Source organism: Schistocerca cancellata, chromosome 1 (assembly GCF_023864275.1).
Source record: "Schistocerca cancellata isolate TAMUIC-IGC-003103 chromosome 1, iqSchCanc2.1, whole genome shotgun sequence".
NCBI classification, from domain to species: domain Eukaryota; kingdom Metazoa; phylum Arthropoda; class Insecta; order Orthoptera; family Acrididae; genus Schistocerca; species Schistocerca cancellata.
This window is the reverse complement of record NC_064626.1, coordinates 239,952,346-240,096,524: the sequence shown is the minus strand read 5'-3', so window position 1 is coordinate 240,096,524 and position 144,179 is coordinate 239,952,346.

Genomic DNA, 144,179 nt, shown 5'->3' with positions numbered 1-144,179 from the left:
TTTCTCGACAGCCAGGGTCAATACTTCTAACATACAGGTAATTGTTTCTGTAATTATGCCTCCGGCTCATTTCTTTTTGAACGTCCCTTATAGATATAGTGGAAATTAGCGAAGTGCGGTGGCAGGGTGACAAGACTTGTGGTCAAGTGAATACAGGATTTAAATACAAAATTAAATTGATGTAATCCAGGAAAAGGGTTAATAATGCATAAGAAAACAGGAAAGCAGTTAAGCTACTCTGAACAGTACAGTGAACGCATTATCGTAGCCAAGATAAACACGTAGCCCACACTCACAACAGTAATACAGGTTTCTGTGCCAACTAGCTCTGCAGATGCTTAAGAGACTGAAGAAACGTATGAGGCGATAAAGGAACTTATTCAGATAGATAAGGGAGACGAAAATTTGATAGTCATAAGGGACTGGAAATCGATAGTAAGAAAAGGAAGAGAAGGAAAAAGTGTAGATGAATATGGCTGGAGGAAAGGAACGAATGAGGAAGCCGCCTGGTAGAATTTTGCACAGAGCATAATTTCATTATTGCTAACACGTGATTTAATAATCACGACGAAAGGTCCTATGCGTGGAAGAAACCTGGAGATACCGCACGGTTTCAGACTGACTATATAACGGTAATATGGAGATTTCGGAACCAGATTTTAAATTGTAAGACATTTCCATGGGCGAATGTGGATTCTGAGCACAATTTACAGGTTATGAACTGTAGATTAAAACTGAAGAAATGGCAAAAAAGTTGGAAATTGAGGAGACGGGATCTGGATAAACTGGAGGAATCAGTGGTTGGTGAGAGTTTCAGAGAGATCCTTGGAGAACGATTGACAAGAACATGAGAAAGAAGTACAGTAGAAGAAGAATTGGTAGCTTTCGGAGATGAAATTGTGAAGACAGCAGAGGATCAAATAAGTAAAAAGACAAGGCTTAGTAGAAATCCTTGGGTAACACAAGAGAAATTGTATTTAACGGATGGAAAAAGAAAATAGAAATATGCATTAAATGAAGCAGGCGAAAGGGAATATAAACGTGTAAAAAATTGGATTAACAGTGAGTGCTAAATGGGTAAGGAGGAATGGCTAGAGGACAAACGAAAGGATTTAGAGGAATGTATTACTAGGGGGAAGATGGATACTGCCTACAGGAAAATTAAAGAGGTCTTCGGAGAAAAGAGAAGCAGCTGCATGAATATGAAGAGCCCAGATAGAAAATAGGTCTTAAGCAAAGAAAAAAAAAGCTGAAGGTGGAAGGAGTATATATAGAGGGTCTATACAAGAAAGATGCACTTAAGGACAATATTATAGAATTGGAAGGGGACGTAGGTGATGATGAGATGGGAGATATGGTACTGCGAAAAGAATCTGACAGAGTACTGAAAGGTCTAAATTGAAACAAGGCCCCGGGAACAGACAGAGTTTCTTTGGAACTACTGATAGCCTTCTAAGAGCCAGCCATGACAAAACTCTTCCATCTGCTAAGCAAGATGTTTGACACATGCGAAACACCCTTAGCTTCAAGAAGAATATAACAATTAAAATTCCACAGAAAGCAGATGTGCATATTATCGCACTATGAGTTTAATAAGTCATGGTTGCAAGACAGTAATACGATTCTTCACAAAAGAATGGAAAAACTGCGAGACGCCGACGTAGGGGAAAACCAGTTTGGTGTCCAGTGAAATGTAGGAACACGCGAGGTAATACTGATCCTACGACTTCTCTTAGAAGATAACTTAAAGAAAGGAAAACCTACATCTGTAGTACTTTTAGACTTAGAGAACCTTTTAACTATGTCGACCGGAATACTATCTTTAAAATTCTGAAGATATTAGGGATAAAATACAGGAAGTAAAAGGCTATTTACAACTCGTACAGAAACTAGACGCCAGTTATAAGAGTCGAGAGGCATGAAGACGAAGCAGTAAGTGAGAAGGGAGTGAGACATAGTTGTAGTCTATCCCCACAGTTCCCGATGTTATTCAATCTGTACATTGAGCTAGCAGTAAGGTAAATCAAAGAAAAATTCGGAGGAGGAAGTAAATTTCAGGGAGAAGAAATGAAAACTTTGAAGTGTGCTGATGATGGTGTATTTCTGTCTGAGACAGCAAAGGACTTGTGAGAGTAGTGGAACCGAATGGACAAAGCCTTGGATGGTGGATACAAGACGAACATCAACAAAAGCAAAACAAGGATAATGGAATGTAGTCCAATTAAATAAGCAGGGGAATCAGATGAGGAAACGAGATAGTTAAAGCAATAAATAAGTTTAGCTATTTGGGCAGTAAAACAGCTGATGATAGCAGAAGTAGAGAGGATGTAAAATGTAGACTGGCAGTGGAAGAAAAGCGTTTCTGAAGAAGAGAAATTTCTTAATGTCGAGTAGAGACTTAAGTGCCAGAAAGTCTTTTCTGAAAGTATTTGTATGGAGTGTAGCCATATATGGGCGCCTTGCTACGGTTAGCACGGCTGACCCCGGCGGAGGTTCGAGTCCTCCCTCGAGCATGGGTGTGCGCGTTGTCCTTAGCGTAACTTAGTTTAAGTTAGATTAAGTAACGTGTAAGCCTATGGACCGATGACCTCAGCAGTTTGGTCCCATAGGAACGTACCAGAAGTTTCCATATGTGGAAGTCAAACATCGACGATAAACAGTTTAGACAAGGAGAGAATGGAAGCTTTGGAAATGTGGTGCTACAGAAGAATGCTGAAAATGTGATAGGTGGATAGTGTAATTGTTGAAGAGATACTGAATAGAATTGTGGAAGAAAGAAATTCGTGGCACAACTTTACTAGAGGTAGGGATCGGTTTATAGGACACATCCTGAGAGATTAAGGGATTTCCAATTTAGCGCTGGTGGTATGTGTGTGGGGGGGGGGGGGGTTGGAGGGGGGGGTAACAATCGCAGAGGAAGACCAAGAGATGAATGCAGTAAGTGGATTCAGAAGTATGTAAGTTTCAGTAGTTACTCGGAGATGAAGTGGCTTGCGCAAGATAGAGTAGCACGGAGAGCTGCAACAGATCAGTCTTCTGCATCAGTCCGAAGACCACAACACAACAACAACACCAGGAAAATCTGTTTAAAAGATGGGCTGCACTTTACTTGTCAGCAGGGTGCAAAAATCCTCCTGCCACCTGCTATAAAGAAGATATTTTTGCCATAGGTTTAGCTGAAGCTACCTAATGAATCAAGTCCGGGTCTAAAATGTTTGTGCTATATTCCCGTTTTTAACGATATGTTGCTGCTACTACGTCCATGTTACCACACTGTTTTAGAGTCAAATACACACGTTTGCTCACAGTTCTCGCTATCAGTTACACGCATGTGATACATTCTATCAACAGTAGCCAATGTAGGCAGAACACACGACCTTCCTTGCAAAGGACTGCAACATTTAACACTCAATAAATAATTCAAAAGTTAAACGATGTTTTTCAGTTTCATTTTGCTCGCCCTATACTACAGAGGTCACCAATGTTCAGTAATGCGAAGTTAGGAATCAATGGTGTTAGTGCGCCACGGGGAATTTTGGAAGCAAATCAGAAGAAGTCAGAAAATTGTCTAAAATTATCGGGACTTGTGCAAACATTGTTTGTGCCAGATCACAATCATTTTCTGAACCACTCCCTTTCTTAATTAAGGTAAATTGTAACATTTTAACTAGTATCCATGGGCTTAATTGAACACGTTACGATATCTGACTTTCGACTCGTCGAGACGAACGCGCTCAAGTTTTTCATCTTCTTCGGAACGCGCGACAGTTATCTCTTATTGTTTGCTGTAACTGTAGCCAATCAACTTCATCGTTTTTCACGGAAAACCCGTAATGCTTCGACTTAGCTGAAATCACATATCTACAATTCAGAGGGCAATATTTGCATCAGTGGCGTCTAAATTGTTAAATATGAATTAATTAAATAATTAATCAATACTATGTAATCTATAATATAATGTACCCGGTATCGTAACTACTTTATCCTACTCACCGCACATACACGGCAATGTGGTGATGTTACAAAGTTTTGGATGGGAGGGGGGTGGGGGGTGGAGAAGAATAAATGTATCAATCTGAGATAAAGGACCGTGGTCCGGAAACGACAGAGCTGAATGTTCCATGTGAAAATCGTTGTTATACATCTGTCGGTATAATACACTGTGACAGAAGAAAATCGCAGCACAAGAAGGAGTTGTATGACATAAACGAATGTTAGTAGGCGTGTGTCTACGACTGAAAGATGATGTCCAACCAGATTTCTTCCCAGCCACATAAAAGTGATTCTAGTAGCGCCACTATGTGCATGCAACTCAGGTTGGTTTTAAATACGTGCTGTAACGATCGTGAGCGTTAGTTACCTTTGAGGTTGAACGTGGTGGTCTGATGTTAGTCAATTATGACTTCAAGGATACAAAGTACCCATTATAAGCTCCTCACTGAATTTGAAGGAGGTCCTGTACCAGGGCTACGAGAAGCTGTATGCTCCTTCTACGATATTGCAGAAAGACTTATCAGGAACAGAGCCACTCACCGTACACGATTTCTGGCAGCAGGGGAACGAGGACGCACAGTCGCATGGAGACCAGGATTCTGACGGCATAGTGGTATTACCGAGAGAAAATACGATCTCGCTCGGCGCATGGCTCTAGCGCATCGTACTGCATCTGCAACAGCAATGTGAACAGCAGTTGGCACCACTGTGACACAACGAACTGTTACAAATTAATTACTTCAAGAACAGCTTCTTGACTGACGCCCTGTAACATACGTTCCACTGACCCCAAACCACCGCCGTTTGGGACTTCACTAATGTCAAGCGAGGGCTCATTGGAAGGCAGTCTCGAGGACGGTTGTGTTTTCTTATGAAAGCTGGTTCTACATCGGTGCCAGTGAGGGCCGTATGTTGATTAGGAGGAGACCTGTTGAGGATTTGCAACTAACCTGTCTGCGTGCTAGACACACTGGACCTGCACCTGGAGTTACGGTCTGGGGTGTGGTAAGAGCAATCTCGAGGTTAACCCAGGCACACTGACTGAAAAACTGTACTTCAATCTGGTGATTCGACCTGTTGTGCCACCATTCAGCGTTTCAGGATGTGTTTTCGAACAGGATAACACTCGCCCACATACATTTGTTCTAACCCAACATGCCCTACAGAATGTCTACATGTTATCTTGGTCTACTCGATCACTAGATCTGTGCATAACTGAGTACATATGTGATATCATCGAACAATAAATCCAGTATCATCCACTAACGGCATTAACTGACCCTGCACAGACCGATCAAGTGCAACAAACATAGAACTCCATCCAACAAACTTGATGCACAACAGAATGCATGCACGTTTGCGTGCTTGCACTAAACATTTTAGCGTCTATACCGATTATTAATGCACCACTATTTCACATTTGCAAAGGCTCATGTGCCGTTACATTATACTGTGATCTTTCTGTCTATCTGACTGTTGCTAGCCGTCCGGGGTGCCCGAGAGGTTCTAGGCGCTACAGTCTGGAGCCGCGCGACCGCTACGGTCGCAGGTTCGAATCCTGCTTCGGGCATGGATGTGTGTGATGTCCTTAGGTTAGTTGGGTTTAAGTAGCTCTACGTTCTAGGGGACTGATGACCTTAGAAGTTAAGTCCCATAGTGCTCAGAGCCATTTGAACAATTTGAACCATTTGACTGTTGCTATGTCTTTCAGAGCTTATAGTACGGATGAAAACGAGAAGCAAAGTCAAGTAAACAAGGGCTCTAAAATGCTTACATTAAGAGCTATGAGCATTTGTTCATCTTAGATACTATGCATTTCTCTTTTAATGCAAGCTCTTTGGTTTCCAGTTTTGGAGGAGGTTATGTTATGTTAACCGGGGACCTAGAAAACGATGTAGAGGCTCCGTCCCCGCCGCAGTCTCAGTAGTCCGCAACCCCACGACGACTACCACAGTCCACTTCACCCCTCCGCCACCCCACACCGAACCCAGGTTTATTGTGCGGTTCTGTCCCAGGTGGACCCCCCAGGAAACGTCTCACACAAAACGAGTGTAATCTCTATGTTTGCGTGGTAGAGTAATGGTGGTGTACGCGTACGTGGAAACTTGGTTGCGCAGCAATCGCCGACATAGTGTAGCTGAGGCGGAATATGGGGAACCTGCGCGCATTCGCCGAGGCAGATGGAAAACCGCCTAAAACCCATCCACAGACTGGCGGGCTCAGCGGACCTCGACACAAATACGCCGGGCGGATTGGTGCCGGTTCCGGCGCTCCTTCCCGCACGTAAAGCCGGCCAACAGGGCGGGCTTTGGAGGAGTTAATGTGAACCAAAACCAGAAAAACAAATGGCTCTGAGCACTATGGGACTTAACTTCTGAGGTCATCAGTCCCCTAGAACTTAGAACTACTTAAACCTAACTAACCTAAGGACATCACACACATCTATGTCCGAGGCAGGATTCGAACCTGCGTTCGTAGCGGTCGCGCGGTTCCAGACTGAAGCGCCTAGAACCGCTCGGTCACCCCGGCCGACCCAGAAAAACACGTCCACTAAATATGGGCTGTAAAATGTACGAGTATACCTTAGGAGCTGTGAGTGCTTGTTCACCTTCGATACTGTGAAACAGCACTTCACTTCTACTAACCAACTGCCCATAGGTGTTGAGGTATGCATTTTAGAGGCTATGTTTCCTAGACTTTTCTCTTGTTTTGGTACATACCACCATATGTAAAAGCTGCCTACCCAACAATCTTAGCAACAACAGTACCGATACGTGTACAATTTTTTTTTTAGAACTTCGTGTTCGTTTGTTTACAGACCTCAAATTGATATCTTCTCTAACCATTATTCAAAGTTTACAACATTACCAAGAAATTACCCTGTACGTCGCTCCGTTTTCTCTTCAAAACTCACCTTCTGCAGTTTCTCGCTTCGTATTCTCTCAGTATATCCTGCATACTGCGTGTATAGTAGCTATTAAAACTGACGTGACTAGCCCTTGAGGGATATTCACAGGTCCATTATACGGTCTGCGGTGACGCTGTTAGCCAGTTGGACAAATGCGAGAGCAGATGTGAAGGGAGGTTTGGCCCGGGGCCAGCGCTACTTTCCGGCCGTCTGGAGGGCCAGTAAGAAACGCGCCGGGGCTAATACAGCAGGCAGCGGCGGTACTTGAGGCGCGCCAGACGGACAGGTGTATTAATAACGCAAGCGGGCCGCCGTGCAGCTGTCCCGCCGTGTCACCGTCTTCTCTCTGAGCGACGGCCGTAATCCGAGACCCGGAGCTGGCGGGACAGCCCGTCTGCCGTCTGGTCGGCCCCACTGCAGCCACACACACTTCGTGACTCCAATTTCGCTAAAATACGGCGACCCGGCAGCTAAACTTATGAGGTCTGGAACAGTAGGTGTGCCTATTTCCCTGAGAAGAACTGAATAACCCAGTAATGACAGCGAAAACTGGTAAGGGTAAATGTACACGGTGTTTCAAAAAGGACTTTACAGCAATTAAAATTCATATAAGTTAATTCGTAGCACCTACAGAGGTGATTGTAGTGTCAATTTGTAGCGAAATACATCAAGTTTTGTCTCGCGTAGTTCGCTAGTGCCGAATTGCACCGTAAGAAGCGCTAGCGGCAGTTGCATTAAAGATGGCTGCCTTCACTGGACCTGAGCGTGCTAGCTGTGTGTTTTGGTTTGAAGAGCCGAGGTCGGCGACAACAGTTCAGCGTCATTTCCGTACCAAGTACGCTAAAGACACTCCTAGTAGGCCTACAATTTATGAGTGTCAGAAACAGGGTGCTCAGTAAGACATGGGAAATCATAAGGTCGTCCAAGCACATCTGACGACGTCTTTCAGAGAGTTCGACAACGTTTTGTCAACAGCCCTACGAAATCGACCCGGCGTGCATCGCGCGAACTGCAAATCACACATACGACTGTTTGACGTGTGTAGAGAAAACGTGTGCTTTTGAAACTGTACAGATTGATGTTTGTGATAGCCATAAACTGAAAGTTTTTTGTACATTGAGCAAGAACAAAGTGTTCGGCCCCTTTTTTCCGTGAGAGAAGCATCAATGGGATAATATACCTGGGTATGTTACAACAATTTTTGATACCAGAGATCGATGAGTATGAAGAAGAACGAAATGTTTACTTCATGCAAGGTGGTACATCACCCCACTACCTTCCTGACGTCCAGGATTTTCTCAGTGACCGCTTTCCTGATCAATGAATTGTCCGTGGTGCGCCAATTGCACGGTCCCCACTTTCCCCAGACCTGAGACCACACGATTTTTTAAAAAGTGGAACTCATCAAAGATATCGTGTTTGTATCTCCTGTGGCTAATTCTCTACTTGTACTTGGGGCAAGGATTTACGCCGCCACTGAGCAAGCTACACCTGCAATGCTACAGCGAGTTTGGGAAGAAATTGACTTTCGATGGGATGTGTGCAGGATAACGAACGGGAGCCACATACAACATCTTTAGTTTAAGATAAAAAAAAACTGATGTGTTTGCCTACAAAAAACACTAAACCCAAGTATCTATCATCTTTCAATAAATTTATATGAATTTTTGAATTTGTTAAGTCATTTTTGAAAACCTTGTATATGATACTACTGGCGTTCAACGTATTGGAGCGTGCACGTTAGATCCCTTAGTTACGCAGGTAGGTTAGAAAATTTAAAAAGGGAACTCAATAGGTTGAAGTTAAAAGTATTGAGATATAGTTAAGTTTAGTGGCAACAGGAACAGGACTTCTGGTTAGGTGTATTCATTTTTGTGATTACAGTCTCAAATAACGATAATGCAGGAGCAGGTTTAATATTGAATAAGAAAATAGGGTTCTAGATAAGCTACTATGGCCAGCATAGTGGACACATTATCGTAGCCAAGATAAACACGAAGAACACACTCACCACTGCAACACAACTTTTATGACATCTAGCTTGACAGATCATGAAGAGTTTTAAGAAAGGTATTATGAGGTAAAAGAAATAATTCAGATAGTTAGGGAAGACGAGAATTTAATTATGATGACGGTCTGGAATTCGACAATAGGAAAGGAAGAGAAGGAAAAACAGTAGGTGAATATGGACTGGGGAAGCAATGAAAAAGAAGCCGCCTGGTCGAGTTCTGCAAAGAGGACAATTTAACCATTGCTAACATGTGTTTTAAGAATCATGTAAAAAGGACGTGTACTTGGAAGAGGCCGGGCACTGTGGCCGAGCGGTTCTAGGCGCTTCAGTCCGGAACCGCGCTGCTGGTACTGTCGCAGGTTCAATCCTGCCTCAGACATGGATGTGTGTGATGTCCTTACGTTAGTTTGGTTTAAGTAGTGCTAAGTCTAGGGGACTGATGACCTCAGATGTTAAGTCCCATAGTGCTTAGAGACATTTGAACCATTTTTGAACTTGGGAGAGACCTGGAGACACCGGAAAGTTCCAGATTGAATACATAACGATGAGGCAGAGATTTCGGAATCAGATTTTTATCTGTAAGATATTTTCAGCGGTAGATGTGGCCTATGACCACAATTTCAGGGTTATGAACTGTAGATTAAAACTAAACAAATTAAAAAAGGTCGGAAATTAAGGAGATGGGACCTGGATAAGTTGAAAGAACCATAGGTTGTTGAGAGTTTCAGAGAGAGCATCAGGCAACGATTCGGCTGGAAGAAGGGAAAGGTATATTGTAGAAGACGAATGGGTAGCTTCGAGTAATGAAATACTGAAGGCAGCAGAGGATCAAGTAGATAAAAGGCAAGGTCAATGCCTAATAGAAATCCTTGGATAACACAGGAAATATACAGTTTGTATCAAGAAAGGAGAAAATATGAAATGCAGTAAATGAAATAAGCGAAAGGGAATACAAACGTCTAAAAAAGAGATTGACAGGAAGTATAAAATGAAAAAGTAGGAATGGCTAGACGACAATTGTAAGGATATAGAAGCATATATCACTAGGGGAAAGATAGATACAACCTACAGGAAAATTTAAGCGGCCTTTGGTGAAAAGAGACACAGCTATATTAATATCAAGAGTTCGGATGAAAAACCAATTATAAGCAAAGAAGGGAAATCTGAATGGTGAAAGGAGCACATAGAGGTTCTGTGCAAGTAAGATGAACATACAGGCAGTGTTATAGAAATGGCAGAGACGTAGATGAAGAGGAGGTGAGAGACACGGTAGGTCCCAGGATATTCCGTCAGATCTACTGATAGCCCTGGCAGAACCAACCATGACAAAGCTTTTCCATTTGATGTGCAAGATTTATGAGCCAGACGAAGTACCCTCATGCTTGAAGAAAAGTGTAGCAATTTCGATTCCAAAGAAAGCATGTGCCGATAGGTGTGAACATTACTGAACTATCAGATCAATGAATCACAGCCGAAAAACACTAACACGAATTTACAGAAGAAGGAAAAAATTGTAGAACTCGACCTCGGGGAAGATCAATTTGGATTCCGAAGAAATGTGGGCATTTGCGAGGCAATACTAGCCCTTCGACTCATCTTAGAAGATAGGTTAAGGAAAGACAAACCTGCGTTTATAGCTTTTGTGGTCGTAGAGAAATATTTCGACAATGTTGACTGGTATACACTCTCCGAAATTCTGAAGGTAGGAGGCGTAAAATACAGGAGGCGAAAGGAAATTTACAACTTGTACAGTTATGAGTCGAGGGGCATGAAAATGAAGCAGTGACTGAGAAGGGAATGAGACAAGGTTGTAGCCTATCCCCGCGATCTCCAATGTTATTCAGTCTGTACACTAAGCAAGCAGTAGAGGAAACCAAAGAAAAATTTGGAGAAGAAATGAAAACTTTAAGGTTTGTTGATGATGTAGTAAATGTGTCAGAGAGTGAAAAGGAGATCCAAGAGCAGCTGTACTGAATGGACAGTGTCTTGAAAGATGGGTATAAGATGAACATCAACAAAAGCAAAAGAAGGATAATGGAATGTAATCGCATTAAATCAGGTGGTGCTGAGGGAATTAAATTAGGAAACCAGACACTTAAAGTAGTAGTATTTGGGCAGTAAAATAACTGACAATGGCAGAAGTAGGGAGGATATGAAATTGACATGACAATGTGTCAGATAATGTTTAATAAATCGCTATGCTCTACTCGTGGTGCACAAGAAATGGCTCCTGGTGTAAGTCAAATTCAGTTCAGGAATGCCAAAGTCTATAATGAAATGGAACAAAGTAACGGATAAAACTGTAACCCGCTTACTACTGTAACTAATGAACGTTCGACTTGTGTGTCACACGTAATGTAGGTGCCACAATCAAAAGTGTTAATACTTATTTAGATAACGTGATATAACTTACTAAAAAAATAACTTCCTATTTGCACATTCCACTCTTCATTGCTCGCAGAATCGCGGTGCAGTCGCTGAGAAAATAAGATGTTATACATGTAGCCTTGCCCAAACCGACCAGTGCTGTTAGTATAACCGCGCAATCATTCGACATTTTCCACGCTCGATCACTACAGCCAGACGGAGACACTTCGCTCCGCTCTCATTGTTGCCGCGTCAGAGGACAACGAATTGCTTTGTCTGCATTACATAATATTAAATTATCAAAAGAAAATCGTTGATGAAAAGATTCTAAAGACTGTGTACGACAACTTACTGTTGAGGGTATCTGCAGTCACCGTCAGTCACATCAGAATGTAGATATAAAGGAACGTTAATAACAGAAAGACTCTCTACACCTCAAGCCACCTCTTACGTCATACACGAGCTAATATCATCATTCTTAGTTAGTAAATGAGGTTTGGGAGTGAATGCTATGGCGACCAGAGTCAGAAATGCTACACGGATGCAGTGCAGTCTTAATAATTATGTCAGCGTGAGAAAAGTTTGAAGTATAGTCAGAATGGAACTTTTTAACAATTAAGAATATGTAGACATGCACTAAATGTGTTATAGGGCTGACGGAAATGCTATTAAACTCCACGTCTGTACTGAAAAAAAAATACGCAAATCGAAGACACACTCATAGACTACAATTATAAGTAACCATCAGTGTCACCGACAGCCTGCTTTCCGCTGACAAACGAGGTTAGGTTAGTGTTGTTTAACGTCCCGTCGGCAACGAGGTCATTAGAGACGGAGCGCAAGCTCGGGTTAAGGAAGGATGGGGAAGGAAATCGGCCGTGCCCTTTCAAAGGAACCATCCCGGCATTTGCCTGAAACGATTTAGGGAAATCACGGAAAACCTAAATCAGGATGGCTGGAGACGGGATTGAATCGTCGTCCTCCCGAATGCGAGTCCAGTGTGCTAACCACTGCGCGCTGACAAACGAGAAGGTAGCTGTGCTCATATTACATCCGAAGTTGAGGACATGGTTTTTGGAGCAGGATAATTCTCCTCAGGAGCTATCACAAGTAGAACAGCTGCACGAGTGCCTCTGCAAAGCGACACTAGTGTATGGGGAATTTTACAACGCAGTTCACTTACCTGTAACATGACCAATGTGTTTATACCTGAGTGAAACTCACCTTGAACATAGAGTCAGTGGATGCAACAACGGGCTGCAGTCTGCCGTCGATTTATCCGTAACGGTTTATTTACAAAATAAGGCTGGTCACTTGGATGTTATTTTTGATTTTCTTACTACAGGTTTTGGAGTAACCTAAAGCCGCATTCTTTTGATGTTCGTCTCACTGGGCCACAAATACGTTCGGTATCTGCAGCGGAATCTTTCAGGATTATTTGAGGAAGTTCCCCTTCTGCAGCGTTTGGGAATGTAAGATATACATGAAGGGACAATGAGACATTTCGCTGCTAATATGAGATGATATCTGATATATCAGAATGGTCCAAGATGGATACGTCTAGCAGGGCCCGTACATTATCCTCCTGACCTCATTCCTCTGGATATTTTTTACCTGACTTCAGCACGTAATTGAAGTGTACAGCACTCCCGTTGATACGGCTGATGTACTGGACTAACAAACTGTACAGACTTGTCATGGCTTGACGTGATGATCCAGAGGTTCTTGAAAGAATTCAGGACTCGGAGCAGAGACGAGAACAGTACGGATCCAAAAGTCACGACGACAGTGAATCTTAACCCATACAAGAATGCAGTAAACTGTAACATGCAACCTGTTAAGTTATTTAATTACATGTTCCTTAGATTATTTAAAGATTCTACTATCGACAGGATACGGAACGGGCCAGTTTACAGCATATCTGTATATGTTTGTAATTAAAATTAATGGTAACATTACGTTTTAGTCCCACACCTGGAACTACAATTAAAAACTAGATTAAAAAATATTTTTATTTTAGTAAGGGCGGAGAAGAAGAAGTGGATGGAAAAATGGACAAGAATGTTAGAAGAGGACAGTGAAGGGAACAAAAAAGTACTTTACACCATGGTAAGAAATAAGAGGAAGGACAGAAGCGAGTGCCTGAGGATCATGGATAATAATGGAAGAGTTGTGGAGGAAATGCATGAGCTCAAAAAGATTTGGAAGGAGTACTTTGAAGATCTGTTGAATGCCGCCAAGCGGGTAACTAACAGCGATGAAGAGCCTAAGGCAGCAGACGATGATAATAGTGGGGAAATTGATGATCTAACTTGGAATGAAGTGGAAGAAGCCATAAAGAGGATGAAAGGGGGCAAGGCACCAGGTTGGGACGAAGTAACAGTGGATATGATACGAGCAGCAGGAGAAGTAGGAACCCAGTGGCTATACAGAGTGCTGAGGGTGGTGTGGAAGGAGAACAGAATTCCTGAGGATTGGAAGAAAGGAATTATAGTCCCGATCTTCAAGAAAGGGGATAAAAGGAGATGTGAGAACTACAGAGGAATCACCCTGCTATGCCATTGTGGAAAAATCTATGAAAAGATCCTGGAGAAGAGAATAAGAAGCAGTATTGAAAGTAGACTGCAAGAGGAGCAGTATGGTTTCAGACCGGGAAGATCAACAACGGACCTCATATTTGCGGTAAGGCAACTGCAGGAAAGGCACTATGAGTACGGGAAGGACTTAATCATGGCCTTTTTAGATATTGAGAAGGCGTATGACAGTATCTGTAGGGACAAGCTCTGGGATGTGCTGAACGCAAAAGGGATAGATGAAGAGATAACACGAAAAGTCAGAAAAATGTATGAGGGAAGTGAGAGTTGTGTGAAAGTGGGGAGGGAATGTACTGCATGGTTCAAGCTGGAAAATGGGCTGCGACAGGGAAGTGCACTTTCGCCTTTATTGTTTATTATTGTTATGGATGAAATCCTACAGCAAGTGTCAGATGCAATTGGAGATCATAAAATGAAAGCAGTGCTTTTTGCCGATGACCTGATGTTATGGGGAAATTGCGAGAAGGAGGTGCAAGAGCAGTTAGATGCATGGGAGGCAACGGCAGCACAATATGGAATGCATTTCTCTGCAAAGAAAAGTGAAATAATTGTCACAACAAGGAAGACGAATAGGCCAAATGTGGATATAACTTGTGGAGGGGAAAAACTACAAGTGGTAGAGAACTTCAAGTACCTGGGAAGCGTGATTGAAAGTAAGGGGGGAAACGCAATGGAAATAAATGAAAGGTGCAGAAAAGCAGGGCAGTTCTACAAATGCATTAGGGGGCTTATTTGGAGCAAGGAGGTGCCACAGAAATCCAAGGGAATTATATACCGAACCTACTTTGTCCCCATATTGGCATACGGAAGTGAGACATGGGTAATGCACAAAAGCGACAAAAGTAGAATACAGGCTAGCGAAATGAAGTTCCAGAGGAGCAGGTTGGGTGTAACAAGACGAGACAGATTGCGAAATGAGTATGTGAGGGAAAGACTAAAGGAGGAACCAGTACAGAAAAATCAAGACTGCAGTGGTATGGACACATGAAGAGAATGGATGAGGGAAGAATTCCTAAGAGGATGTTTGATCTGCAACTGGAGGGGAAGAGGCCCAGAGGAAGACCAAGAGATAGATGGGTGAAGGGAGTGAAGGAATGTGTGACGAGAAGAGGAGAGAAGTGGACGAAGGTGGAAGAGGGGGAATGGTGGAAAGACAGAACACGATGGAGAGGCTTGTGTTCCCGACAGACCCAGCCAGTGGCTGGAAACTGTCCAAGATGATGATGATGATTAAAAAATATTTTTATTTTATTACTATTCTTTTTCTAAATAGGGATTCATTCATGAAATGGAAGACCTTGTCCATGATATATTATTCTAGGGTCGATTTAAAACTTGCTTTGCTACGTATCAGACATTTTATGTTATTGAGCAAATGATCAAAAGTGTTGATTGCTGCATGTTGGAATCTTTCCTGAGCCACTGACAGCTTTAATAGTGGCTAAAAAACGTTAATTTTTCCTCTAGTGTTGTAGATGTAGCTATCATTATTCTTTTCAAATTTTGATAGATTATTTACGACGAATATCATGAGCGAATGTATAGGGTGTCCCTCCCAAGGGTTCAAAAAAATGGTTCAAATGGCTCTGAGCGCTATGGGACTTAACATCTATGGTCATCAGTCCCCTAGAACTTAGAACTTCTTAAACCTAACTAACCTAAGGACAGCACACAACACCCAGTCATCTCCCAAGGGTCGTCAGGATCATTTTCTCTGCTATTTCAGCAGATATTTGCAAATTTCGTTATTGAACTGTGGAGCTGAAATCAGCCTAAACCAATACTGCTCCTCACATCTTTCATGCGACGCTTAGTGTCAACAGAAAGCGTTGGTTTGTTTCACATTACAAAGAAAATGATTTTTAAAGTGGAATTTTACGTGTCCATTCGATAGAGCGGTCACAGATTAGTGTAGGTCGATAACTCTTTTATAAATATACGCTAACAGGGATAATAAAAACTCGAAGTGCTCGAGCAGTGACAGCAGAGCCTTGGCCTGGGCTGACTGCCACTGCTATGCATGTAGCGATACTGAGGCATTGCTGAATTGCTGTATATTTTTCGTGTTTTAGTGGCTCTGTTAAAACACATCGATAAAAAGAATGTCGGATTAGACTAATATGACAGCGCACTATCCACTCGGCACATTAAATACCGATTTAAAAATAATTTTGTTTTTAATGGTCCAAGAAGCTACTCTAGGCGAGTGTAAAACTGAATGTGCGCAACGGAAAATAATAAACGCTAAAATGATAATTTGACCCTGTCTGACTACCCCTTGAAGCAGATCTCTTAAAGCTCTTTTTTTACATATAAATTACCATCTAAGCATAAATGAATGATGAAGGCATTGATACTACTAAATGATAAACGTTGTTCTTCAATGTATTTATTATAGATTAAAATCACCCTTTAAGTACAATTGTCCATATTTCCTAGCTAAAATTATTAATCCCCCCTTATTATGACTGCGCGGTCTAATATCACTAACACAAAATGACTGACATCATCTACCTACGTAGAAGACACTACTTTCAAAGATGATCTACGCTAGAGTGGAACCTCAGTGGAAATAAACAAACGTGATCACAGCTGTTTAGGTTTATAGCCCTAATAATCCGAAGCAATTTGCGATATCACCGTATGTACTGCGTCCGGTGAGTCTAAGTGATGGTTCTCGTACTCGTCTGCGACGATGGAAGAATTACAGCCACAAATAAACTTTTTCAAACACTAGGACGGCTGAAGGCGGAACTCTGACTAATATACTCTAATACTGTCTTCTCCTCTCTGTGTTCTACAGACTAGAAACTCAACATGCCAGCCACAAGGACGGAGTTCTGGTGTCTCAACGTAAGTATAGGCAGAAGAAGTGCTCTCAGTTACTGAACGCTGCGTACTCAACAACGACTTCCAACCCGGAGGTGAAGTCCAGAATCGTATATGTTCGCAACACTACAGTGCCTAACTGTTCCATCAATTCTCCTGAGAGCAGAGATAGCAAGTCCGTTTGTACCAACAAAGCTGACACCGAGCGACCCGGCGGGGTCAGGGATTTTCTCTGCCTCGTGATGGCTGGGTGTTGTGTGCTGTCCTTAGGTTAGTTAGGTTTAAGTAGTTCTAAGTTCTAGGGGACTGATGACCATAGATGTTAAGTCCCATAGTGCTCAGAGCCATTTGAACCGTTGGACTATCTTGCCCTGCCTCCTGGCCGATCAGCACTCCCACTCAGCGCCACCCATCCACAGTCCCTGTCCATGTTCTCCATGCTTGCTACTTTGAGATTGCTCCAGGATGTAAGACGTAATTCGACATCCTCATTGAAGGTCTGGATTCGTTGCCCACCGAGGTGAATAAATTGTATGACCCACACTCCCAACCAGCACCACCTTTCCGCAGGGTCTGTCCATGTTCTCCATGCTCGCTAATTCGAGGTTCCCGCAGAATATCAGATATAATTCGGCATCAGCATTGAAGGTGTTGGATTCATTGCCCATCGAGGTGAATAAATGTCCGAAAGAACAGACAGTGCCCATTCATGTAATTGTGGCACGTTGACATGATGCATTGTCATCCATTAAATTCCGTAACTGTTTGGGAACATGAATCGCTGCAAATGGCCTTCAAGCAGTCGAACATAACCAGAGGACCCAGTACAGTCCATGTAAACACTGCCCACACCATTGTGGAATCACCACAAGCTTGCACAGTACCTTGTTGACAATTTATGTCGTACCATCAACTCTTTCTTACCCACTGAAACCGCGACTCATCAGACCACGCCACGGTTTTTCAGCCGTGTATGGTCCAACCGGTTTGGTCACAAATCCAATAGAGATCCTGCAGGCGATGTCGTGCTGTGAGTAAAGGCACTCGCGTCGGTTGTCTGCTGCCATAGCCCACAACGCCAAATCCTGCCCCACTGCCCTACTGCAGATAAGGTAGCGGTACGTTCAACCTTTATTTCTGCCGTTGTTTCACACAGTGTTGCTTGTCTGCTAGCACTGACAACACTAAGTAAATACTTCTGCTCTCGGTCATTAAGTGAAGCGTCGGCCACTGCTTTGTCCGTGGTCAGAGGTAACACCTAACATATGGTGTTCTCGGCACACTTTTGTCACTGTGGACCTCGGAGTATAGAAATTCCCTAACGATTCCCGAAGTGGAATGTTCCTTGCATCTACTCCAAAGTCTGTTAATTCCCGCCGGCTGGTGTGGCCGTGCGGTTGCAGGTGCTTCAGTCTGGAACCGCATTACGGCTACGGTCGCGGATTCGAATCGTGCCTTGGGCATGGATGTGTTTGATGTCCTTAGGTTACTTAAGTTTAATTAGTTCTAAGTTCTAGGCGACTGATGACCTCAGAAGTTAAGTCGCATAGTGCTCAGAGCCATTTGAACCATTTGTTAATTCCCCGGGCATACTCTCTTCAGATATCTTTTTGCGTGGATCACCTGAGAACAAATAACAGCTCCGCCAATGCACTGTCCTTTTATACCTAGCACTAGTCATATACCGCCATCTGCATATGTGTCTATCGCTATCCCTTGAGTTTTGTCACCTCATTAAAATACTAGTATGGATTATACAGCAATGTAGTGAGGGCGGTTGGAGTCAAACTAAAGTGATTCGCTTAACGGGGAAGAGTCGTGGTTCCGTGTGACCGCACAATAGGCGCGATTGTCAAAACTACGGCGGCCCAACTTTCTGGGCGGAAGCGGGCGAGGCTTATCCCCGGAGCTGGAGCTGGACTTTAGGATGGAGGCGGAGCTGACCGTGGCGTCCTGCACGCCCTCGCGCCCACGCCTGTTATCGCTGGCGGGGAAAATTGGTCCGGCCGCAGCGGTGTGGGTCGGCGGACACGCGCCGCGTCACATCAATAGTCCAGGGCCCTCGGCCGCAGATTGAATTCGGAAAGTGGGAGCCCGCGAGCGGGAGCGGCCGTTTTAAAGAGCCGCTGATGAGACAGCGGGATAAAGACGGCGCCGGCGGCCACAAAGGCCGCCGCTGACAGGTGGCGCCGACAGCGGCCCTCGTGGGGGCGGCGGCGCGAGCCACCGCCCGGTCGCGCGCCTCCCGGCCTCTGGAGGGCTGCGTCACTCCTGGCTGCCCAAGACATGTCGCCACCACTGGAGGGCGGCCAGTACCTCAACTTCTTTCTACTGCAAGCTCATCAGGCGAACGCGCAGAATCACGTTTCTTTTCCCAGATGTTACGAATTTTCTTTATGAGTGTGTAAGAACAACGACTCTGTACTATTGTACATATAAGTAATTATTTTCATCTGATTTTACGATAAACTTGTGTAATTGATGTTCTGATTTCGTTTCTTTTTGTTTCATGCCATTATGTTAAGAAAACTGTAAATAAGTTTCAATGTGAATATTAATGTTTATGTCAAATGTCAAGTTCAAAAATGGTTCAAGTGGCTCTGAGCACTATGGGACTTAACATCTGTGGCCATCAGTCCCCTAGGACTTAGAACTACTTAAACCTAACTAACCTAAGGACATCACACACGTCCATGCCCGAGGCAGGATTCGAACCTGCGACCGGAGTGGTCACGCGGTTCCAGACTGAAGCGCCTAGACCGCACGGCCACATCGGCCGGCCCAAATGTCAGGTAATATTGTAATAGAATTGAAATGTAACAAATGTTGAAACTGTTGTAAGAAGTTTAAAATTGTAATTGTGCGTCTGGTCCTTACGTAGGCAATGTGTTAGCATATGTAGAATGCAAAACCTCGGGTGAATACCCGGTCTGTCAGGGAGCGGTAAAAGGTGAATGGCAGACGAGCGCGGGAAAATGCGCACGGGCACTGCACGGCACAACGGGCGCAGTAGTAGTTGGAATTTGGCACTGGTTTGAGCAACACCTTCTGGAGCGAGGGGGCTCTCCTGGAAGACATAACTTCACTGAGCCTCAGGTATGCCGTCCCAACGCCCGCACAGCATGGCAAAATTCCGTAGGCACTAAATAGAAAAGTATTACGACGCTAAGAAGAATTAAAGTGCCGAGATGTCACGAGCCATAGCTGTAGTTTCATGTGTGCTCTGTGCCTCGCCATCTTGTCGTCTGCCAACCGTCGCATCAATACTAGCAGGTTGAAACTTTTAGTACTGTATTCGTATGGATCAGAGAGTGAACTGTGTTTGTTTGGTGCTATAATAACCTAAGTTTTACCAGAAATTTCTCATCATTTAATTATCCTCACAACTAACCTAGACAGGGTCCTTTCCAAACGTTGTGCAATCCCAGTGTCCCGAAACGAAAATTAAAAATTGTGTTCATATTTATTATTTGCAGAACTAGCTATATTAGAGTGGTGTTTAAAGAAATGTTTTGTTAATGAACCAGTAAATGAATAGCAAAGGTCTAAGGAAGTCGAAAGATAACTTTAATATTGATATAGTAATGAAGTTTACTATTTAGAGACAGATTTAAAGGCATTTAAATGAGCAGTAAATAAGACGAAAAGGGTAGTAACTTATATACTGGAAATCTTGAATGAATAATAAATTCAGTAATCATTTTTTTAAATACAGCGATCATAACAGTTTCAGGGTCCCCCCTCCCCCCCTCATTCATTTGAATTCTGAAGTGTTCTAAATTGGTTTAACCAGGAAAAGTTAAAGTCAATATAAAAGTCAAAATTTATCAGTGTTTTATCTTTATCAAAATTGACATTTTGTGTGTGGCCTGAAAGTACAATTTCTAGGGTAACCTATGCCCGATTTTAATCAGATTAATATACAGTATAAAGTTTTGTAGTAAACATTATAGTGTTGTGTTATGTATTTATGATTTTCCACGTCAGTACAGAACGTGAAACTATCAGTTCAATAGATTTTCTGGTTCTAAAATTCTACTATATTATGCAGTGTTACAACTTGTTGTTTTACATGAATATATACCAACTTGTACAGGGAAGAAACTCAATTAATGCCCAATTAGGCTGGCGACTGTATTATTGTCACATTGGTAGCATCTTCTGGTTTGCTTTTGATCCGTCCTGACCTGTAATTGCATTTCGAACGTACTTGATGGATCATTGTTATTACAGAGTGGATGTAAGTCAGATTTGCCACCATTCAGGTACACGAGTTCGATATCTATGCGAAAATCCTTTCTCATAAGGTGAATCCCGCTCACTTACGAAGGCACAGGCATGAACGAGTACTGTGTCAGGGATTACAAGTGTCAAAAGCCCAAATGACAAGTATGCTGTTACGCTTTTGGTGAGTGTGTTCTTATCTGCGTCTCCAGATTCTCTACCTCACGTACTACCTCGTAACACCGTCATGTATTTCCAGCTTCCGTAACGCAACTAACTGAGCTTGAAGTACACTCCGTCTTCAGGCCACGAGTGGCCTACCGTGACCATCCTACCGTCGTGTCATCCTCAGAGGAGGATGCGGGTAGGAGGGGCATGGGGTCAGCACACCGCTCTCCCGGTCGTTATAATGGGATTCTTGACCGAAGCCGCTAGTATTCGGTTCTAGTAGCTCCTCAATTGGCATCACGAGGTTGAGTGCACCCCGAAAAATGGCAACAGCGCATGGCGGCTTTATGGTCACCCATTCAAGTGCCGGCCACGCCCAACAGCGCTTAACTTCGGTGATCCCACGGGAACCGGTGTATCTACTGCGGCAAGGCCGTTTCCCTGAGCTTGAAATAGGTTGATGAAAACTTAAGAGTGTTTGAACGTATGAAAAATAGGGGATTTTCATCTTTTTTGAGCAAGAGGAAAAGTTATGCTCATTATCATAGGTGTTCTGCCTTAGGACAGGTCTCCACATGTAGCTATCCATCCAATCCCTTTATTTCTTAGCCTATACTTACACTATCTAACATCTGGTATCTTCTGCGTCCTCTTCTTTTTCTTCCATTTACCTTTCCTTTCCTATCATCGATCAGTAAATAATCTCTTCACAGCCAATCTCCCAGCCAATTGTATTCCCTCATCCTGGTTACCTTTAAAATTTCTCTCTCCACCCCCACTCTTCTTAACAACTCCTCATTTCTTACATTGTCTACTCATTTCATCGGTTCCGTACCCCACCAACTCCACATTTCAAATGCTTCTATTCGTCTTTCTTCCTCTTTCCTCAGCGTCCATGTCTCAGCTCCGTATAATACCGCGTTCCATATAAAGCACTTGACCAGTTTCTTCCTCAGGCCCCTTTTCAGGCATCCACATAGAAGCCTCCTCTTGTTATTAAATGCCTCCTTGGCAATTGTAGTAAGTGTTTTTACCTCCTTATTACATCGCATGTCGTCCGTAATTATGCTTCCCAGATACCTGAAAGCACCAACATGTTCTCTACTTCTTGTCCTGCCCCTGCAGTTGTTCTTATTTTTCTTGCACTTATCACCACACAGTTTATCTTTTTCTTATTAATTTTCATTCGGAATTCTTCACAGTATCTTCATATTTTCCAGGCATGTTGTTTAAGAGCACTGAGAGCCCAAATAATGAGTGTGCTCTTACGAAACTTCCTACGTTGTTAGTTGCGTCTCCAGATGCTCCACATCGCGCACTAACTCGTAAATTCGTCACTTTTTTCGACGTTTGTAACGCAACTAATCGAGCGCAATTAAGTTCATGGGAACTTACGTGGGCAGCCCTCATTGAACGCATGAAAAAAAGTGATTTTCATTATTTTTTTTCAGTTGAAATAAAAAATAACGCTAAACCTTTCGAAACACCACGGTGACAGGGTAATGAGGGAATTACCTGTGAATAATTTCTGCACGGGAATGACCCTCTCACAGAACCACCCCTAACACGCAACTATAATCTATGGACAATGGACTACCTAAAGGCGTATTAGTAAAGGGTGGTCCCTGTAGTGAATCCTAATTTGGCAAATTCCTAATAAGACAATAAATGTCATCAACCATCCCAGTGAAGAAGACCAAAAATTATCAAGTGAGTGGGATAAACCATGTACTGAAATGAGAAAGGTTATTCATTGTGACTATAGGTTTTTGCAAGAAACGTGTACGAAATGTGTAGTTCAGGCACAATAATGAAGGGTAGATATGTATTTAAAACACCTATAAATCACAATCATGCTAGTACTAACGGACGTTTGGCAAAGTTGGTAGAAAGGAGTGGAAATTCTCTACACGACGCCTCCGCCTTTAGGTGTCAACATTAACGCTATCTGACTGATTCTGTCTTAAGGAGAAGTGATTGCAAGCCACTAAACTGTAAGACTGTGCTAAATGCATTGCTCGAACAAATGCTGCTGCAGGTCGAAAGACTACGGTGCGGAAGACGATAAAGCACCGTGGAACATTCGTAACGTTCACGTGATGCAAATTTCCTCACCACACACAATTTCCCATCGTGAGCAAAGAACCGTGCGCTGCGCTTCAAATCTGACAATCCGCCAACAATGCGCCCAAGAACAGACTGGAACATTGGACTCCACTCGTCCCCGGACGACCTCCTCAATCTTCACACCATGCCTTCCACGGAAGAACTCTGCAAAATCTTCCCCCGAAACTTACTCCACCAAAAAACGCTCCAAGTGGAGCACCTCTGAAATGTCTGATTACCAACTGACAAGTGGCAGGAATTCTCTCTGCTAATCACGTAATCATATTTCGGTGCACAATCTCTCTCCATGGTACTGGCAAAAGACACACCCCCAATAGAGTGACTTGCCACCAAAAATTACTGACGTTCCCGATACATCATCTGATGTCACTATCTGATTCCCTACCATGACCCTAGATGTTAGTGCGCTTGGGTAATCGCTTGGCGTGGGAAACCAAACAGCTCAAAAAGTACACCGGCTGCACTAGCAACAAACTGTCGGGGCAGCCAGCAGCGTGAGGCTATTTCACTCTCTGAGCAGAAACGTTTTACAATCCTAGAAGATACAATTCCTCAAAAAAGGTCTTCTAGTAGCAAGCCCACAAATACCTGCACATTCTGAGCACGTTTCTCTCCTGAGAGGGAACTTATTCAAGGGCGCCGGCCCGTCATGTGACAAGTCCTGTTAGTTGTAAAAAGCTCTTTGGTAGCATCGGGAAGAATACATCAGGACACTGCTCGTGGCTGTGACTCCCCGGCAGCACAGATCTTCCGCAATCCTCTGCTTTGACGTAAAAGCCGGCCGCGGTGGCCGTGCGGTTCTGGCGCTGCAGTCCGGAACCGCGGGACTGCTACGGTCGCAGGTTCGAATCCTGCCTCGGGCATGGGTGTGTGTGATGTCCTTAGGTTAGTTAGGTTTAAGTAGTTCTAAGTTCTAGGGGACTTACGATCTAAGATGTTGAGTCCCATAGTGCTCAGAGCCATTTGAACCATTTTGACGTGAAAGTGGCTACAGGGCCCAACACGATTCCTGCCATTGTACCTGCGACCTGGTGCTTCCACTTTGCCAAAATTTGTGCTCTCCGAGTAGCGTGTCTCTCCTCACACAGTGGCAACAAAACAGTTCTGAAGATTTAGCTGAACAAAAAGAAAGACCCGTCACCTCTAATTACCCAATGCAGCTAATACCAAGGCGAGCAGTACGCAGTCACCGTCAACCTACTTTAGTAAATGTAATAACTGTCCTAGTACCTTCCTGTTCAGATAACAGCGTGTTAAAAGTACACATAGGCCTACTCATGATTTGAATATTTAAAATTAAATGAGGCAACACCTCAGGACTTGTCGTCTTTCAGTCTGTTGATAAAATTTTATTCCATACACTTAAGTCTCTAAGGAAACATTTATATGTCCACATGGGACGCTCCCTGTAGCCGCAACAGTAGGTTGGAGAACCCCGTGCAGCCGCAAGGTTCATCGTTGGTGGTTATTCCCGAAGCTTTCCTATTGCACATGTAACAAAATGTTTTTGTGTAAGTCCTTTTTAACGTATTTACTATCAGAATACATAGGATAACTGAAAAATATTAAGTTCTAACAAAATGGTGATATGCTAAAACTAAAGTCACTTTCTTCACGCAAAACATCTGGACAAAACGGTACACCGAAACAGACCTGTGAATATATCGCAAAATGGCTGTTTGCCCTGACAGAGAATTAAATGTAGAGTGCCAGTTTCAAATACCAATCAAAATCGTATGTATCGTTCTGTAGTTACGTATCCTGCCAACTTGAGAAAAAGAAAAGCTTCCCAGAAAAACGCTTTTGAAGTTTTTTATAATTTAACATGCTTCTAGTCAGCCATCCTGGGAAGATAGAGCAATCCTTGCATATCCGAAGGGATGTCCTCTTCCATCCTCTTTGTGGCTATGATGGTCCTGTACGGCTCTTGGCAACTTATGTCATCCACAGCTCTACTCGCGTGATACTATTTTCGTCCACTTTTGTGCAATAGTTGTAACAGGCTGATACGTTTTGAAGTTAGAGCACGTTCATTATTTCCATTACGCCTGTTAGTCCATCTTTCACATTACTTGCCGTCTATTTTTTTTGCCACGGTGAATGGTTTTGGGAGACACGTTTTCACATATCGCCTTATAATCCGTGATGGAGTTTCTGGCGGACTTTGGAGGAACAGTAGAATAAAGTGGACACCTCAGAGAACATTTTAAGCAAAAAAAAAAAAAATCGATTTTTCAAATTGTCGAAGACGCCTACCTCTTTAAAGCATTAAGTAAGGACAACTCTAAAGGATAATCAACAGACTAAGCCTGGAAGTAATATTTGCTTCTAACAATGAAGTTTAAAGCCATTCATCAGAGAACGTCTTCCATATCATTTATCTTTACGCGAGATCACTGGAAATGTTCAAAGACAATCCAACAACGCTTTTCGTCTGCTAGGATGCCATAGACTTCGGCTTCATAGCGCAAACACACCTACACTTCGGAGGCGGTAGCTGACTAACCAATCATGTGTCAGGGTGTTGAGATCTGAGCTAGCGTTCCTATGTGGACGGGGAGACAAAGGCACGTTTGTTTGCAGGATTGCTGGGGTTAGACGCGTCGCTTGTACGCTACCAGCGCTTTCATTGTTCTGTTAGTTCAAATTCGACGACTTGATCTAAAGTTTTATTTCGATGGCCATTTCTACGCTTCAGCCTACAAGAATTTGATTTAAAAGAAAATCCGTGCCGTTCGAAAACATATTTGTGTTGGATCTAGGTGGAAATCTGAGAGATACAGGCCAAGCGAACGATTGAGACATGGGTTTCATATCATATTTAACATATGCATCCAATATTTTATTTTCAAGAAGACACATTGCTTTCTCTGCATGAAATAAGAGTTGTTTGATTCCTGGATGTTGTCTGGAAATATCTTTGGGTGCTTTCAGGCTATAAGAGGAACACTGCATTTGTTAACACCTGTCAATGACTACGGAGTCACCGTTAATATACAAAGTACAGGACTTCCGTCACTTAGTATTCAAAGATATGGATGACTTGAAGCACCTGATTATTAAATCTTGCACCAGTGTCTTGGGTTCAATCTTAAAACTCTCTAAATTCCCTCATGGACTGATCCCATTCGGCACTGTTTGTGGTGACCCATCAGTTGGGTGCATAAATTATATTTGGTGATCTCTCTGACGTAGGCTATGTTTGAGTATCTATTCTACCTCATCCATTCTGTCAAATATTATTACTCATCACTGTTACTTACACGATACTGATATATAGGAAGTAGGCGTTTATAGATTTGATACTAGGTTGAAAGCTGGGTATGGGGTGTCCAAGGTATGACTCGAGGAGTATAAGTGCAGTGCACATTATAAGACTAATCTTTGATCAAACAAGACGAGGAAGTTCACTGCTCGTTTTTTACTCTGAATTCTTAGTATAAGTGATCGCTGACACTGGCCACTGTAAAAAACAAAAACACCGCTAGAGTGAAAACTTCAGACTGGGTGTACAACAGGAAAAGTCATAGGACGGTGTCACACTTGAAATGTAAGCCAAGACTGAGATGAATAGTTATTTATTTGCTCTAATTATCGATATAAATTGCAGTAGAATTAACAGACAGCGAAGTTCTCTGAAACTCAAAACAAATTACGAATGGTTCTAACTAACACTGTAAGGAGGTACCTAAATGTGTGAAAGACTGTCTGGAGAAAGCGCAACAAGATGTTGTAGCGATGTGAGATTTCTCGCCGAGCAAAGTATGACTTATGCGGGGACTGGCAGTGTTGTGCTGAGATACAACAAGCTGCCACACTTACATTTCTGCAAATCAGCTAGCTTGGTTAACCAGTACCAGATGGCGGCCAGAGACTGTTGTCATGTGACAAATAAGAAATATCGTTTCTTTCATGAAAAAACGGCGTAATGCTTCAGAACCTTCTCACTCTAGGTGTAAAAATGCACGTTAATAAACACGGTGTTAGCTCCAACCCGAGCAGTGATTCTTCAATTGCTTGGGTGTGGTGGCCGGTGACTCAATTTGGTTGGATAACCATAACCGTGGGCCGAAAGCAAACGTCATTCTTACACTAGCCGCAATATGCTACGACATATCGGGAGTTTTATTTCCGCGCACAAAAGGCATAAATGTCAGAATCAGTTATTGTCTAGCTAAGGCTGTGGCGGCATGGCGCGCCCTGCTCACAGCTAGACCAGGGCTCTTGTCCGGTCCACAATAGCATGAAGCAGGCAGCAGCTTCATTTCTACAGAAACTGACAAATATCGTTTCTTTCTTGTAAAAACAGCGTAATGCGTCAGAACCTTTTCACTTTAGGTGCCTGGGGAGGCGCACCTCTCCTAAAGAGATTCGCTGACTGCCTTCTGCCAACAACTCGGCTCTGAGACGGCACAAGCAGTGCCCAGTCCCAGTTATGAAAATGCAAAACTTTTCTCCCAGGCATACAGGTCCAGTATTCGCAAACTAATAACTACGAAATACTGTCATAGAGTGGAACAATATCGCACAGTGACTTATGGCATAATGTCAGCGCTGTCAGTGACCCAACAAACCGATACCAAAGCAAGTTACAGAAAACCCTGAGAAACATAGAAACAATTTTCTCAGAAACACAGATTAAAAAAAATGATACAGAAAAATCCCAAGGCCTCCACCCTAAAATCATTGCCTAAAGTTCACAAACCCGGAATACCCATACGTCCATTAATTAACTTCACCAAAGCACCAACATACCACTTAGCCAAACACACACACACTCTGCTACAGACAATATACAAATACACTGACAACAGAAGTCTAAAGAACTCAAGTGACTTAATAGAAAAAATAAAAAATGAAAACATACCAAACACAGCAACATTGGTTTCATTTGATATAATTTCAATGTACACACACATCCCAACAGAAGAAACCATCAACATAATAGAAAGAAACCTCCAACTGCAAGGAAACATACCCACAACAAACATACAAGAAATATTAGCCATACTCAGGCTCATCACAGAACAGAACTACTTCACATTCAACAACAGATTTTACTCTCAACAAGATGGACTACCCATGGGATCCCCAATCAGTGGCCTCCTAGCTGACATTTTCCTCAACCAAATAGAAAAACAAATCTTTGACAAAATAGTAATACCAAAACAGTACAAAATAATATATTGGTACAGATACGTAGATGACATAATTTGCTTATTAGACGAACCACTGTCCCGCATAAAAGAACTTCATGATAACATAAACTCCATCCACCCACAAATACAATTCACCATAGAAACACAAACAGATGAAAAACTTAACTTCTTAGATCTCACTATACACAAGAGAAACAACAAACATGAATTCACAATCTACAGAAAACCCACACTCACCAGCACCATTATTCATAACCAATCCAATCACCCCATAACCCACAAAGAAGCCAGCTTCAGATATTTACTTCACAGGCTGAACAAAATACCCATGAATAAGCATGACTACACACAAGAACTGAACACAATAAAACAAATTGCACAGGAGAATGGATATGATGCAAAGAGAATAGACAAAATAAACCACAAAATACAAAAACAAACAGCACATAACCATGAAACACACATACATACAAACACAACTCATCACACAACAAATCGGCAGACAGTAAGCAACAAATGGCACATAATGACTTACAACAACAAAGTCACACACAGGGTGGCTAATATACTAAAGAAACAAGGACTCAACATAGCATACAGAACCAACAACACAATACAGAGCAGATTTGGAAGAATTACCACCAACACTGACAAATACAGCCAGTCTGGCATCTACCAACTTACTTGCAACTGCTGTCAATCTGTATATGTGGGCCAAACATGCAGGACCTTCAGAACCAGATATAATGAACACCTCAGAGCACTGAAAAGCAATAGCACACACTCAACATTTGCAGACCACCTGGTAGCACACAACCACCACCCAACAAACATTGAAACTGACCTTCACATCCTAAAAACCAGCAGCAGCCTATACCAAAAATTAACTATAGAAGAAAACTACCACATCCAAAAATCAATAGCCCAAGGAAAGAAAGTACTCAATGAATACACATCACTGTGCAACAAAACTCTCTTCACCACCATAGAAGAACTGTACAAGTAAAACACACACACACACACACACACACACACACACACACACACACATAAATCCTCTCTCTTTTCTTTCTTTCTTTCTTTCTCTCTCCTTCTCTCTCTCTCTCTCTCTCTCTCTCTCTGTCACACACACACACACACACACACACACACACACACACGCTCCCTCTCTGCCCCAGTACTCATCGTACACAGATAAACCCACATAAACCACACACAACTGACACCAAATACAACTCAAACTCGCGCGCCTCAGCCAACAGAACACGCTACGAAACAAATGAACGCCACACAACCACAACAACACGTAATGGCAGCGAAAACTCCGCCTATGTTTTGAATAATCGATAAACTGCATTGCCACACGAACACAGGCAAAGAAGTAAGCCCATTTACGTCGCCAACAAAACAGGAAAACCTACCACAACTTCAAAACTGTAAGTTACAGAAAGAAAACGTGATACAGTCTTATTTCCGTTCGTAAATACATAACAAATAGAAAATAAATTACGTTTTGCTGTTTGCAGATGACATGTTGTATATTGTGTAGCATAACAGCTACCAAAACAAGAGGACAATAATGTAATGTAAGGTATGTTACTTTTCGCCAATTAAGTTATAAATGCAACTTTTACATAATGTTGTAAACGACGAAAATATTAATATGTTAACAACAAATTTACAGTTAAAAATAAATAGAACCCACTGATGATAGCACAAAAGTGCTGAAACATGTATGGGTGAAACAAAAGAAATAAGGTGTATTGCATAAGGCGGAACTTCTCATCCCATTATCTCTGGATTCGTTCGATGTCTGCTACTGTGTATACTTGGTAAGGACCAAATACCAAATAGCAAATACCAAACTGGTCCGCAGAACTGCACCTACGGCGAGAACTGTCTGAAATCTCGTGGATCATGTGTGGGATGTGTTGAGGAGACGTATCTGAGCACGTCCACATGCTCCAAAGACAATCCATCAGTTGTCAACCGTGCTGGTGTATGAGTGGAATGTCCTACTACAGGAACACCTTACCCTATTTCTGGTCAGCATGAGAGCACGTTGCAGAACATGCACTACCGTCCTTGGTTATTACGCTCCCTGTTAACAAGTCCCGCCGTTTCTAATACCCAGGAAACAATCGTAAGTCGTTCTGAGTTCAGTGTAATTATTGTCTTTGAATCAAAGTGTCATTTGTTTCCGTCTCATTACGTTCTTGTTTCACTCACTTTCTGTACAGCACTGTAATAGTTTTTTCTATGTATGTTCCAAGTTTCACCTATCAATGTTACTTGGCAGTGACCTATCATCTGAAAGACACTTTCCTCCTTAAAGTTTGCACAACAGTGTAGATCAGTGCTCTGCTATTGGCCACAGTTGGGTCTTGGGCGCGGTTTCCATTGTAGATACATTTTCCCAGAACCTGTCCAACAAACCAAGCCTTCCATTCCTCTTCCCTGACACTAATTTTACGCGATCGTCCCATTTCACATCGCTTTATAGTATTTTTCCCTAAATCCTCACAGAATTTTACACGATTAAGATGTTTACCGCTGATCTCGTAATCAGGCTACATGTATTCTATCAGATGTAACGCTCTCTCTTCATTGTAGGAGGGCCGTTTATTTGACTACATCAATAAGTAAGAGTTAACGAGGTCCTTTTTCGTCATACAAGACGATTACACTCTTATTCGTCACTAATGTAGTCAATCTGTACAGTGAGCGTCGTTTTTAACCAGTACGCCCTACAACTGCAAGAGACAATGAGTGGCGATCTGTGTGGTCAGTATGTCGCCCACCAAACCAATACAACCTCTGGGTTTAATGCAAGCATAGCTTGTAGATTTACCCCCAGTAATGCCTGAAATACGACAAGAAGATAAGAGCGATCGGCGGTGTTAAATTCCTGGGATTACAATTTGACAGAAAATCCATCTGGCAGGAGCATACGACAGAAATGCTGGTGCACTAAAATAAATCTTCATTTGCAATGTGGATACTGTCAGACATACACTCTGTCAGACATAAGCTCTTTTCGTCGGAACAGACCTCAGAAGGCTCAACGGTACCGACCGACCGCCGTGTCATCCACAGCCGATGGGCTTCACTCAATGCGCATGTGGAAGGGCAATTATTCAGCACACCGCTCTCCTGGTCGTTGTTAGTTTTCATGACGAGGGCCGCTACTTCTCAGTCAAATAGCTCCTCAATTTGCCCCAAAAGGGCTGAGTACACCCCAACAGCGCTCAACAGGCCCAAACGGTCGCCCATCCAAGCGCCTATCTTCGGTGATCTGACGGGAACCGGTGATCCCACTGTGTCAGGGCCGTTGGCTTGTCAGTCACAGGCGATACAAAAATACGAAATTTTTTCCATCGTGTACAAACTCTAGGGACTGATTGATGAGAGAATACGGAACACAAAAGGTGTTATGAAATGAACCTATGTCTGGAAACGCATGGTTTTCATGGTAGGGACCATTTATTCAATTATACTTTGTTACAGAGACTGCGGTCTAATATTCACTGTACCATGCAGCCACAGTTACAGTATGCATGGTTTCCTGCTAGAGGACTGTACTGTTCTTCATACGTCATGCCCTAACACCCTCTCCTGCCAAATTAATATTGTGTCCCATTCACTTCTCTTGCTGACTCACCTTGTACTGGATGTGACATAGCGTTGTACACAACGGTTCCGTATTCGAATCGAGAGCTTATCGACATGGTGTTTAGTCATGGAAAGGCAAATGGCAACGGGCGACGGGCAGCAAGGTTGTATCAGGAGACTTATCCCCGCCAACAACAACCACACCATTCAATGTTTGCAACAGTGTTTCGCCGCTTATCTGACACCGGGTCGTTTGAAGAAGCAGTAAATTATGAAGGAGGTACCTGAAATGTTGACACCAAACTTGGAGGAAAACGTGATTAACACTGTGGAAGGCGTCGCCGTGTCAGTAGCAGGCAGTTGGGCCGCCAATAAGCAAAACGACCGTGTGGAACATTCTCCATAAAAATTGTTGCTACCCTTATCACTTATAGCGTGTGCAGAGCTTATTAGCGATAGAATTTCCACATCGAGAGCAGTTTTGTCACTGGTTTCTTCGCCAGGCAACCATAATTCCGGGATTTGTGTCATCCTTACTATTCACAGATGAGGCCACCTTTACGCGGAATGTTATCTTCAGCTTTCGTAACAGTCATTATGAGATAGTAAATGGTTCAAATGGCTCTGAGCACTATGGGACTTAACATCTATGGTCATAAGAACTTAGAACTACTTAAACCTAACTAACCTAAGGACATCACACAACACCCAGTCAAAGATAGTATGCAGCACCCCCATTGTATGGTGACTGCGAATCATCAGCATCGATGCAGCCGGAATGTGTGGCCGGGATAATAGGTGACCGCGTTTTGGGCCAGTATTCCTTCCACGTGGCCTAACAGGCCAGAGCTACCGGCGTTTCTTGCGAGTGACTTTGCCTCCACTTCAGGAAGAAGTACCATTGATGATTCAAAACGTTAAGTGAGTGCTACATGATGGTGCTCCTGTCCACTTCGCCGTTAACGTCCGGACGCATTTCAATCGTGTGTTTCCTGGTCGATGGATAGGACGACAGGGTCCAGTTGCTTGGCCTGTTCGTTCACCGGATATCAAACCGTGGGTTTTCTGGTTACGGGGCCATCCCAAAAGCCTCGTGTATGCAGAGCCCATTCCAGTTGTGGAGACACTACAGCAGCTTATTCATGCTGCCTTTCACACTGTTCGGATGAAGCTTGGACGATGTGTGACAGAACACGTTACGGCTCGTACACGCACGCGTTGAAGCACATGGAAACCATATTCAACACATAGTGTAACTGTGGCTACCTGGCACAGCGCGTGTTAGAGCGCAGTCTCTGTAACAATGGAAAACATGAATTTCCGGACATAAGGTTCATTAGATCTTTTTTGTTACCTATCCTCTCATCGATCAATCGATAGAGTTTGTACACGGTGGAAAAATCATCCTGTATAATATACCGCTTACATTCGTGCCATAGTGTCATACTGGATAATTTTTTGGGGTCACTCAGCGATTCAAGCTAAAGTATTCCGCGTGCAAAAACGTGTAGTATGAAATAGTTCTGGTATGAACTGAAGAACGTTCCAAAGAGGTCTGTTCAAGGAAATGTGGATACTAACTACTGTTCCCTGATACATTTATTTATTAAAGAAATTCCCGATAATCAATATACACTGGAAGGCAAAAGGACGATAAAGGACGAAATTAACTTTCATATGATGTCTCACTGCCAAATAACATAGCTCGGTGAAACCGCGACCATACAAAGAAAAAATTTCTACAGGATAGTACAGAAGGTTTGACTGTTGAGTTGTAGTTGCGGTCTTCAATCGGAAGACCGGTTTGGTGCAGCTCTCCATGCTACTTTATACGGTGCAATCCTCATCTCCTAATAACTACTGCAACTTAGATCCTTCTGAATCTGCTTACTGTGTTCATCTCTTTACGATTTTTATCCCCTCCCACCCTTCCAACACACTTCTACATCTACATTTACATCTACATTTATACTCCGCAAGCCACCCAACGGTGTGTGGCGGAGGGCACTTTACGTGCCACTGTCATTATCTCCCTTTCCTGTTCCAGTCGCGTATGGTTCGCGGGAAGAACGACTGTCTGAAAGCCTCTGTGCGCGCTCTAATCTCTCTAATTTTACATTCGTGATCTCCTCGGGAGGTATAAGTAGGGGGAAGCAATATATTCGATACCTCATCCAGAAACGCACCCTCTCGAAACCTGGCGAGCAAGCTACACCGCGATGCAGAGCGCCTCTCTTGCAGAGTCTGCCACTTGAGTTTGTTAAACATCTCCGTAACGCTATCACGGTTACCAAATAACCCTGTGACGAAACGCGCCGCTCTTCTTTGGATCTTCTCTATCTCCTCCGTCAACCCGATCTGGTACGGATCCCACACTGATGAGCAATACTCAAGTATAGGTCGAACGAGTGTTTTGTAAGCCACCTCCTTTGTTGATGGACTACATTTTCTAAGGACTCTCCCAATGAATCTCAACCTGGTACCCGCCTTACCAACAATTAATTTTATATGATCATTCCACTTCAAATCGTTCCGCACGCATACTCCCAGATATTTTACAGAAGTAACTGCTACCAGTGTTTGTTCCGCTATCATATAATCATACAATAAAGGATCCTTCTTTCTATGTATTCGCAATACATTACATTTGTCTATGTTAAGGGTCAGTTGCCACTCCCTGCACCAAGTGCCTATCCGCTGCAGATCTTCCTGCATTTCGCTACAATTTTCTAATGCTGCAACTTCTCTGTATACTACAGCATCATCCGCGAAAAGCCGCATGGAACTTCCGACACTATCTACTAGGTCATTTATATATATTGTGAAAAGCAATGGTCCCATAACACTCCCCTGTGGCACGCCAGAGGTTACTTTAACGTCTGTAGATGTCTCTCCATTGAGAACAACATGCTGTGTTCTGTTTGCTAAAAACTCTTCAATCCAGCCACACAGCTGGTCTGATATTCCGTAGGCTCTTACTTTGTTTATCAGACGACAGTGCGGAACTGTATCGAACGCCTTCCGGAAGTCAAGGAAAATGGCATCTACCTGGGAGCCTGTATCTAATATTTTCTGGGTTTCATGAACAAATAATGCGAGTTGGGTTTCACACGATCGCTGTTTCCGGAATCCATGTTGATTCCTACATAGTAGATTCTGAGTTTCCAAAAACGACATGATACTCGAGCAAAAGACATGTTCTAAAATTCTACAACAGATCGACGTCAGAGAGATAGGTCTATAGTTTTGCGCATCTGCTCGACGACCCTTCTTGAAGACTGGGACTACCTGTGCTCTTTTCCAATCATTTGGAACCTTCTGTTCCTCTAGAGACTTCCGTTCAGTATTAAGTTGCTGATACCTTGATGTCTCAGAATGTTTCCTATCAACCGATCCCTTCTTCCAGTCAGGTTGTGCCACAGATCTCTCCTCTCCCCAGTTCTGTCCAGTGCCACTTCATTAGTTACGCGATCTAACCATATGATGTTCAGCATTCTTTTGCAGCACCGCTTTTCAAAAGCTTCTATTCTTGTAGTGTCTAAAGCATTTATCATCCAACTTTACTTACGTACATGGTTACACTTCATACAAACACTATCAGAAAAGACCTCCCAACACGTAAATCTACATTCAATGTTAACAAATTTCTCTGATTCGTAAACGCTTGTTTACCGTTGCCAGTCAAATTTTTTATCCTGTTTACTTCGGCCATCATTAGTTGTCTACTACTTTAAGTATCTCGTTTCGTAATCTAATTACCTCAGCGTCACCTGCTTTAATTCGATTACATTCCATTATCCTTATTTTCCTTTTGTTGGTGTACATCTAATATTTGTGTTAAGATTTTGCAGCCATGACTTATTTAGCTGTTAGTTCAGCAACATTCTCACCTGTTAACACCATCCTTCTTTAAAGTTGGAATTATTACATTCTTCTTGAAGCCGGAGGCTATGTCACCTATCTCACCTTGAACACCCGATGGAAAAATTTTGTCATGGCTGGCTCTCCTAAGGTTGTCAGTAATTCTGACGGAATGTCATATACTCCCGGGGCCTTGTTGCGTCTTAGGTCTTATCTTTTTGCCTATTTGATCCTCTGATGCTTTCACTATTTCAACTCTCAAAACTACCCGTTAGTCGTCTACTATATTTCTTTCCCCTTTTCTAATTAATCTTTGCCAGTGCTCCCTCTGAGACATTCAACAACTTCCGGTTTTTTTCAAGTTAACCGGGTCCCATTTCCTTAATTCCCTACCTTTTCGCAGTTCCCTCAGTTTTACTTTACATTTCATAATCAATAAATGATATATATTACTAATAAGATCAGATGGTGTGAGCATTATTTAAAATCTGACTTCTACACATATATTCAGTGCAGTGGTGTGATCACTGTAAATAAGTGATCCAAACTGATTTTTCAGTTTGATGGTGCGTGGCTACAATAGCCTAAGAATCATCATATGCCTCTCAGTGTATTGCGCATTTACATGTGTTGTGACAAACACGTTATGTAATGTTTTAAATGTAAATATGATTGAGATTTGACTTAGTCAGCATGCATTACGACCGTTTCACTTAAAAACTGTCGAAGGTACATTATCGAAACTTACCTCTGTAAATATCTATTGGGTATTCTTGTTTTCTGACATGTTCTGCGTTACTGAGGATCTCTTCGCTACTAATCTGTAGAATGAAAAGTACAACTAATCTGATCGAATACAATCTCGATCCGAACAATAGCTGCCTGTGTGACGCGTCCGGCTAAGCAGTTTTACATTAGTGTGGGTACAGCGCACAGCAAAACGGGTGGCGCAGGTTTATGAGCGACCGAGAAGACGGCTCACGACTGGACCTATAACGGAGCTTTGTGGCATTCCTTACTTCACAGTGTAATGTTGATGCATTAAGTTGTTCTGAAAGCGGTGCTGATATTCAAGATAATAAAAGCTTTGAGCCATCTGGGGAAGTTATCCTTGCATTACTGACCAACTGTTTCACCTGGTATCCAGTCTAGTTTACCAAATTACCAACCAGACTAACATTAATTATAATCTTTTAATAGTCATCTTACGACAACCGAATTTAAATAAAAAGAAATAAATCAGTTTATATTTAGACATTTATTTTAACATTGGTCATTGTACCGTTAAAATTTCAGCATATTAAACTTGATTCATAACTAAACTGGTGCCTTATTTAGGATTGTGAAGACGTGAGTTTGTAATCTTACGGAACACATCAAATATGGAGCCAAGATTGGGAGACTGCATACAGCACTGCCTTCATAAAATTACACACAAAGAACGTTGAAACATATGCAAGAGGAAATTAACCACAACCAACCGATTCAACTTTCACTCAAAGAAGTTACGTTCGTAGCGCAATCCTGTCCGTCATCAAATTACCACACACTGGTATACTAAATTCATACTAACTCTCTGTGAAATCTTCCCGAAAAGAATAGCTGAGGGCTACTTTGATGGTTACACTACATGCTTCACGTGGTCAACTTGGTTTACACAAAGAGTGTAACTCCACAATAATTTTGATAATTAAAATAAATTAGAGATTCATCTGCCAGGAAGTTTCTTAAAGTAAATTACAACGAAACACAAATTACAAAAGAAAAACCTCGAACTGGTTACTAACTTCTTACTAATAACCTGATGGGTCAAACAATTGTATAAGCACGTGGTACTGGTCTCACAAAGTACACCCCATGTGGGTTGAACATAGAGAAAAGTTGCTGTATTGCAAAATATTCTCAAGACGAGACTATAATCTCGCGCACATTCGCATTGAAGATTGATGATCTTAGTTCGCGTTACGGATCATCCACACGTGGTTCCACTTTACTCACAAAGTAGTGACAATGCAACTACTGGAAGATATTCTGAACTTCACACTCGAATTACACTGCGTTGCAATTTAAGATAACATTAGATATTTTAGATCCAAACCTGAAATAAAGGTGATTAAATTTTCAATTAGGCTGAACTTAAGAAATCCATTGTCCTACGGACTTAGCAGAGACGCGCTTAGCCGGAGATCTTACCACTTCAGACGCTCGCCGCAGACAGACTGCCTGGGCCCCTACCGAGGGTACTTAACAGATACAAACGGAAGTGACCAGAGAGGCAGCTTTCTATACCAACGTGACAAGGGACGGACAGGACCATACTAAGAATAGAAACCTTTCTGCTTTTAGGAAGCGTAGCTACGTGTTCTGACGTTGGTCCTACTGTTCTCTAGCAGTCTTGTCTGCTACCATTAAGCATGCAACTAGAAATACATTTGCTCATACATCCTTTCACACAGAAGGGAAGGGGGATGACAGTATGTTATCATACACGGAATATAAAAGAAAGCTGATGTAGGTTCCGTATGAGACTGTGTGACATGATTTACATATAAACTGTGTTTTAAAGTGTAGTAGTGTGACAGATCCTTCTTGATTATGTGTAGAAGTAACACGTTCCACTGCTCAGTATCCTCCCAGATAGAGTCAGAAACACCACAGTAAATTTAGAAGAGGAATGTATGCCGCAAATGACAACAGATTTAAGAAATTAACATGAAAGGAATCCAACAGAGACCTTTCAGCAGCTCACTAGTAAGATTCAAAATATATACTTTCTGTTTAAAAAGATATCTATTATCATTTAACTTTACATTTTGAACTCAGTAACCACGTGTCGTACTTCGTAACCATAAATTTCTTTGTTATTATGTGGTTTTGACACCATTTAAGGTCATACCGAGGCCATCTATTTCTACTGTTGCTAATCAAACCTCGAGAAAAGTCAGGCGGCAGTGCAGGGCGTTCAGTATAAATTTCCCTGAACAGTAACAAGAAAAACAAAGATGCTATGTAAGAACGACCGTGAGCACAGCTGCCATCCACTCAGCGACGAGGCAACTGGGCTCTCGTGGACGCATTAGCTGCTGTCGCCCATCGCACTTACGTATAGCCCGGAACTTTAGCAGCGTCTGAATATTTAATTATCCGCAGGAGCGCTGGGGATCCCGTACGATAAATCGCGCTCCCCGGGTGCAGGTGCGAGAAGTATATAGTGCCGGCAAGCCAGTCACTATCCTGGTTCCACCACAGCCTCTCGGCCTTCCTCACACATCACCCGCGCTCTCCAGAACCACTTCTGGAGGAGTCCAATGGGTTTCATCGCCAGTTTGCGAGCCCACAACATCCGACGTAGCAGGCAGTGCCGACGGCATTTACTTCTTCGTCGAGGCAGCAGGTTATAAACTGATTTTGGAAGGGGGGAAGGTGGGGATGGGAGAATACGTGTCAGGATTTGCGTCACCAGGCAGTTATCGTGACAGGCTCGCTAGCGTCCCCAACGGGGCATCACGTCGCTGGTAGGCAGGGGCCATTAAGGGCTAACGACGACAACCAGACCAATTAGCAATTAACGGCACAGCGCGAGGGGAGATGCGCCAGAGGACAGCAGGTGCGACGGGCGCCCAAGAAATGAACGAGCGAGGGGCGCTCGGCTGCGCCGTTGTTAGAGGCTGACGAAGCTACTTGCCGGATAATAGAGGATCGGCTGTCGGGCCATAGCAACACGCATTACGGCACATTGTTCCATGATGGTGGTGAGCTGCAGATTGCGATAACACGAACAAGCGCCTCATCGGTTTCCTCCTCCTGCAGAGGGCTAGTTTCTACTCAGATGATTACTCCGTTGAGCAAGCTGCACACCAGGCATAAGCTAGCGAAGCGACTGACGCGGATTTTATATACCTTCACTTAGTTTGTGAAACTTTCGTGACTTACATAATTACTGATTAGTTTTCTACCGATGGACTATAGATCTCATGTGGTTCCATACAAGGTAGAATATTACTTAGTCAATAATAGTAATGAAAGATAATTTATGGGACAGTAAAATCCTAATTTACGGACGTTCATACTAATAAAATGTTGATGTAGGAGGGTAAGTCAAAAATTATCCGCAATGTAGCTCATACTTTTAATGCAATACAAATAGGACATGTACGTTGGTATCATTTTTCAATATAGTTTTGCTTTCCAACGCAGTTGGTTGATCCTTGCACAAGCTTCCTGATGTCACAAAAGAAGATTTGCGGGTTAGCAGCGAGCCACTCAAGCAGCGCGTCCTTCACTTCTTGGTCCGAGGTAAATCCACGGCCTCTTAATGCCTCTTTGAGTGGACCAAACAAATGGTAGTTGGAAATCAGGAATATAAGGACGATGAGGCATTACCTCAGGCTTTCAGAAGTGTGGGCAGCGGCATGTGTACGCTCATTATCGTGCAACAACACATCTTTCCGCAGTAGTACTCGTCTTTCGCTTCGAACTGCAGGCCTTAGCCAGTCAGTAAGTGACTCACTGTAACGTGCAGTGTTTATTGTTGTGTCACTCCCCTGATAATGTTGCAGTACAGGACCCTGCGCGTCCAAAAAAACGGTTTTCCTGCTGGTGGTTGGGCTTTGAACTTATTCCTTCTGTGCAACTGTGAATGTTTCCATTCCACACTCTGACGTTTACTATGCGGCTCGTATGTTGAATGCATGTTTCGTCATCAGTGATGATTCGTTACCATAGTAATTCAAAGATTTTAGGCAAATGTCCAAGCGCGTTTGTTTATGCAACACAGTGATTTGTTTCGGGACCCATCTCGCACAGACTATACGAAACCCGAGTCTACTGTGGATAGTTTCCTAGGCAGAAACACTACAAATAAGCAAAATATGTGCCACTTTATCAATGAAAATGAAATGAGCGTTTGGCGTCACTGACCGGGTGGCCCCTTGCGGGGCAGGTCCGGCCGCCTTGGTGCAGGTCGTATTACATTCGGCGCCACATTGAGCGACCTGCGCTCAGGATGGGGATGAAATGATGATGAAGGCAGCACAACGCCCAGTTCCTGAGCGGAGAAAATCCCCGACCCAACCGGGAATCGAACCCGGGCCCGTAGGACAGCAATCCGTTACGTTGACCACTCAGCTATCGGGGCGGACACTTCGTTTATAGTCACTCGTCTGTCTACCAGAAACATGTCCCGTGCACGCTCAATGCTGTCATAATTTGTTGCTGTGGATGGTCATCCGTCTCCATCCTCATGCGTAATACTTGCAAAACCATTTTTGAATTTTGCGATCTGTTCGTAATACTCCGTTGTGGCCAAACGCTGTTCCCATATTGTGCCGTAAGTCTGTGACGGAATGAGGCCTTCGGTACCCTTCCGAACTCAAAAAACCGGATTACGGTTCGTTGTTCCCCTTTGGTGCAAACCTCTAGAAGAGGGGCCTTCGTATATCTTCAGGAAAAGGAAGACAAATGGAGAAATTAGAATCAAACTTTCATAGCAGTACCAACAGCAGAACAATAAAATAAAATAAAAGTATGACCAATGTAAGAAGATTTATGTCAACATTGTGGATAATTTTTGGCTTACCGTCGTAGATACCTCATATTGACGTAAATCTCCCATGGCATTGTCGGCTGTGACGCTCTCTAACTGTTTAATGCCTCCTTTTCCTTCCATTGCGGAACGTTGCCTTCTGAAGCTGTGTTGTCTTCCCTACCACACTTCTCCTATGCTCGTTCCACCTAACATCACTTTGCAACCTTACTCCCAAATATCTAAATGACTTGACTGTATCAAACAGGATACTAGTAATACTGTATTAGAACATTGCAAGTTTCATCTTCCTCCTCATTCCGCTACCATTTATCACACCAACTGCAAATTTTGTCCAAGGTGCCTTGTTTTTTCCTATAACCGCTCACCCTCGACACCTCACCGTACGCCACGGCATCATCAGCTGCCAACCCTTCCTCCAAATCATTTATGTATGTGGAGAACAACAGCGGTTCTATCAAACTGCCCTGGGGCAGGTCTGACGATATCCTTGTCTGTGATTGACACTAGCCGTCGAGGGCAACTTGAGATTTAGCTGACAATGGTAATTGGATGTGGAGAATAGTGTCATGGCTTTTGTTGATGATTATGACAGACAAGGGAATAGGTGAAACACAGTGCCTGTACGTCACCTACTCCTCTCGAATAGCGCTAAGCTAGACCTCTGAGAATAATGCTGCCACCTGACGGATGGATCACTATCTTACAGTGTAACGTGCCCTGACTCTATGAGGCTCAGTGACGAGATGTGTAATTTAACCAAGTACATTGACGCAACTTGCGGTGAGCAGGAGACACTCTTTTTCTTGACAATTACGTTTTTTCCACCACTGCCATGCCACTCGTCAAGCGTATGTTACCGTATTTCGCTACAGACGCGAATTACATATTGATGATTATTTAACACGATTATTGCTCAACATCGTATTGACAACTTTGGTACTAAATGGTCGGGAGGTTAGTTTATTTTGCATACTTTCATTCATCTAGGAATATTTTCTGGGTTTATTCTCGAGCTGAAGAAAAGGTATTCGTTGCCCAATATGGGCAACAGGATTATATGACTTTTACATCATTAACCAGCTGTAGGATACCACTTGTGCAACTACACCAACGTGCGCACCATTGCTTTATTGGCCGCTATTGGTGAGCTTAATGCGCTACCTAATTTGTTGGCTAGACTCGTTATGATGTCATAAGGGTTGGTTGTACACTGTCACATTAAAGGCCATACATTTTTGATAATAGATCCTTGATCGCCGGCCGGAGTGGCCGTGCGGTTCTAGGCGCTACAGTCTGGACCCGAGCGACCGCTACGGTCGCAGGTTCGAATCCTGCCTCGGGCATGGATGTGTGTGATGTCCTTAGGTTAGTTAGGTTTAATTAGTTCTAAGTTCTAGGCGACTGATGACCTCAGAAGTTCAGTCGCATAGTGCTCAGAGCCATTTTGATCCTTGATCCTATTAAGTAAGTGGGCAACTCACTGAATAATATATGAAAGTAAGTGAAATTACTAGATACATTCTGATGGATTAATGATGTTGGCGGAGCCAGAGGTTTATCGCTTAAACCAAATAAATCTTTGGATGTGTGAATGGCAGCCTCACATTAGTTGCAGTTTCAAATGAAAAAGCAACTGAACAATAATTAATGTATGTAGTGTGAGCATCGAAAACAGGAACACGTGCGAGCAAAGTTTATTTAACTGAAAATTAATTCACGAAGACACTTAGAGCCTGGAATCCTTGTTTCCCACAGCCAAACGTGACTTATACCGAAGATCTATCTGGACTAACCAGTGCAAACATCGTGCACCACACACGAATATAAATGTCGACTGCAGGAAATAATTACAGTTCGTAGCTTCCTATAACAAAGATAAAGTTAATATAGTCGCTCAAAATCAATCATCAAATATACAGTCGAATAATCTAAGCCCAGTGAAACATATAAGTATGTAACTCGAAATCACAAATTATTCCAAGTCCAACGAACAGTTGATTAGGTAGCTCATGCGGCTTCTCAGCCGTACAGCACCGTCCACATAAACATACTGACTACTTACACTATGTGATCAAAAGTATCCGGACACCACAAAAAAATACGTTTTTCATATTAGGTGCATTGTGCTGCCACCTACTGCTAGGTACTCTATATCAGCGACCTCAGTAGTCATTAGACATAGTGAGACAGCAGAATGGGGCGCTAAGCAGAACTCACGGACTTCGAACGTCGTCGGGCGATTGTCTGTCACTTGTGTCATACGTCTGTTTGCGAGACCTCGTCTGTTGACTGACAGAGACCGCCGACAGCTGAAGAGGGTCATAATGTGTAATTGGCAGATCTCTATCCAGACGATCAAACAGAAATTCCAAACTGCCTCAGGATCGACTGCAAGTACTATGACTGTTAGGCGGAAAGTGAGAAAACTTGGATTTCATGGTCGACCGGCTGTTTATAAGCCACACATCACGCCGGTAAATGCCAAAAGACGCCTCGCTTGGTGTAAGGAGCGTAAACATTGGACAATTGAACAGTGGAAAAACGTTGTGTGGAGTGACGGATCACGGTACACAATGTGGCGATCCGATGGCAGGGTGTGGGTATGGAGAATTCTCGGAGAACGTCTCTGCCAGCGTGTGTAGTGCCAACAGTAAAATTCGGAGGCGATAGTATTATGGTTTAGTCGTGTTTTTCATGGAGGGAGTTTGCACCCCTTGCTGTTTTGCGTGGCACTATCACAGCACAGGCCTACATGGATGTTTTAAGCGCCTTCTTACTTCCCACTGTTGAAGAGCAATTCGGGGATGGCGATTGCATCTTTCAACACGATCGAGCACCTGTTTATAATGTACGGCCTGTGGCGGAGTGGTTACATGACAATAACATCCCTGTCATGGACTGTCCTACACAGACTCCTGACCTGAATCCTATAGAACGCGTTTGGTATGTTTTGGAACGCCGACTTCGTGCCAGGCCTCACCGATCGTCATCAATACCTCTCATCAGTGCAGCATTCCGTGAAGAATGGGCTGCCATTCCCCAAGAAAGTTCAAGCATATGACTGAACGTATGTATGCGAGAGTGGAAGCTGTCATCAAAGCTAAGGGTGGGCCAACACCATACTGAATTCCAGTATTACCGATAAGGGCGCCACGAACTTGTGAGTCATTTTCAGACAGGTGTCCGGATACTTTTGTTCACATAGTGTACCAGTAAGAGACGACGTAACACCAAAGCCAAGGCGCACGCTCCAGCTCACCCTTAATGATTTCTATGACGTCACGCAGTACTCGATAATAGATAATTAAATAATGATCACTATTCGTATCTAAAGTTAGTGGCACATACATCCATATCAACACAAATCATAAAAATGGACGTTTGTATGTATGTATATATGTGTGTATGAATGTTCCATATCTCCTCCTAAACTCGATTTCAGCTAAATTTAGTAAACATATTGCTTACTATGTGGAAAGAAATCCTGTAGGGGTAAGAACCAACAACTTTCTATTGTGGAAGAAGTAATAAGGCGGAGAGAGGAGGGGGAGAAGAAGATGGAGCCGACAGAGAGGGGGAACGAGGAGATGGACAGTGGTGGAAAGGCAGATGGATTGAGGAAGGAGGAAGAGATGGACAAAGAGAGGTACAAGAGGAAATTAACAAGGACAGGGAGGAGGAGATTACAGGGAGTAAGTTGTGGAGGTGATGGACAGACAGAGCATGTGGAAGAGATGTAGAAAGGGGAAGGAGCAGAGTAAGGGATGAAGAAGGAATTAGGAGAGGTAAGAGGAAGAAATAGACAGAGAAAGGAAAGAGGAGGAGATGGACACAAAGAGGAGAAAGTAGAGGATGAAGTTAGAGGGGAGATGGAAGAGGGAGAAGGAGGAGATGGACAGTAAGGAGAAATGCAGGTGGACAGGGAGAAGGAGAGGAGAAAATAGACACCGAGATAGAGAGAGACGGAGAGATAGAGAGAGAGGGACACGAGGAGATGGACAAGGAGTGGGAGATGGAGCTGGTGCCCAGAGAGGGGGGATGGAGGAGCTGGATGGAGATGTGGGAAGGAGGAAGATTAGAATAAATACCTACCTGGTCACATCCATATAAAGTAAAAGATAATAAGATATTGTTAAAATTATTGCGATCCTTTTACGAACGTCCACTGAAACAACATACAGTATTAAACAAGTTGTCAACAAAATTCACAAAGCATGCCTACATTTCGGTTTATAGTGTGACTAGAAATTACGTAAAATTGTAGAAACATGTGACGCGTTTGAAGAACGACTGTGCTTCTGCTCCTTAGTCAGAATGTATTTTATTTTCATAAATGTATTTTATTTTCATATTTTATTCACTGCAATTCACGCCCCCACCTCGGTTTTATATAATTTTGTTAATCCCTTAATGCCGCGCGATGCGAGTTCCCGTCATACCAAAGCGACGCCAGTAAATCGAAGCTTAATTATTTTGAGTACCAGTGACGGCAGGTGCAGCTTCTACTCGAAGCTACCAACGCCTCTGACATGTGCTTTCGTCTCCTGAGTGTTTTACGTACTTGTAGAGTCAATTGCTGTTCGGATTTTCGGCACGCTCACGAGATGTTATCGTCATTGTGTGGACAATTATATCAAGATCCGGAGGTAAATTCACTTCTGATTTTTTTAATTTGTTCTCTAGCACTTATGACGTGGCGTAAATAACATTTTGATGTAATAAACTACTAGCACATGCATGTAAATTCATAAATGATGTTTGTATAAATTACGCATCATTAGGACATCGTGTATCTTTCAAGCGCATTCAAGACATGAAATCATGTGACGTGATTACAAAGATTTCTTTTGATTTGTAGCACCAGAATACCTCAGTGACCAATTGTGTCTATTATTTAAGTATATATAGCCTACCCGAATTTGTAGTACGTTTACAATAATTCATATGAAAGTCCAATCACAACACTCTTTTGGCTAATTACATTTTACTTTTATTGCGATGTAGTAATTCTAATGAATTCTGATACTTTACAGCTTTTATTTTATGATCGATGGATCTCCGAGGTCTTATGCTCCACTAAATACAGGTGGGGATTTCAAAGCTCGGGATTTCAAAGCTCGCGTGCTACATGCGGAGAGGAGTGTTACATTTATAAAATTACCCGTAATAAACAAAACGATCTACTAGAATTCAAATCCAGAACAGCAGACGCACTTTGAAAGCGTGGAAAATGCAAGGCAAATAAAGAGATAGACGTTCCTACAGCATAAAGGTACAATTACAATGCAAGAAACATCAGGGTCCATCAAAACCGATCCCAGATAAGTCTACCTGAATTGATGTAGTAGGTGATTGGTCTCAGGATACAGACACAACTCAAAGACATGAAAGACGAAATTGTAAACGAGAGACAATACTCATCTGTCGTACATGTAACTTTCATCTGTGTCTAAACAGGAGCATAAACTGTTTCCCAGAATTTAACGAACATGTGTGTATTGTCTTACATATTATATATGTATTCTATAATTTAAAATGTATTCCGCCGCGTGTTTTTCATATTCTGTCATGAAAATCCCATCAGTGTGTCATCAAACTCTTAAATGAAATTCGTTTACCAAGATAAGTGTTGTCACTGTTCAATTTCTCGAAAGCCTGTTGTCGCCAATAACGAATTATTTTAGATTTGATCTTATGTGCATCGTAACGCTTCATTACTGATAAAAAAATACGATTTTTGATTTTTTCAAGTAGAAATTTATTCTTGTATTTAGGATTAATCATCATTTACATAATTTAGCAGTCGAACTATATGAAGCAGTAAATTGTGGAAGCTCATCCACGAGGATGAAAGATTGTGTGACGATATAGGAAACCTAAACCGCCTTCATACTAGGTATAACTGTGGACTAGTTATAGTACTGACACATTTGCACATATCTCGTTAGTAATTCTTATACTCTTGCATGCGTTGGTAAGTAACTTGTTGTGGAACTTACCGACACGACAAAATTTGTTTCATACTTAATTTGATAATCTGTCATAATGAAAACAATTGTAACTTCCTTAATATGCAACCTAGAATCGTTCTGTAAGTCGCTCATCCCATTGCTGTGGTTTTTACGGAGTACTTGGATTTCTGTGTAATGTTTTCTGTGTCTGTCACGTAGTTTCGTTGAAAATGTAGCAGAGGGGAGACGTTGTAGCTTGGTACACTTTGCAGACATTCGCCTCTACCCATTCCTGTGATAGAATTTTAACATATTTTCTTATTCCACTTATAAGTGATGGCATTCAGTTCTTTACGTGCTGCACATATTTTAGTAATTAAAATTTGTCCGAAAAATTAAGGTTTTTCAAATGTGAAAATTTGTTCCAAGGTACAAGATGGCCATGTACTTAGGAACAATTTAAAGGCTTGTTCATGGTACATTATTACTCTACCACACCAATAATCAGTAAGTGAAATCATATTAAGCAGAAGTATTATAAAATCTAGTTACATCGGAAATTCATTCTGAAACAGAGGCAATCGAAAACCAAGACAAATTCCCATGTTCGAGACAGGTTAAGTTACTAAGACATTAAAGAAACTTAGCTCATTTGCAAGTATTACATATTCCATTGTAGAAGACCTCCTTTGTTTAAAAACACAAGAGGCGCTCGACTGACGAAGTATGGATGACAGACCACATGTTATATAAATAATTCTGAAAATATATAGTTGTTTACTCACCGTAAAATTTCGCAGCTAAAGAATTAACAATATGTGTCAATAATCAGTAACATACTATACATCACTTAGATGTGTAGAACACGAAAAATTTAGAAATTCTGCGCAAAACGTGTCTAACGACAACCTAAATGGTAGAAATTGGCGGAAACTGCTTATGGCGGTCTCTACTGTGCAATCTTTTGTGTGATTCTAAGATCGGTCACTATACTGAGATACAGGCAACAAGCATCATGTGTTCCTAGGCACACTATCCTCTAAGTACTACACTCTCCCCTACATATTTCAATTCAATCGTTTTAGCCACCACTGAGCCGTCTCCATTTTGCATTCAAGTTTGTAACTCTTTGACGACTGTCGGGAAAAACATCCACGTTATACATGATAACATAGCAAGTTCAAAAATTTTTGTGTATGGCCCAGAGTCCTTATCTAACAATGGCTTCCTTACAGCTATGCGAGATGCCATATTTACTTTTAAGGCAATGCCTAGTCGCTGGAAAGTAAAGAGCGAGGACACTGAGTTCACTTCGCTCTCAATTGGGAGGCGGAACCCATTGGCGCTCTGCACAAGTATTTGTTACAAATTGTCTGTGTATTGCATTCCAGTGACGGCGTTACATTTTATCGATTGGTACTTTCCTTCTGTGCCCTCTCGCCGTCGCTTTCAGGATAAGGGTGACAAGCGTCAGATGCACTTGAAAGGTACTTGTTGCATGGTGACATTTGGGCATGCAGTCTGATGAGCCATGTACGGCAGATGTTTAGCCTTGTAAGTTAGCTCTGATATGTATCCTTCGTCCTAATACTGACACAGATACGCGTAAACATGGGGCCGAGTCCCTGAAACCTGGTAGTGTAAACGGTAAATACACTAATGGCCATTAAAATTGCTACACCAAGAAGAATTGCAGATGATAAACGGGAATTCATTGGACAAATATATTAAACTAGAACTGACATGTGATTACATTTTCACGCAAGGGTCCTGAGAAATAAGTGCTCAGAACAACCACCTCTGGGCGTAATAACGGCCTTGATACGCCTGGGCAGTGAGTCAAACAGAGCTTGTATGGCGTGTACAGGTACAGCTGTCAATGCAGCTTCAACACGATACCACAGTTCACCAAGAGTAGTGACTGGCGTATCGTGACGAGCCAGTTGCTCGGCAACAATTGACCAGACTTTTTCAGTTGATGAGAGATCTGGAGAATTTGCTGGCCAGGCGATACGCCAGTATGGCGATGACGAATACACGCTTCCAATGTGCGTTCACCGCGATGTCGCCAAACACGGATGCGACCATCATGAAGCTGTAAACAGAACCTGGATTCATCCGAAAAAATGACGTTTTGCTATTCGTGCACCCAGGTTCGTCGTTGAGTACACCATCGCAAGCGCTCCTGTCTGTGATGCAGCGTCAAGGGTAACCGCAGCCATGGTCTCCGAGCTGACAGTCGATACTGCAGCAAACGTCGTCGAACTGTTGGTGCAGATGGTTGTTGTGGTGTCACCGCCAGACACCACACTTGCTAGGTGGTAGCTTAAATCGGCCGCGGTCCATTAGTACGTGTCGGACCCGCGTGTCGCCACTGTCAGTACTTGCAGACCTAGCGCCACCACATGGCAGGTCTAGAAAGACGGACTAGCACTCGCCCCAGTTGTACGACGACTTTGCTAGCGACTACACTGACGAAGCCTTGCTCTCATTTGCCGAGAGACAGTTAGAATAGCCTTCAGCTAAGTCCATGCCTACGACCTAGCAAGGTGCCATTAGCCTTACAGTGATTGTAATTAACCGTATCTGGAGATAGACTCATTTGTATCGTCAATAGCGATGTACCACAAGGATGAATTAAAGTTAAGTATTCAAGGAGCTGCATATTTTTCTCTATAGCATTCATCAAGTATCCTGTTCCAGAACTCACGCCAGCCGGCGTGTGTGTACGCGTGCCTATCGGTAACATCACCCTGTGTCTAGACTGTCTTGTTTAGACACAACAGTTGTTGTCTTGCAAACGTCCCCATCTGTTGACTCAGGGATCGAGACGTGGCTGCACGATCCGTTACAGCCATGCGGATAAGATGCCTGTCTCCTCGACTGCTAGTGATATGAGGCCGTTGGTATCTAGCGCGGCGTTTCGTATTACCCTCCTGAACACACCGATTCCATATTCTGCTAACAGTCACTGGATCTCGACCAACGCGAGCAGCAGTATCACGATACGATAAACCGCAATCGCGATATTCTACAATCCGACCTTTATCAAAGTCGGAAACGTGATGGTATCCATTTCTCCTCCTAACACGAGGCATCACAACAACGTTTCACCAGGCAACGCCGGTAAACTGCTGTTTGTGTATGAGAAATCGGTTGGAAACTTTCCTCATGTCAGCTCGTTGTAGGCTTCACCACCGGCGCCAACCTTGTGTGAATGCTCTGAAAAGCTAATCATTTGCATATCACAGCATTTTCTTCGTGTCTGTTAAATTTCGCGTCTGTAGCACGTCATCTACATGGTGTAGCAATTTTAATGGCCAGTAGTGTAGCTGTACAACTTGGCCGAGAGGTCTGTGGCGCCTTCTCACGGTTTTCGCGGCTCTCCCCGTCGGAAGTTCGAGTTCTGCCTCGGGCATGGGTGTGTGTGTTGTCCTTAGCGTAAGTTATTTTAAGTTAGATTAAGTAGTGTGTAAGCCTAGGGACCGATGACCTCAGCAGTTTCGTCCCATATGAACTTACCACAAATTTCCAAATTTGTAGAACTGCAGCGGATGTTTTAATCATGGACATGACGTGTAACAGTTGACAGGAAATCTAGCAGAGCCGATCCACAAAGCTAAAGCCAGTACAATTGACATAAATCTGTTGTAGGATTCTAGAAAATGTTTTGAGCTGAAATGGTTACAAGAGAATAACTTCCTCAGTGCATCCCAGAATGCATTATCTCAATCTGGAGGGTTTTGTAGTCTTATTGTGATTGATTTTCAAAACTACTTTCGAACTTGATCTGTTAAGTTATTGATAGTACACTGAACTTTATCTGCGCTGTATGGAAACAGTACACTGTCACCAGTAAATCGAATATAAATCACGCATCTTTCAACAGGTATTCCTTCTTCGTTTTTCCAGTTTTAGCATGAGAAAACCTCCAGCAGTAATTCCGAAAATAGTTTTATGGTATGGAATCTCCTATCCTGACGCTTCATTCAGCTCTGATTTGCTCTCTAAGTTGGTTAATGAAAGTCGTAGAATTGACGTGCATATTGTTAAATATACTACTGCAGGCTGAATCAGTCCCTTGTTTCTTAAGTGTTGCTAGTAGATAAGTAGTTGAAAATGAGTCAAAAATTTTCTAAATACTTTATACATCTGTGTATACAAGCGTATACAGTTAATTAGGAAGTATAGGCTGGTTCAAAAAGAAACAACAGATTTCAGTTCTTTATTACAAAGCATGAGAGACAGAAACACATGTCAGTAGACAGAGGCGAGTTCAAAATTTTACGTTCGCAGACACGCTATACTTAACTCAACATAAGTACAGTGGGTTGCTCGAGAAACATCGAAACGGTAGATTTGACACGCAAATCAAAAAGTCCCTGGTTACTGAATTTATAACTTCAACAACTGAATATCTGAGCTAGAGAAGAGCAGCTGCCATAGGTAGGACAAAGACTATGTCTTTTATGTACGACAACACCCCCCTCCTCCCATAGAAATCATAGCGAGATGTGAAGTCTGGCGACCCGTGAGGCTAAAAGCAGTGAACAGAATCTGGTTGTGTATCTCCTCCAATCCAAAGCTGCGGGGTGCTGCTGCTAAGTTCAGGCCGCACCCCAAGGTAAAAGTGAGTCGGTGCGCCGTCGCATATAAAAGTGAAATCAATGGAATCTTCGTGAAGTTGAAGAACAACCAGTCTTAAAGCATGTCCAGGTATGATATTAATATCACAGTTTCCTCCACAGAAAAGAATGTTCCATACAACTTGTGAAAAGAACCTGCCCAAAACGCTTTTAGTTTCAGTGAGTAAAAAAAAATGGTTCAAATGACTCTGAGCACTATGGGACTTAACTTCTGAGGTCATCAGTGCCCTAGAACTCAGAACTACTTAAACCTAACTAACCTAAGGACATCACACACATCCATGCCCGTAGCGGTCGGGCGTTTCCAGACTGAAGCGCCTAGAACCGCTCGGCCACTCCGGTCAGTGAGTCTCCTTCACGTTTGACGACGACACCAGGATTTTGTGACACCCAAATTCTTATATTACGGCGTTTTACTTCATCCGATAGATGAAACGTCGATTCGTCCGTAAAGATGAGTCGTTCCGAAATAGAGTCCTCTGCCATTTCCTGGAGAACGGAAATGCAAAATTCGTACCTGCCATTACGGTCGCCGGGACGCAATTACTACAGTAAGTGCAGTTTGTGAGCCTCCATAAGCAGTTGTGGTCTCACAACACGACACACCGTTGTTTTACAATTTTGAAGTTTCTGGCCTGCCCGTCGTGTGGACTACCGAAAGATCCGTCTGCACGCATCAGCTATACGCTCGACATTTTAATCAGATGTGAGTGCCCGTCCAGTGCTCTTCCCTACGCATATGCAAGCAACTTCCAAGAATTTTGTATGCCAGTCATAGATCTGCTTGTGCAGAGGCGGTTTCTTGCTGAATCGACCGCGGAATGCAAATTGCACTTGGACAGTGGATTGAACTCAGGCAGATTCCAAAACATAACCTGACTGACCTTGCGGTGTAGTTTCCATATTGCTACAAACGAACAACAGCTTAGCTGTGTGTAAACTCTTAACATTCCTCTGTCCACTGGCATCTTTTATTGAGTGTCAGTAACAAACATTTGAAATCTGTTCTTTCTTTACGAATCGCCTTATATAAATTACATACTTCTAGTAACTGCATCCGTTTTAATATTTTTCATACAAATATTGTTCAGTAATCGTACGTTTTATATGCACTTCGTTTGTGCTGTACGATGCGCAGAGTGAATACGTGTAAAAGTTTGTGACTGGGTGCACAAATTGGCGCATTCTCCTCGTTCGTGGTCGGCTCATCGATGACGGCGCGACTGCTGCGCAAACGCGCGGTTCGCCCCGGACCGCAGCTGCCATCGGCGCCTCCCGCGCGGGCTCGCTAAATGATTTGCAGCGTCACCCACTAATCAGGCGACTATTTCTGCGATATCAATCAAGCGCGGCAATATCCGTTAATCATTGCAACTCACAAATCCCGGTAGAATGGTAAAGCTATAGAGCCGCGCCCGCCAAAACAAAACGCTCTGACAGCGCACCCTCGTCCCTGCAAACGCGGATCGCAGCTCCGACAGGCCGGACCGCTGCCGCCCGCCACACACACAGTGCAGTGCAGCGGGTACTGTACAGTGCGACACGAGGCGCGGGGGCCGGTAATTAACAGACGTTCGTAAGAGAGCTGCTTCTTGCTTCTCGTTCACCAACGCAAGTACATAAAAACATTGGATACAATAATTGTCATATCCAGCCACAGATAGACGTCTACGCAGATGCAGATATTCGAGGCTACACCTGTTGACGACCGCAGTAATAATTATTTTGACCCGAACCGGATATCCCCAGGAATATCTGCAGATATTAAGAAAATAATTACACTACTGGCCATTAAAATTGCTACACCAAGAAGAAATGCAGATGATAATCGGGTATTCATTTAACAAATATATTATACTAGAACTGACATGTGATTACACTTTCACACAATTTGGGTGCATAGATCCTGAGAAATCAGTACCCAGTTCATCAAGAGTAGTGACTGGCGTGTTGTGACGAGCTAGTTACTCGGCCAACATTGACCAGACGTTTACAATTGGTGAGAGATCTGGAGAATTTGCTGGCCAGGGCAGCAGTCGAACATTTTCTGTATCCAGAAAGGCGAGTACAGGACCTGCAACATGCGATCGTGCATTATCCTGCTGAAATGTAGGGTTTCGCAGTGACCGAATGTAGGGTAGTGACACGTGTCGTAACACATCTGAAATGTAACGTCCACTGTTCAAAGTGCCGTCAATGCGAACAAGAGGTGACCGAGACGTGTAACCAATGGCACCCCATCCATCACGCCGGGTCATACGCCAGTATGGCGATGACGAATACACTCTTCTAATGTGCGTTCACCGCGATGTCGCCAGACACGGATGCGACCATCGTGATGCTGTAAACAGAACCTGGATTCATCCGAAAAAATGACGTTTTGCCATTCGTGCACCCAAGTTCGTCGCTGAGTACACCATCGCAGGCGCTCCTGTCTGTGATGCAGCGTGAAGGGTAACCGCAGCCATGGTCCCCGAGCTGATAGTCCATGCTGCTGTAAACGTCGTCGAACTGTTCGTGCAGATGTTAGTCGTCTTGCAAACGTCCCCATCTGTTGACTCAGGGTTCGAGACATGGCTGTACGATCCGTTACAGCAATGCGTATAAGATGCCTGTCATCTCGACTGCTAGTGATACGAGGCCGTTGGGTTCCAGCACGGCGTTCCATATTACCCTCGTGAACCCACCGATTCCATATTCTGCTAACAGTCATTGGATCTCGACCAACGCGAGCAGCAGTGTCACGATACGATAAACCGTAATCGCGATATTCTACAATCCGACCTTTATCAAAGTCGGAAACGTGATGGTACCCATTTCTCCTCCTAACACGAGGCATCTTAATAACGTTTCACCAGGCAACGCCGGTCAAATGCTGTTTGTGTATGAGAAATCGGTTGGAAACTTTCCTCATGCCAGCACGTTGTAGGTGTCGCCACCGGCGGCAACCTTGTGTGAATGCTCTGAAAAGCTAATCATTTGCATATCACATCATCGTCTTCCTGTCTGTAAAATTTCGCATCTGTAGCACGTCATGTTCGTGGTGTAACAATTTTAATGGCCAGTAGTTTAATTTGTAGCTACTTGCATTAAGGACGATCAACAACAATTATCGTTGTTATGTCACCCTTCTTAACCCTTCTTAACTGAGAGCTACTTCATTATGCAGTTCTTTCGAGGAGCTCGATGTGTTGATACGCGTTGTGTATGGGCTAAATACACGTAAGCGAAAAGAAACTGGTATAGACATGCATATTCAAATATAGAGGTGTGTAAACAGGCAGTGTGCCCCGCTGAGGACGGCAACGCCTATACAAGACGATAAGTGTCTGGCGCAGTTGTTAGATCGGTTACTGCTATTACAACGGCAGGTTATCAAGATTTAAGTGAGTTTGAACGTGATGTTACAGTCGTCGCACGAGCGATGGGACACAGCATCTCCGAGATAGCAATGAGGTGGGGACTTTCCCGTACAACCATTTCAAGATTGAACATGAATATCAGGTATCCGGTAAAACATCAAATCTTAGACATCGCTGCGGCCGGAAAAATCTCCTGCAAGACCGAAAAGAATCGATCAACTCGACAGAACTGCAACTCTGCCAAAAACTGCTGCAGATTTCAGTGCTGGGTCATCAACGAGTATTAGAGTGCGAACGTAATCGATGTGGTCTTTCGGAGCCGAAGGTACCCGGTTCGAGTCTCGGTCGGGGCACACATTTTCAACTGTGCCCGTTGACTTATATCAAAACCTGTATGCAGCTAGCGGTAGTCATTTCATTGTAATTACAAAGCTTTACGCCTCGCATGGGCCCGTCAACACCGACACTGGACTTTTCGTGATTGGAAACATGCTGCCTGTTAGGACGAATCTTCTTTCAAATTGTATCGAGCTGATGAATGTAGACGGGTATGGAGACAATTAAATCAATCAATGGACTCTGTATGTCAGCAGGGGACTGTTAAAGTTGGTGGAGGCGCTGTAATGATGTGGGGCATGTGCAGTTGGAGTGATATAGAACCACTTATACGTATAGATACGTCTCTGACTGATGAGACATACGTAAGCATCCTGTCTGATCACCTGCATCCATTCATGTCCATTTTGCATTCCGACGGACTTGGGAAATTCCAGCAGGGCAATGCGATATCCTACACGTCCGTAATTGCTACAGAGTGGCTCCAGGAACACTCTTATCAGATTAAACACTTCCGCTGGCCACCAAACTCCCCAGACATGAACATTCTGGAGCATATCTAGGATACCTTGCAACGTGCTGTTCAGAAGAGATCTCCACTCCCTCGTACTCTTACGGATTTAAGGTCAGCCGTGCGGGATTCATGATGTCAGTTCTCTTCAGCACCACTTCAGACATTAGTCAAGCCCATCCCACATCGTGTTTCGGCACTTCTGCGTGTTCGCTGGTACCCTACATGGTATTGGGAGGTGTACCAGTTTCTTCGGCACTTCCGTGTACGTTGACAAGTCCTTCTTCCCCGTTTTCCACACTATCAAATTACCTTCCGCTTCCATCTTACCAGCAAATCCCTTACACTTGAATAATTCCTATTTTCATCAAGTGAAACTCTATGCTTACAGAAAACGTTTCAAGTTTCAAACATCTGTGATTTGTATACGCAAACTGATGGATGAAAATTGTACCAAGATCAGGATTCGAACGCAGGTCTCCTGCTCTCTAGGCAGACGCGCTAACCCTGACTCCACCCGGGCATAACGGCTTTGCACAACTTCACCAGCTACCCTAGCACGCCCCCTCCTAAATCCAAATTGCCATTCACCCCTAAACCCATCTGCTATTCTCCCTAAATTCGAACAGCATTGAAGAGACTCTCACCTCACTATCGAACGAAACGGGGGAGTCCATCTGAAACTCAGTCATAGGTGCTTTTTAATCAAATGAAACTGTATCGTTCTAGAATACCAAGTGGTCTGAGGCATGAATGGGAATTTGGATTGAAGAGGGAGGCGTGCTAGGGTACTCCATGCATTAGTAATGCTACTGTGCCAGGGTGATATATGGTTAGCTCATGAGCCTAATGAGCAGGGGACCCTGGTTCGCATCCCAGCGTTGGTACAAATTTTGATTCGTCACTTCAGTCTGCATATACACATCATAGATTTTTAAGACCTGAAAAGGTCTTTGGAACCATATAGTTACATTTGATTAAAAAGCACCTATGCTTGGGTTTCAGGGAGATTCCCCCGTTTCGTTCGATGCTGAGATGGTATTCCAGTGCAGTTCGAAAGTCTCTGCAGAGTTTATGGGGAATACCATGTGGGCTGAGGTGTAAACGGGAATTAGGATTGGGAAAGGAGCTCTGTTAGGATAGTCCAGGCAGTTGTGCAAAGTCACTGTGTCATGGTGTTCTAGTGGTTTGCGTATGTCATTAGTGATCCAGAGAGTTGGGTACAAATCCTGCCCCCAGTACAAATTTTTGTTCATCCCTTCATTTTGGAAATTTGTGGTAAGTTCCTTTGCGACCAAACTACTGAGGTCTTCGGTCCCTAGGCTTACGCACTACTTAATCTAACTTAAACTAATTTATGCTAAGGCCAACACACACACACACCCATGTCAGAGGGAGGACTCGAACCTCCGACGGGGGGAGTCATTCCTTCAGTCTGCATATATAATTTCTATCTTTTCTACAGCAACGTCAGCTACTAATGCGATTACCGAATGGTACCACAAAGAGCCATAGAGGCGATTAACGGTACTTCATCCACTGAAGTCTTTGCTTCGTGGTCAAGCTCGTGTTTGTGTACTACGTGACACATAAATAATTTTCGGTGTTAAACGACTAGATCTGTCACCGTTTTCTTAAATAGGTTTCCAAGGACACATTGGAACCCTAAATACACTGAGAAGTGTAGATCGCTAACACTATTTAATTTCATGATGAACTAACGGACATTTGGTAAGGGAGCTGTATGACTATCATTGTGCAAGAAAATACACACGACACTAGTGTAATATTATACAATATTTATTATTTATTTCACAAATGGTTTTCGGCTGTCACGCCATCTTCAGATACGAAGAAAACACATGTGGCAGTCAGATTTTTGAAAGATAAAAGATATGAAACTACCGCACCTACAGAGTATCACGGTTTCCAAAGACGACAACTGTTAATGTTCTATGACTGAAACGACAGGACTTACTTCAGTAAAAATGCGATGTAATATTATTTAACTTAGATTAAATATGTGACACATTAGCTAATTAACTACGTAACATATTACAACAATTGTTCTGACAAGAAAATAAACTGAACAAGAAATTTTGGTGACACGTTGCAACAGAGTGGTTAGACAAAATAATCATGTCTTTAACAGATCTTAAATTACAAACCGGTAAGGTATACGGGACGGTTATTATTAAGGTTCAGGAACTCACGAAGGAACAATGTGGGCTATAGTTATCGTATGGCAGCGAAACTTGGTACATATTTTAATGCATTAATGCGGAACCAATGTACTTTGGAAAAAGATTGGTTCCAAATTTGGTCACGAGTTGCAAATCTGGCGCTGTACAGCATCTCATCGACGTCTCTCCGGTATTCATATTAAACAAACTGTGTAAGTGACAGTTAATAATAAAATCAACATTATGTCTTTCTCACTTGTTTGACGTTTTCTATCCACTTCTCGTTATTAATCCCTTACATATGGAAATATTTCTATGCGTCTTTCTTGCATCCATAGCGACAATTCGGCACCTGTCGGCCAACATTGGAACTATTCTTTTCCTAATCGTAAATCGGTTCTGCGTTAACGTATTACAATATCTACTAAGTTTCGCTGCTATACGATAATTACAGTCCCCAGCGGATCTCTGTGAGTAACTGCACATTATTTACAGCCCCCCCCCCCCCCCCGGTACTAGTGAGGGTTAATCAGGTAAGTGAAACAGCTGTGATTATAAAAATAAAAAGTTTAAGATGGTAGAGAAATTATAGTAAAATCCAAGTAAAGGATGGGACAAATGAAGAAGGGACGTAATTTACAGCTTGGCCTGGATCGGATTATGAGTAGTGTCTACAGTTTGAAGTTGCGAGTAAGGGAATTGAGGGACATGTTTGTTTTGCAGTATATCTTGCGGCACAACCAGCTAAATAAGAACTGATGCTACGTTTGTCACGTTTGCAGCCGCATCCTAAAATCAAATTGACATGACATTTTGGAGTGAGACGGTGAGATGAAATACTGAAAAGCTAGAGCCGTAAGCCCTATATAGAGCATTTTACGCCTACAACGTGTGCGCCAAAGCCGTCAGCGCTACCCCTCACGAGAGTGAAAGTGCGGCAGTACCTGTGTGTATGCTGAAAAAAGCGATAAGTCGCAATCAAGACAACTGCTGCTATATCACTGGATACTGCTTCACAAGCCTTGAGAAGTGGTAATTTGTGGTAAATCGAGGTTCAACGTCTTGTTTGAAGCAAATCTGTTGTATGGATTTGCGAGAACATGTGATAATCTAATCTCTGTCGCCAGCCTGGCGACATTATCCGAATACTGAGATTCGTTAGCAGCCATGAGCGTGTCGAAATATTCCATCTAGTACTCCTCAATTTGGAGGTAACCCAGTTAGGCTGAACGCCTTTGGCACACCGTCCAGCGAGTGCACCAAGGTGGAGGTCCGTTGCTGTTTTGGGGTGTCATTACGTGGGGCCGACGTATGCCGCTGTTGATCATGGATGGCGCCGTAACGGCTGAGCGATACGTGAATGCCATCCTCTGATCGACAGTGCAACTATATCGGTAGCATATTGGCGAGGAATTCGTCTTCATGGACGACAAATTGCACCTCCATCATGCTTATCTTGTGAATGACTTCCTTCAGGATAACGATATCGTTCGACTATAGTCGCCAGCATCTTCTCCAGACATAAACCCCATCGAACATGCCTTGGATAGATTACATTATGGACGACGTGACGCACCAACCACTATGAAGGGGCCGCGCCGAATCGCCGTTGAGCAGTGGGACAATCTGGACCAACAGTGCCTTGATGGACTTGTGGATAGTATGCCACGATGAATACAGGCAAGCATCAATGCAAGAGGACGTGCTACTGGGTATTAGAGGTACCGGTGTGTACAGCAATCTGGGCCACCACCTCTGAAGGTCTGGCTGTATGGTGGTACAACATGTAATATGTGCTTTTCATGAGCAATGAAAAGGGGAGAAATGATGTTTATGCCGATCTCTATACCAGTTTTCTGTACAGGATCCGGAACTCTCGGAACTAAGATGACGCAAAATATTTTTGATGTGTGTACATCCATTTCTCTAGGCCCTGGGCGATGGTCTCAACCCCAAAGTCACGGTAAATCTCCTTATCAACATCCACATACATACTGTACTTTACAAACCACAGTTCGGTGCGTGACGGAGGGTAACCTGTACCAATACCAGTCATTGCTTTTGCTGCTCAACTCGCAAACAGACCAAGTGAAACAAGATTACCTTTAATCCTCCATGTGAGCCCCCCTTTCTTGTATATTATCCTCATAGCCTCTAAATATGTTGTTGTCAATAGAACCAATCTGCAGTTAGCTTCAAATGCATCTTCTCTATACTTTATAACTAGTGTTCCTCAAAAAGAACGTCGTCTTCCCTCCAAGCATTCCGACTTCAATTCCCTGAGGACGTCCTTAATACTGGTACTTGTGTGTTATTCGAATCTACCGATAACAGATCTAGCAACCCGCCTCTGCTTCGATGTCCTCCTTTAATCCAACATGGTGTTAATCCCAAACACTGAAGTAGTGCTCAAGAACAGGTCGCACTAGCTTTTCCATATGCAGTCTCCTTTACTGATGAACCACACTTTCGCAAAATTTTGACAACAAATTGAAGTCTACCATTCGCCTTCCCTACCACAATCCTCACATACTACTTCCATTTCACATCGCGTTGCAACGTTACATTTAGATATTTAAACGATATGACTACAATCAGGACACTACTAGTGCTGTATCAGAATATTAAGAGTTTGTTTCACCTACTGGTCGGCATTAACATGCATTTTTCTAATTTTAGAGCAAGCTACTATTTATCACACAAACTAGAAATTTTGTATAAGTCATCTTGTGTCGTTCTACAGCCACAGAACTTCGACACTCTTCCGTACACCACAGCAGCATCAGGAAACAACCGTAGATTGCTGCTCCCTCTGTCGACCAGAAAATAATGGTGGCCGCGCAGGGAGCCGCACGGTCTAAGGCGCCTTGCCACAGTTCGCGAAGCTTCCCCCCCCCCCCCCCCCTCCCGTCGGAGGGTCCTCCCTCGGGCATGGGTGTGTATGTGTGTGTGTGTGTGTGTGTGTGTTGTCCTTAGCGTAAGTTAGTTAAAGTAAGATTGAGTAGTGTATTAGCCTAGGGACCGATGACTTCAGAAGTTTGATCCCATAGGAATTTACCACAAATAATCATGGTTCTAATACACTTCCCTTGGGCACTTCGTAAGACACCCTTGTCTCTGAAGAACACTCACCGTCGGGGACAACATTCTATTATTTATGGGTTCTATTGCATAAGAATTCATCAAGCCACTCACATGTCTGGGAACCTATTCCATATGCAACTGTATTCGTTAACAGTCTGCAGTGGGGTACCGTGTCAGGTGCGTATCAGAGTAATCATTCTAACTGAACTCGGATATTAGGTGCTCAGATGGAGTAAGCTCTTAGTGCGATAGTCCCATGGACCCAACTAGGTTCATGTGGCGTACGACAGGTTATTGCATGCAGATAACGATGCGTGGATTTGCTGTAACCGCTGTGGCATAGAGTTCTGAACTTGACAAACATATGAATTACTATGCCGGTAAAGTCTACTCAGTTATCCGTTAAGGAGAGCCTAATCAGCCAACAGTATTCAGTTTTCATCTAGGGGAAACATCGACATTTTTATACCCGAGTTGCTGATGTATCTACAAGTGGAAATGCCGTGACATGCACGTGATGCATTTTTCTATGCCGCCACAAGCGACAGCTTTGCTTGAGACTTCCGTGCTCAGCTAAACGCGAAGAAGTATTTTTCATTCGCGCGCCTCTGCACCGCCGTCCTGTTGTGCCGACTTGCTTCGCGCGGCACACTTTTTCATTCACCGCCTTTTATTTTTCCCTCGGAAATTGCATCCACTCGGAGGTCGGAAGGGAAGGGCCAGTTTACCGCGCAGTGCAGATCACTGGCTCGCCGCCGGCAGGCCGGCTGATAAATATGCGGCGAATTTCCGGCCGTTTGTCTGGTACGCGACAAGGGCATTAGCCGCCGCTGCACGCTCTCTCAGGCAAACACCTCACCGCACCGGCACAGCGGAAATCCATTAATAGCTGACAAAATTAAACTAATTCGTCGTGTCCGCGTCGAATTAATGCGGCATATTGGCGCGGCGTGGCGCGGTCGCTGTCGCGGGCGGTGTCGGCGCGTCAGCAGCCAGATTGATGCGCTGTCACCGGATTAGCGCCCCACGCCCACCGCTGGCCGCCTGCCACTCACCGCGCCCACCGTACACTCGCTGGCCCGCGCAAATAAAGCGCCGGGCTGCCTGCTCTTGCCATGCAAACATTCCCATACGATACTTCTCTTGCCGTCTGCCATTTCATACCGATTGTGTTTTGCTTCTACGCTTTTCTTTGTTGTCTCTGTACCTCCCCCCAAACCTTACGTCTCTTCATGCCTTCATCACAAGTTTCGTCCCTCCGTTCCCCTGTCCCCATATCACACTTTTATATTCTTGATCCCTCTCCTTGTATCACTTACCATCAGACCTCCACCTTTCCTTAGCTTCAAACTCCACTCTCTTTCTCCATCTGTAGCCACCATCTGTATCTGAACCACCCAACACCCATCGAGTTCTTCCTAGCCACAGTCCTTCTTTCATCTCAGCCTAATCCTTTCCCTGTTCCTATAACTTCATCGCTCTCTCTCCCTCCCCCTCTCTCTCTCTCTCTCTCTCTCTCTCTCTCTCTCTCTCTCTCTCTCTCCCTGCCCTTTCCTCCCTCCTTCTAATCTTCCTTCAAACATTCTCTCCACTTCTCTCTTTCTCTCCATCTTTCCCACTTCCTTTGTTTGCTCAGTCCCTCTCTTCCTTTGACTTGCCCACTTTCGAAAATGCCCTTATTCTTTCTCTTTCTTTTTCTCTCACTCCTGCCCCTTCCTTCATCTTCCCACCATAGTCTGATCTTCATTCATTATTTCCCACTGCCCACTGCCAACTCTCACCTTGTTATCTTCCTGCATCCTTCACTCACTTGTTCTCTTCCTTCCTTCATTCCCTTACCATGTCCTTACTTAGACATTCACTCACTCTAGCACTTACCAACTTACTCTGTCTCCCTTTCTCAATGGATACATATCACTTAAACACTGACTCACTCAAGTAATCTCGTTCTCCAATTTCTCATTCCCTCCTTCCCATTTGCTGTCTAATCCAGTGTGTCCTTCTTCCTTCCTTCATTTTCTGCCTACCTCTACCACACTACCACACTTTCCTTCATTCTTTCTCTCTCTTTCTCTCTCACTTTCTCTCTTACTCTCTCTCTCTCTCTCTCTCTCTCTCTTACTATCTCTCTCTCTCTCTCTCTCTCTCTCTCTCTCTCTCTCTCTCTCTCTCTCTCTCTCTCACACACACACACACGCATACACACACTTTCTCTACTCTCTCACTTCATCCCCGACCTCCTTTCCTTCCACTAACCTTCTCTCTTTGCTCTCCTACCCTTTCTCTATAATTATCTCTACATATTTCTCTCTCTTGCACTTACTCACTCACAAATCTCCTCTTTAAATGCCAATCATTTCTCTACACTTCTATGGTTCATTTACTTCATCACTATTTGCCTTTTTTCCTCCCCTTATTTTCTGTTCATGCCAAGGGTCATGCTGCAGTGGTAACAGCAGTTCCCACCAAACCACTGAATGAAACATTGTCGAGCTTGGCAAGCACTTGGATAGGTGATTGTCGAAGTGTGCCCACTGCTGTTGGAAAGAGGGGTGCACTCGGTCCTTGTGAGGTCAGTTGAGGAGCTACTGGACTAAAAGGTAGCGGCTGCAGTCATGGAAACTAACAAGGGCTGCGAGAGTGGCGTGCTGACCATATGCCCCTCTTTATCTGCATCCAGTGATGTCTAACGACTGAGGATAACACGGAGGTCAGTTGGTACCGTTGGACTTCTGAGGCCTGTTTGGAGTGAGTTTATTTTTTCTTTATACTTCGTCTCCCTTTACTTGTCCATCTCCTTGTAAACCATTCTGCTCAGTCTCACTCTACAATCATTTTTCTCCTTCCAGTGTTTCCATGTTCCTTTCCTCCTATTGCTTTCGCTACTCCCCTTCTTGCACTTGGCCATTCGTTTTCCTATTCCTATCTTCATCTTTGTCTCATAAGTGTAATGCCCTTGCAGTACAATTTTCTTACCCACTCTCTCCCTCCCAACTTTACTCCATCCCATCCACTTTGCACTGTTCCTCCTCTTATAATTTCTTACCTAGTAAAGAATGGAAGTAAATCTGGAAAACCAAAGTATCACATATATTTCATTCCCTGCTGTTGAGAGCAAGAAGAGCTGCTGTTTTGCTTTAGATCTGGATAATTATACAACGACAGGGCGTTTCACACAATACCAGGCGAGCTGGTAGAGAGATAGTATTGGGAGTAAGTGAGGGGGCCATACGATATCCGATATTTTGCTGATAATGAGGGAAAACATCCCAAAAACCTTAATGGGAACTGTAGACTGGAACTAGTGAACCACACAAAGATTGAAATGGTGTATATGTTTAGTTTATCCATGTTCTGTATCTAGGTGGGATACTGTACAGAGTAATGTGTTGTGGGTCGGTGGGCCTTGCGTCAAAAATGTGGAGTGTAGTAACTGCGAGAGGCAGGGACCCAAGCTTTTTTATTGATCTACGACAAAACTGTATCGCGTGATATCTGTTCATCGGAGCATATATCCTGCTAATGAGCAGAAAAACATGATTATGACAGCACATGATAATAGTGATAATATTTCAAATTCAACTGAAGTTTTCTTTCTTTTTTCCGAATGTAGTCAATATGTAGGCCATTCAAAAATCATAATTATTACAGATTACGAAGTGCTCATTTCTTTCCGACTGGTGAGAGCAGCTGCAGTCACACTTCGTTCTTTACAGCTAAATATTCTAATTGGTTTGGAGTGAGGTAAAGCGGATCCCATTTGGGAATGTTTGGTAGTGGATTTACATTTCAGGTATTCACATGATGACCAAGGAAAATCTCGGTCCTACTGCAGGATTTGAATTATTTTTGCTTTATTTCTGGAACAGTGTTTTTGTCCGATTTTTGTGTGTTTGTGTGTATGTTCGTATGTGTAAATGATAATTACCGGTTTCATAATCTTCAGAAATAATCTACACGTCTGAAAAAGCATTGTGCTACTGAGAATCGTTGTTATAACATCCTAGTGTAGCCTCGCAGCGCACGCAGCGAACGGCAAAAGCTCGCAGTAGGGCAGGGCGGGCAGGCGTCCTGCTTTATGAGCAGGCCACACATGACAGAGGGCGCGGCTACACATTTAGCAGAGTGGCGTGCCGTGGCGCGCTGCACACCGCAGGGGCGACTCAGCGGAACGCCGCTATCTGCCGCGGCCCGGCGCCACGGCGGCAGCCGTCCATCAGGAGCACACTGCGCCACCTAGCAGGCGCGAGATACGGCCCCAAACTGCATCAGCACACTGTTCATTTGACTCGGCCGCCACTCAACTCTCTGTATCAGTATTCGCTCATTTTATATCTAACACTTTTCTACGAATGACTTCCACAATATCACATGAATTGGGTTAACGAGCGGTGAGCGTCTGGTCTGCTAAGAGGTTATTTTAGAGGGCGCAGGAGGTCACTAGAATGATTAGCAAAGGAAGGGTCCTGGGTTTGTTCAGGAAAAAATGTGATCGACGAACGTGGGTCTTTTTTTGTATATTAAGAAAGTATGATTAGTGTTTAATACCCTGTCGATAGCGAGTCATTAGTGACGGAGCACAGTCGCGGATTGGGGATGATTGGGAAAGAAAATCGGCCGAGCCCTTTTCAGAGGAACCATACCGCCATTTAGCGTAAGCGTTTTAGAGAAATTAGAGGAAACTGTTTTTGTCATCCATCTTCTCACTGGTCTGGTGCGCTCCTCCACTAACTACTCTCTTGCAGCCAACCTCTTCATCTTCCGGCACCTCTTGCGCTCGACGCCTCCGTTACACCAATGGAAAAATAATCGCAGCAGCAAGGAGTTGCGCGACGTAAACGAAAGTTGCAAGGCGTCTTTCTATATCTGAAAGATGATGTCTATTCAAATTTCGCGCCAGTCGCAAAAGAGTGGCACTATTATTGCCACTATGACGATGCAAATCAGGTTTGCTTTAAATACACGCTGTAACGGTCGTGAGTGTTAGCTACCGTTGCAGGTGATCAGACAGGATGCTGACGTACGTGTCACCTGTCAGAGTCGTATCTAGGAGTATCAGGGGTCCCACATCTCTCCAATTGCACACCCCCACATCATTACAGAGCTTCCGCCGGGTTGAACAGTCCTCTGCTGACATGCAGGATCCATGGATTCATGACGTGGTCTCCGTACCCGTAAAGGTCCATCCGCTTGATACAATTTGAAACCGGACTCGTCCGATCAGACAACATGTTTCCAGTCATCAACAGTCCATTGTCGGTGCCGCCGGGCCAAGGGGGGCGTAAAGCTTTGTGTCGTGCAGTCATCAAGGGTACTCGAGTAGGCCTTCGGCTCCGAAATCCCATATCGATGATGTTTCGTTAGATTGTTCACACGCTGACATTTATTGATGATGCAGCATTGAAATCTGCAGCAATTCGCGGAAGGGTTGCACTTCTGTCACAATGAACGATTCTCTTCAGTCGTCGTTGGTCCCTTTCCTGCAGCATCTTTTTCCGATTGCAGCGATGTCGGACATTTGATGTTTTACCGGATTGCTCTTAATCACTTGTGAAATGTCGTGCGGAAAAATCCCCACTTCATTGCTACCTCGGGGATGCCGTGTCCCATCGCTCGTGCACCAACTACAATACCGCGTTACAACTCACTTAAATCTTGATAACCTGCCATTGTAGCAGTAGTAACCGATCTCACAACTACGCCAGACACCTGTCTTACATAGGCGTTGCCGACCACGGCGCCGTATTCCCGCCTGTTTCCATACTCCCGTATTTGAATACGCATGCCTGTACCAGTTTATATGGTGCTTCATGGTCATAAGTTTAAATCTCTTTTTCAACGACTTACTTCTTCTGAAAAATTAAAAAGAAGGTATTTTAGCTCATTGACTGAATTAAAAACGTTCCTCGTGGAATTTATGTTACACTGGCCCTTATACACTTTAGCCAAAGACTCACTTTCACCACTCTCTGTCGCCACATTTGTTTACTTCTAGCATACAGCACTATCTAGATTAATGTCTCCTTAAAGCAGCTTTTTTTCTTTTCCATACAAACGAATTTCTCACTAATAGTTATCTCCTTTCGTCGAAAGTATTTAAGGATCGTATATAACTGTAATTGTATAGACTTCCATAACCGGCCGGTGTGGCCGATATTTTCTATGCGCTTCAGTCTGGAACCGCGTCACCGCTACGGTCACAGGTTCGAATCCTGCCTCAGGCATGGATATGTGTGATGTCCTTAGGTTAGTTAGGTTTAAGTAGTTCTAAGTTCTAGGGGACTGATGACCTCAGATGTTAAGTCCCATAGTGCTCACATCCATTTGAACCATTTTTGACTTCCATATTTCTGTAGTCTTGAGAGCAAAGTTTACTGTCCACGATATGACTGCAACAAATCCAATACCCAAATAGCGTCGCTCGATAAAAAATAGGATAAAGGTTATCACTGACGCCAAGAATATCCTTCAGGGAGCACAGCAGACTAAGAGGTCAGTGTGAACCACAGCCAGGTTAGATATAAATGCAGCTTTTCTCTGCTTTAATAATTTAAGAGTGTAATTGCAGTACACAGTAATAATCAGGATGTATTTTTATATTTGTGATGGTGGAAGTGCATACTTCATTAGTAAACAGTGTTTCAGTTAAAACCGTTTCATCAACTTGACTTAGCCTTTCCCCGTTCCCGAAGCAGATCGCCGAAGGGAAATATACAGTCACCACAGAAGTGTAAGAAGAGGAGATACACTTACGCATGGCAACAGTTGCTTCAACATGAGAATTTCAATGCACTCTTCAGACCAAGAAGTCATCGTCAAAGTATGGTGAGTGAAACACCTATTCCCAACAGCGACTTCACGTGGACCTGAACGCAACCTTGTTTGTTAGTGAATAGGTGAGAAACTGTGCACTGCGTTAACTTTATTTAACGCATGAAGGAAACTTTTAAATTAACGTGTAGGCGTGAATTGTGACTATACTGAATAGTATTACAATGACTGACAGGGAGCAACACGTTAGCAATATTGCTAATGAACGATGACGGATGAACGTTTCAATTAATACAGAACCGATGTTAATTCAGTGAATTAGTAGTATCTGTGATTTAGAGTAAGCAGTGTGGAATCCGAAACCAGCAGTGAATCAGCAACTGTTAACAACGACAGTTAATGTTTCAAATATTGCGAGAAACTCAAATTGAAATGCAGAACATTTACTTTGAATTGTGAGATGCAGTTAGTAGCCTGCGAACTGAGTTAACTGATACATTTAATAGATAGGACGATAAGCTCCGAAATTAATTTCAGTGTAGATATTATAGGCTCAGACGTGAAATTCGAGGCGTTAAGTTATAGGTTGCCAAACAAAATATACGAAAACTTTGATTAGTGGGGCTCATGATAAAATTCATGTCAAAGATAGAGAAGCTGCACACACAAAAAGTGTGGCTGACATTAACAAAGAGAATGTTATTAAGTTAATTCGTGGCGTTGAGACGGAGCGTAATGAGTTTGGCAGCGAATTAGATAAATCTACTGGAATGGTTCAAAATGCGACCGGGATTCAATGAACCGAGTAAAAACTTTGTGCAGGAAGGAAATGACGCAACATTACGTGTAATAGATTGTAACGTTGTTAACGAGCCTGAGGTAATTATAGACGACTGGATGAGAGTACAAAATTTCCAAGAATATAAACCAAAACAAGGTATCTATGTCAGAGCTTTTATCAGACAGTTGAAACATACATTTCCGTAATATTATACCGACCAGATTAAACTACACACAGTATATGCATCCGCCACATGAAACGCAAAGCACAGTTTTGTGTTATCAGAGCATCTGAAAATTATTCCATGTGCAAAGAACTTGAAACAGCATTCTTAGATAAATTTAGGCCCCAAGATATACAATGGGGCATAAAATCAAAAATTCTTACATCGCTGATCTATGAAAGGCATCATAGTGTTATGCTACAGTATACGCAGAAATATTGGAATGACAATGCCTACCTCCACGATCTAGTTAAAAAGGAAGATTTAATGTTGGCAAAAACTATCAATCATAGTACGCGATGAAGTTGGCACACACACACCACCTTCGAAGTGAATTCCTCACTAGAAATTCGAGAAAGTGGAAAGGAAATAACTTAGAATGTCAAAATGGCGAAACTGGCCCACTACAAAGGAAATTTCGGAATCGCAGACAGCCAAGTAGATTCGATAGATGAGATGACGGCATGCGTAGAAGGGACGAATACAGCCCACTGAACCGATTTTACTCAAATTACGAACTAAATCGATCACCCCCATGTAGGATATAGAGCACAGTATCGATGACTGGAATGTGCAAAGATTTGCAGTCATAATCCATGAGACCATTCACTGATAAACTGTGTAAAGTCTTGGAAATGGCTCGCTCTGAAACTAATGTTATGTAAATAGGTTCTAAATATCGATGAAAGTCATTGAATGAAAACATGTCACAGACATGGTGGAAGACCTGTAAAGAGAGAAAGCAGACACTGGCAAAGACGTTTAAATATCCGTTAAGGGAGTGGAGAAACGTGGAACAAGAATGGACATATTAATAGATTCATTTAATGAGATGACTGCTACTTCTGAAAATTTATTTTCGCTACTGAATAATCTGACTGCATCCCGTACGCTTAATGTTAATGATTTAAGTACTATCAGAAATGTATTTAACAGACGCATACCCATCAAAAGTCAGACACAGTTAAAATTCAGAGTTCTGAAGGCAAGTGTGAGAAAAGTGTATTGATTGTTCCATATTTTAACGTCGGTTTAGTTCTAGATATTGATTAGTTGACAGAGATCAAATGGAAGTTACTTTTTGAAAAGTTCTCTCTACATGTTAAGATAAATAATGGAGGAAAGAGAGATAGATTTAAAGGATTCATCGGCACCGATAACAGGGTGCTGTATATGTAAAAATGAGATAAATAAATTTTCAGGAAGAAGAGGGAATTGCAGTTTTAAGTAAATCAGAGGAAGATAGTGAACTACAAGAAGGTGATGATGATAAAGATACTCTGAATGTTATTCAAAACGAGGTTCAAACATTAATGGAGCAGCTTGAAGGTGTAAAGGAATGACTGCAGACGTATTAAAATGCTATGGCAATGTTTCCAAAAATGTTTATTTTGATCCACGGATGTGCATGATAAATTAGTCATGAGTTATGAACCATTTCACAGTAAAGCTTACTCGATGCATTTGGCCAAAAGAGAAGCAATAAAGGTATAAAGAAGATAAATAATCTGATAGTGGAATGATCATTTAACGGGTTTTCTAACCTGCTCAACATCGTAGCAACGGACAGCACAGTGCTTATAGTCATCACCTTATGAACAGTGAACCACATCATTCTGCCACAATGTAACCAAATGGAAAATTTGGATTGCCTTCTGCAAAAGTTTAAGGAAGTAAAATACTTACATAGTCTTGTTGTAATGAGTATTTGCTGGCAAATGTTGTCAGATGAAGACAGCAGAAAGTACACAGCCCCTTTACGTAATGAAGCCTGCTACCGGTTTAAGAGAAGGCCTTTCGATCTTTGGAGGAAGAGAATAGTGCTTAACGCCCCGTCGACAACAAGGTCATTAGAAACGGAGCACCGGCTCGGAGGGACCATTTGCATGAAGCAATTTAGGGAAACCACGGGAAATCTAATTCAGGATGACTGGACGCGGGTTTGAACCGTCACCCTCCTGAATGCGAGTTCAGTATGCTAACCACACGTGTGATTTCGGTCTTTCAACCTCATTATCTGCATTTGTGAGAGCACTGGACGAAGTTCTGGGAGAAGAACTGTTGAAGCATGTGACCCTCTAAGTAGACAATTTTCTAATCAGCACCACTTCGTGGGAAGAACACTTACAATTTTATGCTAAGTACATAAAGTCTTAAGGAGAGGTGGGATAGCAATAAACTTAAGGAAATCAGAATTTGCAAATCACGGATTTAATCTCTCCACGGGTAATAGCGCCTGATGCAATGAAATTCGAAACAGTGAGAAATTTTCCGGCTCTAAAGTGCAATAAACAACTCAAATCTTTCATAGGATTTAGCAGTTTCTGGCGCTGATTCGTTCGAGGATGCACACGCAACTTTTAAAGAAGGATGTGTTACGAAAATGGGATGAGAAACATCGAAACATCTGAATTAATTACCTGGTACTGTGTGAAGAATTGATACTTCTTCACCCTCATTTCAATGAAGATTTCTATTTTGGAGCAGACTACAAGGAGTATGGTTTCCTTCAGCCGTGTACGAATTAAATGACATTAACACTGAAACACAGTTATGGAAACAGAAGCACTTACCATTGTATGGAGGACATGTTACCGTCATTACTAATCATAAGTTCTTTTTATTCTTACTAAATTTAAAATTATTGCTCAACAGTTTTACTTGATGGGCATTAGCACTTCAAGAATATAATTTTGAGATTCAGTTTATAAAAAGATAGGAAAATACTGCATTGGTTGATCTTTCAAGACAGCCAAAGAAACATGAACCTGTTAATGTTACTCATTCCAGGCAGTAAGACACCAAAATTCATTTTATGAAAGGTGTAAAAGATGATACATTCATACAACAGATGAGAGTGGGAGGCAGATGAAGTTCTTAAAATGGTCAAACAAAAATATAAAAATCCCACTCAGGACTAGATATTTCAATATCATTTAAGGAATTAAGACATGTTACACGAGAGAACTACCTTAAACTCAGATAAACGGAGGCTACATCTACGAAGACTTGTTGTAAATGGACTTAAGAAATTGTGCACTGTAACTATGCTCGTTTTGGACTTCACAAATGTGTGCAGTAGTAGGGAAGTGCAATTTTCGGCAACATGGCCCAGAAAGTCAGAAAAATATTCCAGTTTTTACTCTTGAATATAAAGGTTTCATGCAAATCAAAATAACACAAAAGCCTGGGGAAATTTAAGCAGCTAATCTCCACGCTGTTCTTAATTAAACGTCAAATAAGGCCAGATTATTATAGACATATTATCATAGTTTGTTAAGCTTTATGAGAAAAAGTAATAGCAAAATTATAACAGAAAAACTGAAAGTGAATAGTTCATAGATACCATATATATGGGCGCACTTTGTCAGACAAAGGGCCACAGTTTCGTTCAAATCTTTGGAAGGACTTCGTGCAAAAAAACACAGTTTGGCACATTTTGATATCTTCTTACAGCCCATCATCAAATCCGTCAGTAAACTCTATTCCGTGAGGATTGTGGCAGAAATACACGAATTTGTTTGAAAAATTATCTAACTCTCAAACAGTTATCAATAGTTAGTGTCATGACTCCGTGTGCTACCGTGTGCTGTTCTCTTTGGTAAAAAATTGGTCTTAATTTTTGATAAATGCATTAATGTTCCAGAGAGGGATGATATAATTGAAGAGGATCAATTCAAGGCACTACAGTCTCCAGTATCGGTATGTATAAAACGTAAAATTATACCATCACCAAGAAATGTTGCAGTAACATGTGATTTAGTTAAGAACAGTTTTGTTAGATTGAGTATGTGACTTGATGCAAGTTCAGGTGAACAGACAATAGTGAGTAGCTATTGTGAGCCTACTTCAGTGGATAGTGGTACGTAGCTTCTGTTTGAGTGGCTACAGAAGATAGCTGCAGTCAGCTAGTGATAAATATTATTGAAGTGTGTTACACCACACTTGCAGATAGAATACTCCTCGAAAAAGTACAGCAGAAGACAAAGGCAGTGCGCCTGGTAGCTTTCCAGGTAGGCAGCCAGTGCACGATGTGGAGGTGCAGAACAACAGTGTATTGTTCTCAAAAGTAATGTTTATTGCTTTTGCATGGTGACGATATGTCTAGCAGGATGGAACAGTTCATCGCAAGGAATCACAAGATGCTAACGTCATCGGCTGTTGTCACTCACCATAATGTCAACAAACGGTAGCTGATCACAGTACAACAGCACAATATTACTATATTCCCATACCTCGTAAGTGATCACGCCCCTCTCCCATCCCCCCCCCCTCCACAATATACACAATGCTTTCCTTAGTCCCTAACAACCTTGACGTAACAATCCAACCCATCAAGAATGTGTGTAATTGCGTGTGATGCACAGTTCAAAATGAAAGCAGTGTATGGAAAGCAAAACAAACTAACGATATGTTTACGACGAGAAAGTACAGTGAATCGTTGAGAAGTGTTTCATGATGTGTTAAAATTACTTATTTTGAAGTAACATAGTTGTGACTGGAGCAGTTCAAGGTATGCAATAGTAAATATCGTTGTCCAAGTAGAACGATAACTTTCAGTCATTAAACTGTAGATGATACTATGAAGCTATTTTGAGATAGTGAAATGTATATTTATATAAAATGCTTTCCACTGAAACTTTTCTTAGTCGTAATTGAATACTAAAATTGCATGTAACATGTGTTTGGACCTAGCTGTTTGACATATCTGCATTTTTTTCGATATGCATTGTATTTGTTGCTCTAATGCTAAGACGTCACTCTAGTTTCGTATACAAATGTCACTTTTAGTTTATCTAAGTATTACCCCTCTTTTAGTCGCATCTTTCATGATTAACATGAATATTTTGGAGTTTGATGTCATGTACCTAGTCTCATTTGTGAATTTTTAAAAATTATTTTTTCTCAAATTCTGTGTTTTATCACCTTTGCATTTTTAATGATCCAGTGCATCAAAGATGCAATTTTTCACTATTTATGTAATACTGCACTATAGCAGACTACTCACTTACCTTATATTTGAACTGTTTTGCTACTTTCATTTAAAGAATGCTTCACTAGTAATGTATAAATATTGTGCACACTTTTTATTATTGTTATTACTATTATTATTGTTATTATTGTCGCTATTGTTACAGCGATGTGCGGAATTTATGGACGAAAGTGGCTTTCGCATGATATGTCACTACCATGAAACTAGCACCACACACAGAAAGATTTGCTACAGTATAGTACAGAAGATAACCGAAAGATATACACAATGGGACAAGCAGAAATGACACTTCTATTCAAAGATAATAATTCCGCTGAAGTCACCGCAATATATGACGGTCCCAAGGACATCGTAAAAGGCGATACCCGTTCCTTAATAGGATGTGTGATCACCACGGACAACAGCGTGTGCTCTGCAGGTATCTCCCATGCTGACCACAAGGTCGTTAAGGAGTTCTTGTCCTAGGACGTTCCGCTTCTCCAGCAGTACCGTTGACAATAGCTGAATGGTCGCTGATGCATGTGGATGTGCTGCAGTAAGCCTTATCATTACATCCCATACATATTCGATAGGATTAAAAGGAGCTGTGGGACAGAAGGAAAAGTCCATTCGCTGAACTGAGAGCTCCTCGAACAGCGCTGTTGACTGCGGTCTAACGTTGTCATCCGTCCAAAGATTTGGACATTATGCCTTCCCATAAAGATACATCTGCACCACCAACACGACCACGTTCGAAAGTGTTCCTGTGTGCATTACGAATTCCCATCTCTCGCCATATGTGGGTTCATCCGGAATCACTACTGTGACTGAATCCGTTCTCATCCGAGATGACCAAGCGACAGTCCCTGCGCTCTTGGCACCGTCACGAACGCTGCCAGCGATGTGCGGGCGTCAACAGAACACAACATACCGTCCTTCAGACAAAGATACCATCCTCACGCAGTCACCGTGCTACTGTGAGATTGCGTGCCTTGCAGTCCTGGTAAATGTAGTTTAAACTGCACGCCCTGCTTGGCGTGAATCGCTTCTTGCCTGTTGCACAATGTGGCGGTCATCTGTTGGCGCAGTTGAGCGTGGTCTGTTACCTCCTCTAGTAGTGTCTGCTTTTCGGAACGCTCCCATACATGTGAAACAATGTTGTCAGCAATAACAAACTCCAGGACTACACTCGTCATACTTCATCCTTCTTGTAGTTTCCTCATTATTCTCCCGCGGATGCAGCCATCCGTGTTGTCTCTAGATCATGTTTCAGTGGAGGGCACCATTACAGTGCACCATAACTGCACGCTGATGGACACACACACTGTATTTTCACGTCCCTTCAGTTGGTTCGAGTAGCTGGGCCAGGTCCATTTGGGGCTACTGTCACACTGACTCCACGCCACGTGACGTCAAACTTTCAGTGCACGATTGGGAGAACACTGGCAACATGCTCGCACACTTTCATTCATTTCCACCGACTAGTTACAACGTTACTTCACTTTATCTAAAAAACTAAACTCCGCCCGAACAGGTCTTGAAGGCCCAGCGGCACAGACCTCAGCCCATAGGCGTCGCTGGATGCGGATATGGTGCGGCATGTTGTCAGCACACCGCTCTCCCAGCCACATGTCTGTTTACGTGACCAGAGCCGCTACTTTTTACTTTTCAATCAAGTAGCCCGTCAATTTGCCTGACAGGGGCTGAGTGCACCCCGCTTGCCAATAGCGCTTGGCAGACCGGAAGATCACCCATCCAAGTGCTACCCCAGTCCGACAGCCCTCAACTTCGGTGATCAGACGAGCACCGGTATTAACACTGCGACACGGCCTTTGCCCACGTTGCTTAAAGTATCTTGCTCTTACGCAGAGCTTACAGACAAGCTCATATACACAACTGCAAAAAATTTATTTCTGAATCTGTGATACAAATGTGTACAGCAATTACGTGTTGTCCATTCACTTTATATAGATATAAAGTAATGGCTGTCTGGTAAAAATCAAGATCTGGACCAGTATTGTACTTAGGCGTTTCTTGCAGCAATGTCGTCAGTTCTCAACGCGAGCTGTGATGGGACGAAAGAGGGAGGGGTCACCTAGTGGTTCTGCGCAGCCAGTGAGAGACTAGCGGACAGATGTGTAGCGAAGCAAGAGCTGAAGGAGTATTTTCACGTACTCACGTTAGTATGCCGCAACCTGGGAAACCGTAACACATTCGGAAGAGACAATCAAATATTTGTTACATCCAAGATAACACATTTCATTACTGCTGGTTCCACTCGCAGGAATTTAAGCTGTGCTATTAGGTCCCAACTGAAGCACAACCTCGTAATTCGTGACATATTCGGAATAACAGTAAAATATTATGGACAACAGCAAAGAATAGAATTGTTTAACAATGAAATTCGCCAAACAGCCTTGCAATTGAGATGTTGTTTTATTTTATTTTTATTACCAGTTTCGACAATTCATTATGCCATCCTCACGCTCGATATGTTGTTGTTGTGGTCTTCAGTCCTGAGACTGGTTTGATGCAGCTCTCCATGCTACTCTATCCTGTGCAAGCTTCTTCATCTCCCAGTATCTACTGCAACCTACATCCTTCTGAATCTGCTTAGTGTATTCATCTCTTGGTCTCCCTCTACGATTTTTACCCTCCACACTGCCCTCCAATGCTAAATTTGTGATCCCTTGATGCCTCAAAACATGTCCTACCAACCGATCCCTTCTTCTAGTCAAGTTGTGCCACAAACTTCTCTTCTCCCCAATCCTATTCAATACCTCCTCATTAGTTACGTGATCTACCCACCTTATCTTCAGCATTCTTCTGTAGCACCACATTTCGAAAGCTTCTATTCTCTTCTTGTCCAAACTAGTTATCGTCCATGTTTCACTTCCATACATGGCTACACTCCATACAAATACTTTCAGAAACGACTTCCTGACACTTAAATCTATACTCGATGTTAACAAATTCCTCTTCTTGAGAAACGCTTTCCTTGCCATTGCCAGTCTACATTTTATATCCTCTCTACTTCGACCATCATCGGTTATTTTACTCCCTAAATAGCAAAACTCCTTTACTACTTTAAGTGTCTCATTTCCTAATCTAATTCCCTCAGCATCACCCGACTTAATTTGACTACATTCCATTATCCTCGTTTTGCTTTTGTTGATGTTCATCTTATATCCTCCTTTCAAGACACTGTCCATTCCGTTCAACTGCTCTTCCAAGTCCTTTGCTGTCTCTGACAGAATTACAATGTCATCGGCGAACCTCAAAGTTTTTACTTCTTCTCCGTGAATTTTAATACCTACTCCGAATTTTTCTTTTGTTTCCTTTACTGCTTGCTCAATATACAGATTGAATAACATCGGGGAGAGGCTACAACCCTGTCTTACTCCTTTCCCAACCACTGCTTCCCTTTCATGCCCCTCGACTCTTATAACTGCCATCTGGTTTCTGTACAAACTGTAAATAGCCTTTCGTTCCCTGTATTTTACCCCTGCCACCTTCAGAATTTGAAAGAGAGTATTCCAGTTAACATTGTCAAAAGCTTTGTCTAAGTCTACAAATGCTAGAAACGTAGGTTTGCCTTTTCTTAATCTTTCTTCTAAGATAAGTCGTAAGGTCAGTATTGCCTCACGTGTTCCAACATTTCTACGGAATCCAAACTGATCTTCCCCGAGGTCGGCTTCTACCAGTTTTTCCATTCGTCTGTAAAGAATTCGCGTTAGTATTTTGCAGCTGTGACTTATTAAACTGATAGTTCGGTAATTTTCACATCTGTCAACACTTGCTTTCTTTGGGATTGGAATTATTATATTCTTCTTGAAGTCTGAGGGTATTTCGCCTGTCTCATACATCGTGCTCACCAGATGGTAGAGTTTTGTCATGACTGGCTCTCCCGAGGCCATCAGTAGTTCAAATGGAATGTTGTCTACTCCCGGGGCCTTGTTTCGACTCAGGTCTTTCAGTGCTCTGTCAAACTCTTCACGCAGTATCTTATCTCCCATTTCGTCTTCATCTACATCCTCTTCCATTTCCATAATATTGTCCTCAAGTACATCGCCCTTGTATAAACCCTCTATATACTCCTTCCACCTTTCTGCTTTCCCTTCTTTGCTTAGAACTGGGTTGCCATCTGAGCTCTTGATATTCATACAAGTGGTTCTCTTCTCTCCAAAGGTCTCTTTAATTTTCCTGTAGGCAGTATCTATCTTACCCCTAGTGAGACAAGCCTCTACATCCTTACATTTGTCCTCTAGCCATCCCTGCTTAGCCATTTTGCACTTCCTGTCGATATCATTTTTGAGACGTCTGTATTCCTTTTTGCCTGCTTCATTTACTGCATTTTTGTATTTTCTCCTTTCATCAATTAAATTCAATATTTCTTCTGTTACCCAAGGATTTCTATTAGCACTCGTCTTTTTACCTACTTGATCCTCTGCTGCCTTCACTACTTCATCCCTCAGAGCTACCCATTCTTCTTCTACTGTATTTCTTTCCCCCATTCCTGTCAATTGTTCCCTTATGCTCTCCCTGAAACTCTCTACAACCTCTGGTTCTTTCAGCTTATCCAGGTCCCATCTCCTTAAATTCCCACCTTTTTGCAGTTTCTTCAGTTTCAATCTGCAGTTCATAACCAATAGATTGTGGTCAGAATCCACATCTGCCCCAGGAAATGTCTTACAATTTAAAACCTGGTTCCTAAATCTCTGTCTTACCATTATATAATCTATCTGATACCTACTAGTATCTCCAGGATTCTTCCAGGTATACAACCTTCTTTTATGATTCTTGAACCAAGTGTTGGCTATGATTAAGTTATGCTCTGTGCAAAATTCTACAAGGCGGCTTCCTCTTTCATTCCTTCCCCCCAATCCATATTCACCTACTATGTTTCCTTCTCTCCCTTTTCCTACTGACGAATTCCAGTCGCCCATGACTATTAAATTTTCGTCTCCTTTCACTACCTGAATAATTTCTTTTATCTCGTCATACATTTCATCTATTTCTTCATCATCTGCAGAGGTAGTTGGCATATAAACTTGTACTACTGTAGTAGGCATGGGCTTTGTGTCTATCTTGGCCACAATAATGCGTTCACTATGCTGTTTGTAGTAGCTAATCCGCACTCCTATTTTTTTATTCATTATTAAACCTACTCCTGCATTACCCCTATTTGATTTTGTATTTATAACCCTGTAATCACCCGACCAAAAGTCTTGTTCCTCCTGCCACCGAACTTCACTAATTCCCACTATATCTAACTTTAACCTATCCATTTCCCTTTTTAAATTTTCTAACCTACCTGCCCGATTAAGGGATCTGACATTCCACGCTCCGATCCGTAGAACGCCAGTTTTCTTTCTCCTGATAACGACGTCCTCCTGAGTAGTCCCCGCCCGGAGATCCGAATGGGGGACTATTTTACCTCCGGAATATTTTACCCAAGAGGACGCCATCATCATTTAATCATACAGTAGAGCTGCATGTCCTCGGGAAAAATTAGGGCTGGAGTTTCCCCTTGCTTTCAGCCGTTCGCAGTACCAGCACAGCAAGGCCGTTTTGGTTGATGTTACAAGGCCAGATCAGTCAATCATCCAGACTGTTGCCCCTGCGACTACTGAAAAGGCTGCTGCCCCTCTTCAGGAACCACATGTTTGTCTGGCCTCTCAACAGATACCCCTCCGTTGTGGTTGCACCTACGGTACGGCCATCTGTATCGCTGAGGCACGCAAGCCTCCCCACCAGCGGCAAGGTCCATGGTTCATGGGGGGGACGCTCGATATACACCTCTAAAAATAATCGATATTGGCATACTGGGGCCATATGTTTCTGGATGTCGTGACTTCGTAGCTCAAGTGCTTCCTACAAAGACTTTACTGCAACTGCATGACACAGAAAGAATATAACTGTTTCAGTTTTGGCGCTAGAAATTCATTACTTCTTTTCTATCTCCCCACTGGACGTAGGCGGCCGAACTCCCTCGCATGGGCCCTCCCTGCCAACTATGTCGTACGATCATTTCATTTCACTGGTTATGTGAAAATATTATTCCACTGGCTACGTAAATCTGACGCATCGTCAACCTATGATAGGTGAAGAAACACAGCCGTGACTTGCGTTGGCCTTAACCTAGATTTTAATCTGGCTGCCTTGATGCAAACGGTATAGCAGTTAATTTTTCATTTTTAACATATAAATTGGTGTTTAACTTTACGAAGGTAACAGATTTTTCTTATACTTATTACAGTTGCATATATGCCAATGTTTAAAGGCTCTACCTTTTATTTTTGTATAATCTCTGTATAATTATTCAATGATATGCACTGTAGTGACACGTGAATAGTTAACAGTTTGTCACTCACTGAAGGTTGTTACTCCTTGATTCCTGATATAACCATAATTAACCTACTCTATGGATAATTAATAGTCGGTGATTAATTAACCTAATTAGTAAACTTTATTTTATTTTTTTAAACCTTTACTCCAAATTTAATTTATAAAAAGTTTTATTTTTAGTGGGTATATATAACAGTACAATTATTTCACATATAATTACAAACTTCAGAGTTAAATAGTGTATGGGAGGAAGGATTACTGTACGTGATATGAATGCAAAACTTCTATATTCAGATAGTGTAAGTGGGTTAAACGGTAGTATTAATTTTATCACGGACAATCACAAAGCCTTTCAGAAAGTACAGCAAACAAAGAGGCCAAACATACCACTTCTGTGTGAGCCGCAGCCTGTGCAGAACGTAGCTTCTCTCTGTTTTAATAATTTCAGAGTGTAACTGTGGCACACAGCAATGGTCAGGATGGATTTTTATAGATGTGATGACAGAAATTCAAGGCTTCATTAATAAACAAAGCTTCAGTTAAAAATATCGTTTGTGAAGTAGAGTTAGTCACTGACTAATCGCTAAGCACGTCACCAAAAGGAAATACAAAGAATCACTACAGTGTAAGAGGAAGAGGTTCTCTAACATTTTTATGAGGGACCTTTGTCTCCTGCAGTTAAGGTGCATAAGTAATCAGATTTAACAACTTTTTCCACTTTATTGCTTTCAGTTTTAATTTAAGAGCTCATACCTTTCATTTATATAAAATCATAATTTTGTATTTCTGCGTTAAATTTAATTTAGACACAAGTTGTGACATTAAGTAAGTTGCGTATGTTATTCAGAGAAAGAAATTCAAGAGAATCTTAATTTGAAACGTTTTTGCTTTAAATATCTGCATAGCTTTTTCGATGAGAACATTTGTAAACCTGCAATACCAATTTTAGAGGTTTATGTTTAGATGTTGTTTTCGATTTATGTCTAATCTCATCCCTTAGTTTGTCTTCATATATAATATTTTCCTCCTACCCACGCAACCCTAGGCTGTATCTTTCAAAATCGTGACTGGTTTCTTTCAACTTCTGCTGTCAAATGTCTTTCTGAGTGATTAGTGGCTGGCTAGGTACCCCTTTTAATTCCAGTGTGTCTAGCACGTTCATGAATGCATTGATAACTTTTCTTCTTTTCATTTTTCTCTAAAAAGAAATTAATCTATTTCAGGTTACAGCTTGTTCTTTAAAACTGTATTTTTATTGCGCGAGATCCGCGACTTAAAATTCTGTGTTTGGATCAGTCTGTTGTATCGTCTTTCTTATGAGTGACTATTAACTCACATTCTACAAAACGATGAGGAAAAGACCTACTGTGATAGTTAACCCATGTGAACCCGATACTTTTTTCAGTCTGTGCTTTCACTGCTGCTTCAGGTTCCATTTCGTAATTGCAGAATACACTTCACCTACCTGTATTATACTTCAGTTTTATTAATGTAATTTTGTGGTTTCACGAAGATGTCTTTCCCTATACAAGGTTCTTCAGTCTACCTATCAGTTACTTTCTTAGACTTCACCTAAACTTTCCCTTCGCTACGCTTTCGGTGTCTGTTTCACTATTCCTAAATAAGCCGTGCATACATTATTCGTCCATCTCTCTCTCCTTTTGTGTGACATCCTCCATAATATAAATTTTTTCTGACCTTCTGGTATTTTTACTGTATTTATTCTTTTCTTGAGTGTAGCTTATTATTTTATATCTTAAAATTGTTTCTATTGCAGTATTTTTTCTTCTGTTTCTTGCTTAACATATTTAATTTTATTCCAGTAACTTATATTTTTATTGTTGATTGTGATGTTGATTGTTTATGTGTATGGCCTTTTTAATGTACATTCTTCTATTTGTTAATATTCCATACTTCTGTGTTAATCCTTCTTTTTAATTCTAAACTGCACTTTGCTACAATTGTCACATGATAACTGTCTGCATCTGATCATGGGTAGCTATAACTAGGCCTTAATTGATATCTGTACATCCTCTTCACTAATGTAGTAAGTCTGGTGTTTGTTATTATCACCCAGATATAGTTACGTTTGTCTCCTTCATTTATTTGTTCTTTATCTCCATATTATGTTCCTTACAAATACCAAAATCTTTTACTATCCCCCCTTTTGTATCATCCCCTACTACAGCATTGAGATCTCTCACCTTGTTATTTGATATTTTTATTAAGTATTCTATGTTTTCCACACATTTATTTACTTTCCTCTTAGTAATTTCTAGAAGCTGGAAAATAAACTTCTATATTTACTTGATTGACTCTTCTGCAATGAATTTAATTATGAATCATGGAAAACATGACGAAATATTCTTTTATTGTATCCTATTGTAATTGCTCTGAAATGATCGAGATTCTTTGTTACTTACTGCATAATAATTTCAGACAAATGTCTCAAACAGATTTCGCCTGATCTCTAAGTCACCAAAAAAACTGTATTATTTTGTCAGTAATGAACACGACAGTAAACGTTCAAGAATGTTTCCATGCATGAGTAGACAACTACCGTGTAGTATGTTGTTCGTCCTGTCAGTAATTTCGACAGGTGGTGCATAGTCGATTGCATTCTCCAGTCAGAAATTTTGGTACCTTTCGAAATTTGCTTTCAGATTCATTATTTCGTCTTCTGAGCCATAGATTTCTGTGCAGATTTCACTTATCACTTGATCGATATATTGCAAATCAATTGTCGTTAAGTATTCTTTATGTCAAATCTATTCCATTTGAAATTATTAATTTTTCTGATGGTGTATAGAGTTTCTGGTAGGCTTTCCCTATGCCGTAGAACGTATTCGTGTATGTTACTACAGCGAAGTGAAACTGTGAAACCTTATCTGAGAGCCTGTTAGTGTAAATTAAAGGTAGCAGTTTTCCTTTTTCTTTAACCATTCATAAAAGAAACGAATTTTAAAAAATACCTAAGACAGTAATTTGTGATGTAAACAGAAATCAATGCATATGAACCTCAAAAATTTTTATTTGTTAGTCGTTAACGCGTGTTTAGAGTATTGATTGCGTTATGTTCAGCTTCAGATCATTTTGTTATGTTTGCTAATACAATAACGCACTAGAATTGTACATACCACGCAACGCGAACTGCACCCTCATGGTCACGTTGTAGTCAAAACATTTACCTAGGTGACATGCGGGCGATGAAGAGAGGAAAACTTACGTTTTTGACAAGCTGAAAGAAATACATTAAATGTATTCGCAACTGCGAAAAGGACAACCATCACTTATCCTTTTGACTGCCCTAGGTTTAACATTTCTTATTAAAATTAATATAAAACCTATCAAACCAGACAACGCGTCTGTGCCTCATCACTGCACGTTCCGGAGTGATTAAGCAGCGTAAACCACGTTTATTTTGCGCGTACTTTAGGTCGGACCCGAAGAAACCCGAATGGCCCGGCCTGCGTTTTCGTTTAACTTTTGTTCCCAGTTTCCCACGAAAGGGGTAGCGGTTACACCATGTGCTGCTGGTAACTCACGGTAATTATTAAGTCACCTGTCCAATGTCGCAGTCTCAATTGCTCTGAGGAGAGAATCATGGAGTTACTAAAGACATAAATATTATACAGTCGGAAATCAACAATAATGTTAACTTTTACGCCGTCTGGTGAGGGCAACGTCGCAAATTTTTGTCACTTGCCACACTAGTGATTTATTTTTGTGGTCTAGGTTACTAACCAGCAGAGCTTGACACTAGGCTAATAATTCAAAATCTTACTCGTAAAACTGATTAATTAGTGAAACAGATAACAGAAACGTATGTTTTCCATACAATCGTGTCTCAACAGTTGCTGTTTACTCAACAAACAATTTCGTCATCCTCAAGATTTTTTTTTCACTGTCATCATTTGGTTGACAGGGAACAATCAAGCGTATTAACCGTCATGAAACGGTAATTAACGATTCTGTCAGCAGTTGCAGTACTTGTATTTGGCGACTAGTTTCAAACTTTACAGGTTTACTTTCAAGCTTGGCCTACTGAGGCTGCACTGAAAGTGTATGATCTTAAAGATGACGAACAATTTGGCAATACACGCCTTATAAAATGTTTTTGGAATGAATGTCACAATCCACACGTGCTACAAGTGCCTCTCAGCAAGTCAAAGTCAAACTGCTAAGAGGTACGTGTGGTTCGTGTGCGTTGTGACCTTTATTCCACAAACATTTTATAAGGTGTGTGTTGTCAATTTAATTTTCACTATTAACCCTCACAGCGCACACTTGGAATTACCTTGCACCTCACTCTGTGGTCCACTGGACCACAGAAAAATATTATCGTACATCCTGTGTACCAAGGTCATTAATATATACATCGAACTCTCTTATGTATATGAGATATTGCAATTAACTATGTAGTTACCTGTAGTGATTTTGCCGACCGTTGTGGCCGAGCGGTTCTAGGCGCTTCAGTCCGGAACCGCGCTGCTGCTACGGTCGCAGGTTCGAATACTGCCTCGGGCATGGATGTGTGTGATGTCCTTAGGTTAGTTAGGTTTAAGTAGTTCTAAGTCTATGGGCTGATGACCTCAGATGTTGAGCCATTTTTAGTGATTTTGGTTATTACAACAATGAGTAACACGTGGTGTTTATAAAATGTGAGTGGTATTATTAATAAATAATGATAAATAATGTTTTGTATTTCTTTATGTTTAGCTTTCTCACATCTGAATGTGTATAATGAGAAAGAATGTCTTACTTCATTTTATTTCGTAATTACATTGAATAACATACAGTATTTACAAATTTGGTACATTTTACACTTCAACACTATACTGAAAATAAGTTTATATATATATTTTACTAATGTATAAATTCAACATGAGTCTGAACTTCAATGCATAAAGTAATATAATGTAATATAACATAATGGATTATTGGTTTTTACAGGATATTTTGGCATATGTTGTTTACGTAATTACTATTATAGCATAATTGTTCAAAAACGCATAAGAAAGGTGAAACTAATGTATATTAGAATCAAGTGGAAAACTGTAACTAATGTATCAGTCACCATTTTTATGGTCAGTGAGCACACTCGGTATAAATTACTGCTCTACATTAATCACAGATCGCCCTTTTACAATCCTAGCAACACAGTTTTGTTTTCTGTCCCTTTTCTTTGAACGTAGTGAACATTTCGTTTTGCTGGTTAGAGGTTCTGGTCTGTCTGGTGTCACAGTATCTGTTACCAATATTTCTTCTATAGTTCTCTTCACATTCCTTCGTAGTGTAGGTATATTCAATCTAGCCCTTAGATGAGGCGCAATTACGTTCCTCGCCAGTTCATGCAGAAATTTCCTTCGTGGCTTCTTTACTTCAGTGCTGGAAAGAGTAAACAGAATCATGGCGTCTATCCCAGTTTGATCCAAAATGCCACAGAAAACCCTCGTTGGCCATCCTCTTGTTGCAAGTGCAGTGCTGTATGTTTTGCACATCTGACCAAAAGTGCCAGTACCACTTTTTTTTCTTGTATGAAATTATCATTTCAGGTTTTCCAGTTTTGCCAACGTCGTTTGAGTAGCACATGGTAGACAGCAAGAGTACAACTTTATTCTTCTTTTGGACATTTGACAGTAGCGACGTATTCACATCAAAGACAAATTATGTTTTTCCGACATTTTCAGAATGTAAAAGATATTTTGGTATTTGCGGTTTATTTTTTCTTACAATTCCCAACATTGTCAAACCAAAGTTTTCAGTCATTGTCTGATAAAGAGGAACTGACGAGAACCAGTTGTCAACAGTCAGGTTCCCATTAGTGCCATGAATGGGTTCTGATACTTTCTCACGTAATAAGATGGGACAGCTTCATTTTTTCTGTTACTATCTTGCCAATGTATGGAATAGCATTTAGCATGTTCTAAGTCGTGGAATCATTCAACATCAAAATCTTAATTCTATATTTGTCCGCCTTTGAAGACATGAATATTCTGAATGGGCATCTGCCACGGAAGCCAATTAGATTCCCGTCTGTTGTACAGTATTCGAAAGGGGTGAGTAGGGATTTGCAATTATCAATAAATTTAGTCCAGATAACCGAAATAGGTGCAAATTTTTCATCTCGTTTTCTTTGCATGCAAGTTGCTTTGTCATCAGATCTTAGACAACTAGTCAAAAACTGAAGTCGCCTTTGTGACACTGTAGCGCGAAACAGGGCATGGACAAATTTATAGAGACCAAAGTTCTTCGAACTTCGTGTGAGCAGCCTTGTTTACGCCGCAGAGGTACAAGAGCCTAATGGCAGCTCTTAGCTCTGCAATATTTGTAGTGTTACGGTAACTTCCCTCGTTTCCCATTGAAGAACGTTTGCGAGTAATTGCGTCGGTCGTAAGTGACAATCATGTCCAGAATTTCATCTGTCACTAGTAATTGACATGCTTCAATTGGACCAGAAATAGACCTTGCTTGACCCTTTGGTCCTGGGAGGTGAGTAACTAAATTTTTGTATTTAATTCCTCCTCTGTTAGATGGTGTAGCTGAAGACCACTTTTAGCCATTCTTCCATAGAAGGATGTTTGAGTTGGAAGAATTACCGTGACTATCATCATCGTCTTCTCCACTCTCTTTCGTACCTGATGGTTCCTGTATTTCGACAAAATCAGGATCTTCATGAAATTTAGGCCTCCTAATGAATCACCTTCCTGGTCAAACTCGTCCATAAGTGCATTATGTATATCGTCATCTGTTATGAGACGTTTTCTCATTGTCACTGAAAAATAAAATAACATAGGGCTACATTGAAAGGAAACAGTAATAAGTTACACACAGTATATATTTCAATACTTTTTACTTGCCAAGTTATTACTTGCAGTCTGCATAAATGAGCTACACCGAACGCACACTGGGGTAATCAAGACCCGGCGGACATTCAACAATCTTTACAGCTTGGCACTACCGCAACAACAATGCAGACGTTTGAGTTGATATCGCATACATGTAGACAGTGTTACCAATCCAATACACACTAAGCTTCAATAAATTGCGGCCAACATACTCTTTGTATACACAATAAAAAGTACGCTGGGGGCACTTTCAATGCCGCCTCAGTAGGCCAGGCTTGAAAATCAACCTGTGCGATTTGAAACTAGTTGCCAAACATATTTACTGCAACTGTTCTCAGATTCATTAATAAAGGGTTTATAACACTTAATTCTATTTATTTATTTGTTTTTTACGTACTCCACTGAATGTTCTCATATTCATTAATAAAGGGTTTATAACACTTAATTTTATTTATTTGTTTGTTTTTTACGTACTCCACTGAATGTAACTTGTGTCCACTTCAGCTGCAAGGTAATCGACATTCGGAGAGGGTATACATTTATCAAATGTTTCATTTTGTTGATAATCATAAGGTATAGGAAAGAATGAAAAATGGGCTTAACGTCCTGTCTACTTCGAGGTCATTAGTGATGGAGGACATGCTCGGATTGTGTGAAGGATGGGGAAAGATATTGGCCGTGCCCATTCAAAGGACATTTGAAACTTTCTGGCAGATTAAAACTGTGTGCCGGACCGAGACTCGAACTCGGGACCTTTGCCTTTCGCGGGCAAGTGCTCTGCCGTCCTCACAGCTTTACCTCCGCCGTATCTCGTCTCCTACTTTCCCAGAAGCTCTCCTGCGAACCTTGCAGAACTAGTACTCTTGGAAGAAAGGATATTACGGAGACATGGCCTAGCCACAGCCTGGGGAATCTCATTCTGGAAACATCCCCCAGGCTGGCGGAAGTTAAAGCTTTGAGGACGGGGCGTGAGTCGTGCTTGGGTAGCTCAGATGCTAGAGCACTTGCACGCGAAAGGGAAAGGTCCCGAGTTCGAGTCTCGGTCCGGCACACAGTTTTAATCTGCCAGGAAGTTTCATATCAGCGCACACTCCGCTGCAGAGTGAAAACCTCACAAAGGACATTTGCCTGGACTGATTTAGGGAAATAACTGAAAACCTAAATTTGGATGGCCGAACGCAGGTTTGAATCGTTGTCCACCCGAATGCGAGTCCAGTATGCCAACCACTTCCCTCGGTATGGTATGGGAGTTCGTTCCTTATGTCAAATGACTGACCTACACATTTCACGAATTTACCATTGTTTCAATGTTGAGAAGCGTTTAACAAAACGTCGTTGCCCGTTTTTTGTTTGTCGAATGCAAAGATGAGGGAGGAACAAATTTGGAGAGGGTTTCTGCAGAGACTGCGCAGCAGCCAGTTGCAAAGTGAAACTGTAATCGCGGAACGTTTACTTCAGCGAAGACAAGTATAAATGGTGCGTCGGAGTGAGGGTGAGGTGACAAGGGGTGGAGAGCGCTCGTCCAGATGGGGAAAAAGCAAGAAATTACCAGCCAATCAGTTGCGCGGCCAGAGGGGCCGCGCGCGCAGAAAAAAAGGGGCGAAAAGCAAGCGGGGAGGGGGGAGGACGGCATCTCGTGGCGACGGCTGTCAGGTGGCGAGGGCGAGAGCGGCGCGCCGGCCGCAAGTCGGAACAAAAGAGCGGCGCGCGGCCGACAGGTTGACGGCTGACACGTGCTTCAGTGCTGTCCGTCTGAAAACCGCTCCAGCCGCCTCCGCTGATGGAAATGTCGCGCACAATGGCGCCGGCCCGCGCTGACAGCGCCGAAGAAAGCGCCCGACCGCGCCGGCTCCCACGGTGGCGAGCTCTTAACTCCGGGTGACGCTGACAGCGGCGCTGGCATCGTTTCCATGCGTCGGGCTTCCGGCGCTGCGGCCTCCGTATGGAAATTGCTGGCTTAGGGCTATCTGACCAACTCGTGGCGGCGCATCTGTGCTGTCACTGTTCTGGTAACCTCTACATAGCGTGTGAGGAAAGTAATGAGAGTGATATTTTAGCTACCAATGTTCTAAATACTTCGTCCATAAGGTACGGCATTATCAGGGCTGCGAATGTCGATAAATACAAATAAAACAGTTTCTGCGATGGTCTCTTGTTTATTTTGCCACTACGCGTTTCGATGGTTAACACAACCTTTTCAGTTGGAGAATTACTAATTTACATGTTTGGTGTTGGTGAAGAGTACAACGTTTTTCCACAGTCGCAGACCGAGGCCAATGTAGGTTATTTGGCGTCTTTTGCTAATGATAAAAACTGTTAATTTAGAAAATGCAAAAAAAAGAAAAGGTTCTAATGGCTCTTGGCACTATGGAACTTCACTTCTGAGGTCATCAGTCCCCTAGAACGTAGAACTACTTAAACCTAACTAACCTAAGGACATCACACACATCCATGCCCGAGGCAGGATTCCAACCTGCGACCGTAGCGGTCACACGGTTCTAGACTGTAGCGGCTAGAACCGCTCGGTCACTCCGGCAGGCTAGAAAATGCACTTTACAGGTTAAAGTACAGGGAATTATAACAGTAGCTCGTGCTTACAAGGATGGTGGAAATGTAAAAATTGTGCATACTGTTGCCTGGTGTGTGTCCTCTCCTATGCACAATACATTTACACTGTCATTTCAGAACTGTTGTATACGTTACAGATACGTTTGTTTACATTGGATACAGAGCTGTAAGATTTATTGGTGAGTGTGATGGACTATGGGCGTAATTAGGTTTACGCCTTTTTTCCGTCAGAGTGCTAAATCGATACCTCCATATTTGAATTACCCACCATGAAAATTTCAGATCGTTTTCTTTGGTGTAGGCTATGCAATCATCTTAAGAAGGCAGTGGATAACAGGCAGTTGTCACCTATTTCTGATGCTGCAGGAGGGCAAAACAAAAATTTTGTTATGATCACGTTTTGGACATGGTTAGCAAAAACACTTGGAATACGAGTAACACATATCTTCCCAGTACGTGGCCATTCATACAGTCAGTGTGAACGGAATTAGGCATTTATGGAAGAAAGTTGAAGAAGAGGGAAACTGTACATTCAGAAGAATATTATGTCATAATCCTTAACCATTGCAGGGAGAAACCAGAGCCATTTCAAGTCACTGACAGAAGTGAGCTTATTAAAGATAGGAAGAAAAGTTTAATGGGGTTCTTCTCATCAAAGCCACAGGGGAAATGTCCTTATGTCCTTTCCAGTTGCAGTCATATGCGTGAATGCACTTTGATAATGACGGCACATTCGGTGCTTCAAAATCATGTTGGAAGGTCTTTATACCCTTTAAGTTCATTAAAAAATCAGCAAGACTCACTGAAGATATTTCATTTTTGTCATTAATAGAGAAACCAACTGTAGCAGCAGCAAAGTTGAAGGACCTTCAAGACCTGTTGCGCTTTCTTCCTGATACAGTAAAAGCTGGTATGAAAAACTTGTAGAAGGAGTAAACAGTGAAGAAGCTACTGATCTTGAACAGGAACGTAAAGTATAATGGCCATTAACATATATTTTTTTGTTAATGTAAAGTTTAACTGGATAATAAAATAATAAAAGCAATTTTCAACTCAATTTTCATGATATTTTGTCGGGGGTATCATGTTTGATGGAAAAATGGCGTAAACCATTCATCATATTTTGCATAATATCACAAATTGAAGAAATATCTTCAGTTGTAAGGCATGATTCTGTATGTTAAAAGTATGGTCTAAGACAGAATTATTACGTCATTGAAATATAACTGTTTTTAATAAGATGTAAACATGCAAATCTTCAACTCACTTTGACCGGAAATGCACTTTTCGGACTTATGCTCATAGTCCATCAAAATCCTCAGTTGGTTTCTACATAAATACGTCTTTTTTTTTAAAAAAAAACTATGAATAGATTGCACCAGAATACTGAAATGTGCACAATTCAGTAATTATATCAGGTAGTTATATGTATACATTTTTGTTCTTGTGCTGCCTCATTGTGTATAAAAATAATGATTAAAGTTTTATGTACATAAATATGTTTTCCTTTTGTTTTAAAAAATGTGGATGGGCTGCACTTAAATGTAGATACGTTCATACGCTTGTTATTATACTAATTTATTATATGTAAACAGATTACAGCGGACCATCCAGATGTATTTTAGGTTGAACTTATTGAGAGATGGATGGGAAATGTTACATTAACTGCTGTGCTCTGAATCTATAAATTACTATCCATTGTAAACAAACATATCTGAAACATGTACAACATCATTGAAGTGAAGTGACAGTGTAACTGTAAAGTGATGTGGAAAGGACATACATCAGCCAATAGTATGAATACTTTTCACAACTCTACCGTCCCTTTAAGTACAATTCACTCTAAGAAATATGTTTTTTTAACTTCTAAAGTGCCTTTTTTCAGTAAACAAATTTTATTATTAGCAACATACCCGAAATAGCCTACACTGCCCTTAATCTACAACTGTAAAGACGTACGTACTCTCCACCAACATCAGCCATGTAAATAAACAATTTTCCTCTTGAAGATAATGGTGTGAATCATCGACGCATGTATTACCAAAAGAAACAAGCGACTAAAACAATTTTTTTTTCAAACAACAATATTGTCCCCTTCAAACTAGTTCTCTTGGACGACTATGCAGGGACTGAGTCGTTGTCCCCAGTTTTGGCATTAGCTTTGAAAGGCTTCAATTTAAAGGGCCTTAACATGTCGGTCACGTCATCCTGAAAGCTCTCCAGAGTCACAAAATGACATCCTTTAAAGACATTTTCAATTTCTGGAGAAGAAAACAGTCACAAGGACTCGGACCGCTGAATAGGGGCCTGTGGAACAACAGTAATGCGTTTGTAGATCAAAAATTCCTTGATGGAAGTGACCGTGTGGTTGGATGGTTGATTTGGGAGTGGCAACCAAACAGCGAGGTCATCGCTTTCATCGGATCGAGGTAGGATGGGGAAGGAAATCGGCAGTGCCCTTTCAAAGGGACCATCCCGCCATTTGGCTGAAGCGATTTAGGGAAATCACGCAAAACCTAAATCAGGATGGCCGGCCGGGGTGGCCGAGCGGTTCTAGGCGCTACGGTCTGGAATCGCGCGACCGCTACGGTCGCAGGTTCGAATCCTGCCTCGGGCATGGATCTGTGTGATGTCCTTAGATTAGTTAGGTTTAAGTAGTTCTGATTTCTAGGGGACTGATGACCATAGATGTTAAGTCCCATAGTGCTCAGAGCCATTTGAACCTAAATCAGGATGACCAGACGGGGGTTTGAACCGTCGTCCTCCCGAATGCGAGCCCAGTGTGCTAACTCCTGCGCCACCTCGCTCGATGTGGCCGTGTGATATGGGGCGTTGTCAAGATGCAGCATCCACTTCTCTGCAAAGGCCAGTCTCACTTAACCCATCCTTTTCTTAAAAGTTTCAAGAACATCTTCGTAAAACACTTGGTTGAGAATTTGTCCTAGGCACGATACTACTACTGTCAGAAAAAGGAAATCATCATTGTTTTGATCATTGATTTACTCATTAGAGACTTTTTCGCCCGAGGAGATGTCTCAGTGTGCCACTCCTCAATATACCGCTTTGTCTCAGGAGCGTATTCACAAATCCAGGATTCTTGACCTGTGATGACACGACTGAATTATTCGTGGTCATTGGCAATTCTCTCAAGAAGATCAACTCACACGTTTCTTCGATTGTCCTTCTGCTCAGTTGTGCGGTATTATCCACCACTTTGGCACAAACCTTTCTTTTATGCAAACCCTTTTTTCAAAATTTTATGCAGAGTGGAAGTGTTCAAGTTTAATAGTGGGTCCATAATACTTTTTGCTAACTGTCCGTCTGATCTCACAAGGGAACGTTTTCATCAGTTTTTGCAGTTGAAGGTCTCCCTGACCCAGATTCATCTTCAGCGTGTTCTCGGCCTTCCAGAAATTATTTGCGACAGCGAAAAACTTGTGCTCTTGGTAGTTAATATTCTCCAAAGGCCCGTTTCAACTTTTCAAAGCTCACACTCACAGATTCCCAAGTTTAACACAGAAAGTAACGACATAACGTTGGTCTAAATTCGGGTGCTCCATTTTCGTAACACACACACACACACACACGCACACACAACTTCACTGATGACACACCCAAACTCACGTGATGACTTTACGGAGCTGAAACTCGGACTGAGCATCTGGAAGGAACGAACACACCCGACTCCACAAGTAGAACCAGACAGTGTTGCCAAATCGCTCGCAATGTTGTCAGTCTCATTACTTTTCCCAGACACCTCATACATAACACACCTTACATAAGTTAAGATGAAGTTGACTGGAAACACTAATAGCAGTAAAATAACACTGACAACGGAAGAATAGCCAAGTAGCCAACAGAATACACTAACAAGCCAGCAAATGTGCATCCCTCTAGTCGTAAGGAAGTCTCCTTAATGACAAGTGTGTCACATGTGATGTGAACGACAATTTCTTCCCGCCCCCTAGTCCTTCCAGCACTTGAGAGGAGGCCAAATTAGTCATTCAAACAATTGTTACAATACAATACAATAGCTAATCTTCACGGTTTATTCTTCGTACTTATCGCTCTGGAAGGTCAGTGCATGGACATCAGTTTCCTGTGCTACATTATAAATAAAGGTAAAGGAGCTAGAAAAATACGCTTTTGAAGATTAGAATAGTAAGAATCGCAAGTACAAAATAATTTTAGTAGTTACCCGATGTTGTCATCGTAGAGGCTGTAATCTCTTACTTCAATGAATATTGGTAGTTTCGTAAAATATTTACTAGCTACGATCGCGTTAAGGAAAACAGGTAACTAGTTCTGAACATTTCTGGTCATTCTCAGATAAGAATATATAAAGTTCTATCAAAGATGTGAGGACATGCTGTTAATAATGGCTTCTAACAACGTAAGGGTATATCAACTTTGAACTCATGCTTGAGTGCTTACCATATACTCATAAAACAGAGTTCGAAAGTGCTTCCCTTGTGTTATTAACAGACACTTGACAAAGTGTGCTCGTATCTTAGACATAGCTTTTTGTATTGTGATCTGAAGAAGACCAGAATATACGATCTTGGTTAGTAAGTTTTTAAAAAAATCAATATTTATTAAAAAATTGTGGGTTACTAGAGAATTTGTTGATACGTCGCCATGTTGTGTAATTGGATTGTATAAGTAATCACAAAGTCACCGGTTTGAAACTAATTACTCACATTCCTTTCTCTATAAGTTTTGAATTTAATATTTGTCAACTAACAGAAATGATTGTCAACAAAAATGGAATCATAATTTTTATATTAAAATAACATATTTTGATCTTTAACTACTATTCATGCAAATATGAGTGTTCACAAAAACTAAAATTTGCTACAAGAACGTGAAACGTTAAATAGAAAATATTTTTTTATTTCTTGCAATTGAAATGTATTATCTGTGTATGTAATATTTGTCATTTAACAAAAAGGCATTTTAAATGTCTGTATCCAATTTTTAATTATTTTCATATAACTGACAGTGAAATATATAAAACTGATGTTCCTTTTATTCAAATTTATGATTAGATATATGTTCATTAACATTTCCATTTGAATTTCAAAAAGAAACAAAAAAGTATACAGTATTCTAACCAGCGACATTATAATTACAGTCATATAATGCTATGCAGTGAGTTACCAATAAATCTGTTATTATTCTACAAGTGTATTATATTTAGTAGTATTTGGAAATATTTTAATCTTCAAAGACCTCTTTTCGCACGTTTTTAAATAATTGAATTGTACTGCTTTAGGAAATTGATGTCTTGGAGCTGACTTTAAAATAACAAGAGAATCGAAGAGTGCCAGTTTGTTAGATTCTCTCATTAGACTAGAAATATAGAAAAACAATATTAAAGATACACAAAAACCATAGTGAGAGGATATATATTAATGGAGAACAACGTGAAACCGAATCAGAAACTATATAAGACAAGGATGCATATTAGCTCCTTACTTTATTAACATTTTGTTTTGTTAGATCCTTACATCCTGCTGGCTTAATAACTGCTAGTGAAAAATCATGCAATATATACTTTCTACATTTTCAGCAATTATGGAAGCTTTTTAACTTAAAATTACTAGTCAAGAAACAAAAACTATGGTAGCAAACAAATAAAAAAGGAGGACCCTTGGCACCTGTATTCAAAAAAATTACATAGGAGGATTTAATTAACAGTCTCGTTAGGCACTTTCATATTGGAAGACAATGGAAGATGCATAATGCAAATCACAAAAAAAGCCTAACAATTCATAGATGAAGGAAGATAACTACTACTGAACAAATCCAGTTGTGTAGAAAGGGAAAAAAATCAAGACTTTCAATTACACTGTTCTGCTATGTAACTGTGAAAGCTGAACACTGCTGAAGAGAGTCCAAAAGTGCTCAGAAGCAGTGGAAATTATGACCGTTGTGGTAGACTTCTCTGCTTGATAGCTACATGTAATATTTCATCCTGGATGAGCAACCACCTATAATACTCTTTTTCCATATAACAGTAACCACAAATGTGAGCATTAATCCATGTAAGTGCATATTTGGAAAAATATAAGACAAGTGTGGCACTATATAATTATAGCTGAGAAGAAATAATTACAAATACTAAATTTTCATATTTTCTGGGTTGCCTGCAGATCGTTTAAACTTGTTTACAGGCTGTTTTCAAAAGGTAGGTTTAGTTATTGTAAAGACTGAACACTTTTCTCCATTTGACTTCTTGTCACTTATCTCACTGCACATAAATATTCAAAGGGCAACATATTACAAAGTTAAGCATGAGATGTCATTGTAACAAAAGGCTTGAGAAAAAGAATGAATCTCACTGACTGCATGTTTAGATACTGAGAAGCTAAAAACCTAAAATTGTTGCGCTTTGCTCCCATTTATTATCTAACTTTTCAAATCAGAATCTTCTCAAAAATTACATTTATTTAATTACTCTAACATTATGTTTAAGATACAAATTTTAACAAAAGTTCATAATTCTGAAATCTACTAATTTGAATTATAAAAATATGTTCTTTGCTGTTTCAATTATTTTCAAATGGAATATTACAAAATCTGAAACTTCCTTTTTTAATAATTTTTAAACTATTTTCCCCTCAGTAGATAAAACAATGTTTCCATTGGAGTATGTGTCAATTAATCGAAACAACTATTTTCTAAGTAGATATTTTATGCACTCCCTATATCATTTAAGAAAAGAGTACATTGTCTGTTGTAGGCCATATTGTGCTTGATTAATGTCGTGCTATTAGCTAATTTAGGCCGTGAGCCACTATGAAGCACTTGAAATAAATCAACATGGAAAAGCGTCACATGTCAGCATAGGTCGTCATGTTTAAATAAAGCTTCGCATAACTCACATTAACGCAACCAGATTTACAGTGCAATTACATTACTTACATTTGCTATGTCATGCATGACATATTATGCTCATCACTTCCTTTTATTTTACATACATAAGCCCAAAGTTGTATTCCATCGTAACGTTCTGTGCGTGCTACAGCATGACAACTAAAAGAGTTGTTACCACATTGTCAAAGATACACTTACTTCCAAACACTGAAAAATATCAATAGCTATGTTCAATTAGCTTTACATTTATCGCTGGCCAGACTTAATTGGGGTATTGAGTACACGGTTATCGGTTTATCGGTGACCAACGATCACTTAAGGGCATATATCTTCTTTATTAAATTTAAATCTTGTAAGAGAGAATAAATCACGAAATATTGACAGAGAAAGAATCTTTTTATTACTGGCTTGCCAGACTAATGTAAATATTGTAACTTAGGTTACCTGTCTCCTTATTCAGAGACCAGCTTGTTGACATATTGGGCAGATGAGCGATTCATAAAAATATAAATTTCAAAAATACTTTAAGTTTATACTATTTGCGATGGATCAGTGAGACCAGATGAAAATTTATGCCAAGCAAATCTGTGACTATAAGCCTGGCTTTTAACATACCAAGATGAGTAGGAACCGATAATAGGAACCTTCGTTTAGCAAACACTTACACCCCAGTACATATACTGCTGATAGCCCTAATGCATTGGACGTTTTACGCAACAGTAGTAAAAGTAGATTAATGAACATCTTAAGTTTTCATTAAATATATAAATTTCTATTTTGAAAATGTTATTTCATTGTAATTTTGTGCTGTGCCTGTGTCCATTTCACATTTTATAATGTACTAGACATTTTATACATTTCCTGGAAAAAGCTTAAAATTAAGCTAAATACCTTGCTACAAAGTTCTAGGCATCCTATATGTTGCCTAAAAATTGTATACAATGTCTTGTTTTGACAGTTTGCCGGTAAAATATACAGCAATCTCCAAGTGTAATCATGTCTTTTTACTGCCAACCATCCCGGTATTTGCCTGAAGCGATTTAGGGAAATCATGGAAAACCTAAATCAGGATGACCGGACGCGGGTTTGAACCGTCGCCCTCAAGAATGCGAGTTCAGTGTGGTAACCACAGCGCCACATCGCCCGATAGAAATTTAGGAGTGGCGTCGTAAATGCCACGAAAGGATCTCTAATTTTGAAATAATCATTGGGAAAATGACAAAAATGAATTATTAATTTTTATAATAACTATTAAAGCTTACTTTGTTACGAGATGGCACCATAGTTAGGCTGGAAGATTGCTGGTAACGGAGCCATCAGCATATATCTAGATGTATTTATTTAAATTTCAGGTGTTTGTTTTATAATAATAATGATTGCTACATTCTGGGTTACTTTATGCAGGCTGGCGTTGTTTGTGTAATCAAGGACACGGAAATAACACAGGGCAATTTTTGCAGTAAGAGAACGAACGACTAGGTGTGAAACCAAATAATATTCTGACACTGGAACTGAACTCCGGAATGAGTCGAGCAAGAGGACTGTTGCGAGAATGAACACATGAAGCAGGCTTTAGAGATTTCAAAAAACGACCGAAAGTTAGGATTTTTAAAACGGAACTTCTAATGATTTTTGAGAGCCTACGACGGTACTCAGATTATTTGGTGATGTTCGGGACGTAGTGATCATATGCCAGATGTCACTTTTAATTTTTATTTTACAGTGATCGTTAAGGGTCATTTTTCAGTTTCTTGTGCAGTGGCATGCATGTTAACGAAACAATATGAGTTTTGACTACCAACTGATGAGTCTGTTACTGAGGCCCTATGAAGACAATCAGACATCTTCTAAAAGGTAACACATTAATAAGTTTATTTACGATGGCGTTCAATAGGTAATGCAATACTTTTTTTCTTCTGAAAGCACTTTGGTATTTTAGGATTCCAATATATAATATTATTCTCTGTTCTTTTGGCTGCAAAACCCTGTTTTTCAACATAATATCTTTTCAATAAGATGGCCATATGCCACCTTACTGGGGGGCCCATATGCCCATATGGTAACACTCCAGTGGTCGAGACAACGTCTTGCTGCATCAGTAACCACCCCATGATCCCCGTACTGCTTCCCGCGGGTGGTGTCATTCTTTGGGCCAAACAGATGGAAATCGGAAGGTACGAGATGCAGGCTGCAAGGTGGAAGTAGAAGAACAGTCAAATGAAGATTAGTAAGCCCCTCGCGAATGCGTTGTCATGAAGAAGGAGAAGTTCGTTTGCAATTTTGTGGTGATGAACACGCTGAAATAACTTCTCCAATTTCCTGAAGATAGCGCAACACACTTCCGAGTGTATCATTGCTCTATGAAGGAAGACGTAAAACTGAATAACTCCTTCTAGGTCACAGAATACCGTCGCCATGACTTTGACGACTGAGGATGCGGTTTTGAATTTTTTATCAGAACACAGTTGGTGTGGCGTAATTCCATGGATTGTCGTTTAGTTTCCAGTTCGAAGTGATGAAGCCATGTCTCATCTCCTGTGACGATGTTCAACTAAAACTTGTCACAATTGTTGTGTCCGTAGAAAATTTTATTTTTTATTCTTCCTTTTGTGACCATAATAAGAGTCCAGGCTCCATAGGCAAACAGCCAGCCGACATTAAGAATTAGTCCACCAGGACGTAGGGACAAGATAAGCGGCGGAGGCTGCCAAGTATGACTTGTTGATCAAATAACATAGTGTTTGACTTCCTGCCAGAGGAAGCAGCATGAATCAAACTTGTGCAATGGAAGACGCAAACACCAGGGCGATAATACAGCAAGAGAGAGTGTCAGTCACGTACGGAAAAGACTTGTGTGGAACCAAATTAAGTTGTGTGCAGCTAGAAACGAAAGTGTCGTGTGGAACCGAAGGCACTCTTGCGCAAGCCGACCAATTAGAAACGAGAGTGTCGTGTGGAGCCATGGGCATTCTTGTGCAATCCAATCACTTAGAAATGAAAGGGTCGTGTGAAACAAATTAACTTGTGTGCACCCAAGTGCATGAGAAACGAAATAAAAGGCCAGGCAGCGGAATAGCTATAAGCAGAAATTCAGATGCAGATTCAGAGCCAGTGCCGGCAGTTTGGAGATACCGCAGCAAGACGCCAGCGGGGCCGAGTAGGTCATAGCAAACGAGTGCTAACCAAGAACAAGTTTCTTATATGTACCAGCAATTAGCTTTGAAGTAGCAAGTTCGAATAAATAGATTGACTCTTACTAAGGGGTTTATGGTCCAACACCTCACATAAGTATATGTAAGAATAAACTTGATAGAAACTAACCAATCTTTTCTGCCAATTGCAATTCTGTAACCTATTTTCAGGAAACTTATTTGCTTCAAACCAAGGAGATTCTCTCCCTTTCATCTCCGATATAAAGGGTGACAGCAATTATACCCAACCCATTGTCGTTAACGTCTCGATTGCGCTACGCAGTTCGCACTTGCTTCGTACTGGGATAGCGAGGCTGTGCCGGGACGCGACACGATGAGCCTTTTAACTCGAAAGTACTTCCGTACAGATGGTTCTCCGTTCCTCTTTATAGCCTTACGTTAGTCGACGAGGAACTCAGCTGGCTCACACCTTTGACTATGCCAACTGGTGGACGAGTGTGTTAGGACTACCGACAAAGACGTCCACTTGAGCAGCGAGGTGGTTAATTGTGATCCATCATTCGAATGAGAGTGTCCACACGTTCCAACATTGCAGGAGTAAGAGAATTAGCGCCTAGGATGTTATCATACAATAAGTAGGGCGAAAGAGATTGTGAAGCACGTTTTGGTTAAATTTCTGTCATGAGTACCGCTATTTAGCTAGATGGAGTAAAGTATTGCCTTAATTTTTAATAGTAGTGATTGCAGTGTTTAAATTTTTGTCTTGACCGTCTGCAGCGAGTATGATAAATTAGGTTTTAAAATTTATTTTACACGTAGTTAGTTTTAATAACTTTTTTTTGTAAATGGCCACGTGGAATTAGCCGAGCGGTCTGAGGCGCTGCAGTCGTGGATGGTGCGGCTGGTCCCGGCGGAGGTTCGAGTCCTCCCTCGGGCATGGGTGGGTGTGTGTTTGTCCTTAGGATAATTTAGGTTAAGTAGTGTGTAAGCTTAGGGACTGATGACCTTAGCAGTTAAGTCCCATAAGGTGTCACACACATTTGAACATTTTTTTTTAATTTTGTAAATTAACATTGTTGAAGTAAGCCAAAGCAGTACGTCCTTCTAAAAGTCCGATTACAGTTTCGAAAATCATTATTAAAGGAATTAACTTGTACGCTTCTGTCTCCTTAATGAGCTATATGTGCTGTCTCTCAGACATTTTATTTCCTCGAAATTTGTAAAGCCGCGGAGCGTGGTGCAAAGTGCTATGAATGGGGAGGACAGCTGAGTGTGCTGTTTGCTCGGCGGCGGAACGGCGGACGTGTTGAGGTACGCCGGCTGGAGAGCTGCCGTTTCCGCCGCCGGCGGTCCCGACCTGGGCCAAAGTGTTTATCTGCAACAGGTCCCCGCCCCACCGCGAATCCATCAACGTCGCAGCCGCCGCGCCTCGCCTCGCCGCTCCACTCCGCGCGCCGCGCCACTCCGCACAGTGCCGCCGGCTGCACGCCGCGCCGCCGCGCCGCGTGTAAATTACTTATTGATGGCGGACCGCTGCGGCCGCCAGGAAATGAAGTCATTTCGCTAAGCGCTGCCGCCCTTCCCTCCGTCGCTAATTGTTTTGGCTAAATCACCGGCGCCAATTTGACGCGGACACGACGCGCTGCCGTGCACAGCCGCACGCTGCTCGCGCGCGTTCGCTGCCCTGCAACTAGCGCCCGCGTTTCCTGCCGAGATAAAAGTCAGTCATTAGTCTGTGTCGACCGGGGCTGCCGCGTAGGAAGGGGTCACTTAATGCGAGTGATGCCGCCCATTTTCCATTACGGAAGCTCCGACATCCAACGAGAACGTTTTGCCTCGTCTGTCCATGAGCTCAAGCCTTAAGCAGTGGCTACACAAAAAAATACTGATTCTCATTCAAAGCTTCCCAGCTCTACTATACCTCACAGCTCGTAGAAAGAGAACTCCAACTGCGAAACTACAACAGAAATAACCAATTTTTCTAGATTTTTTTATCGCATAAAAAGGGGTGAGTGAAGGGGGCGGGGCGTTCACTAACCTTTCGGCGCCAGGAACTTATATAGATACTAATAGTGGGCCGGCCGTTGTGGCCGAGCGATTCTAGGCGCTTCAGTCTGCAACCTCGCGACCGCTACGGTCGCCGGTTCGAATCCAGCCTCGGGCATGGTTGTGTGTGATGTCCTTAGGTAAGTTAGCCGGCCTGGTAGGGCCGAGTGGTTCTAGGCGCTTCAGTCTGGAACGGCGCGACCGCTACGGTCGCCGGTTCGAATCCAGCCTGGGGCATGGTTGTGTGTGATGTCCTTAGGTTAGTTAGGCTTAAGTAGTTCTAAGTTCTAGGTGACTGATGACATAAGAAGTTAAGTCCCATAGTGCTCATACCCATTTGAACCGTATTTTATAGTATGTGGTACTTTCCACTACTGTTTGCGGAACCCTCCTTATCATCCAGTAAATTAGTCTTAAGATAAATGCGAATTACACGATTATCTACACAAGACATGTGTATGATGCGAAAAGCGGCAGTTGACCAGGAACAGTGAAATGTTTGAGGTCGTCGACACCAGTAATAAAGAATCTTCCATACATTTATGTTGCATGATGAATCATACAAATCTGAGGTTTCTCGTTCCAGCTAAATACCTAGGATTTACAATTATGAACAATATAAATTGGAGCCATGACAGAAAATTTTGAGCGGAAGGTGAACCAAAGACTGCATTTTACTTATATTTCTCATATGCAACAAACTGACTATAGTGTTTGCCTATGCTTCTACATCCTCTTCTAGAGTATCGTTAAGCAGCATAAGATTCTTAACAGATAAGATTCACAGACAACGCTGAAAACATTTGGAGAGCGGTACCTCCTTTCGTAGTACCGCGAAATAGATGAGAGGAATTCATGAATATGATAAGGGAGTTGGTGTGGCAATCATTACAACAAAGGTGTTTTTTCACGAAATTTTAATCACCAAATTTCTTCTCTGATTACTTAAATAATAATTTTTTACTCCTATCTACATTGGGAGAAATGATTATCGTAGTAAAATAACAGAAGTAAGAGCTCCCACGGAATTAATGTTCATTTTTTCCGACGTCCAACTCGAGAGTGGAAAGGTACAGAAATAGAGTGAAAGTGATTCTACAGGGTGTTCCAAAATTTATATTAGAAACTTGGATGTTTCATGTGAAAAAATACTGGTAACCCGACAACTTTTACAAGTAATTTAGTAGGTACGATCCAGTGCATAATTTGTTTTACAATACGAGACATCGATAACCAAAGAAAAGAATGTTTATCAGTTTTCACAGTCATTGTTGTTCATAGTTAAACTTCAACCGTTTTTGTCCTTTTCAAAGGAGGATTAGCATATTGATCCACCAAAAGTAAGGTTCGATGTGGCGACCACCAAGTTCGGTGCTGTGAGCAACATCCATCGCAGGCGCAACTGCTCGCTACTCGTTGAGAGGTTCTCTTCAACATGGTGCGTTACGGTCTCTTCCAATTGGCGAGTTAGGTGTCTCCTTGGAGCACTACAGCCACGGCTGCTGACAGTGAAGGTACCCCTATTTCGAAGCAGTTGCGTAATTATGGCAAAAAAAGTAAGCGATGGTGCCAGACGTTGTGGATAAAGATCCTGACAAATGCAAGGAGCAACCCTTACACAACCAAAAACTGCTCTAAGCACTACGGTACTTAACATCTCAGGTCATCAGTCCCCTAGATTTAGAACTGCTTAAACCTAACTAACCTAAGGACATCACACACATCCATGCCCGAGGCAGGACCTGCGGTCGCAGCAGCCGCGTGGTTCCGGACTGAAGCGCCTAGAACCGCTCGGCCAGCGTTTCCGGCCTTACGTAACCGTCAGCTTCACCAGACAGGAGGAACAGGTCGGTGTATTCTATAAACGAGTAGGCAACCATGTTGCTCTACCACTCACAAACATTCTATAAACGAGTAGGCAACCATGTTGCTCTACCACTCACAAACACTTGAATGAGGCTCGAACCACGTCAGAGAGGTAGGTAAGGCGTCAAATGACATCTGCCGATCCGACTTAGGCGTCCCGCCCCCCACCCCACCACTACTAGCAAACTTGTTTCCAAACGGCCGTAGCACGAAAATGGTACATTTCCGGACATGGGTCCCTATCCATAATATTGTCTTCTTAGTACCCTCTGCAAGTCCTAGAAGTCCGTAACGGGAATTTTAGGCCACCTTGTATTAACGCTCTGCCAAGTCCTTCAGTATGATTGCACAGCACTCACGTAGATGTAGATGGAGACAGTTGTGGAATCCCGACCCAAGCAAGCAGGTATATCGTGGAACTAAACCGCAGTCTTGGTAGACGACGATTCCACAGCTGTGGAACGCCGACGTGTATTGGTACACGTTTCTCCGTCTTACACTATACGTGACACGAAGTTGGTTCATAAAATTGCTGTGTAATCTTTCCTTACATAGAGACTGCAGATTGGGTTGCTCCTAGGTACTGCACTACAATACCAACAGTTTGTACACTAACGTGGCAAAAGCCATGGGTCACCGATATCCACATATACAGGTGGCGGCAATATAACGTACAAGAGGTATAAAAAGGCAGTCCACTGGCAGTGTATACACAGGCGTTTAATGTGAATAGTTCCCCGACGTGATTATGGCCGCACGTCTGGAAGTAACGGACTTTGTTCACGGAATGACAGCTGGAGCTAGATGCATGGGGCATTTCTTTGGAAATCGTTAGGGAATTCAATTTTCAGAGATCCACAGCATCAAGAGTGTGGCGAGAACACCAAATTTCAGTCAACGCAATGAACAACGGTCTAGAGGAGGGGCGCTTGCGTAGAGTTTGTCAGCTCTAACAGAGAGGGAATACTGTGGAAAATAACCACAGATATCAATGAGGGACGTACGATGAACTTGTCCGTTAGGCAGTGCGGTGAAATGTGGCGTTAATGGTCCACGGCAAGAGACAACCGACGCGAGTCCCTTTGCCAACAAGAGAACATCGCACTGGAGCATCTGTCCTGTGATCGTGACCATATTGTCTGTTCCCAAGACGACTTGTAAACTGCGGCCTGGTCAGACGATTCATAATTTCAGTTAGTAAGAGCTGATGGTAGAGTTCGAGTGTGCGCAGATCTTACGAAACCATGGATCCAAGTCGTCAACAAGGCACTGTGTAAGCTGATGGTTGCTGCATACCGTTATGGGGTGCGTTTACACGGAATGGACGGGGTCCTCTGGTCCAACTGAACGAATCACTGACTGAAAATGGTTATGTTCGACAATTTTCAGAGCATCTTCAGACATTTATGGAGTTCATGTTCCCAAACGACGGTATCATCTCACTGGGACGCAGTTGTTTGCGATTGGTTTGAAGAACATTTCGAACAATTCGAGCGAATGATTTGGCCACCCAGATCACGCGAAATGAATCCCAACGAACATTTGTAGGAGGTAATAGAGGGGTCAGTTCCTGCACAAATTTCTCCGCCAGGAACACTTCCCTTTCAGCGATTTGAGACCGTGCCACGTCGAATTGCTGCACAATGCCGGGCAAAAGGAGATCCAACACGATATTAGTAAATATCACGTCAAAGTACACTACTGGCCATTAAAATTGCTACACCAAGAACAATGCTGATGATAAACGGCTACTCATTGGACAAATACATTATACTAGAAATGACATGTGATTACATATTCACGCAATTTGGGTGCATAGACCGTGAGAAATCAGTACCCAGAACAACCGCCTCTGGCCGTAATAACGGCCTGATACGCCTGGGCATTGAGTCAAACAGAGCTTGTATGGCGTGTACAGGTACATCTGCCCATGCAGCTTCAACACGATACCACAGTTCATCTAGTGACTGGCGTGTTGCGACGAGCCAGTTGCTCGGCCACCATTGACCAGACGTTTTCAATTGGTGAGAAATCTGGAGAATGTGCTGGCCACAGCAGCAGTCGAACATTTTCTCTATCCAGAAAGGCCCGTACAGGACCTGCAACATGCGGTCGTGCATTATCCTGCTGAAATGTAGGGTTTCGCAGGGATCGAATGAAGGGTAGAGCTTGAAATGTAACGTCCATTGTTCAAAGTGCCGTCAGTACGAACAAGAGGTGACCGAGACGTGTAACCAATGGCACTCCATACCATCACGCTGGGTGATACGCCAGTATGGCGATGACGAATACACTTTTCCAATATGCGTTCACCGCGATGTCGCCAAACACGGATGCGACCATCATGATGATGTAAGCAGAACCTGGATTCATGTGAAAATATGACGTTTTGACATTCGTGTACCCAGGTTCGTCGTTGAGTACACCATCACAGGTGCTCCTGTCTGTGATGCAGCGTCAAGGGTAACCGCAGGCATGGCCTCCGAGCTGATAGTCCATGCTGCTGCAAACGTCGTCGAACTGTTCGTGTAGATGGTTTTTGTCTTGCAAACCTCCCCATCTGTTGACTCAGGGATCGAGACGTGGCTGCACGATTCGTTACAGCCATGCGGATAAGATGCCTGTCATCTCGACTGCTAGTGATACGAGGCCCTTGGGATCCAGCATGGCGATCCGTATTACCCTCCTGAACCCACCGATTCCAAATTCTGCTAACAGTCATTGGATCTCGACTAACGCGAGCAGAAATGTCACGATACAATAAACCGCAATCGCGATAGGCTACAATCCGACCTTTATCAAAGTCGGAAACTTGATGGTACGCATTTCTCCTCCTCACACGAGGCATCAGAACAACGTTTCACAAGGTCACGCCGGTCAATTGCTGTTTGTGTATGAGAAATCGGTTGGAAACTTTCCTCATGTCAGCACATTGTAGGTGTCGCCACCGGCGGCAACCTTGTGTGAATGCTCTGAAAAGCTAATCATTTGCACATCATAGTATCTTCTTCCTGTCGGATAAATTACGCGTCTGTAGCACGTCATCTTCGTGGTGTAACAATTTAAATCCCAGTAGTGTATATCCAAGCATGGTGTGCATTTCTTAAAAATTGGGCGTTTGTTGCTCGTCGCCTTGACAGTGTTGCAATTACAATAGCCAGCAGTTTATCTGGATGCTACAAGTGTATTCTGACTGTTGCATGTGACTGCCTGAGGTAGTCAGCTGGTAGCCAAGCGGCCAGAACGTGAGACATTTGTACGCGTTCCGCCCTGGTGAACAGCCGTTTGTCCCCACGTTGCATCTCGGGTGAACCACTCGGTGTCCGAGGCACGAGCGGAGGTCTTTGAGCCCGGCGCTCGGCTTATCTGCAGAGAGTAATGCGACGCACCGCGACGACGCGGTCCCCGCACGACGCCGCTATCTGCGGAGCGTCGCTCCGGAGCGCTTCCCCCAGCGCGCTGCTAACCTGCGGCTTTGTTTATGGGCGATTATTTGAAAGCTCCCGCGTTTATAGATGCGAATGTGTGTAGTATAATATTCATAATTCGCCGGGTCCCGCAGATTCTGATACGGATGCAAATTAGAGGCTCAGAGCGGCCGGCGAGGGGGAAAGGGTTGTCTGCCGAGGGGAGACGCGCAGCGTAGGGACCGACGGGGGGGTGGGAGGGGGGGGGTGGGCGCCGTGTGGGCGGTGTGTCTGACAGCGGCGCGACGCGCTGCAGACGGCTGGCTGCTTGCCTGCGACGCCAGGGGTGGCCTCACAACTGTGTGATGGAAAAACTCGCGTGTGCTGGCTACAGGTATAGCCGGTGACGCACTCCTTTCAGTCGCATCTCAAATTTTCACATTAGTGACTATGATGTAACGATTCTGAAACAGAAATGAACGTAATTGTTTGTTGTACTGGACAAAAACACTCTCATCAGTGCAACGTTGACTGGGAGGAGCCTGACTGGCTATTACATTACTGGAAAAAAATTACTACATCCGTTTAGAGGTTCCCTGTTCACTCAATCTTTATTTGTGCAACAGTGCATATGCAGCATATGAAATGATTACATTTACAAATAAATAGTACAAGTGGTTCTGACGTGACAGGTATCGACCCACGCTGAAAGACCCTTACTAGTACGTGGTCTAGCCTGAACGGGCGGCAATACAGGCTTAGGCTGAAACTGCCATCCAGTCGAGCGTACAGATGGCGAATGCTGTCCTGCGACGCGTTATTCCACGTCTGCTCGACCTGTTCATGTAGTTCTGTGAGAGTTGTCGACTGACGCGTAGCACGACTCACTTCTCGTTCCATCGTACCCTACACGTGCTCGATTGGAGACAAGTTCAGACATCTCTTGATGCAATAATTTACCAACAGCCGTATGTATTGTAGAAATTTATTTTATAAACTTCTTTGTGCTACCAGTTTCGGCATGCCATCTTCAGGCCCCACACGTCATAGTCGCAAAAACGCTATACACGGAAGGAGCCATATAACTGGATTCGTGAATCAAATCGTTATGCAACAGCTCTTGGTGGCCAGGCGACACAGACAATGACGTGTGGGGCCTGAAGATGGCATCAATGTAATGCCGAAACTGGTAGCACATAAGAAGTTCATGAAATAAATTTCTACAATACATACGGCTGTTGGTAAATTATTGCACCAAGAACTATTTGCCACCCGTTGTCCCACGGTCCATCTACATCTACATCTACATCCATACTCCGCAAGCCAGCTGACGGTGTGTGGCGGAGGGTACTTTAAGTACCTCTATCGGTTCTCCCTTCTATTCCAGTCTCGTATTGTTCGTGGAAAGAAAGATTGTCGGTATGCCTCTGTGTGGCCTCTAATCTCTCTGATTTTATCCTCATGGTCTCTTCGCGAGATATACGTAGGAGGGAGTAGTATACTGCTTCACTCCTCGGTGCAGGTATGTTCTCGAAACTTCAACAAAAGCCCGTACCGAGCTACTGGTAGATCAACGAAGAAGTTCAGAGATCGTCCAGGCCAGGAGAGTTGCTCCGCGTCTTGCAAGCAGCTTGAGTTTTTGGGGCAGTGTGTGTGGGCGAGCGGTATCCTGTTGGAATAACACATCATCCTCCTGAATGAGATTTTCACTCAGCAGCGGAGTGTATGATGATATGAAACTTCCTGGCAGTTTAAAACTTTGTGACGGACCTAAACTCTTACTCGGGACCTTTGACTTTCGCGGGCAAGTACTCTGCCATCTCAGCTACCCAAGCACGACTGACGACCCGTCCTCACAGGTTCAATTCTGCCAGTACCTCGCCCCCTATCTTCCAAACTTCACAGAAGCTCTTCTGCGAAACTTGCAGAACTAGGATATCCTTTCTTCCAGAGTGCTAGTTCTGCAAGGTTCGTAGAAGAGCTTCTGTGAAGTTGGAAAGGTAGGAGACGAGGTACTGGCAGCACTGAAGCTGTGAGGACGGGTCGTGCGTCGTGCTTGGGCAGCTCAGATGGCAGAGCACTTGCCCGCGAAAGGCAAAGGTCCCGAGTTCCTGTCTCAGTCCGGCACACAGTTTTAATCTACGAGGAAGTTACACATCATCCCCCAGTTGCAAAAACGGTAAAAGAACGTGTCTAACAACATTCTGCACGTAGAGAGCGCTGGTTAGTTTCCTCTCCACAAATAATGGAAGTGAACGAGAGTTGTAGCTTATTGCCAGTGTGGTTTGGATGAATGCACTCTAGGAGAGAGCGCTCGTCAGATCTACGTCGTACACGCAAACGACCGTCACTTGCATGCAGGGAGGATCTGCTGTCATCGCTGAAGACCACGGCGTGCCATTCCATTTTCCAAGTGATACTGTGACGGCACCAGTCGAGTCGTAAACGTCGACACTGTGGCGTGAATTGGAGACGGGCTAGAGGTGTGCGTGGATGATAGTCCCACTAGTAATGACAGGTTTGCAACAATCTATGTTGACACGTGAGGGTTCACAGACCCTCTGTGCTGTGATAGCTGTACGATCTGCCACTGCTGTCTTTACAATACGACGATCCAGCAGCCCTCTGTGCTGTGTGGAGGTCAAGAACCTCATCTACAGGTGTGTGCAATTCATGTCCAGAGGAATATCGAGTGTATTTACAACTGTCGAAGAACTTTCGTTTATCGCTTGATACAGACAAAGTTCAAGCCTCTCATTCAGAGTACGTTTAACAATAACTTTCGCATAGAGTTCTGCCTAATAAATTGATTACTCATCTGGCTTACTAGAAGATGTTGCTGTCGTCTTACTCGATGTTTACGGACTGACCTCAGCGGTACTGCGCTCGGCTGTAGAAGCGTGATTGTGGTGGCACAGCGAAACTGTCTGGGTGTGGGTGCGCCGCTGTCGCTCTTTCGTCGATGCAGCCTGCAGCGCTTATCTTTTCTTGTTGTTGCTTTGCGAGGTATCACCCTTGCTTTGGCACCTCGCTCTTCGAACTCCACCATACTACTCCTGCATGTACGTAGGCAATAATGGTCCTCCAATCCTCTTAACAAAGTGAAGCTGCGTTGGTGAAACTGAGCTATAGTGTTAGTCTTTCTCAATAGATACTCTGTCCATAAAGTTCCGAGACGAATTTTATTCCTAGCGTATAAGCGACGTAAGCACAGTGACTGCGGTGTCAGATTGACATAACAACTTTGCACATACGTGCATTCGACCAGTGAGCTGTGAGCATGCAGTAAAATGTATTGGACGTACTACTGCAGTGTGTCAGCTTTGTTCTGTTACAAATCGCAATGGAGCAACGTCTCTGAATCATACGTTCATGAAATTATTCAAAATGTTTCGATGAAGGGATAGTGTGTGCAAAATTTGTCCTGAGATTCTTGACTCCAGAATAAAAACAACAACATATTGGTGCCTGCCGCAACTTCATTGAAGCGCAAAACGCGGACATCTCTTTTCAGGCAGAAACTATCACGGGAATGAGACTTGGTATTATCAATATGAGCCTACGACAAAATGACAAAGTTCCGACGTTGACATGAAGGCTCAACGGTTTGACGACATATACGACATTCAAGGCAATGCGACAAGCGAGTTGAACCATATACCATTGAAGGTTTTTCTTGACATTTACTCATGATTGGATGAACGTTATTTATGAGCTATTGCAGAGGGGGTGGGAGACGGGGTGGAAAGACAACTAGAATATCTGAAGGATTGAAACCACCATCTCAATCTTAACTCTCCTCTATTTTTTATCAACCCACTCTCAAAACGTTTTGGACTTACGGATATATTCCTGTGCATAATGAACTGAGGAGATGCCGTAGAGCTAAGACAACCTTTCGTACAGCTTACCGTAGTGCTCCTTCCTGACAACCTCCTGAAACTTGGTCAGGAGATTTGGGCAGTATACTTCTCTGGCGATTGGCCATTATGAGCATAAACTGCCAGCACCACACCACATCAGTCCTTCCTATGCTCAATGAAGGTGAATGCAACTGGACAGGTAATGCGATTTTCACATGCTCCGTATTCTTCGGTTGAGTCTAATTCGGTGGTTTCCTCAGTACTTCACTTAATAAAGAGTGTCACATAAATATTGCTACAAATTTTCACAGGGAGGGTGCCTCGAGGAACAAATCGTGTATACGAACCCGTGTCTGGAAAGGTTACCCAACAACGTTACAGAGCATCGAAGCTATAGACCCCCAGCGCCTCTCACTAGGACACCCCATCGGCAGAAAATGTGACCCTATACGCTGACGGACCGGAGGCAGAACGTCTCACAATGTTGTTTGCTCTTCAGTGATCGAGATGGCTGCTGGGAGGACAGACATCCTAAGAATGGGATCCTCTGTTTCTTTGTTGGATTAAGGTTGAGGACACAGGTTTCCATCTAATGTTTATATTTCTCCTGTATACCCAAAAACACTGGATATTTTAGAGGGCTTCAGGAATAAAATAAACTGTGATGGAAACAGGTGTCAGGAACCGTGAACTACCAAGGCAGCATAGGCTCATGCTCGTCGGTGACAAAAGGCTTGCCCATGCGGCGGTTAGATCCATCCTCTGCACTAGTTATTGTGGCAACAACTCGCAATCACTGAATAACAAACAACATTGCGAAACGTTCTACCTACGGTCCGTCAGCGTACAAAGTCAAGTTTGCTGCCGAACGGGTGGCTTAACAGCAGACGGCAGCGCCTTTAGCTTCGACACTCTGTAGCGTTTCCGGACACGGGTTTCTATCCTCATTTTGTTCCTGAAGACACCCTCTACAATCCGTCGAAGTCTGTCGCGAGATTTCTACGACACCTTGTATATCAAAAACGGCGTTTCCATGCTTATTCCATGACGCAGTAGCAGATCTGACACATCCAGCATCTTGGCTAAATCTATTCTTAACTCTAGTTCATTCCCTGTATTTCGGTTTTACATGTCTGCAACAAACCATCCAGTAACCTGCAACTTATCCAAAACCACTCTGCAATCAAGAGGAAATTAAAGTCTTATCGAAACTCAATATGAAATCAAGAGGCAATTAAAGTCTTATCAAAACTCAATCTGAAATTATGACCAGATTAAAGTTTTATCTTTCATCATCGGTGTAGCTCCTCTCTCGACATTAGCCAGTGGTTCAGTATCTCTGTCACAGTTTCAACCTTATCAATGCTTTTCTCTGTCATAGCTATTTCTGTGTCTTTACTTACATTTGATCTCCTAATATTGCTCTATTGTTACTCGATCTTCCTCCAGATAGTCAACTTCTGCTGCGTGGTGTCATGGTTGCAAAGATGGACCTCGCCATGCACGTCGGGAGTGACGTTGCTCATCATGCAGCCTACTGCGCACAGTTTGAGTCGTTACACGACGTCCTGTGGCTGCAAGGAAAGCGTTATTCAACATGGTGGCGTTGCTGTCAGGACTCCTCCGAGACGTAATATGTAGGTAGCGGTCATCCACTGCAGTTGTAGCCGTTGGGCGGCCATGAGCGAGGAACAGTTCCTGTGTCTCTGTATCTCCTCCATGTCCGAACAACATCGCTTTGGATCACTCCGAGACGCCTGGACACTTCCCTTGTTGAGAGCCTTTCCTGTCACAAAGTAACAATGCGGATGCGATCGAACCGTGGTATTGACCGTATAGCCATGGCTGAGCTACAGACAACACGAGCCGTGCACTTCCTTCCTTGTGGAATGACGGGAACTGATCGGCTGTCGGACCCCCTCCGCCTAACAGACGCTGCTCATGCATGGTTGTTTACATCCTTGTGCGGAGCCAATGACATCTCTGAATAGTCAAAAGGACTGTGATTATGATACAATATCCACAAGCAACGTCTATCTTCAGGAGTTCTGGGAACCGGGGTGATGCAAAAGTTTTTTTGATGTATGTGTTAGCAAGAGACCTGTAAATCTAATTGATATTACAAGTTCAGCTTTTTCCTGAAAGGACAAAGTTTTCTAAGTTGCAAGCTACAACGATCAGAACGATCTGTGTTGTTGCTGTTCACTTTACAGCTCATGAGGCATTTTTACAGATGGATTCGTCATCAGACACTGGAACTAATTAAATACCAGTGCCGAGCAACAACAAAAAACTAAGAACCAAGTTTAATATTGAATGGTGTAAGATTTATTCATGTCTTACTAATGCCGATGGAGATTGTAATCATCATTTTACGTTCTGTCCCTCGCATCTTAGTGAATTTTACTGAGGCGAAATGAAAGAGGTTTCTGCTCTGTAATGGGGACTGTGAGTACCTGTTTGAAGCTGTCTGGTTCTCGTTTTCTGAAACTGATTCTAATCCGTTCGGGAGAGAATCTTTAGTCTCTTCCGGTCGTATGTTAACCAAAACTACCTTCTATTGTGACTATTAGGGGCTATTTTTCTACTCCCTAGTTTCAATAATCCCCTTACAGTCAGCGTCTATAGAATCATAATCATTTCCTTCTGTGGAATATCTTGAAGAATGTCCTTCCTTGTCAAAAGTAGTGATGCTTTACCATTTTCAGTCTTCCACGTCCCCTACTTTGACCACGTCCTCTTGTTTCTCCATTCCCTCTTCTTACAAGCATGCTAACTGCTGTCTGGGACTGGGATATATTGTTGGACAAGTCATGGTGAACTGGAGGGATATAGTTCTTAATCTCCTGAAGATTTTTCCGTTTTTCAAATTGTATGGAAACTCGTCTTGATGCGAAGATTGCAGTAGAGATATTGATGAGGCACCTGCCTACAGGAAAATTAAAGAGACCTTTGGAGAAAAGAGAACCACTTGTATGAATAGCAAGAGCTCAGATGGAAACCCAGTTCTAAGCAAAGAAGGGAAAGCAGAAAGGTGGAAGGAGTATATAGAGGGTCTATACAAGGGCGATGTACTTGAAGACAATATTATGGAAATGGAAGAGGATGTAGAGGAAGATTAAATGGGAGACACGATACTGCGAGAAGAGTTTGACAGAGCACTGAAAGACCTGAGTCGAAACAAGGCCGCGGGAGTAGACAACATTCCATTAGAACTACTGACAGCCTTGGGAGAGCCAGTCCTGACAAAACTGTACCATCTGGTGAGCAAGATGTATGAGACAGGCGAAATTCCCTCAGACTTCAAGAAGAATGTAGTAATTCCAGTCCCAAAGAAAGCAGGTGTTGACAGATGTGAAAATTACCGAACTATCAGTTTAGTAAGCAAAATACTAACGCGAATTCTTTACAGACGAATGGAAAAACTGGTGGAAGTTGACCTCGGGGAAGATCAGTTTGGATTCCGGGAGAGAATCTTTAGTCTCTTGAGCGGACCTGAGAGACGACCTGAGAGAAACGTCTTGTCAGTGGCCACATTATAAGCTGAATTAAGCGGAGAGAAGAATTGTTCATTTAAGAGATTACAGTTACATCTACCTCTACATCCATACTCCGCAAGCCACCTGACGGTGTGTGGCGGAGGGTACCTTGAGTACCTCTATCGGTTCTCCCTTCTATTCCAGTCTCGTATTGTTCGTGGAAAGAACGATTGTCGGTATGCCTCTGTGTGGGCTCTAATCTCTCTGATTTTATCCTCATGGTCTCTTCGCGAGATATACGTAGGAGGGAGCAGTATACTGCTTGACTCTTCGGTGAAGGTATGTTCTCGAAACTTTGACAAAAGCCCTTACCGAGCTACTGAGCGTCTCTCCTGCAGAGTCTTCCACTGGAGTTTATCTATCATCACCGTAACGCTTTCGCGATTAGTAAATGATGCTGTAACGAAGCGCGCTGCTCTCCGTTGGATCTTCTCTATATCTTCTATCAACCCTATCTGGTACGGATCCCACACTGCTGAGCAGTATTCAAGCAGTGGGCGAACAAGCGTACTGTAACCTACTTCCTTTGTTTTCGGATTGCATTTCCTTAGGATTCTTCCAATGAATCTCAGTCTGGCATCTGCTTTACCGACGATCAACATTATATGATCATTCCATTTTAAATCACTCCTAATGCGTACTCCCAGATAATTTATGGTATTAACTGCTTCCAGTTGCTGACCTGCTATTTTGTAGCTAAATGATAAAGGATCTATCTTTCTGTGTATTCGCAGCACATTACACTTGTCTACGTTGAGATTCAATTGCCATTCCCTGCACCATGCGTCAATTCGCTGCAGATCCTCCTGCATCATTTTGACGTCGTGGAAGAAAAGATCTACATCTACATCTACATCTATACTCCGCGAGCCACCTTACGGTGTGTGGCGGAGGGTACTTATTGTACCACTATCTGATCCCCCCTTCCCTGTTCCATTCACGAATTGTGCGTGGGAAGAACGACTGCTTGTAAGTCTCCGTATTTGCTCTAATTTCTCGGATCTTTTCGTTGTGATCATTACGCGAGATATATGTGGGCGGTAGTAATATGTTGCCCATCTCTTCCCGGAATGTGCTCTCTCGTAATTTCGATAATAAACCTCTCCGTATTGCGTAACGCCTTTCTTGAAGTGTCCGCCACTGGAGCTTGTTCAGCATCTCCGTAACGCTCTCGCGCTGACTAAATGTCCCCATGACGAATCGCGCTGCTTTTCGCTGGATCATGTCTATCTCTTCTATTAATCCTACCTGGTAAGGGTCCCATACTGATGAGCAATACTCAAGAATCGGACGAACAAGCGTTTTGTAAGCTACTTCTTTCGTCGATGAGTCACATTTTCTTAGAATTCTTCCTATGAATCTCAACCTGGCGCCTGCTTTTCCCACTATTTGTTTTATGTGATCATTCCACTTCAGATCGCTCCGGATAGTAACTCCTAAGTATTTTACGGTCGTTACCGCTTCCAATGATTTACCACCTATGGCATAATCGTACTGGAATGGATTTCTGCCCCTATGTATGCGCATTATATTACATTTATCTACGTTTAGGGAAAGCTGCCAGCTGTCGCACCATGCATTAATCCTCTGCAGGTCTTCCTGGAGAACGTACGAGTCTTCTGATGTTGCTACTTTCTTGTAGACAACCGTGTCATCTGCAAATAGCCTCACGGAGCTACCGATGTTGTCAACTAAGTCATTTATGTATATTGTAAACAATAAAGGTCCTATCACGCTTCCTTGCGGTACTCCCGAAATTACCTCTACATCTGCAGATTTTGAACCGTTAAGAATGACATGTTGAGTTCTTTCTTCTAGGAAATCCTGAATCCAATCACAAACCTGGTCCGATATTCCGTAAGCTCGTATTTTTTTCATTAAACGTAAGTGCGGAACCGTATCAAATGCCTTCCTGAAGTCCAGGAATACGGCATCAATCTGCTCGCCAGTGTCTACGGCACTGTGAATTTCTTGGGCAAATAGGGTTCTACTAAGGAGTTGAAAAGCGATCAAAAGTATCAATGAAGTAAAACGCGGTGCCTTACCTGTATTCAAACTCGTTTATATTCTGTAAGCCGTGTCGTCGTGATAGGACTGAAAACAGTAAACCATTAATTAAAGTGCACGTACCGTTATTTTAGATCTGTGTGTGTGTGTGTGTGTGTGTGTGTGTGTGTGTGCGTGCGTGTGTTTTATTTAAAGTTTTACATACGCCCCTTTCAAAAAATTTAGAACTTCGTTTAGGAGCGCCACCTGGAAACGCTCGCTCAACAGTAGCATGGTGAGCACCACATTTTTAAAAGTGTATTAGAGCTTCTAGAGCTAAGATCGCCTTTTACGTGAGGCACGAATAAATTGGACACAACAAATCAGATCACCTGTCAAAGAGGTTACTGAGCGCTGGCTCATCCGAGAAAATCTTTCCTTATTGCGGAGAGCGCGCGTGTGGCGTGTGGCAACCGCTTAACGAAAGCTCCAGGGAGCGTACATCTTCATTTACGCCCTGCGGTCCCCTAAGATATTTCGTAAGTGAGCGGACGCCATAATTCTCTGTCGGCTTGACGGGTTGGTATTAACAGAGCCAAGAAGGAAGGGTGCAGACGAGCAGTATATGCAAGGGGTGATTAAGTGAAGGTCGCTCGAGAACACTCCCCACACGTCCGTGTCTGTCTGGTAACAGCCATTGCGACAAAGCTACAGCCTACGGTCTCCCATTCTCTACAGCACCATTCAGTAGTCCACATCTGCCGGGACGTAAATAACGGTTGAATCATTCGAACTTTACATGCAAATGGAGCATCTATATTTTTAATTTGCATTTAGGGCGACGGAAAGGGTATCTTCCGTCGAGGGCAAAGTACTGTTAATGATGACATTGCTCTAGAGCGCAGTCAGTTGAAAAAGTTTCCATACTGGCGTAATAGAACATATAGAAATGTTCAGACAGTGGTTTTAGTGCTTTGCGTGTTCTACATTGTCAACCCCCCCCCCCCCCCTGCCCCTCACCCACTTGAGTATAGTGCACAGGTCGTTCGTGCAACCATATAAAACTGTCACTAAAGTCCTTCTTTGGAATCTTCTTCAACTCACCCGTCACATTGGCTTCAATGTCAGCAATGGCGTCAAAGCGTTGGCTCTTCTTATGAACTTCTACACTTTATCGTTTGTGGTAGGTTCGTATTTACAACACCAAGTCTCATCACTCGTTATGCACTTCACTCAAATTGCGGCAGGCGTATAAGAGTCGTTGTTTTTGTTCGGGTGCCTAGGAGCGCGGGACAAACTTTTCTCTTCTTCATGCTTGAAAATGTCTTGAACAGTTTGCTACTTAACACTGTCTGCTCACAGTTGCCTGGTTGAATGCACGTTACTTGCTTACATTTGAGAGGCTGGTACAAGTGACATTCCACAAGAAAGCGATCTAAATACACATTTAGAAAGTGGAAGTGTGGATCTCTTTGGAGTAAAAGAAGTACTATGAATTTACTGCACAGTGATGGACTCTGATGATAAAATTTAAGCCGTAATCCAATGCCTGACCTGAGTTAGAATACAACTAGTACAAGTGAAATGGCTAAAGAAGGAGAACTGCTACTATCTTTAATGAAGATACAGGTATGTATTTATTGAAAGGGCAGTAGTACTTAACGTGGTACGCTCTTAAGAATACGTAGACTAATATTTAATGCATTTTAAGTAAAGTATATTGACACAAAAATGGTTCAAATGGCTCTGAGCACTATGGGACTTAACATCTAAGGTCATCAGTCCCCTAGAACTTAGAACTACTTAAACCTAACTACCCTAAGGACATCACACACATCCATGCCCGAGGCAGGATTCGAACCTGCGACCGTAGCGGTCACGCGGTTCCAGACTGTAGCGCCTAGAACCGCACGGCCACTCCGACCGGCTATATTGACATAATAGACCGTGATGTCCTTGAAACCGGCTGTACATATACGAAATATGATGAGGATGTTGGTCTCTTTGAAAAGGCAAAGAACACTTCAAACACGTATTTGTTCCCCAAGGCAGGATGAAACTATGAAACTGATTAGCAGCAAGTTTTTCGTTGTGAAAATGAAAACAGAAAACTTTCTTTCGTTTATGGCCATGGATGCCATAGCAAAGGATAAAGTAGCTAAAGACACGAAAGGAAATAAAATACAACTGATGAATACCAGGTAGATCTGAATCAACACAGAAGATCCTCTAACAATTTCGTGCAAGTATCACTAAACCGTGATCTTGAGCATACAGGAGCGGATTTTAGGAGGCTCAATGATGGTGCCACATCAATATCTCTTCTGCAATCTTCGCATCAAGACGAGTTTCACATAAAATTTGAAAAACGGAAAAATCTTCAGGAGATTAAGAACTATATCCCTCCAGTTCACCGTGACTTGTCCAACAATATATCCCAGTCCCAGACAGCAGTTAGCATGCTTGTTAGAAGAGGGAATGGAGAAAGAAGAGGACGTAGTCAAAGTAGGGGACGTGGAAGACTGAAAATGGTAAAGCATCACTACTTTTGTCAAGGAAGGACATTCTTCAAGATATTCCACAGAAGGAAATGATTATGATTCTATAGACGCTGACAGTAAGGGAATTATTGAAACTAGGGAGTAGAACAATAGCCCCTAATAGTCACAATAGAAGGTAGGTTTGGTTAACATCCGACCGGTTTCGGACTTATGTCCATCTTCAGGTGTTTGGTAGCGTTTATTAGCCTGCATCCTATAAAGGTACAGTCATGGAATTCAAGTGCAACCATTGTTGTTGTTGTTGTGGCCTTCAGTCCTGAGACTGGTTTGATACAGCTTTCCATGCTACTCTTTCCTGTGCAACCTTCTTCATCTCCCAGTACCTACTGCAACCTACATCCTTCTGAATCTGTTTAGTGTATTCATCTCTTGGTCTCCCTCTACGATTTTTACCCTCCACGCTGCCCTCCAATACTAAATTAGTGATCCCTTGATGCCTCAGAACATGTCCTACCAATCGATCCCTTCTTCTAGTCAAGTTGTGCCACAAACGTCTCTTCTCCCCAATCTTATCCAATACCTCCTCATTATTTATGTGATCTACCCGTCTAATCTTCAGCATTCTTCTGTAGCAACACATTTCGAAAGCTGCTATTCTCTTCTTGTCCAAACTATTTATCGTCCATGTTTCACTTCCATACATGGTTACACTCGATACAAATACTTTCAGAAACGACTTCTTGACACTTAAATCAATACTCGATGTTAACAAATTTCTCTTCTTCAGAAACGCTTTCCTTGCCATTGCCAGTCTAGATTTGATATCCTCTCTACTTCAACCATCATCAGTTATTTTGCTCCGAAAATAGCATTATTTTTCTCCCCAAATAGCAAAAATCCCTTACTACTTTAAGTCTCTTATTTCCTAATCTAATTTCCTCAACGTAACCCGACTTAATTCGACTACATTCCATTATCCTCGTTTTGCTTTTGTTGATGTTCATCTTATATCCTCGTTTCAAGACACTATCCATTCCGTTCAACTGCTCTTCTAAGTACTTTGCTGTCTCTGACAGTATTACAATGACATCGGCGAACCAAAAAATTTTTACTTCTTCTCCGTGGATTTTAATACCTGCTCCGAATTTTTCTTTTGTTTCCTTTACTGCTTGCTCAATATACAGATTGAACAACATCTGGGAGAGGCTACAACCCTGTCTCACTCCCTTCCCAACCACTGCTTCTCTTTCATGTCCCTCGACTCTTATAACTGCCATCTGGTTTCTGTACAAATTGTAAATAGCCTTTCGCTCCCTGTATTTTACCCCCGCCACCTTCAGAATTTGAAAGAGAGTATTCCAGCCAATATTGTCAAAAGCTTTTTCTAAGTCTGCAAATGCTAGAAATGTAGGTTTACCTTCCCTTAATCTAGGTTCTAAGATAAGTCGTAGAGTCAGTATTGCCTCACGTGTTCCAATATTTCTACGGAATCCAAACTGATCTTACCCGAGGTCAGCTTCCACCAGTTTTTCCATTCGTCTGTAAAGAATTCGCGTTAGTATACAAATAGTTCGGTAATTTTCACATCTGCCAGCACCTGCTGTCTTTGGGATTGTAATTATTATATTCTTCTTGAAGTCTGAGGGTATTTCGCCTGTCTCACACATCTTGCTCACCAGATGGTAGAGTTTTGTCAGGACTGGCTCTCCCAAGGCTGTCAGTAGTTCTAATGGAATGTTGTAGACATTCGACTCAGGTCTTTCAGTGCTCTGTCAAACTCTTCACGCAGTATCGTGTCTCCCATTTAATCTTCCTCTACATCCTCTTCCATTTCCATAATATTGTCTTCAAGTACGTCGCCATTGTATAGACCCTCTATATACTCATTCCACCTTTCTGCTTTCCCTTCTTTGCTTAGAACTGGGTTTCCATCTGAGCTCTTGATATTCATATAAGTGGTTCTCTTTTCTCCAAAAGTCTCTTTAATTTTCCTGTAGGCAGTATCTATCTTACCCCTATTGAGATAAGTCTCTAAATCCTTACATTTGTCCTCTAGCCATTCCTACTTAGACATTTTGCAGTTCCTGTCGATCTCATTTTTGAGACGTTTGTATTCCTTTTTGGCTGCTACATTTACTGCATTTTTATATTTTCTCCTTTCATCGATTAAATTCAATATTTCTTCTGTTACCCAAGGATTTCTACTAGCTCTCGTCTTTTTACCTACTAGATCCTCTGCTGCCTTCACTACTTCATCTCTCAAAGCTACCCATTCTTCTTCTACTGTATTTATTTCCCCCATTCCTGTCAATTGTTCCCTTATGCTCTCCCTGAATCTCAGTACAACCTCTGGTTTAGTCAGTTTATCCAGGTCCCATCTCCTTAAATTCCCACCTTTTTGCAGTTTCTTCAGTTTTAATCTACAGTTCATAACCAATAGATTGTGGTCAGAGTCCACATCTGCCGCTGGAAAGGTCTTACAATTTGAAACCTGGTTCCTGAATCTCTGTCTTACCATTAAACAATCTATCTGAAACCTGTCAGTATCTCCACGCTTCTTCCATGTATACAACCTTGTTTTATGATTCTTGACCCAAGTGTTAGCTATGATTCAGTTGTGCTCTGTGCAAAATTCTATCAGGCGGCTTCCTCTTTCATTTCTTAGCCCCAATCCATATTCACCTACTACGTTTCCTTCTCTCCCTTTTGCTACTGCCGAATTCCAGTCACCCATGACTATTAAATTTTCGTCTCCCTTCACTATCTGAATACTTTCTTTTATTTCATAATACATGTTTTCAATTTCTTCATCATCTGCAGAGATAGTTGGCATATAAACTTGTACTACTGTAGTAGGTATGGGCTTCGTGTTTATCTTGGCCACAATAATGCGTTCACTATGCTGTTTGTAGTATCTTACCCGCACTCCTATTTTTCTATTCATTATTAAACCGACTCCTGCATTACCCCTATTTGCCTTTGTATTTATAACCCTGTAGTCACCTGACCAGAAATCGTGTTCCTCCTGCCACCGAACTTCACTAATTCGCACTATATCTAACTTTAACCTATCCATTTCCCTTTTTAAATTTTCTAACCTACCTGCCCGATTAAGAGATCTGACATTCCACGCTCCGATCCGTAGAACGCCAGTTTTCTTTCTCCTGATAAGGACGTCCTCCTGAGTAGTCCCCGCCCAGAGATCCGAATGGGGGACCATTTTACCTCCGGAATATTTTACCCAAGAGGACGTCATCATCATTTAACCATACAGTATAGCTGCATGCCCTCGGGAAAAATTAGGGCTGTAGTTTCCCCTTGCTTTCAGCCGTTCGCAGTACCAGCACAGCAAGGCCGTTTTGGTTAGTGTTACAAGGCCAGATCAGTCAATCATCCAGACTGTTGCCTCTGCAACTACTGAAAAGGCTGCTGCCCCTCTTCAGGAACCACACGTTTGTCTGGCCTCTCAACAGTTGTGGTTGCACCTACGGTACGGCTATCCGTATCGCTAAGGCACGCAAGCCTCCCCACCAACGGCAAGGTCCATGGTTCTTGGGGGATATATAAAAATAAAGCGGAGGCAATTCAGTCTCTAACCGTACCCGCAGCTATACACAGACCACTAGAAAACAATATCTGATGTCACGGTAGTAACTCGTATGTTTTGTAAGTAGCCAATTATATCTGTCAATCGTTTACCCAGTTTTCTTCAGATATCGCTTGTACCACTCGTACTCTCAGCCCCCCAAATTATTAGTTTTAGCTGCTACAGCAACTACTGCATCGACCTTGCTTATTCGCCAAGAATAAAATTAGTATGGGAACGTTTTGGACGGAGGGTGTACATCCCAGTATGTTTCACAAATGTACTCATACATTAGTAAACAATTCCGTGTTATGTCTTTCATAATTTTGATGATTTCTGCTTGTTACAAGCTCAGAAGAGCTTTATGGAAATCTTAACACGGACATTCTTGTGTCAGTCTACCTTTTAGTGAAAATCGTTTGAAAATTATTTTCAGTAACATTAAAAATAATGAAACAGGGAAGTTATAAGCTTTAATAAAAACATACTTTCAAGGTTTTACTTGTGCTGTTATTTACTTTTAGTTTTGGAAGACACATTTTCAGCACGCTCAGAGGAAATGACGTGCAGTGAAGCGTACAGGATAGTTATTTCTACACTATATGCGTTGAAACAGATTTTTGAAACGGTGAAACTATAAGGGCGATAAAAAAGTTTTCGTTCGAATGCCATACTATCCCCCTTACCAACATGTTGGTGTTTATATTCTCGCGTCGAGGTCGTGCTGGGTTGCCTATAGGCTGCAGCAACGCGCTCAAACGGTAATTCTTTGATCGCCCATTACAGCAACGATTTCTTCATACTTTGTTAAAAAGCTCGTCATTTCAGTAATACCGCTTCAGCTCTGAAAATCAAATAGCGCTCTTTCTGTGAAAGAGTGCTAAGGGGGTTTCATCGTTCCTACGTTCAGCGAACATCGTGTTTCATGAATATACCTATTACCGTCATGAGTGTTTCGGCTGATTTTGTGTAGCCCTGCAGTCGACCCTCTCCTATACGACTTTGTCCTTACTGGTGTCCCAAGTACAGCACTCACTGTTTCTCAGGCAGAATAGCGTATGACAATATGCATATAACTTTACTTAGTGTTCGATCTATGTAACTTACTTAACCGGATCTTCACCATGTTCAGACATAATGAACATTTTAGTCTCTGAGAAGCTCATCTGCAGAAACCATCACAGTTTTAGGAAACAGCGGTCATGCGAGACACAGCTCGTCCTCTTTGTGCATGATACACAACAAGCTCTAGATGCCGGCTCCCAGGTTGATGCCATATTCCTCGACTTTCGGAAGGCGTTTTACTGTTCCACACTGTCGCTTCCTCCAAAAAGTGCGCGATTACGGTCTACCCGACGACATATGCGGTTGGATACAATGTTTTCTAACAGACAGAGAGCAGTATGTCGTCATGAATTGGGAGACTTCAACAGAAACAAGCGTAACATTAGGTGTGTCCATGGCAGCGTAGTAAGTCCACTGATTTTTATGATTTACATAAATGATCGGGTTGATGGTATTGACAGCGGCATTAGACTGTTTGCTGATGATGCTGTAGTTTACAAGAAAGCACTATCACACGAAAGTTGTGAACAAATCAATGAGGATTTACAGAAAATAAGTGCGTGGTATAATGACTGGCAGTTATCTCTCAATATTAGTAAGTGTAACCTACTGCGTATAACAAAGCGAAAATCCCAATTGATGTACGAGTACAAAATAAATGCCCCATCTTTGGAAGCGGTAACATCCTTCAAGTATCTGGGTGTGACTACTCGAAATGATCTCAAATGGAATGGTGAGATTAAACAAGTAACGGGTAAGGCCAACTCTAGATTGCGGTTTATTGACAGAATCCTGAAGCGCTGCAGTCCTTCAACAAAGCAAAATTGCTTACAAAACTTTAGTTCGTCCAGTCTTAGAGTATTGTTCGTCGGTTTTTGGACCCTTACCAGTTGGGTCTGATTCAAGTGATTGAGAAGGTCAAAAGAAGAGCGGCAAGATTCGTGACTGGTACATTTAGCCATCGCGAGAGCGTTACAAATCTCACAGAAAGTTTGAAGCGGGGCACACTATCAGATAGACGAGCTCTAAACGGAAGGGGCTGCTCACTAAATTCCAAAATCCGATCTACGCCGAGGATGTAGAGCATATATTATTACCACCAACTTTCAAATCGTGCAGTCATCATCATTCAAAGAGAAGGGAAATCAGAGCTCGTACTGAGGCGTTCAGATAGTCATTTTTCCCTCGCGCGATCCGCAAGTGGAACAGACCTGGGGAAATATGACTTTGGCACGAATAGTGCCCTCCGCCACACACCGCTTTGAGGCTAGCGGAGTATATATGCAAAGATGTAGATGTAGCTGTTCTTTGCAGTAACTGAATATCGTTTCTTCATACAGTGAACAGCGTGTTTCACGAACATGTTCCCTACAGTCTTCAATCAGCTTGCGATTGATTTCGTGTAGCCCTGTACGAGCTTCATTTTCCTGTTCTGCCAGTTACTCCACGAACAGTTTCTCAAACAAAATAGCATATGACATTATGCGCATAACCTTCGTTAGTGGTGCATTTGCACAACTTACTTGAAGAGAATGTTCGCTGCGCTGACGAGCTGCTTTTCTCAGTAACTGAATGTGAATTACTTCACAATGCACACTATTTTTAGTATTTTTTATTCTTATTCTTATGTTTCGTGGGATATTACGACCATCTTTCTACCATCGCACGCTTTTCCTTCTTTTATTAGATGTATGGACCTGCGAATGACCTACATCAAAAGTCGAAACCTCTCATCATATATAAAACATACCAAATGATCCAGGCAGTTTTTTCTTCATTATAATTACGAGAAATGCCAGTGTAGGTGAACTGTGGAACGCTGTCTTGAGCAACCGCTCTCGGCTGGCGGAGCTTATCCCTCGGCAAGGTGTGAGGGCGGCGTTCTCTCGCTTAGAAGGCGCGCGTGTCGAGGGAGCGGACAGAGCGTCTGACAAATCGGGGCTTCCCCGCAGCGCGGCAGGGGGGAGGGGTGGGGGTGAGGCGGCGTGTGCCGCGGCAATCATCAAGAGCCGCCGGCCCTAATCCGGATAATTTTTCTCGAACGAGTTGAAGTAGGCGGCGTGCTTCCCTCGCTCCTCAAGTAACAGAATAAAGATAGAGTGCCGCGGAAGGGCTTGTAATCCTCCCTATCCATACCACTTCACAGGCACGAGCCCACGTGCGACCTTGCACGCCACGCCGCTGAAGCCATCAGGATTTGTTCCCTGCACGAGTAGGGAAAATCGCCACTGTCTGACAGACAGGAGCATAAGCGACTCAGCTGTTTGCTTCGGTGATAGGGCGGCTTGTCGTTATGCCCGCCAGGAGCGGGTAGTAACATCACGGTAGACTTGTACAAATTGAGGAATTTCCTGCAAAAAGGAGTTAGAGCCAATTTCTCAAGTTTCCGGTACACTGTAAAAAACCGTTTAAAAAAACAGAACTATAATTGAAATATTTTTTTTCCTGATAATTTTCCTGAAACGCCCTTGCACATGACGAGAGTGGTTTTTATCAAAACTATATCTTCCAGATCTCATGACTTTATCACATTCTGCCCTTTATTTAGCTTGCTAAATCCAACTGGTCAATAGATGACAAAGTGGTAGGCTAATAAAGGGAACAAAGCAAAATGCTGGCGTTTGTCTCACTACGTGCACTTTCAATGAGACATCTGCCTGCTGTCGTTCAAAGTCAGTTAAGACACTTCAGTATGAAGAGCTGAAACAATGACAGCCATCCTCGTAATTAGCGCCTTTTGATATAATTTAGATAAACAATTTGATACTCCTCTTAAGAGGTCAAGAAACAAGCAAGTCCAATCTTACTGAAATAATTAGCTTTTCACTCATATGAAGTATTGTTCGGATGACCGAATTTTACACACAATTGTCGCCCCCCCCCCCCCTCTAGCAAGGGGGCATCGTTTTCCCTTGCGGAAAAGCTAGACTCGAGTAAATGACTCAACACAGCCACTGCCTGGTACGGTCGCTTTTCAAGCGCGAAAGGTATTGATCAGAATCGTTCCCAGTGGCATTCTCGGCAGACATTACTTCGATAATTAACAGTGGGGCCACGCCTCTTGCAGAAGCGCTGGCTGCCGCCCCAAAATGCAGCTAAGAAAGTAAAGACTCCCTCGAGCGGCACATTAGCGCCAGTGGAATAGCGATTAAATAGGAAATTGTGCCTCTTTGTTGGTTAAATATGAAATTGCGCCCCCGGTAGAAGTACTGACACCAAATGTGTGTACCAAAATGTGGGAACCTTAAGACGATTTGGAAAAATGTTTAAGATGAATGGGACAGAAACGAGATCACAAGATAACGCAAAGGCAAGAGCTCTCACTGGCAGTTATGGGGTGGATGTTTCTGAGACCCTAAGAGGAGAAGAGACGCTTGTGAAAATACTCTCTTCTTCCGTTATTCTGTCAAAAAGAGATAGAGACGAACCCTGCGTGGTTCACGCAAGGTTTTGGCGGGATTATTATCGTTGAGGTACCAGAGTTAGCGAAACGAATGAGTACAGAGGACATTCAGTACTGGAGAGCAGCACAGAGAACATTCTGCTCCGAAGGGCAGTAGACATTCTGTTTTGGTGTGGAGAGGAATCTTCCCTTGGCATTTCACTGGTAAGTGCTTTACTAAATGAGCTATCCAAACACGATTCATGACCAACCCTCATAGTTTTACTTCTCCTACTACCTCATCTCCTACTTTATATCAGCGCATACTCTTTTGGAGAGTGAAAATTCATTCTGGAAACCAAAGGTGCAGATTCGATTCGTGGTTCAGGAAGAGTGATATCAGAGCACACTGCGCCACAGAGTGAAGACTTATTGTGGAAACTATCCCCCAAACTCTGACTAAGCCATGTCTGCGCAACATCCTTTCTCCCAGCAGTGCTGGTCCCGAAAGCTACGCCGCTGGAGACAGTCTGTGAAATCTGAAAGGTGGAGGGTGAGGTAACAGCAGAAGTAAAGCTCTGAGGAGGATCTTGAGTCGTGATTGGGTAACTCATTTGGTAGAGCACTTACCCACGAAAGGTGAAGGTCCCATGTTCGAGTCCAGGTCCGGCAAACAGATTTAATATGCCAGGAAGTTTCATATCAGTACACACCCCCACCGCTGAGTGAAAATTCATTCTAGACCCTTTATGTACATCGACCTCCAATCACTGCCTGATCCTATTCTCCTCTGGCTACGCCAGATTGTTTGATAGGGCTATATTAACTTGCTTCGTTGCCTACTCTTCTCTATCATTGACCTTGCTTTCGTTTCCATCAGAACTATCACTCTTTGTTAGACTCCATAGAACATAATTTTGACTCACAAAGTATTTACAGAATTTCAACCACAGGAAAAATATACGACATATTACACACAATCATAAACAGATAAGGTGGCGTCTATTCGAGTCAAAGTACTGCCCTCAACATTTCACTCTATAAATATTTTTGTATTACAGTAATGATGATATCTTGAACTCACATCAAAAATTTTGTGAAAACACTTATTTGTACAAAAATATGCGTAGCTCAAATGATTAGACCAAATCAACTCATTGGCAAATTTGTCGGAAGTACAAACAACACACTGGAAATCATTTCCATCTATCTTCATGAAGAAGAAATCATCTCCAACCAAGTAGAAAAGTCAAATGGTAATGATGTGATCTTTTGCCTTTACCCCATTCCATAATCGATCCTTGTCTCATTTCTGAGCAGTAGTTTCAAGAGAAGTCGTAACGAAATTACTAAACGAAACATTCTGCAAATACATAATACTGAAATCATTTTCCTTAAGAGCATTAACGGTCTCACGATTCAACTCTTGAGGAGATGTAGAAAGAGGATCAGCAAAGACGTTATCCTGATTGGAAGTGTATACAGTTGGGGTATTGAACTCCTGAAGACACACTGCCCACATGATTAAGCGACTATAAGTCAACTTTGCACTCATTAGAACTGCAGTGCTCTGTGTCAGTATAAATCTTGGTCATTCAACCACAGAAGCAAGACCTAAATTAAACAAAACCCCGAACAGTGGCTAGAGCCTCAAACTCAATTACTGAATGGTTGCGTTAACACTTTATGAGCACCCTGCTTGCAAAAGAGATGGTGTGAGGTTCATCACTCCATCTTCTTAAAATTTATGGAATAACTCAGCACCTGTCTTGGAACTGTTCGAGTTTAAACAAAAATAGCTACGTAAGTCTGAATGAGACAAGAGAGGAGCCTCCAAAAGAATATGCTTTATACTCTGAAATTCCGTTTGCACTTTGGCATCCCAGTCTGAAGGAGTTCTCTTGTCTGTCAATGCACGCAAATAGTCAAATTCATGGGAGTCTTCTGCAAAACTTGATCTACCCCAAAAATGCATGAATCTACTTCCTTGCCTTAGGAACAGGAAAGTCTACATAATCTTTTATTTAATTTAGATCAGGTAAAATCCCTGATGCAGTCACAATGTGTCCAATAAATTTTGCTTGATTGCAACGAAATTAAAACTTTTCCTTCTTAATAGTTACCATGAATTCTTTGAAAATATATAACAACATTTTCAAAACTTCTTTATGTTTCTTCCAATTCTCCTCTGCAAGTAACGCTTCATCATCGTATGTGCTCAACGTCTTTCTCAAATTTAGTGAGAAAATGCTATTAAACTTTCTGATTCATGCAACCAAACTGACGTTCATCCTAAAGGGCAAATTGCAAAATTAATAGAAACAGAAATAGTATAAGAACACCATGAACTTCTGACATCAAAGACGCTGTTCTGTCTGCCAATATCTTACTAATAACAATTGGGAACAAGATCATAAAACCACGAAATTATTATTATAACTCAACTAATGTTTCTTGCACAATAACTGTCTTAAACTGACTGGAAGTCAGCAGTAACGTAGTACCATCTCTCTTCTTTGGTACAAGTAACAACGGTTTATTATACATACTGAGAGCAGTTTCAGTCATTCTTTATTGCAACATCATCTTCTCTTTATAAATTACTGGCCTAAAAAAGAATCTCTTATGTTCGTTATACTTAAACTGATATTAAGATCCGTTAATAGTCCCAGGCTGCTTAGAAAGTACTGAAGAACGGTGACAAATATAACAAATTAAATTTTGTTGTGTAAATAAACACCATGCTGAGAAATACATTGATCAGACAGAATATTACGACCCTCGACCTACTATGAAAATAAACCTGTCCGGGATATAGCAGCGTCACCTGGCGAGGAATGACTGCTGTCAGACACACCTATTGTGTACGTAGTGGAAGTGAACGAGCTGTCTCTGTGTGTATGGGTAACTGCACGGTATATCTGAGTTTGATCGAGGGCGGATTGTTATGGTCCGGAGGCTCGGCACGTGTATTTGTGAACTGCACGACCTGTCGAATGTTCGAGGAGTGTGGTGAGTATCTTCAACACTTGGCGAAACCAAGGTGAAATAACGTCCAGACGTAGTGTCATGGGCGGCCACCTCTCATTACAGATGTCGGACGTCGTAGGCTGGACAGACTGGTAAAATAGGACAGGCGGCGCAACGAACATCAGACATTAATGGTGGGCAGAGTACAAGTCAACGATGGCCCTCCGTAGCCGACGATCTACACATGTGTCAATTTTAACATCACGACATGGACATCTACGACTGAAATGGGCATATGACCATCAGCACTACACGTTGGCACAGTGGCAGAGTGTTACATGTCTGATAAATCTCGGTACCTTCTTCGTCATGCTTGTGGGAGGGCACGATTACGTCGTCTTGCAGCGGAACAAAAAAATGGTTCAAATGGCTCTGAGCACTATGGGACTTAACATCTGTGGTCATCAATCCCCTAGAACTTAGAACTACTTAAACCTAACTAACCTAAGGACATCACACACATCCATGCCCGAGGCAGGATTCGAACCTGCGACCGTAGCAGTCCCGCGGTTCCGGACTGAGCGCCTAGAACCGCTAGACCACCGCGGCCGGCTCCAGGGGAGCAGTTCCTTGACATCTTTACTGTAGATCAGTGACATTATGCTTCATTATGCTCTGGGGAACATTCACGTGAACATCCATGGGTTCAGTGGCGCTCGTGCAAGGCGCCATGGCGGCCAACGGGTACTGTATACTAGTTGCAGACCACATACCCTCCTTCATGACGGTGATGTTTCCCGACAGCAGTGGCATTTGTCAACAAGATAAAACGCCGTGTCACAAGGCCAAAAGTGTGATGGAATGGTTCGAGGGACACATTGGCGAATTCCAGTTGATGACTGGCCACCCAGCTCCACAGATCTGAACGCAATCGATCACGTTTGGGATGTGACTGAAGGTGACATCAGAGCTCACCCTCCCCTCCCCGGTATTAACGGGGATTTGGTGACTTGTGTGTGCACATACGATGCCAACTCCGTCCAGCGACCGCCAAGCCCTCACTACCGGTGTTACCTGTGCCAAAGGTGGACATACCGGCTGTTAGGTACATGAGCACAATATTCTAGCTGATCAGTGTGTGTATATCCCTGGACTCAAACTTTAGTGTTGGTGAAGTTACCGCGTTGTTCTTTTGCATAAAACAAAGGAGCTCTGTTATAGAACTTTTCGAAATCGAATTTCTCTTCTGTCTCTATAAACGTACGATCGCCACTTTTGTACCACTAAGTTGATTGCGAACAGTAAAGTTAATAGTTAGTTATAACGATTCATTATCATACTGAACAAGTACCTTAAGCAGTACTAACTATATGCACAGATTTATGTTTCAGTAGCTTAAATCAGACGTGAAGAGAAAGTTTGGTAATGCGAAAACTTCGTGCCATCAGCGTATTATTACATGCATATTTACATGATTGCTATTAGGACCTGCCATCTAAATTATTTTGTATACGAAATCAGATTATTCTCGCCGTGCGCTATGACATACTTCGTCACATTCTTATACGTATTAACACGGTCCACCCTCACATAACCCTGCGTTCTGCTAAAGCGATACCTGCACCTGATTTCATCACAACAGAAAATTTATTCCGCTGAATGTACTTGCACCATTATAACGTTGTGCAAAAAACAGGTCAAGAGATACGGCGTTATAAACACAGTGATCGTGAAAAAGTGCCGCATCATGCTTGAATTTTTCATAAGTTTATTCTCAACTATTAAGATTAATACGTTTATTCTCAATTACTAAGACACGCCTGAAGTGGAGTTAACTTAAGGAAAATTCTGACAGCTGCCATCGCTTTTAAATGCTTGCAACTGTGAAGTAGAAACCGCTGTTGGCAAAAACTGATTTTATAAGAATGGAAACAGCTGGAATCTTGCGCACATGTAAGCCACATAAGAGTAATCTATCACAGGCACAAATGAAGGCGCTGAGGGACATCAACGCAGATAAAAACATCATCGTGCTTTCTGCAGATAAAGGCAACGCTACTGTCGTAATGACGAGTAAAGATTATCATGAAAAAATCATGAACATTTTGGATCCCAACAGTTACAAACAACTTCAGAAGGATCCGACATTGAGGATTTTAAAAATGACCAAGCAATTGGTGAAAGCGTCTTCCCTCTCTTCAGTCGACAATAAGCAACTCTTTAAATCAGAAACTTACTCGCCCAGACTCTATGGGTTACCAAAGGTACATAAACCGCTGGACACCTTGCCTCGCTGCTGAAACCTCATGTTGGTGGAACTGACAGTCATGTTAAAAATTCATGTCACTTCATCGATATTATTAAGGAAATTAGTGTGGGCCCTAATGATATCCTGGTCAGTTTTGAAGTGGTGTCGTTGTTTACCATGATTCCGCTGAATGAAGAGATCACATGTATAGCGGAAATTTTTCCTAGCGATATTTTGGCATTATTCAGACATTGCCTTACAACAACTTATTTTCAATGCAATAATGTTTTTGATGAACAGATTGACGGGGTGGCTGTGGGAAGTCCTCTTAGTCCAGCTGTGGCTAACTTATTCATGGAGAACTTTGAACAATGGGCGCAGCAAACAGCTAGAAAAAGACCAGCCAGATGGTACCGTTATGTAGACGATGCATTTGTTATATGGATCCATGGGGAAGACGAACTGGATGCCTTCCTGTTACATCTGAATAGTATTAATCCAAGAATTCAATTCACTATGGAAAAGGAAATCGATGGTCACCTGAACTTCTTAGATGTGACTGTAATCAAACGGGAGGACGGATCATTGGGTCATAAAGTTTCAGAAAAGACACACGCACTGATCGTTATCTGCAGAAAGATTCTAACCACCACCCAAGACATAAAAGAGGGGTGATTAAAACATTAATAGACAGGGCGCACAAAATATGTGAACCAGCTCACTTAGATGATGAGATTGAACACCTTAGAGCGACCTTCAAGAAGAATGGGTATTCCAACAGAGAGATAGGTCGTGCACTACGCCCTAGACTGACATCCAGGACGGACGAGGATCGACACCAACCCAAGGGGAAAGTGTTCTTACCATTCATCAGGAAGGTCACCGACCGCATTAGAAAAATTTAAGCAAGTACGACGTGGAAACTGTTTTCAGACCCACCACGAATCTAAAAGAATGTTTAAGATCCGCAAAAGATAAATGACATCCTCCAGCTACACCAGGTGACTATAAAATTCCGTGCAGTTGTGGAAAGGTCTATATAGGCACAACAAAAAGAAGCGTCAACACCCGTCTGGGTGAACATAAAAGGAACTGCCACCTAGGACATATTGATAAATCGGCTGTAGGGGAACATCTGTCTCAGGAAGGTGATCATGAAATAAAGTTTAGTGAGACGACCGTCATAGCAAAGACGTCGCATTATTATGCGCGAATGTACAGAGAGACCACTGAGATTACCAAACACTGCAATAATTTTCAATAGAAAAGATGAAGGCATTAACCTGGATAAGATATGGATGTCAACATTCCAGCAACAGCGTGACAATCGATTAATTTCAATTGAGAAAATTGGCAATATGAGAGATTATAGCACAGCCGACGTCACGTGATTGACAGCGGTGCCCTCTGTATGGCTTATATATACGGCGCTCACTTGTGCGCTCGTTGCAGTTCGCCTGTTGTCCTCGGAGGATGCCTTCCGCAGTCGAAGGCGAAACGTCAGGGAAGAGTCTTATGTATGGACCACGGCATCTCAGCCCGGAAATGTTAAGTGATCAATGTTTTACAATTGTTTCATGCAAATGTAAACGCTGAACTGACTAAGGTATTTTTGAGATGCTAAGCAAACTGAAAGGATGCTTCCTACCTATTAATGTTAAGAACAATTCCGCTGACAGGTGGTAAAATTGTTGTTGTATTGTACGCAACAGAGTTTATGGCCTGAAGCTGCAATATCAGCTGCAACCTACATGTTAAAGAGTAATGTACAATGTTTCAACACTGTGGATTATAAAGATTTGTAAAGGTAATTTGTGAAATTCAGTATTAAAGTGGCTTGTAAAGGGAGTGACTCAGTACTGCTAGTCATGAGTATATTACGTTACACCGTTCAGCCAGTCTGTTAGTCCGTCTTATCACATGTGTGGCCAACTTCCACTCTTCCCCACACCGAGTTGCCCTCTCACACTGGTAAGAATGAGCCATGTGGCCAGGATGAGCCATTGTTATACCATTCCTCACAGTAATTAATCACATTAGAAGTGACTATTTTAAATCCAACCAGGCTTTTAAAAAAATCTTTAGCGTCACCTCAGTATGAAATGTTTTTTTCTGCTTTTAGATACAGGCAAATCTTAAAACAATGGCCTATAAGTACATGATCCACCCAATAGTAATTTTAACGAAATTAGTGGACCAGATCTTCTTTGCCCTTCATTCGCCAATGTAGTTTTGACAATATTCACTGAATAATCTATCTTGACTAGGGACAATAGATACTCCTGTGACCTTTCCACGTTGTGAGTATATTTTAAAAATTACCTTCATTGGTTTTAATGGTCCACAAAGCTGAGGCACTGTGTATTACTCTTTACCAAGTACATTGCACCTGATGACGCACCTTGAGGCCCTAAATCGGTTATGCAACAATAACACAACAATTTTTGCAAGTGTTAGGGGAATTCTACTTAACATCATGCTCTTAAACAGCTGCAGATTCTCAGAGTACAAAATACTTTGTTCGCACCTATTGGTCCAGCTGATGACTTCTATCATGAGGTCTGGTACCAGAATGGTCCTAACACAGCTGAACGATGCCACCTGTGCCATTCCTTTGATTTCAGCACTTCTGGTAAGGGTTTGCCGCAAATTCTACATGTGCCTAAAATCCTGCTCCTCAAGAACTAAAATGCCTCTTGTCTGTACCACATGAGATCTATAATCAGCATGAGTTATGTTGTGTCACTATGACATTGTGATATTCTCATTTAGTACAGAACTGAGAAACAACAAAAGTATAGTGAAACATTTAAAGTATTTGAAGTAAACAAAAACTGACATTAAAAATGTAAATTGTGAAGGGTACTGAACTATACTACATCATGGATAACAAAATATTCTCTGATTCAAGTTTTTCATTACTTCAGAGTAAATAATCGCTCTTATTATTTACAAAAGCTGTCTGAAAGACATTTAAACAAAAATTTGAGGACTTTGTTATCTATTTAACTGATAATAATAGAAAAAAAACATTATGCACAGCAGTTACCTGGAAAGGTAATACTAAAACTGAATCTCGATAACCACCAATTTACAAACAATTGTTGAAGAATACAACTACATTTAGACTAGTTGTAACTATGATTCTGTAACAAGTATGTAACAATTTTGTATCTAACAAAAAGTGCAATTGAATAGGTATTCCAGATCTTTTCAGCCCTTGTCATCGCAATTGAGAGGGAAATAATAAAGTAAATTTTGTCCTGTCCAAATTTTGACTCAATATTAATATTGGGTTAAATGAGTTATTATATTGTAGAACATGTACCTAAGTGTTACTTATTATTATCTGTACAGATTTATTTTATGTTTCAACAGCTTAATTCCGCTTCAAGTGAAATTCTGGTGATGAGAAAATTACACATCTTTCCCAGGACTGACTCTTTCACTTTACTCTGCTGTGAAGGAGGAATACGCCAAGAACTTTAATGTTTCCAACTCTGAAATGCTGCCTCACCCTACAGAGTCACCAGACTATGTGCACCAGGAACACAAGATAAAATAATTCCATTAACATCCATCTGGAGCACTGGACATCACAGCATTAATCTCTTCCTGTCTCTCATCAAGGAAAAGCCCCCTCACACTTTTGAAATATAACATATTAACCTGTTCACTGTTATTGTTTATCATAGCTGACGTCCCTACATCAGCTGCGGATTGCTGTTGTTAGTCATGTGGTGGCAGACTTTCTGCTCACCCTTTTTTCTGTGGTTCAGCTGACTGTGCCTCCACAATGTGTGGACTCCCTTTGCTGTTCCCTCTACTACATCTGTAGTTACCAAAAGCTTTACCGTTCCAATTGTCCTTGCCTCTCCTAGGACTATCATTCTCAGTGTGATCAGGTCTTTCAGGTCTTTCATTCTAATGCCACAATCTGCCACTGCCAGAATTTTCATATCACAGATCATTATCACGAGTACCATAATTCCTCCTTTGTTTCACCATGGGTTGGGATAAGAAAACTGATTACTGCTTGTACCAAGATCATTCTCATCAACATTGCAGTGCTCCAACTCTTGTGGTAAGCTTTTCAAAGGATCAAAGTCATCTTCTACTCAACAAGCAATTATAATATGACACATGTGTCAAGGAGGTTTCATAAGACAACTGCGAATCAACTTAGCATGGCTGTCAGGATTATATAATAATTACTAATTCAATAAAATTTGTTAAAAGGTCTGTACAGAATTTTTAAAACCAGAATTAGTAAAATTACGCATCTCGAGAATACTCTGTTTAACTCTGTTTTGTGGTGCTTCAGACTAATACCCAGACAAGAACAAACAGCAAAGTTCTTCATATGAATCACAATTTCTAATCATTTTACACATATGTACAAATTCAATCTTGTGATCAACAAGTGAAATATCAGATTTCACCAATGAAGCAGAAGGATGAATTCTCTTTGTTGAATTTCTTATTACTTGAAACTCTTTGACAGTTAAACAGTGATTATAATCAAAACCAGACACACCTTAACAGTGTACATTTTCTAGATGAAAATCCTGCAGCTTCAATAGCACCTCCTTCTCCTATAATGAGACACAGTATCTGGCTCATCTCCATGACCTGAATGTACTTCATCGTCTGGACCTTCAGCTGACTTATCCTCATGCCTCAACAACCTCTCCTGCTAACTCCCTTTTTCTACTGTTAATCTTCATTAGACTTTCTGTAAGTCTTAACAACAATCTCACTTCCTCTGTCTCAGTAGCCTTAACAGAAACCGTATCACTGGAGCTCTGTTCAGTATTAGCTGCTATTTGTGCAACTGAGTAACTTAATTCATCAACTTCTGTAATTGTTCATGTATCCCATCTTCACACTTTGATCTCTTCTTCTCAGATCTATGTTTCATCTCCTCAGAATTCCTTTCTAAACTTTTTAATAATGAAATATTATTTGAAACCTGCTCTTGAATCTGAGTAACAGCTTCCTGACTAGCTACTCACTCAAGCTTGTCAGATAAACCTCATTCTTTTTATACTGCTCCCTTAAATTTACACTTGTTTAATTTGTTTACTAACCACTAACTGAACTTTATCCTCATTTTCTTCAGTACTGGCAAGATAAAGTTAAACATTATAAACCGTATCTGCAAACTCCACACATACCTCTTCTCTCAATTGTGTTCCCAGTTTGTGAAGTTCTCCAGTAACCAATTCACTAATTGACTCACATTTCTGTTATAACCAAAGTATTTGTAAAGTAGTAACATATGTCTCTAGTTTATCAGTTATCTCCTTGGCACGTGCTTCTATCTACTCTCCTAATTGCTCATCAAGTCTCCTCACACTATTCTCTATTTACTGGTATAAATCATTATTCACTGCTGTATTACTAGCATCTTCCACAGGAGTTCCCAATTCTTTGATATTTTCCCCTAATTTTTCAAATTGTGCTCTATTATTTGTTTCTTCTGAATTGAGCTTCTTCATTTGGCACAAACGCATTTAAGAGTGTAGCTGTATCAACTTCTTCTGCAGTACCCTTAAGTGTTGGACCATAACTCTATCCTCTCACTTAAGAATCACTGCAAGCTGCTCTAATAGACTCTAAAGTTCCACACTGTGAAGCTAATCGACAGTCACTTGCAGTGAAAGCTGAGGATATTTGGACTAAAATATCATCATCACTAGTAAACTCTACTGGCTCAACCACATTAAAAGCAAATGCACTCTCATTCATGGCAACATTCCTTATTTCATGAATTTCTGTATTTCTAAAATTGGTATGAATAAATTCTCCTGGTCTGCTTTTCGTACTAAGTGGACCACTAATTAATGCTTCATTACTTTCGTGAGTAGCAGCAACTGACAATTCATCTGAATCAGAATGGTCTATAACTTTGGACTCTTCCCTTTCCCTACTTTTGAGTTTCGGTTTATCCATTATGTTTTGAATATTAATACCTCCAAGAAGCAAATGTTCCTGGCATGACTCATTACCACATCAAACACACCAAAAAGGCAAGTTGTAGCACGTGAAACAAGTTGTAGTATGTGATAGTTTGTGTGTGGTGGACTATGTTGAATGAATTGTGAAGGTAAATTGTAACAGATTTCACATGATTCCTCCAGACATCATCAAATCCTCCAGACGAGACTTGCTTACCTTGTCTGTTCTAAAGCTATCTCAATATTTGCATTGAACTTGTTCTCCATAGGCCGTGGCTCCTAAAATGCGGTCTAAGGAAAGTGAAATTTGGAGTGGCTTTCAGTAATAAATAAAGTCTGAACACATGGGTTGCCATCTCAAATATTAATTCAAACCAAAATAAAAAAAATCTTTCTTCGCAATCAGCCTCATCTGGAAGCCCATCTGAAATCATTAATCACAGTAAAGACTGCAGAGTATAATTATTACCTTCGACCACCATAATATTCACAATCTAATATATAGTACCTATTTCAATGCTTGCTGAGTTCTAATCGTCGCACTAGTCAAAACAAAACATCAAGTTATTATCTTAAACGACAAATAGCACTCGGAATTTATAATTGTGCACATTCTTGATGACGGTACAAACGTTTCCTGAGGCAAAGTCAATCTTTAACTTACTTCTAATTAAACGAAACTAACACTCGTAGCGCAGACATATTGCCTGCGTCATGGCTACTCTTAGTCTTCGTGCTGGAGTACCCTAACTCTCCCTTCTGCCCGAGCAGATTGCTTTCATAATTGGTCAGTTAAGGCCGTGAATCAGTAGTAACATTACATTAATTCTCTTATTAATATTAGCAGGTCGGTTTTGAAATACTGAAATCGTACTTATGTAGGCATTGGTATTGTCAGAAAAGTTGCTTAATTATTTACACAGTAAGTATTAATAGTAGAAATTATTCATCTTGCTGCCGAACCTGACATGTGATTGTCTGCTATCTGTCGACATTCCAGGACAGCGTGGCATACTGTCGTAGATTTCCTACGTTCCCTGTCTGTATGGTATGACGACCTGTTACTTGTGGAGGATACCTCGCCTTTCTTCTGGTTCTCATATTTATAGGAGCATAAGCAGCTGAAAATGATGTAATAAATCACAAAACGCAATGTGGTATAAACCCCATGTATTCCTCAACCAATTTTATTTAATATTTTCTATTTTTATCAGAGAACTGAAAATTAAAAAAAAAAATGGAAGCAATCTGCAACCCTACAGGGGCTTTATACACATCGTTACAATGAAAGTTCCTTACTATTTTGGTTGAATATATTTCAGTACTATTAGAAATCTTAAGGTGCTCGTTCTTGCGGCCGAAAAACATTTACAAATAACACACTAGTGTTGATTCTCTGGATCTCCTGTTTCTTTCGTAGATTATGATAATCGAAGATAATGTTACAACAATAATACTTTCATTAATAATAACCACATTAATAAGTCTCACTTGTACACATTTTTCTTTTTGAAGAAAAATATTCAACTCGAACATTCATTGAAAAATCATATTAGAAAATTGTACGACTCTTTGTTACCCCATATGCAGTATTTTTTCACCTAACGTAGGGCAATGATGACAAGACCGGTACATCTGTCTGAGGCTGTCTGTACCTTAATTGCTTGTTTTTATGACGAGACCCTCTGTGTCGGCCGCTCTGTAGCCGCTAACCTTATTTAAGGTTTTACTCTGTTGAGTTATTTTACATCAAATCGTTTGTATAGATGTATTATGCACTGGAATTTTCTTCGTTGTACACACATTTGACTCAGACTGTGTGATGTAATTTCTTAATCGATAATCTGTTATCGAAGCCAAGTCTATCTCGACAATTAACAAAAAACTTTTTGACCCTATTCTAAATATGTATCACATGAATTCCATTTCGTTTCTTCGCAAGACGTATTTATACCAACAGCACAACGTTTCTGGTTCCATAGTTTTCTGAAGTTGTGTTTTAGGATTCATGTAAGAAATCAATGTTTCGAATCCTGAAACCAGTGAAATTCATTTCACCTACACTTTGCTACCATCAACTGAATGTGTATAACGACTTATTACCATGGTAGGATAATAGGTTTAATGGAGGATCTATTCATTTGGCTAAAATACAAATTATATCAGCTATTAACAAAGGATATTTTGGTGCAATATTAAAATTCTATTAAACGACTATTTTCGAAAGTAACGTTCTTTCAACTGATACTGGAGAAGAAAATATCAATTTTTCAGCATACTGCTGTAACTCAAATGCATCCGCTGAGATATTATTACAAAAGTACTAATCAGTACAATAACTACTTCATAACTTCGGAAATTTTTCCAGATTCTCAAAATGTAAGAGTAGTTTTGGAACCAGAATATTTGCACCAAAATTCTTTTGTTTTAACCTTCTCAAAAATTACATTTATTTATTTTCCTGAGATGGCAGACAAGGTTGTGAAAACAACAGTGGACTGAAGTATGGTTGTTACCAAATTAATATACATTCAAGCAAAATTAATATACTAAGGGAAACCTTTTAAAGCTAGTAGTAATAAAATTAAAATATCGCTAGCCTTCAGTAACTTAATTCTGTTACTAAATATTTTACTTAATTTTTTCGCCGCACATCCAGTACACTAACCAGTGGAGAGAGACAGGTCTTGAAAAAGAATTTAGAGAGACGTCAGCCACATGTTCAGAATGAAATAAAGTTGTATTGGTCATGATGACCTGCAGTGCTTTTAATTTCAGTAAATGGCATCCAAATGTATGTTGGTAACAGCCCAAATACTTCTGATGTCCGTTTTAATATGAAATTCTTTTGTGAGCTATTCTATGCAATAAATATTGTACTACTAAGATATTTTTGCGTGCCACACCATTAGAAAAAGCTGGTAGTACAAGTGAACTGTGGGGCCAGAAACCTGCAGTTTTACTGCAACCATTGACTTTCATCACATGACGCTGATAAAGAAGTTGGATTTGTGGGACGATTGAATGGGAGCTCAGAATTTATTTTAATCAATCCAAACCATACGAACCGTCGCATGTTTAACATTTACTTTCGTCTCAACAGATATCACCTAGATGTCAGCCATAACAAGAGTGCCAAAAATGATTAGAGCCTTTGTCACACCAAGTCCTCGTTTAATAAACTTGCATTTTTTCTGGTAACCACAATCAATTTTTGTTTTTGTGATCTTCACTCCGAAGGCTAGTATGATGCCACTCTCTACGCTACTTATCCTGTGCAACTGTATTCATCTCCCCCGCCCCTCCACCCTATACTCGGAATGGGAGGATCCTAGTACTACGCTATGTGATCAAAAGTATCCGGACACCTGGCTGAAAATGATTTACGAGTTCGTGGTGACCTCCATCGGCAATGCTGGAATTCAATATGGTGATCACCCACCCTTAGCCTTGATGGCAGCTTCCACTCTAGCAGGCATACGTTCAGTCAGGTGCTGGAAGGTTTCTTGGGGAATGGCAGCCCATTCTTCACGGAGTGCTGCACTGATGAGAGGTATCGATGTCGGTCGCTGAGGCCTGGGACGAAGTCGGCGTTCAGCAGACGACGTTCGTCGGGCATTCACCATACCCTCACTCTGCCATCGGATCACCACACTGTGTACAGTGGTTCGTCACTCTACACAACATTGTTCCACTGTTCAGTCGTCCAATGTTTACGCTTCTTACACCAAGCGAGGCGTCGTGTGGCATTTATCGGCGTGATGTGTGGATTATGAGCACCCGCTGGACCATGAAATCCAAGTTTTCTCACTTTCCGCTTAACAGTCATAGTACTTGCAGTGGATCCTCAGGCAGTTTGGAATTCCTGTGTGACCGTCTGGATAGAGGTCTGCCTATTTCACTTTACGACCCTCTTCAACTATCAGCGGTCTCTGTCAGTCTACAGACGACGTAGGCCTGTACGCTTTTGTGGTGTACGTGTCCCTTCACGTTCCCGATTCACTACGACATCGGAAACAATAAATCTAGGGATGTTTAGGAGTGTGGAAATCTCGCGTACAGACGTGTGACACAAGTGACGCGGACCGCGGTGGCCGAGCTGTTCTAGGCCCTTCAGCCCGGAACCGCGCGACTGTTACGGCCGCAGGTTCGAATCCTGCCTCGGGCATGGATGTGGGTGATGTCGTTAGGTTTGCTAGGTTTAAGTAGTTCTAAGTTCTAGTGGACTAATGACCTCAGATGTTCAGTCCCATAGTCCTCAGAGCCATTTGAACCTATTTGAAGACTGGAACCGCGTGACCGCTACGGTCGCAGGTTCGAATCCTGCCTCGGGCATGGATGTGTGTGATGTCCTTAGGTTAGTTAGGTTTAAGTAGTTCTAAGTTCTAGGGGACTGATGACCTTAGAAGTTAAGTCCCATAGTGCTCAGAGCCATTTGAACAATTTGAACCTATTTGAAGACTAGTGACATCCAATCACCAGACCACGTTCGAAGTCCGTAAGTTCGGTGTAGCGACCCATTCTGCTCTCTAACGATGTATAATGACTACTGAGGTTGCTGATATGGAGTACGTGGCAGTAGGTGGCAACACAACGCACCTAATATGAAAGACGTATGTTTTTGGGGGTGTTTGAATACTTTTGATCACATAGTGTATGTAAAAAATTTGCATTTAATGCTGAAAGAACGTGCTGTCAGTGAGGACTAGAGCAAACATCCTCCACAACCTATGATATCATCCATGCAACAGCATGTGCCTTGGAGGTGGCAAAGTTCGGAACAGACGTAATATGAAGATACAAGTTCACTACATATGATCCATTTTCCCATATTTCCTTTCCTGATTTACTTGTCTGACTACATGTGTGTTTGTTTGTGACTCGAAAATAAAAATGAAAGGAACAGTCGCTTCCGTTCATTACTAACCTGACGGTTCTTTGATGCATCAGGATGTGTCTTATTAATAGATTCTTCTTTTAGTCAACTTGTTCCACAAATTCCTGTTCTCACCATTTCGAAACAGTACCTGCTCCTTATTTACTGGAGCTATTCACCTGATATCGAACATTCTTCTGTAGCAGCAGATTTCAAGAGCCTCTTGCCTCTTCTTCTCTGATCTGCTAGTAATGGACGAGCCGCTTCCGTACAAGGCTACACTCTAGACAGATGCTGTTGGAAATGCAGGAGGACGGCGTAGCTTACCTTCAATCAGAAGGATTCCGACAGTTAGTAATGAAATGGTGTTTATTAAAAACTCAGATGTACTTAAATGATGTTACTTCCTGTGAAATGTCCAGTACAATTAGATATTTGATAGTATTACAAATCCTCTAAAGTACCGAAGACCTGTCACAGTGCCTCTCATGTGGTGCTTACGTAGAGTCCAGTGCTGGTCTACGATGCCTAGGGAGCCTAAGTCTCGGAGACGACGGACGAACACTGCAGTTCTGCGGGAACTGGAGACTGTACACGATTCAGCGCACTCAGTGCTCCCGTATTTCACGATACATCGACCAATCGCTGTTCACAAACGTCATGCCAATGGTTTGCCAGCTGCGGCCCCTTGCTTACCTCGGTATAGTTCGTACTGCCATCCCATGCAGCTGCTGCGATGCGAGTGTTTCGAGCCCTGCTTATCGATTGTGGTGCCGTACTTTCTGGAGCGGTGAGTACCATTACCACAGATATCTTCAAAAATGAGTTCCTAACAGGTAAGTCTATATTCGCTGTTAACAAATTCCTC